At 52.3% G+C, this 136,460-nt stretch overlaps 7 protein-coding genes and 2 long non-coding RNA genes across 18 annotated transcripts; 6 read left to right on the forward strand and 3 right to left on the reverse strand.

Annotated features, from left to right (window-relative positions):
- The first annotated feature begins 9,381 nt into the window (after positions 1–9,381).
- Positions 9,382–22,778, forward strand: SEMA4G (semaphorin 4G). Of its 4 annotated transcripts, none has more exons than XM_015244621.3 (16): positions 9,382–9,502; positions 12,475–12,953; positions 13,048–13,196; positions 13,475–13,537; positions 16,103–16,201; positions 16,301–16,394; positions 16,546–16,659; positions 16,833–17,002; positions 17,086–17,255; positions 17,517–17,661; positions 17,791–18,013; positions 18,420–18,535; positions 18,674–18,834; positions 19,042–19,106; positions 20,497–21,552; positions 21,679–22,778. In XM_015244621.3, the coding sequence occupies exons 2-15, from the start codon at positions 12,830–12,832 to the stop codon at positions 21,324–21,326; spliced, it is 2,523 nt and encodes an 840-aa protein (XP_015100107.2). In that variant the 5' UTR covers positions 9,382–9,502; positions 12,475–12,829; the 3' UTR covers positions 21,327–21,552; positions 21,679–22,778. The 4 variants fall into 4 exon arrangements, with proteins under 4 accessions (XP_015100107.2, XP_072827870.1, XP_072827871.1 ...); XM_072971769.1 differs by having other exon boundaries at positions 21,683–22,778; XM_072971770.1 differs by having other exon boundaries at positions 9,394–9,502; positions 12,689–12,953.
- Positions 22,779–23,266: 488 nt separating this feature from the next.
- On the reverse strand, positions 23,267–24,535 carry MRPL43 (mitochondrial ribosomal protein L43). Its single transcript, XM_006210505.4, has 3 exons — positions 24,324–24,535; positions 24,127–24,233; positions 23,267–24,011 (listed from the first exon to the last, which is right to left on the reverse strand). The coding sequence occupies exons 1-3, from the start codon at positions 24,452–24,454 to the stop codon at positions 23,770–23,772; spliced, it is 480 nt and encodes a 159-aa protein (XP_006210567.1). The 5' UTR covers positions 24,455–24,535; the 3' UTR covers positions 23,267–23,769.
- A 55-nt stretch (positions 24,536–24,590) lies between these two features.
- Positions 24,591–29,655, forward strand: TWNK (twinkle mtDNA helicase). Of its 2 annotated transcripts, XR_012077548.1 has the most exons (6): positions 24,591–26,402; positions 26,587–26,827; positions 26,960–27,067; positions 27,361–27,502; positions 28,430–29,272; positions 29,315–29,655. XR_012077548.1 is itself a non-coding variant. In XM_006210506.4 (5 exons), the coding sequence occupies exons 1-5, from the start codon at positions 25,160–25,162 to the stop codon at positions 28,754–28,756; spliced, it is 2,061 nt and encodes a 686-aa protein (XP_006210568.1). In that variant the 5' UTR covers positions 24,591–25,159; the 3' UTR covers positions 28,757–29,655. The 2 variants fall into 2 exon arrangements, 1 of the variants encoding a protein (XP_006210568.1); XM_006210506.4 differs by having other exon boundaries at positions 28,430–29,655.
- Positions 29,656–34,071: 4,416 nt separating this feature from the next.
- On the forward strand, positions 34,072–42,229 carry LZTS2 (leucine zipper tumor suppressor 2). Its single transcript, XM_072971776.1, has 5 exons — positions 34,072–34,142; positions 37,439–37,888; positions 38,517–39,164; positions 39,722–39,979; positions 40,896–42,229. The coding sequence occupies exons 2-5, from the start codon at positions 37,481–37,483 to the stop codon at positions 41,577–41,579; spliced, it is 1,998 nt and encodes a 665-aa protein (XP_072827877.1). The 5' UTR covers positions 34,072–34,142; positions 37,439–37,480; the 3' UTR covers positions 41,580–42,229.
- On the reverse strand, positions 42,071–60,050 carry PDZD7 (PDZ domain containing 7). Of its 4 annotated transcripts, none has more exons than XM_072971774.1 (17): positions 59,569–60,050; positions 58,500–58,887; positions 55,336–55,476; positions 54,872–55,046; positions 54,159–54,335; positions 53,865–53,904; positions 52,516–52,576; positions 51,711–52,118; positions 51,016–51,213; positions 49,398–49,448; positions 48,639–48,814; positions 45,524–45,615; positions 45,308–45,399; positions 45,100–45,171; positions 44,038–44,643; positions 43,640–43,740; positions 42,071–43,222 (listed from the first exon to the last, which is right to left on the reverse strand). In XM_072971774.1, the coding sequence occupies exons 2-17, from the start codon at positions 58,720–58,722 to the stop codon at positions 43,010–43,012; spliced, it is 2,826 nt and encodes a 941-aa protein (XP_072827875.1). In that variant the 5' UTR covers positions 58,723–58,887; positions 59,569–60,050; the 3' UTR covers positions 42,071–43,009. The 4 variants fall into 4 exon arrangements, with proteins under 4 accessions (XP_072827875.1, XP_072827874.1, XP_072827873.1 ...); XM_072971773.1 differs by having other exon boundaries at positions 51,016–51,117; positions 53,757–53,904; positions 59,569–60,049; XM_072971772.1 differs by having other exon boundaries at positions 53,757–53,904; positions 59,569–60,049.
- Positions 60,051–60,768: 718 nt separating this feature from the next.
- Positions 60,769–68,011, forward strand: SFXN3 (sideroflexin 3). 2 transcript variants are annotated; one of them, XM_072971778.1, is made up of 11 exons: positions 60,769–60,916; positions 62,277–62,440; positions 63,097–63,271; positions 63,568–63,662; positions 64,027–64,102; positions 64,265–64,350; positions 64,560–64,687; positions 64,885–64,934; positions 65,784–65,833; positions 66,302–66,349; positions 66,618–68,011. In XM_072971778.1, exons 2-11 carry the CDS (start codon positions 62,280–62,282, stop codon positions 66,712–66,714), a joined length of 966 nt encoding a protein of 321 aa, XP_072827879.1. In that variant the 5' UTR covers positions 60,769–60,916; positions 62,277–62,279; the 3' UTR covers positions 66,715–68,011. The 2 variants fall into 2 exon arrangements, with proteins under 2 accessions (XP_072827879.1, XP_072827878.1); XM_072971777.1 differs by lacking the exon at positions 60,769–60,916 and adding an exon at positions 60,922–61,029.
- Positions 68,012–81,934: 13,923 nt separating this feature from the next.
- KAZALD1 (Kazal type serine peptidase inhibitor domain 1) lies at positions 81,935–86,135 on the forward strand. Of its 2 annotated transcripts, none has more exons than XM_015244697.3 (5): positions 81,935–82,613; positions 83,016–83,572; positions 84,699–84,880; positions 84,964–85,111; positions 85,298–86,135. In XM_015244697.3, exons 2-5 carry the CDS (start codon positions 83,068–83,070, stop codon positions 85,390–85,392), a joined length of 930 nt encoding a protein of 309 aa, XP_015100183.1. In that variant the 5' UTR covers positions 81,935–82,613; positions 83,016–83,067; the 3' UTR covers positions 85,393–86,135. The 2 variants fall into 2 exon arrangements, with proteins under 2 accessions (XP_015100183.1, XP_015100184.1); XM_015244698.3 differs by having other exon boundaries at positions 81,937–82,613; positions 84,720–84,880.
- Positions 86,136–90,340: 4,205 nt separating this feature from the next.
- On the reverse strand, positions 90,341–92,891 carry LOC140699395 (uncharacterized). Its single transcript, XR_012077549.1, has 3 exons — positions 92,687–92,891; positions 91,375–91,486; positions 90,341–91,031 (listed from the first exon to the last, which is right to left on the reverse strand). It is a non-coding gene; the product is annotated as an uncharacterized lncRNA (long non-coding RNA).
- LOC140699396 (uncharacterized) lies at positions 92,723–101,102 on the forward strand. Its single transcript, XR_012077550.1, has 3 exons — positions 92,723–92,945; positions 98,790–98,965; positions 100,017–101,102. It is a non-coding gene; the product is annotated as an uncharacterized lncRNA (long non-coding RNA).
- Positions 101,103–136,460: the final 35,358 nt, after the last annotated feature.

The following is a 136,460-nucleotide window of genomic DNA, read 5'->3' on the forward strand; positions in this document are numbered from 1 at the left end:
TTAGGAAGAGGCATAGTCCCCCCTCTTTGGCCGTGAGTAAGTCTAGACCCCTCCTGTTTTGTAAGATCACCTCGACGAGAGAGTCAATCTGATTCTGCAGAGTTCCCAGGGTTTCTGCTATTTGTTGGAGATAGTGGCTGAACTTACATTTAACAGCTGCGTTGAGCTTTCCTCAGGCTTCGGCCGTGCGTTGACTAGCCAGCTTCCGGGTGTGGCTACAGCAGGGCTCGTCGATCCTTTTCTGGTCCCTCTTGATCTTGAGCGGGTCTCCCGGGACACTCTCAATTTTCCAGGGACCCTCTGTCTGAGGTGCAGTCACTCTCTTGACTCTGGAGTGGTGGATCCAAGGGACGATTCCTGCAACTTTAACAGCTGTAGGAGTAGTTAATACCACTAAATATGGTCCCTTCCATGTTGGTTTGAGAGGTTCCTTTTTCCAATCCTTCACCCATACCTGGTCACCTGGTTTATGGGGATGCACTTGAACCCCTAATGAAATGGGGGGTTTCTCTATCACCCAACCCCAAACTTCTCGTAGTGCTTTTCCTAGTCCCAACAGTTGTTGGTGGAGCCCTAGATTTCCTATTTCTGGGGTGGGGTTTCTCATCCTGACTAAAGGTGGCGGTCGCCCATAGAGGATTTCAAAGGGAGAGTACCCAATATTAAGTCTTGGGGTGCATCTAATTCGCAACAGAGCCAGGGGTAGAATGTCCACCCAGGGGAGCTGGGTTTCTTGACTGATTTTAGCTATCATTTGTTTTAGAGTTCTGTTCATTCGTTCTACCTTCCCTGAGCTTTGAGGCCAGGATGCTGTGTGCAGGTTCCAGCGGATGCTCAGTGCCTTTGCCACTTGCTGTACAATTTCTGACACAAAGGCGGGTCCATTGTCAGACCCGATGGAGGTAGGCATTCCAAATCGAGGGATAACATCCCTGAGAAGAGCCTTTGTCACTTCCCTTGCTTTCTCTGTCCTGGTGGGGTAGGCCTCTACCCACCCTGTGAAGGTGCAGACGAAAACCAGCAGGTACTTATATCCCTTACTGGGCCCAAGTTCAGTAAAGTCCACTTCTAAATCTTCAAAGGGAGCCAATCCACATCGTTGTATTCCCATTGGCCCAGTGAGCCCTTGTTTTGGATTGTTTTGTGCACAGAGCAAGCAGCGTTGGGAAACTGATGCACATAGAGTAGGGAGACGAGAAATTAGGAAATATCGCTTTAAGAGGGCCTCTAAAGCCGTTTTTCCCATATGTGTGGCTTCGTGCTGTTGTTGGACGAAACGATAAGCTAGTCGTTCTGGGATGAAAACCCTTCCATCCGTCATGATCCACCATCCGTCCTTTCCTTTCTTTCCTCGTTCAGCCTGTGCCCACTTGTTTTCATCATGACTATATTCTGGGGCAGTGGGTAGCTCTGGCGCTGCCATAACTTTAATTACTGAGTGTTCCCAGGCGGCTGCTTCTCTTGCCTTTTGATCAGCTAGCCTGTTCCCCTGGCTCACAGGGTCATTTCCTCTTTGATGTCCCTTACAGTGAATAACGGCCACTTCCTTTGGATCCCATACTGCCTCCAGTAACTGTAAAATTTCTTCTTTGTTTTTGATTTCTTTTCCCCCAGCAGTCAAAAGTCCTCTCTCCTTATAGATGGCTCCATGTACATGCAAGGTTGCAAATGCATATTTGGAATCAGTGTATATATTGACTCGTTTTCCTTTCCCTTTCCTTAGTGCCTGGACCAGTGCCCAGATCTCTGCTCGCTGAGCAGACCATCCTGGGGGAAGGGACTCTGCCTTTATTACCTCTCGGGTTGTTGTTACAGCGTAACCTGCTCGCCGTTGTCCATCTTGCATGTAACTGCTGCCGTCTGTGAAAAGTTCCAGGTCTGGGTTTTGCAGGGGCTTGTCGGTTAGATCAGGCCTGCTTGCATACACCTCTTCAATGATTTCTTCGCAGTTGTGGTCAGGCTGCCCTTCCCCTTCAGGCAAATATGTGGCTGGGTTTAAGGTTTGCACAGTCTCTAGACGGACTCTTGGATTTTCACATAGAAGCCCCTGGTAGTGGGTCATCCTTGTGTTAGTTATCCATTTGTAACCTGGGCCATTCATCAGGGCCACCACAGAATGGGGCACTTTTACATTTAAAGTCTGTCCCAGTGTGAGTTTGTCTGCCTCATTGACCAGGAGGGCTGTGGCAGCGAGGGCCCGTAAACAGGGTGGCCATCCTGATGCTACAGGGTCCAGTCTTTTAGATAAATAAGCCACAGGGCGCTGCCATGGCCCCACATTCTGAGTTAGGACTCCAAGAGCAGTTTGGTCTCTTTCATGTACAAACAGATTAAACTCTCGTGTTACATCTGGTAAGCCTAGTGCTGGGGCTTGGGTTAGTAGTTCCTTTAATTGCCTACAGGCATTTTCTTGTTTAGTTTCCCATTTGAGGGTTTCTTTTCCTGATCCAGCAGTTGCTTCGTAGAGGGGCTTGGCTATTCTTGAAAATCCGGGGATCCAGATCCGGCAAAACCCAGCTGCGCCCAGGAACTCTCTCAGTTTCCTTTTTGTTTCCGGTCTGGGTATGGCACAAATAACTTGTTTTCGTTCTGGTCCTAGGGCTCGGTGTCCCTCTGAGATAATAAAGCCCAAGTATTTGACTGTCTTTTTGCAGATCTGGGCCTTTTTCCATGAGACCTTGTACCCAGTTGTTTGGAGTAACCCTAGGAGGGCTCGAGTTCCTTTCCAGCAGTCCTCTTCACTGGGGCTGGCTAACAGCAAGTCATCCACATACTGGAGCAGAGTACAGTTCAATGTTTCCCCAGGGAATTTTACAAGGTCTGCGGCTAGTGCCTCTCCGAACAAGGTGGGCGAGTTTTTAAAGCCTTGGGGAAGACGTGTCCATGTCAGTTGAGTTTTTCCTCCTGTATGGGGATCCTCCCATTCAAATGCGAATATGGGCTGGCTCACAGGTGAGAGTCGAAGACAGAAGAAAGCATCTTTAAGGTCTAGGCATGTAAACCATTTGGCATCTGCCGGAATGAGGCCCAGAAGAGTGTATGGATTTGGCACTGCTGAATGTATTGTAGTGACTACTTCATTTACTTTTCGTAAGTCCTGCACTGGCCTATAATCTGTTCCTTCTGCTTTCTTCACTGGGAGCAACGGTGTGTTCCAGGGTGATCTGCACTCAGTTAGGATTCCCTCTTGTCTGAGGCGCTGTATATGCTTCTGGATTCCTAGGTGGGCCTCTAGAGGCATGGGATATTGCTTCTGTCTGACTGGGCTGGCTCCAGGTTTGAGGTCAATCACCAGCGGTGCCTGATTATGTGCCAAGCCTGGTGGTCCATTTTCAGCCCAGACTAATGGAAACTCTTCCAGGAGTTTGCAAGGATTTTCCTGGAGTTCTTTGCTCTCATACAGACGCCACTCTTCTTCTCGGGGAACTGAGATGGCTAGAATCATAGACTCTCCCTGTAGGGTCAGATGTGCCTGTTTCCCGGGGACAAAGGTAATTTGTGCCCCCAATTTAGACAGGAGGTCTCTTCCAAGCAATGGTATTGGGCATTCAGGCAAATATAAAAAATCATGTGTCACTAGATGGCCCCCTACTTGACAGGATCGTGGTTGGCAGAAATGGCGGGCAGTTGAGTCCCCAGTAGCCCCAATAATAGTGGCCTTTTTTTTGGTCAGGGGGGCTACAGGTTGGGTCACCACAGAATACTCTGCTCCTGTGTCTACCATAAAAGTCATTGGTTGGCCCCCTATAAACATCTTGACCTTGGGCTCCCGGGGGCCCAGGGGCAGGGAGCCCGGTCTCTCCTATTCTGAGTTAACCACAGCCAGTCCGATGTGATTACTGGCTGGTGGCTCCAGCTGATAAGTAGGCCTTTTAGGGAGTGCTCTCTTTCCATCCTTTCTGTTTGGGCACTCGTTCTTCCAGTGCCCAGTCTCCCGGCAGTATGCACACTGGTCTCGGCCCAGGGGCATCCATGGTTGGGGTCCCCTCTTCCGGGGTGGTGCAGGATTCTGGCTGAAGCCTGTTTTCCCCAGGGCTGCTGCAAGGAGCGCGGCTTTCTGCTTCATTCGCTGGTCTGCTTCTCGTTGGGCTTCCCGTTCTCGGTTCACAAAAACTTTGTTTGCTACTTCCAGCAGCTGTGTAGCGTTCATCCCTGCGAATCCATCCAGTTTTTGGAGTTTCCGGCGTATATCTGGGTATGATTGGGCTACGAGGGCAGCGTTGACCATCCGTTGGTTTTCTTGGGCCTCAGGATCAAAAGGAGTGTAGACTCGGAATGTTTCACACAGTCTCTCATAGAAGTCAGTGGGGGTTTCGTCTGGCCTCTGAGTCACCGTGGTCGTTTTAGACATGTTCGTTGGCTTCTTGGCTCCTGCTTTTAGCCCTTGTAGGATGGCCTCCCGGTACTCACGTAGTGCTTCTCTTCCTTCTTGGGTGTTAAAGTCCCAATCTGGTCTGGCGTCAGGGGCACGCGTCATGGCCCACGCCTCAACATCCATTGTGTCCCCAGGGGCTCGGCCCTGCAGCCATTTTCGTGCTTCAGTGAGAATGCGTCTCCTCTCTTCTGTATTGAAAAGAGTCAGAAGCAGCTGGCGGACATCTTCCCAGGTGGGCCGGTGAGAATGGAAGATAGACTCTATGAGGTCAATCATAGCCTGCGGCTTTTCAGAGTAGGAAGGAGTGTGATGGCGCCAATTGAGAAGGTCTGTGGTGCTAAAGGGTTGGTAGTAGAGTACGGGGTGCCTAGGCTGAACAGTCCCGTCTTCCCCAACTTGCTGTGGCCCTTGTGTCTCCCGCAGCGGCATTTGGAGGGCCGGTGGTGCTGGCTTCACGGCTTGTGCTGAGCGGAGTCTCCTTCCTACCGGCTCAGGCTGGGGGCTGAGTTCTGCCTCTGGGTCCTCAGGTTGGGGAGGTGGTGACACAGAGGGTGGTGGTGTCTCCAATGGGACTGGAGGTGTTTGTGCCTTGGGGGCATATGGAGGGGGCAGGCATATCTCGTCTTCTGCGTCTCCCTGGAAAATCGGCTTTTTTCTGTCTGTCTTTTTGGCTTGGACTGGCTGAGCTGCTAATATCTTGCATTGCCCAGGTCCATTTGAGCAAAACCGAATCCATGGGGGTAGAGTCTGGGCGATATTCAGCCAGGAGTCAATGTAAGGGAATTGATCTGGGTGGCCTGGGGTTCCAGTGATTATTTGATAGACTGCTCGCACTGTTGCTAGGTCCAGAGTTCCTCCTGAGGGCCACCCGACTCCAAAGGCAGTCCATTCAAGCTCACACAAAGTGCGCAGCCTGCCAGGGGTCATTCGAATTCCATAGTCTCCTGAGAACCCCTTTTTGAAATTCTTAATCATGCAGTCTAGAGTGGTGGGTTTTGACTTAGAGCCTCCCATTCTTTTAGATATTTAAGGATAATAGTTCTGTTGCTTTAGATGTTTGGGAAGGTAGCCTTTATATCTTTTTCTTCTTCACTCTTCAAAACACCGGAGTTCCCACAGAGACTGCTCTCTTGCTGGGTCTATGAGTTGTTTTAAGGCTAACTTGGTCAGGGACTCTGGGTTCCAGTCACAGCTGATGTCTCTGGATCTCAAGGCCTCAAGCAGTTTCAGGGACTTTCTTCATTAAATCCTCTCTATATTCTGAACTAACGTATCAGGGGCGTGGGACTGACGGCAGATGGCAAAACAAATGGACTAGAAAAGGGACCTCCAGGGCTGGGCAAGCCCGGTCCTGAAGGAATTCGTCTTCTAAACTTACGTCCTGGGTGTCTGGGGCTAGGCAAAAGGGGCACTACTTGGGTCAGTTCAGTAGGGGAACAATAAGTCTCGGGTGTTCTGTGACAGAGTCAGGTAGGAGACTTTCTCAAAGAAATAGCATCCTAGCCTCCAAGGGCACAGGGGCGTTGACTCATTGGCTATGTCCTTTTCCCTCCCAGTGTAGCCACCCTGTGCCGGTGTCGCAGACAAGACAAGGGAGGGTTTTCGTTGCGTCCGCCTGGCCGCTCCCCTCGCGGGGACGAAGGTGCCTCTTAGCTTTGGCGGGTCAGTATAAGCCGCTGACTCCGATCGGGACCCTGAGGGGCCGATACCGCCCTGAGCCGTATGAGGTCACCACGGAACCGCAGGTTGGGACTCACTCGAACTCCGTAGCAGAATGCCGTGGAGCTACAAACTCGAGCCTGATCGCATGCTTCACAGGCCGCTCATTCACTCACACACACACACACACACACACAGAGGTTAACAACATTCCTCCCACCAATACCAATATCCTATTTCCTGTAGGAGGGGATCAGCCTCCTCTTCTGTCCACTGGGACAGGACCTGATTCCTGACCTGATTCCTGATTTCCCCGTCTGAGTTACCATCAGACGGAGAGCCTGTAGGAGGGGATCAGCCTCCTCTTCTGTCCAATGGGACAGGACCTGATTCCTCCCGGGGGATCCTACCTTGTCCGGACGGCCACCTGGTGAGTCTGTCCGTCCCTCCATGGAGTCTGGCTCTGGTTGTAGCCCAGCCACCCGGGGGGCCGAGTTGCCGTCACGAAAGAGAACCCGGAATACCGTCAGGTGGCGCCTCCTCGTTCGCTGCCGGAGTCCCGTACCCCGGTGGGCCGGAGCCACCAGTCCAGCGGCTCAAGGGGCCGGCGTGGTTGTATCTCGCTGGGGCCTCCAAAAATGTTATGGAAGTGACAGGCCAGCCAAGAAACAAGCACCACTCGGAGGGTTGGAACACTCAGATTTATTACGCCGGCGGGCTCAGAGGGGCTTCTGCTCCGAAGCTCTGAGCACCTCCAAGACGTGCACATGAGGTTTTATAGGGTTAATTACAAGTATGGGGCTATTAGCCAATAAGGTTCAAACAACAAAAAGCAAGGAATCAGTACACTGGAGCTTATCAATTTGGAAAAGATCACGTTACTGACACTTGTTGAGCTTGGATTTACGAGTTAACTTGTTAGCCCAGTAAACTGACACTAAACTTTAGATTTACAAGTTAGCCCGGTAGAACTTATATCAGTAAACCGACACTTATCACACTTAGATTTGTGACTGAGCTCGTTAGCCCAATAGACTGACACTAAACTTCAGATTTATGAGTTAGCCCAGCAGAACTCAGATCAGTAATCCGACACTTGTTGCACTTAGATTTGTGACTTAGCTTGTTAGCCCAGCTGGGCTTTTCCTTCACACAACTACAGTTTAGCAAGTACCATGCTGGAGCTCAGCATTGTATTTACACATACTGTTCATTTGAAAATGTGTGAGCTTCTGAGTCTGCCATCAGATCACCTTAGAGGAAAAAGGCTTGCCTCCTAGAGTGTAGGTGAGTGGGGTGCTGAACCAACCACCAAGTCACTTTGGCCTGCTTGCCACCTCCCAAGGTATCTAAAGTTTACACTGAGTTCTGTGAGAACATGAGGAGCTGTGTCCCTTAGCCCAATAGGCGCCTCCCTGCAGTTCAATTTCTCTCCTTTCTAAAACTGTGCGGCTAGCAGTCTTCCTGCTGTCCCTCCGTGGTCACCCCCAACCCACTTTCCCACAAGGAATGCAGATTTATTTTTCATAGCCATGTCTCCATCTTTCCGGCTTAGACTTTCTTACTCAGTCTATCACCTCTTTCATTTTCCTCTGTGGTCTTTTCCAAACTACTTGCTGACTTTTCCCTTTTATTTCTTACTAAGAACCTCCTCATCTCATCAAATCAAACTCACTTTCCTCTTTCATGCCCGGAATTTCCCTTCTACCTACTCCCTCAACACCCTCTGTGCACAAACTTGCACATATCTGCCTTTGCTCTGACAATTCCCCTTCAGGCTTACCTTGCTTCCCTCTTCTCGGGCTTTTCCAGTCCTGATTTTCTTTTGTGTAAACACAAGAATAAATTTCAAGAGAGTCACTTAACCTTTTAGAGCCTATTTTCCCACCTATAAAATAGGGCTATTACTCCCTCAGGATGGAATGAGGGTCCAATGAAAAATATGAAGCTGGGCACTCTTGGTAAAAGCGTGTCTACACTTTAACAGCATTTCTCCCCAGCTACCTCCCCCTCTATACACACACATCCTGTCTACAAAGTGCTGGGGGCGGTGGAAGTGTGACGTGGGCCCTGCTGTCTAGCGATCTGCAGTCACACACAGCAGCCCAGACTACGGGATTGTATATGATGAAATGCCAAATTGAGCTTTGGGGAATTCTGAAAAGTGGGTGACATGTGGTTCACCAGGTCCCTTCAGTTAAATAATAATAGCTACTTTAATCATGTTCACCCTCTCTCGAGCACGTGTTCATCTGCCTGTTCCCCCACCCCCTGCTCCTCCAGAGCTCAGACTACTCGGCACATGTGAGACTCAATTACCTATGACCCTCTGGCCCTCATCATTTTCTTGGGCCCATATCAATACTGTCATGGATGAGACAGGGAGGATGAGGCCAGGTCACTGCTGGAGATTGGGTTTGATTCAAACCCTAGAGGAGGATTTAACCGGCAGTGGAAAGTATGGCCTGAGTTGAGGGGAAATTGCAGGGCCAAATCACATGGGAGGACTACCCTAGTTGAGTTAAAGGAGTTGAGGAGTTCATTCTGAGGAGGCTTCCTAGATTGCTGCTGGGTAAGGTGATTAAGTCTAGGAAGGACAGGATATTTGCCTAGGAGGAGCCACTGGAAGATCAGAGTAAGAATCATGTTCAAGGTGAGCTGGAAAGGAGGGCAGATGTCTGAGTGACCCAGTCCCTGAAGAGGTGAACCCCAGTTATGTCTGAGATTTGTTGAGTGGACAGTTATAAATAGTTGTGGCTTATTTATCCAGAAAAACAGCATCTTCTGCGTGCACTTTTCGTCAAGTTGTTACTCCATCCTTCCAAGCCTGACCCTCTTCAACCCTTCAGACCTCAAGCTGAATGACCAGGTGGCTGGGAACCCTTGAGCTAGGAATCAAGACGCAGTTCTGTGTTGAGTGCTGCCTCAATGCTTGGTGTCCATCTACTCTGGCCCTCTACCCTAGGCAGAGGGCAGAAAGAGGTGGCAGGAGTGCAAGAAGTGAGGTCCAGGTTAGAGGACGGGCCAAAGGGCCCTTGGAGAGTTAAGCCCTCAGAGGACAGGTGTGCACATCCCCAAGAGTAGGTAGATCCAAAGGGGTCCTAGGGTTGAGAGAAGGGAAAGTGAGATAAGCCCTTCAAGGGCCCACAGGGTGGTGAGGCCACCACTAGGGGGCGATACCCTGGCCATGGCCCTTGGGGGCGGGGCACGCCAAACGCTTCAGGGCTGTGTGAGCCTTAACCTATTGTGTAGGGTGGGGGCGCGAAAGCAGAGAGCATCCTTCCCCCGCCCCACACCCTGTCCCCTCTCTCCGGCTCCGCCCCCAGGCCCCCGCCCCACCCCCAGCTCCGCCTCCACCCCCGCCCCGCCTCCGGCCGCGGCCCCTTCTTCCCGCAGCTGGTGCTGTGGTGCTGTGGGGCCGCGGAGCCGCGCATCGCTGTCTCTATGGCCGGGGATCTGAGCGCAAAGGTGAGAGAGGCGTGGAGTGCGGGCAGCGGCAGGGCCTGGGCCGGGGGGCGGGGGCCACGCCAGGCCTTCTCCACGTCTATTATACCCTCCAAGCTGGGTCAGGCCTTTCTCACCACCAAGTCCCCTGGCCCCGCATAAAGGCTCTAGAGGGGCGCGGGCCAGGCCTCGGGCCGCGCTGGGCGCAGAACTGCCACCGCAGAGTCAGGAACTGGCATGGGGCGGGGGCCCGCGTGGCGAACAGTGTTCCCTAGGATCTGGGTCACGTCTCCCAGCGTCCGGCAGGATCGAAGGAGAGCTTGTCCTCGGACTGCAGCAGTAGAGGCTGAGGTTAGACCTGAGGCGAGGAAGAGAACCGCCGACTGTCCAGGATGGTGGAGGGAGAGGATAGTGGGGGAGGGGTTCTCAGGCCAGGGGGGATCGCCACCCTAATGGGTGGAGGGAGAAACCGCCCACACTAGGCAGGTGGACATCTGGGATGAAGGTCGAGAGTCTGCTGATCCTACACGGATCCTGTTTGGGGGCTGTCTCCCCTCCTCAGTTCTCTCTGCCCTAAGATCTAATAATGGGCAGATGGTTAGAGTTCAGGGGGCTGGCCCTGGGGAGGAACCCAAGCTGTGGAAATGAGGGTGGAGTGTGAGATGTGGACTAGAGACCTTGAAACCTCTTTGCCAATGGGGGAGAGGGGTGGCATCACTACCCCCCCATTTAGCCCCGCCCTCCCTCCCAACAGGTTAAATGGGGGCTGAGAGCTATATCCCAACTCCCATGTCTAGAATTGCAGTATTCATGGAAGTAGAGGAGGGCTAAGTTACACGTTCCATTCCATCTTCCCTTTGCTAAAACTAGGGGCCTCCTCCTACCTGGGTTAAGTAGCCCCTCCTTCCCTAGCAGAGCGGCCTTGACCCATACATCCATTCAATCTGAGCATCCGAGGTCAGAAGCCTCCCCTATCACTACACACACACATACACAAACACACACTCACAAACACATACTTGGATTCTGGCCTTAGAATTGGGACTTTGGAAAAGGAGGCAGGGTTCTGCTCTGCATCTTACCCTCAGTGGACACTGGCAGCCTTCAAGCCTGCAGTGAAAACTAGACCCCTTATGTATATATGGTTGTCTCTGTGTAGATGTTATTGTGTATTTGAGAACTGTGTGCATGCACATGTACTTGATCTTTCTGTGAACATGACAGTGCCTGACCCAGTGTATCAGTGGGTTTGTGTGCATGTCCCTACATGTATGTGTGTATGTGCAAGACCCTCCTGTGAATAGGTGTACAATCCTTCATATACACATGTGTCAGTTTATAACCCTCCATGTTAACCCTTGAGGCTGGGTGACCTACTAAATGAATGGGCATGTGAATGCAACCTTACATGTGAATATGTATGAACACATGTGGCAGGCCCTTTAGGTGAATATATGTGTGCACAAACCTCCCTGTGAATGAGTGTGTGCATGACTCTCCTGTAAATACATGTGTTCACAGCCCTCCTATGAATATGTATGTATGTATGTACCATCAGCATGCACATCACTTTGGACATATATGACTCTTGTGCAAACCTATGTAAGTGTGCCGTGCACCACACTCTGAGTGGTTCCTCTGACCTGGGGTGTGTTCATCTTGCCCAATCCTAGGGACTGATCCCTCCCAGCCATAGGGCTCCCCTCTCCACTTGTGCATTGGGTAAATAGGAGGCCCCAAAGGTAAACAGGTGTGCCTCTACAGTAAGAGGTGGGGCACAGGAAGTTTACTTGAGGCATCCTGCTGTCTTCACCCCCAAATCAGGAGCTGATGCTTCTTTTGTGGTTCAGAGACCCTCTTCTGTCTACTCATACCCTCATTCTCCCACTCTGGGCTCTGCCCACTTCAGGGGTGACCTTTACCTCTTGCAAAAATGCTCCAAATTCCTGTTCTCCCTCTGGCCAACTCCTGGTCCCTCCCCTCTCTTCAAGGCCACATAGTTAATATTTGACCTGGAAGGGAGAGAAGAGGCCAATGGCCCCTCTGGCCTTGTCTGTGGGCCTCTGATGAGATTGGGTGAGTCAGGCTTCCTCCACACCTAGCCCGGCCAAGCTTCAGAAGCTTCAGAGATCAAACCTGTTACAGGGGTCAGAGGAGGCCTGCCTGCCACATACCCCAACCCCATCCCCAGCTTGCTGGCTTGAGGGAGGGTCTAGGTGTGGCAGTAGTCTCCAAGATATGCCAGGGAGGTGGCCAAGAACTCTGGGTTCCCATTTTTCACCTTTTCCATGTGGCTTATGTCTCAATTAAGTGGCCTTGAACACTAGAGCCTCCTGCACAGACATTATACCTGTGCAGCCAGGGGGTGCCCAGATACCCCCACCTGTGCCTGTGAGTGCCTGTTGGCAGGTAGGGGCATGTGTAGATACCTAGCCAGAGAGTGCGGTACAGACTTGCAGGGGCAGGACAGAGATGTGCACCCCCTTGGAGAAGAATGCTGAGGAGGAGTATCTAATTAAAGAGAAATTCCAGAGGGAGCTCTCAGGCCAGGAAAAAGAAAAAACAAAGGGAAAACTGGACAAAATAAACAAAGGCCCATTAAGTGTCTCTGCCCAGGCTTTCCTGCACAAGGCACCCCCGCAGGCAGCAGGGGCAGCTGCTGCCCGAGTTGGGTCTCATTGCTGGGAGAAAGCATTCTCCCTGAGAACCAGAGCTCCACTGAGGTGGAGGCCTAGCTAAGCTTCTGACTCGGTCAGAGGAGGGCTGTTACCTCGGTTTTGGGTTGAAGGGAGTCTAAGGTATTGTAAAGTGGGCAAATTCCACTCAACTTCCTGCATCAGAGCAGCGAGTCAACGAAATGACTGAGGCAATTCTCTTGTGGGAGTTTTGTAGATGCTGGACCTCCTCCCTTTGGTACCACCTGAAGTCTTGGGTAATGCTGTCTACCTTCCACTCACACACAGATCAAAGGGTTTTTCTCCTGTTTCTTTCTTCAGAAAACGGACCTCAGAGAGCCAGGACTAACTCTGCTGTCGGGGGAGGGTGACCCCATCAGTGACCTACAACCCCTCTGTGATCCCACAACTCCCTCTCCCAGTGGAGTTTGTATTAGATGCCGATAGGCAGTGTGTAATCCATTCCCCCTCCTGACCACTTACCTGGGATTCCATGGCCACACAACCCTGTGATTCCATGTCTCCCCTATTCCAGGACCCTCCCTGGCCCCATGACTCCTGACCTTCCATGTGACTTCCCTGGACTTTGACCCCTGTGACTATTCTTCCCATCATCCCCTTTACTCTGGCCCTGGCTCCCTTTGGGGGTCTTGTTGGTCTGGGCCTCCCAAGGAAGATGTGGGGGAGGCTCTGGCCCCTCCTCCTGAGCTTCCTGACCGCAACTGCAGTCCCTGGACCTTCGCTGCGGAGACCATCTAGAGAACTAGATGCCATCCCGCGGATGACCATCCCCTACGAAGGTTAGACACCCCCAACCTCGAGAAGCATCAGCAGCCAGGGCTGCAGGTGGGGAGACAACCTCAGAGCTGGGCTCAAAGCTCCTACTCTCCCCAGAGCTCTCTGGGACCCGGCACTTCAAGGGCCAAGCCCAGAACTACTCAACGCTGCTGCTGGAGGAGGCCTCAGCAAGGCTGCTGGTGGGAGCCCGAGGTGCCCTGTTCTCTCTCAATGCCCACAACATAGGAGATGGGACCCACAAAGAGGTCAGCCTCTGGAACCTGGACTACCCAGAGGGTCTCCAGCTTCATCCAGCTCCCTGGGACCTCAACTTCCTGGAAACCCTGTCAGCCTTCCATAGCCCCCTGGTCAGAAAGCACTGCCCTTCCTGACCCAGGTCTCCCATACATCCAATGCTCCTCCTGAAATCTACCCCTACCCAATTTCCCCCGTTCCCTGGGGTCCGATCACCTAGTCCCACAGATAATGGAGAAAGGCAAAGGTATTCTCAATGCATCAGCCCATTCCCTTCCCCCTCCTCCAGATCCGCTGGGAGGCCTCTCCAGAGATGCAAAGCAAATGTCATCAAAAAGGGAAAAACAACCAGGTATGTGGTCTACCCTGTCCCCCGCTCCTTTCCTCTCCCTCCTCAGTTGGGGATATCAGGGTTAGTGGAGACACAGTTGGAGAGGTACAGATCTGCCAGTCATTTGCAGCAACCACAGTAACCACTGTAAGTGTAAGTGCCACTGGAGTGGCAGGCCCTGGGAGCAGGACTTCTAATCCAAACATCTGGTGATCTATTAGCTTGGTCTGCAATAGCATTTTCATCTCCTCTGAGCTCCCAAATAATCATGATAACAATAAGTAATCTCTAGAAAGTGCTGACTTAGCTATTATCTCACCTAATTCTAAAATAACCCTATGAAATAGTATAATCCTCCATTTTACTGTTGAGAAAAATGAAGCTCTGGTCAAGGAAATAGCTCATGGACCCAGTATTCAGTGGAGGGATGTTACCGAAGTGTCAGCCCTTTCTGACTAAAGAACAGGGTGTCTACAGGGGTCCTATGTCTGTCTATGTAACAGATCCATCCGGAGAGCTTTTGAAAAACACATTCCCAAGGTCTACCAGCCTGGGAATTCCGATTCAGTGGGTCTGTGGTGGTGCTGGGGCAGCTGCATTTAAAGAAGCATCTCCAGGAGATTCTATCAAAGGCTGCCTCTTGGTACAACATGGGTAGAAGATGGGGCTGGTGAGGCAGATGGAGCCCAGCTTGTGGAGGGCTGTAAACAGCTGGGTGGTTGGATTTTACTCTGTGACAGTGGGCACCCTCACCATTTGATACTTTAGAGACCCTCAAACCTTAATGTGCATGTGAATCACCTGGGTATATTCTAAGTGTAGATGCTAATGCAGTAGGTCTGGGGAAGGGCCTGAGATTCTGCAGTTCTAACAAGCTCCCAGATGAGTGACACTGCTGGTCCTGGACCACACTTGGGTAGCAAGGCTTTAGGAGAACATTTCCCAAAGCATGTTCTGAAGAGCATTAATTTTCAAAAGAGGTACTTAATGGTTAGATAACTTTGGGAAATTCTACATGCTCAGTGCTCCAGTGCACAGCAACACCCTTCAAGCTTTGAGGAGTAAAGGTAGGTTTCACCCATGGTTTCCTACTTATTTGACCACAGAATTCACCCCCACCCCAGCTCCCCCTTTTTTAAATGTAAACATCTTGGGGAAACATTACTACAAGAATATTTTCATGGTCTCAGGCACTGGATGGGTTAAAATAGAATGAGTATGGAGGCGAGGAAGGCAGTGGGGAGGTTGGGGGCATCATGTAAGTCAGAGGAGGGAGACCTGAGCAGGCTGGTGGAGAAGAGAGATGGATGCCAAAGTTCTACACCTGGTGAGGGAATGGGATGAGAAAAACAGGCCGGCATGGACTCAAAGCCTGGGTAACAGGCAGGAGGAGGACTCATTAACAAGGCAAAGAAGTCAAGAGTGCGGCAGCTTAGGGCAATTGATGGCCAGAGACCAGTGTGGCTGGAATAGGATGAATGAGGCCAGAGGAAGGGGCAGGGCCCTATCATGCAGGCCTGGAGCGTATGGAACCCTATGTTCAGGACTCTGGTGAGCCACTGAAGGGTTTTTAAATACAGCGATGACATGGTCTGGTTTATATTTTTAAAATATGCCTTGGAAAGTAGGTTGCAAGAGGGTGCTGACTGGTAGAATCTCTCTGAAAGGAAACTCCAGACAATGGTAACAGCAGTCTCCTTTGAAGGCAATAAGGATAAAAGGGAGACTATTTACAACATATCCCTTTGTTCCTTTTGAATTTTGCACTGTGTGCCTGTATTCCTCACTCACGGAATAAATAAGTAGTTTTTGTAAAGACTGGCGGAGGGCTGGAAGAGCTGTCAAGTGGTTGCTGTAGTTGTCCAGGGAAGAGGTGATGGTGGTAATTTGGGCTAGGGTGGCAGTAATGGAGGGGGAGTGGACCAAGTCATAAGACATGTAGGACAAAGGTTTAATCATGACAGAGACTGAATGTAGGGGTGAGGGAATGGGAAGCAGCAAAGATGACGCCTGGTTTCTGGACTGAGTAACAGGATGGACAGATGAAGTGAGGTGGGAAAGACTGGACGAACAGGTTTAAGAGGGAAGACGCAGGTTAGGAAGGAGGGGATGAGCTTGGTTTCTGACAACGTGAGTTTGACATGTCTGTGGGATATCAGATAGAAAGATAGCTGGAAGCTGGGGGTGGGTTTGGTAATGCCAGCCCAAAGCAGGTATGGGAGCTCCATGACTAGGGGACATTGCTGAGAAGAGATGTGAGAGAGAAGCATCTTAGAGCAGTGAGAGCCCTTAGAGCCGCCGGAACTGCTGGTGCAGGGGACAACAGAAGATGCAGGAGAATCCAGCCAAGTGTGTCAGATAATCCAGGAGATAGTGGAGAGAAGAGGGGTCATGCCATTGGGAGGCCAAAGGACAGTGAGTTCCAGGGGACAGTCTGTGTTCTAGGCAGTGAAAATGCCCACAAGGATCTTGGGAAGAACTATTTGTCCTGTGGGTAGGGGCAAGAGCCAGACTACAAAGCTGATCTAATGGAAGAGGTCTCTAAGGAGACCCAGGGCTCACAGCCCTCCCCTACCTATGCCACAGACGGAGTGCTTCAACCACGTGCGATTCCTGCAGTGGCTCAATGCCACCCACCTCTACACGTGCGGGACTCATGCCTTCCAGCCTCTCTGTGCAGTCATTGTGAGTCTGCCTGCCCCCACCCTGCTTGCTGGTCTGACCTTGGGCAACAACCCCTGCCTGTCCTCAGGATCACTGACTTCTGGCCCTTCATTCTCCCAGGATGCTGAGACCTTCACCTTGCCAACCAGCTTCGAGGAAGGGAAGGAGAAGTGTCCTTATGACCCAGCTCGTGGCTTCACAGGTCTCATCATTGGTGAGCGTGCCCTCCTCCCCACCCAGGCCCCTCATCCATAAGCATGCTGTTTGTGGGACATGGATCTCATTGCTAGGACTTGCCACCCACGTGTGTTATGTGTCTGGTTGTACGTGACATGTCTCTCATGCCTGGCATGTCCCTGCCTCAGATGGAGGCCTCTACACAGCCACGCGGTACGAATTCCGGAGCATTCCTGACATCCGACGGAGCCACCACCCACACTCGCTGAGGACCGAGGAGGCACCAATGCACTGGCTCAATGGTTAGCAGGACGATGCAAAGGATGATCAGGGGGACAGGGGACTACTTCTTCATCTCTACTGCCATCCCCAAACCCCCAGGAGAGCCTGTTTATTCCTGTGCGTTGTTGAGTGAGAGCGGTGGGTGGAGACCCCCAGCCTATCTCAGAAACCACCTGTACTGCCTGACCCACAGATGCTGAGTTTGTGTTCTCTGTCCTGGTGCGGGAGAGCAAGGCCAGCACAGTGGGTGATGATGACAAGGTTTACTACTTCTTCACGGAGCGTGCTGCTGAGGAGGGTTCCGGCAGCTTTGCTCAGAGCCGCGGCAGCCACCGCGTTGCCCGCGTGGCCCGTGTGTGCAAGGTGAGCAAGACTGAGGTCAGGGCAAGGGTGTAGAGGCTGAACCTCTGACCCTGGCCCTTAATGCCATGCCCCTACCTTCCCAGGGAGACCTGGGAGGGAAGAAGATCCTACAGAAGAAGTGGACCTCCTTCTTAAAGGCGCGTCTCATCTGCCACATTCCACAGTATGAGACACTACGTGGTGTCTGCAGCCTGGAAGCGGACACCTCAGCCCGCACGCACTTCTATGCGGCCTTCACGTTGACCACACAGTGGTCAGTGCAGGGACAGTGGGGAGGCAAGGAACGGGGACAACATAAGGGCTGGAGCAGAGGTCAATGAGGATAAGATAGGACCCATCATGGGGAGCCTGGCTGCAGACAGAATTTCAGGCACATCCAGTGGCCTGCTGACCCTCAGGAGAGGCCCTATGGGCCTGGAGCTGGGGTTGGTCAGGGTAACAGTGGGCTCCAGGCCAGGCAGGGGGCAGGCTCCACTCAGTGTGGCTCAGCCCCTCCTCTACATCCCATCCCTAGGAAGACCCTGGAGGCCTCAGCCATCTGCCGCTACGACCTGGTCGAGATGCAGGCTGTTTTCGCAGGCCCCTACATGGAGTACCAGGATGGTGTCCGGCGCTGGGGCCGCTACGAGGGAGGTGTGCCGGAGCCCCGGCCTGGCTCGGTGAGTGCCCAGGCCTGGAGTCACTGCTGAGTAGCAGGACCCCTGAGAGAGGCAGAAGGGTCTAACCTTGTGGGGAGGATGGGCAGGTGGTAGAGTCCTGAGATTCACCGACCCCATCTCCCACCACAGTGCATTACAGATTCATTGCGCAGTCGAGGCTACAACTCATCCCAAGACTTGCCATCCCTGGTCCTGGACTTTGTGAAGTTGCACCCACTGATGGCTCGGCCCGTGGTGCCCACACGTGGACGGCCCTTGCTGCTCAAGCGCAGCGTGCGCTACACACACCTCACAGGGACACCTGTCACCACGCCTGCTGGACCCACCTATGACCTGCTCTTTCTGGGCACAGGTGCTTCTGATCCCTGGCCTGAGCCCTCTGGTGACTGCTGACCTGAGTCCTTGATCCCTGTTGACCTCTAGCCCCCTGGATGACCCTTGATCACAAAACCCTGGTAATCACTGATGTCAGTTCTTCAATGAATACACACTACTGGCCCCCAGTGACCACTAGCTCTTGGTGACTACTGATTCCTGTCACCAACCACAATGACATCTGACCCTGGTCACTAATGCTTCTGAATCCAATCATTCCTGCCATGACCAGGTTGGAGTTCCCAGTGTCCTGAGGGCCCGCAGCTATTGGCTGAATCCTTGTCTCTGACCACATGACTCCAAGCTGCTCCCTTCAGGCTATTGCAGGGAGCTGAGAGTAGATTCCACTGTCAGAGTCTGACCTTCTGTCCTTCCCCTACCAGCTGATGGCTGGATCCACAAAGCTGTGGTCCTGGGCTCTGGGGTGCACATTACTGAAGAGACACAAGTGTTCAAGGAGCCCCAGTCTGTGGAGAATCTGGTCATCTCTCGGATGCAGGTAGCCCCTGACTCCTAACCCTCAATATTCTGGACTTCCCAGAATAGGTGGAAGGAGTGGGGAGGCTGGCATTGGATGTATGTGTGTCTGTAAGTGGGAGGAGGGTGTTGCCAACCAGCTGTCCTCTCTGGTTCCTAGCATAGCCTCTACGTGGGGGCCCCTAGTGGAGTCATCCAGCTACCACTGTCCAGCTGCTTCCGCTACCGTTCCTGCTACGACTGCATTCTGGCCCGGGATCCCTACTGTGGCTGGGACCCCAGCACCCACACCTGCACAGCGATCACCACTATAGCAAACAGGTCCCAGGGTAGCAGGTGGGAGGTTATAGGGGGCTGTGAGGGTCCTATGCACCCAGGGGATCAAGGCCTGAGGGGAGGAGGAAGACCTGCCAGCCCAGCTATGGAGAATGGGGGCCAATTGTTGGTAAAAGGCCACTTATTGACCCTTCCACTGGGGGAACTGAAGCCCAGTTCCCTTGTTCATGAATCCTGATCTTCTGTCTCCAGGACAACATTGATACAAGACATAGAGAGAGGAAACCGAGGATGTGAGGGCAGGGACAGGGACACAGGTAAGTGACATCATGGATGTGTGTGGGTCTGGCTGCACATAGCCTTTTCTCTTTACCATTTGTCATTTGTATGTGCATGTATGTATCTGAATGGCTGTGTCTGTGCTTTCAGTGAGGATGACCTAGCACAGAGTCAATGCTTAACAAACATTTGTTGCCCCAAAAAATTATAAAGGAGGAAATAGGCTCAAGATATGAAGTTTCATGTCATTCCTGGAGCTTACAGCCAAATGTGTGAGCAGGCAATCAAATGATCACACAAAAAAAATTAATTATTATTTTCACTGGTTTTGGTTACAAAAGAAGTAATTACAACTATGACAAGGGTTTGAAGGATAATAGGTACTTCCCAAGGAAGATCAGATGGCTAAGCTGATATCTGAAGCAAAAGCAAAAGTTAATAATTATAGTTAATATGTACTGAGTACTTACCATGTGCCAAGCACTGATCAAAAACTTACATGCACAATCTCACTTGTTCTCACAGCATTCCTATTGGAAAGGTACCATTATTACCATCTCCATGAGGGGCAACCTTGCTGAGGCACAGGGAGAATAAGTAAACTGCCCAAAGTTAATCAGTTATTAAGCAGCAGGGTCAGAATTTGAACCTGACCCCAAGCAGGCTGACTGGAGTTTGTGCTTTGGATCATGGCTGTGCTCTCTCCTGCAATTTAACTGGGCAAGCAGAGAGCATGGGGAGGAGATGATACCAAAGCAGAGGGAATAGCAGGCACAGCAAGCTTGGTGTTTGAGCAACAAGAGAAGAGACTGGAGAAATGGGCAGGGACAGTGCTGAGGCAGGGGAGTGGCATGATTTCCTTAATGTTTTTAAAAGGTCACCCCACTGCTGCCTGGAGAATAGATTAGATGGGGGCCAGAGTGGGCCAGCAGTTGGGAAGGAGAGATATGAACAGGTCTGAAATAGATTCTAGAAGCAGAATCTTTGTGAGGGTTAGAGACAAAGGTGAGGGAGAGAGAGGCAAAGGGAACTCTAAGGTCTCTGGGAAATGGCTGGTGGTGCCATTCATGGTGATGACAATTCAGGAAAAAGACCTGGTGTAGTTTGGGAGGGAGGCTTTGGCCTTACTTCTTGTGACATGTCCAAGAGACCACACATGGAGATGCCTAGCATGTGGAAGATACTCAAGTCTGACGCTCAGAAGAGAGCTCCATGCAGGAGGTAGAGATGAGGAATCACTGGCAGACAGCAGGGACTGAAACCGCTGGGAAGGGCCAATGTGAACCTTATGTGGGAGCGTGAGCACCGTGATTCCAGATTCTGTGCTTGGTGCTGGGGATGTACAGTGAACCATCTGGCTTGCCATCTCCAGTACCCTCTCAGGATAGGCAGTCACTGACCAATCTCACTGTCTCCCACTCCCTCTAGGGCCACCACCACCACTGAAGACCCGTTCTGTGCTCCGGGGTGATGATGTCCTATTGCCTTGTGACCAGCCGTCCAACCTGGCCCGGGCCTTGTGGCTGCTCAATGGGAGCATGGGCCTGAGCGATGGGCAGGATGGCTACCGCGTGGGCGTGGATGGGCTACTGGTAACAGACACACAGCCTGGGCACAGTGGCAACTATGGCTGCTATGCTGAAGAGAACGGCCTCCGCACCCTGCTGGCCTCCTACAGCCTCACGGTGCGGCCAGCCACTCCTGCCCCAGCTCCACAAGCCCCTGCAATGCCTGGGGCACAACTGGCACCTGATGTGAGGCTGCTCTATGTGTTAGCCATTGCTGCACTTGGTGGCCTCTGCCTCATCCTCGCTTCCTCCCTCTTCTATGTGGCCTGTCTTCGGGGAGGTGGAAGAGGACACCGACGGAAATACTCACTGGGTCGAGCCTGCCGGGCAGGGGGCTCTGCTGTGCAGCTGCAGACAGTCTCAGGCCAGTGTCCTGGAGAGGAATATGAGGGCGATGATGGGGAGGCACCTGGGGGCCTGCAGGGTGGCTGCCTCCAGATCATCCCCGGGGAGGGAGCCCCAGCCCCACCGCCCCCGCCACCCCCACCCCCACCAGCTGAGCTGACCAATGGGCTGGCAGCACTGCCCAGCCGGCTGCGTAGGATGAATGGCAACAGCTACGTGCTCCTGAGGCAGAGCAACAATGGCGTGCCGGCAGGGCCTTGCTCCTTCGCAGAGGAGCTCAGCCGCATCCTGGAGAAGAGGAAGCACACGCAGCTCGTAGAGCACCTGGATGAGAGCTCTGTCTGAGCCCAGCCCCTAGGATAAATGCTCTTCTAAACCAGCCTGGCTGCCCCAGGCTGGGCTGCTGCCTCCCCAGTGCAGCCACCCTACCTTCACCCCCTAACTCCAGGCCCTTCTCCCAACGTTTTGATGTCCCCGTAGGGCTGGCCAGAGTCAGGCCCAGCCAAAGTCCCCTTCTCAGTCTCCACAGACCCATCTGTGAGCAGCCCAGGCCAACCGGTGCTCCTCAGAGGTAGGTGCTCCCTCAGGCTCTGCACACTCAGACCCAGCTCCTAATCCCTTTTAACCTAAGCATTTGGGAAGAAAGGATGCCATCTTCCTGCCCCGTCCATCAGCTCAAACCCTTCCTTTCTCCCAGGCAGGGCTCTGCAGATCCAGATGGCCTCAATGTCACCACCCTCTGCATGGCCCCATGTGCTGAATGGTCCTGAAAACAGACAAGACCTTTGCCAGCCACCAGAGCCACACGTACATTCACATGCACACGTGGAAGAATGTCTATTAGCTGGGCTGCAGGTCTCCCACCCCCACCTCCTGGTGCATTTTGGTGTTTCATCCCTTCTTCTGGACTTTGGGTGTCCTCCCAATTGCCACATCCCATCCTATCTAGTCCTCTCTCGTAGTCCCCGCCCCATGTGATGACCTCTTTAGCAAGAACTTGGGAACAGGCCAGCCTGGGGAGGTAAGACTGCATCATTCCCTCCTCTCCCTTAATGTGCAGCCCTTGTGAGTCAGCCTTCCCACCCCCTTGGTCACTCTCAAGAGTGACAGAGTTCCAGGCATGTCCCTTCCTCATGGACATGTGCTTACATTTCCACTCACATGCACCTTCTGAGCCTCCCCTTGCTGCCTCGGACCTGTGTCTGTTGGGTTTGGTCCATGAACATTTCAGAGGGAGAGTCTCTCCTGTTTAGCTGTCCTCACAGACACTTCCTCTGGACGGGTGACCAACACTGCACTCAATGAGCCAGCCTCCCTTTGGGGACCAAGCATTTGCTATCCCTAGACCAGAGTAAGGGGAGGAGAGATCTGATGTCTCACCTGGCACATGAAGCCCGTTCTTGGAACTATGCAAAGGGCAGAGGCTGGGAGTTTGGATGCTTGGCTCCCACCCCTGTCCTACCTCACCGGGGCACTTTCAGGGTCCAGGGGCCTCTGAAGTCTCCAGGCCCATAAGGGACAATCAAAACCTGACTGAGCTCCAACATTCCCCTTGGGTGAGGATGACTGTTATTTTTGTAGTTGAGAACGTGGACTTCCACGGATTTTTACTGCCCTTCACCCAACCTCTCCCACCTCCACCCCACAATGAATGTATTTATTGTGAGATGGCTACACTTCTTTAGGAATGCCCCCCGCTCACCACCCAGGAAGGCGGGACTGGCATGTGACAGAATGGGGAGCCTGGACTCAGCTCCTCCCCCCACTGTTGGTTAATAAATACCCTCTTTCCCCACACCTATGAGTGGTCTGCTTGGTCTAGTCTGGCCTTCTCCCAGGGGACCAGCTTCTGAGCCTCGGGTAAAGGTGCAGCAGGGTTGGCTTTGCTTCCCACAAAACCATTTGCAGAGGAAATTAGGATCCTCTGCTTCCATCCTGACTGGGCAAGTACTTAAAGGCTCTCGCTGTTTACTGATGGTGATAAGGGCATGACAAGCAAAATTACAACAGTCCAAGATTCATACAGAGGATTTTAGGTTTTTACCTTCTCAATCTTTTCCCCACGCTGGCCCTACCCCCCTCCTTTTTTAGTTAAGCCTAGAAAATGCTGCCTATTTATCAGCTGGCCTGAGAACATTCTCTCCAAGGGTCAGGCCTAGATTAATCACATAGCCATTGATAATACACCATCCTGAAGAGTTATTACTCATTCTGCTTCTGGTTTTAGTATAATAAAAAGAAAAAGGGGGTTATAGTTAAAATATGCACGTATTTGGAAATAAGAGTTCAAGTGTGACCTTGGCAAGTTTATTAACTTCAGTTTTCTAATCTGCACACACACGTTCACAAAGATACACATGGCCTAGCCCAGTTCCAGGCTCACAGCAGAGTATAAGGTGCTAGCTCTCTCTAGGTCAATGGTTGCAGAAACAGGACATAGGAGATTCTTCAGAAGTCAAACCTGAAAACCCTCACTGTGATCTGGGAACTCTATTATCGATTTTGATTCCAGAGAGGAAGACACAGCAAGATCCTTGAAGACTCTCAGGTTTCAGGGATGTCAACTGGGTAACAATTAGGAGACTCACAAAGTCACTGCCCCTCTCAGTGGGCACCAAAAAGAAACAGGCAGCTCTTCTTTATTCCAAGCAATAGCTTTGGCATCAACTTTGCCTTTGGTGGGCTCCATCTGTCTACCTGGGCTTGGAATCCCGTGAACCAGTTGGGGAAGAATCACCTCTACTGGGCTGAGTCCAAAGCCTGGGATTGGAGTTGGTGGGGCAACTCTTCACTGTACTTGCACCTGGCCTGGGGCAGGATCCTGGACCTCTCTGGGGCGCAGCCCGCCCAACGTTGTCGGTTTGTTGGTGAAGGGATGCCACTGGCCCTGGATGCTAGGGCTGTCCGTGTGGAAGGGCTTGCGGATGCGGATCACATCCAAGCCCGACTGGTCCGCCAGCTTCTGCACCAACGTAGCGATCTCCTCGACCGACTTGCAGTGTATGCTCTCCTCGCGCACAGCCCCGTTAACTGGCCGAAAGGAGATAAGGGTAAGAGGAAGCTGGTCAGATGTCAGATGAGCGGCGGGCGAGCAGGCCAAGCACCCCCCGATGCCGCCCTCCAGCCCTCGTCCCGCCCCACTCACGGTATTCGGCCACAACCCTCGGCACACAGCACGGCCGCGGGTTCACGTATATTACGACCCCGGGATTCCGTCGGGCGAAGTCAGTCACCTCATGTTCCACGAACTCCCTGAGGGACCCGAGAAGGGTGAGCAAGGTGACCCTTGACCCGGGGTGACCTCGGCCCGGAATCGCACCCCCGCGCCCTTCCCCGGCTCACCTGGCGCCGCGGGAAGAGGGCGCGTCCCGGCTGAGGCTAAAGCTGAGGCGCTGCAGCTGCTGTACGTAGCGACCCAGCCCATTGTGCAGGACACTGGTCAGGAAGCGGCTAGCGGTCCCGCGCGCCGTCATGGCCACAGACCCAGGACAGCCCAGCCGAGCCGAGACGAGACGAGCCGAGCCTGGAGAAACGGGGCAGGGACTAACCCGGGGCTTCCGGTTCCGGGAACACTCGAGCCGCGGCAGTTTTGCTTCCGAGGTCACGGCGATTGGCGCGCACAAGTGACCCACGTTGCCAGTGACGGGGGTGGGCTGAGAGTGATGACGCGGGGCTGAAGAAGCCACGCGGCTGAGGCGCGACAGGCATCTCTCTGGGCACGGAGCTCGGCGGGAGCGGCGGAGTGGCGCTCCGGTCGCTTGGAGTTCCCTTGAGGGAAGGAGCAGCGGATCAGGCCTCTAGCAGGGGGCTCAGCAGAGACACTACGAGAAGGACGCTAGCGGCCGCAAAGATGACAACGTGGAGGCGCAGTAGTGGCGAGGAGATGATCTAGAGAAACTCTATCGGCGAGGCACGAGGGGCGCCGCAGAGGGTGGCGGAGGGGCGCGGCGGGGGAAAAGCTGTGGAGGACCGCAGAGGTAGGGAACCGGCCACAGGGACGCGGATGTGCAAGGGTCGTGTCCTGGGCCATAGATGTGAAGCGGCAATGTAGAGGGGCTGAAGCGGATTCAGAGGAAGAGGAGTGCTTTTTGGAGGATCCCCAGGGTCTGACCTAGTGAAGGCACCCGAACCGAGCACATAAGACATTTCAGGCAGTGACTTCCTCCATTTGACTAGAAATGTGGGTCCTTCTCCGAAGTGGGTGCCCCCTCCGCATCCTGCTGCCCCTGCGTGGGTCGTGGATGAGTCGGAGGGGCCTGCCACGAAACTTGGCCCCCGGCCCTCCTCGCAGGCGGTATAGGAAAGAGGCTCTCCCCGCCTTGGAGGTACCAGTGTTGCCTGTAACTGCAACTGAAATACGCCAATATTTGCGAGCACATGGGATCCCCTTCCAGGATGGGCACAGCTGCCTTCGGGCACCAAGCCCCTTTGTAGGGGCTTCGAAACTCAAGGACCAGACTGGTGCTACCACTTCCTTCAGTCTCTTTATTGACAAGACCACAGGCCGCTTCCTCTGCATGACAAGCCTAGCAGAGGGGAGCTGGGAAGACTTCCAGGCCAGCGTGGAGGGGCGAGGTGATGGGGCCAGGGAGGGGGTCCTGCTTAGTGAGGCCCCAGAAGCTGAGAACAGAGAGGAGGTCCGGAGGATCTGGGACCGAGCAATACCTCTCTGGGAGCTGCCTGAACCAGAGGAGGCCCAACTGGCTCGTGTGATGTTTGGCCTTACCAAAGTGACAGACGACACACTCAAGCGTTTCAGCGTGCGCTATCTGCGGCCTGCTCGCAGCCTTGTCTTCCCTTGGTTCTCCCCTGGAGGTTTGGGATTACGAGGCCTGAAGCTACTAGGGGCTGAAGACCAGGGGGGTAGAGTGCACTATGTGGAGACCACCATTCCCCGGCCTGGTTCCTACCACAACCTGTTTGGACTACCACTGATCAATCGTCGAGATGTTGAGGTGGTGCTAACAAGTCGTGAGCTGGACAGCCTGGCCTTGAACCAGTCCACAGGGCTGCCCACCCTTGCCCTACCCCGAGGAACAGCCTGCTTACCCCCTGCCTTGCTTCCTTACCTTGAACAGTTCCGGCGCATCGTGCTCTGGCTGGGGGATGACCTTCGGTCCTGGGAAGCTGCCAAGTTGTTTGCCCGAAAACTGAACCCCAAGAGATGCTCCTTGGTGCGGCCTGGAGACCAGCAGCCCTCTCCCCTGGAGGCTGTGAACCAAGGTTTAAACCTTTCCCGTATTCTACGTACTGCCCTGCCCGCCTGGCACAAGTCTATTGTGTCTTTCCGGCAGCTTCGGGAGGAGGTGCTTGGAGAACTGTCAAATGTGGAGCAGGCAGCCGGCGTTCGCTGGAGCCGCTTCCCAGACCTCAATCGTCTCTTGAAGGGACATCGGAAGGGCGAACTGACAGTCTTTACAGGTGACCCTTTGGGAAATCACTGCTTAGAGGTGGGGCAGAGGACCAGATGACTAAAGCATGTGGGTTTGGGCCACAGTAAAAGCGGAAGAGCCTTCCCCTCCTAACTTTGAAACTCTGCACATGTCTTGGTTTCAAGGGTGGGGCTTTCCTCCCTCACCCAGGTCTGTGTCCAACCCCCATGCAGGGCCAACAGGCAGTGGAAAGACAACATTCATCAGCGAGTATGCCCTGGATTTGTGTACCCAAGGGGTGAACACGCTGTGGGGTAGCTTTGAGATCAGCAATGTGAGACTAGCCCGGGTCATGCTGACACAATTTGCTGTGGGGCGGCTGGAAGAGCAACTGGACAAATATGATGAGTGGGCTGACCGCTTTGAGGACCTGCCCCTCTATTTCATGACTTTCCATGGGCAACAGAGCATCAGGTGAGCTTCCCAGTCCTGGGGTTTTTAAAGAATGGGATGGCAGGAGAACAGACCTCCAACAGTTTTCTGACTGGGATGGTCTGGAGACTACATGTAATTGACTTTGAATTCATTGCCCCTTTCTCTTCCCAGGACTGTAATAGACACGATGCAACATGCAGTCTATGTTTATGACATTTGTCATGTGGTCATCGACAATCTGCAATTCATGATGGGTCATGAGCAGCTATCCACAGACAGGTAACATCCTCCTCTTGTCTAGCTGTAACCCACTTGAACATACATGTCTTCTCAGGCAGCTGGCTTCTAGACATGCACACTGTACTCTTGTTTCCTGATAGGCACATACCATTCTTTGTGTATTTTTATCTCTGTGGAGGTTTGGGATGTGGCAGTAAGAAGTATGGACGGGGACCTAAGTGTGAGTCCTTGGGTAGAGGGAAGTAGAGCGAGGTTGTGTTTGTTGGGAGATATGAAGATGTTCTTGTCCTTCAGTGTCTAGTAACCTGTTTGCTTTGTTGGGGTTGGGGCAGGATTGCAGCCCAAGACTATATCGTTGGGGCCTTTCGGAAGTTTGCAACAGACAGTAGCTGCCATGTGACACTGGTCATTCACCCCCGGAAAGAGGATGATGATAAGGAACTACAGACAGCATCCATTTTTGGTTCAGCCAAAGTAAGTGGTCTTTAGAAGAGTTCAAACTATGGAGAGTAGAAGAGGCAGTTGTGAGCATGGACAGCCCTCACTGAGCCTTAAATCTTCTTGACTGTCCATCTGGAAGAGATGGGAAGCTGCTGCCTCTGGAGCCATGACATGAGGAATACAAAGGCTGATAATTATTGGTCCTTTGCCCTCCTTGCCCTCCAGGAACTTACATCCTCTATTGGTGAAAAGAATAATATTGATTACAACTGAGCATGATAAGAGCTATGATAGGTGACGTAAGTGTTTGGGGGAACAAAGACAAAAGACTTTTGAGTCAGCCAGGGACATCTGGGGAGACTTCCTAGAGGAGGTGTCAATAAAGGTTGGGTTGGGTTTTGGCAGACAATAGGTGTCAAAATAAGCAAATAAATGGGAGTGCCTTCTGAGCAGCTGGACCAGCCTGATCCTGGAGCTTCCAGTGATACACTGAGTGCCTGTTACATGCCAGGTCTGGCATAGAGAATACAGAGCAAGGATCACAGACTATGTGCCATGATGGAACAGACATGGAACTGGGGAGGTTCTACAGAGGTGGGAAGATGGTGCCTTCTTTACTTACGGGAATCAAGAATGGTCTCTCTGATGAAGTGTGACACTTAGACTGGGACCCGTTTGATAAGGAACTGGGACTGAGTGAGGTGATAAGCTGTGGAGCAGAAGTGTTAGCAGCAGGGGGAACAGCATGTACAAAATCTGGGACAGCAACAAGGTTTTCAAGCAGCTGGAAGACTCAAGTGGCCTCAGCTTTGTGGTCAGTAGTTCAAAGAGCTTTGGTGATAGAGGAAGTACTTTTTCCTTCCTCCATTCTTGCTACTCTTCCCTGCACCCTCAGCCTTCCTTTGTGTTGCTCTCATGTCTTCTCATTGCTCCTTCCTCCTTTGGCCCTTTATCCACCAGGCAAGCCAGGAAGCTGACAATGTTCTGATCCTGCAAGATAGGAAGCTGGTAACCGGGCCAGGCAAACGGTATCTGCAGGTGTCCAAGAACCGTTTTGATGGAGACGTAGGTGTCTTCCCACTTGAATTCAACAAGAACTCTCTCACCTTCTGCATACCACCAAAGAGCAAGGCGCGGCTCAAGAAGATCAAGGATGATAATGGGCTGGTGGCCAAAAAGCCCTCTTCTGGTAAAAAGGGGGCTATGTCCCAGACCCAGATCTCTGAGACCTGCTCAGGCCAGGCCCCCAACCCCTGCCAACCAGACCTCTCCAAGCCTTCAAGGTGAAGGCATTGCAGAGCTGGACACTAAAATGAGCCTAGCAGGACAGGCTGGGGTAGAGACTCTTTCTTAGTCCTCTGCTAGGGCTGCCACTGTCTTGTGGTCCTTAGCTATGGGCCCTTCTCAGTCTGAGGGACCACGCCTAGAGCAGGGTTCCATTGCAAGAGAATTCAGTTTAGCAGATATTTGAGAACCACTGGGTGCCAGACTTTGTTCTAGATCATAGAAAAGACAGATGAGGTCCCTGCTTCCACAGAACCTGTAATCTGGTAGAGGAGACAAAACAAGCAGTGAACATATATACATGAAACATAATTTTAGATAGTGAAAAATGCTCTAAAGAAAAAGACAGTAATGTGATAGTGCTTACAGACTAGTTTAAATTAAGGTCTGAAATGGTGTCTCTTTGATATTTGAGCTGGGGCCACAAGAACTAGGATTGAGCCATTTGAACATCTGGAGAAAGAGGGATCCAGGCAGAGGGAAGAGTAAATACAGAGGCCCTGAGGTAGGAACAAGCAGGTTGAGTTCAAAGCAGTGGGGTCAGTTCCCCTGAATGAGCAGGTTGAGTTCAAAGCAGTGGGGTCAGGCCCCCTGACTTCTTGCCAAAACTTTAGCCCAGGCTTTCAAAGCCAAGGGTGACATGGTAGGTACCAAGCTCCTCTACTCCCCACTCTTGAGCCTGCGATGGTGCTTACTACCATTAGGTCTGGGTGCCTGGCCTTTGTGATACCAGGACCTCAAAGGTGGAAGCTTGGCGAGAGTCATGGAAGGAAGCTGGGAGCCCAGAGTGCCTGCCACCTGGACACTGGTCGCATGGTGTGCTGCCTTAGACTGCTGGAGTGGATGCAATCATGACTTTTTTGTAGAGCCTTTTCTAGTTTTACTGAAAAAAAAAAAATTTTTTTTTTCCATTGCCTTTGTTTCTGTGCTTTTTCTTGTTTGTCCACCAGGTGTCTCCCCAGTCTTTACTGGACTTTCTTACTTTGAATTGGGGTTGGATGCCCCCCCTTCCCTGTAGTCGGAGCTGTGTGCTCCCCAGAAAGCAGGAGCATTAAAGGGTCTTCATGTACACACCCCCTTACACTTCTTCATGGCCTAGGGAAGACAGGATGGTGCCTCTTTATCCCTATCTTCCCTGAGGATATCCATGTGATCCCTGGCAGAGGTGTGGGTCACTGGGCCACATGCCAAGGCCTTGCCTGACCAGCTGTCCCTCTGTGACACAAGCCACTCACTGGCTTCTCATTGTGGACTCAAGCTCAGCATATTCTTATCTGGCCTCCCTGTCCGTTTCCCTCCTCTTGTACCCTCTCAGCATTTCTCTTATGTTAGTGTGTGTCAGAACTGGGGCTCTTGTTTAGAAGTGTACAACCTAGGCCCTGCTCTCCCCTCAGTCCTGGTGCGCTATTTCTGGAGGTTCATTTTTAAGAAGCCCTGAAGTAGACTGTAAAATAACTTACCCAGAGACCCTGTCAGGAATATTTCTAAATAATGACACTTTCCCATCTCACTTCCTCTGATATCCTAAAATCCTAGTTTCCCTTTAGATTTGCCTGCAAGAGTGATGAGAATGCAAGATGTTCTAAGGGGGCTGGGAGAAGCCTTTTGTAAGGGGGTGAGGGTGGTTCCTGCTTCCTGGAAGCAGGTATACCTTACCAAGATCTCCCTGTCAATCTAAGAGAGAGCTTCCAGAACTCTGTGGAAGGGTCTGGGGTCTCTGGTCTGTTGTGTGTGAGAACTGTGGCTACAATTGTCTCCTGAAACAGACTCTGGGGCAAAGCTGTTCTCTGGGGGAAGGGAGGGGAGAGCTCCTCCAGGGCCTCCCTTCTTGGGGGTCTCTCCCAGACTGGCTGGAGCCAGGCCTCCTAATCCTGCAGTAATCATTCCCAGCCGCTGGCTGGTCTAGGCCTCTTCCATGGTCTGTAACACTGAATGTCAGCCATGCCTTCCAGACATACACCACCAGGTCTATCCTACCTATAAAGGATGTAGGTTCCACATTCTGGTCTCCCTAGAATGCCTGGTGTGTTCTCAAGAAATCCTTTAGGGATTTCCATTAGGGGGGTTTTGTGAGGGCTCTGTGATTTGGGGATAGAAGGGTAGATATACACTTGCCTATCTTGCCCTACCCTCCTGGCAGACATCCCCACAGAGCACAAACCAGGTGATGGGGGGAAGGGAAACTAAAACTCCCCCAGCCCCACTCCCTACCCAAACACATTCCATTCCACACCTGTCTTAAAGTCACATCAAAATTAGCCCAAAGATGCTCAGAAGTTCCTGGAGCCTAAAAAGCAATCAGTAATCCCTGGGTCCTGTGGAAGGTCCTTGGGAGCCACTGTCTCTGTACCCAGCCAAAGTGGATTGAGGCAAATTACGTGGGCTGGGATCAGTACTCTGCCTGTGCCCAGCTGGATGATAAGAATCTCCCCGAGAGCTCAGGAAGAGCCTGGAAGAGCAGGGTCCTGCTGGATTTGCAGCCCTTTCCTCAGATTCAGTGTCACACTTGGCTGTGAGGGGGCAGCTTTGGTCCTTCATCCCTTTACTGGGGATGGATTTGAAAAAGGACTAAATTCACTAGACTCCTGCTGCCCAAGTACTCAGGCTGCAAATATGGCCCAGATACCTGCAGACATCACAGTCGGCCCTCCCACAGGCTGCCTTGGGTGCCATGGAGGGAGGGAGCCCTTGGTGCCTCCCTGCAATACAGGCCAACTTCCTGTTTGTGCCTGTGGGTGGAACTTTATGAGTGTAAGAGAAGCCTGGCCGTACTCTGTGGGGGGCCAAAACTGGCAGACCTGCTCACCTGGGCAGACACCTACTCCTGGGTGGGGGTGGTGCCAGTTCTGCTTGGGCAGCCCAACCTCGAGGTGTGTATGTGAGGAAGGGCGGAGTCTGTTTTGGTGAAACCCGAGCCTTCTTTGTCTGCTTCCCAGGGGTTTTCCCTGTGTCTGGGGAGTGGGCTGAGAGTGGACCAGGTTGGGGTCCCTACAGAGCAGAGGAGGGTGGCAGTAAAACCCTCTAGCCTACTTGGTTAGGGCAGCCAGATAGCTCAGCTGTCGGTCAAGTGCCGCTGGCTCCGTCCCCAGGTCGAAAGCCAAATCCAGTAAGCTGTGAAGTCAGAGGCCAGAGGTGCAGTCTTGGGCCACCGTCGAGCCACATCTGGGCTGGGTACTGGGTCGGCTGGTGAAGGGGTGCTGAGCAGACCACTCCCCTGCCTGGGTCGGGGGCGCGGCCTCAGCCGCCCCGCCCCGCCCCGCTCCGCCAAGGCCGGCCAGGCGGGCGCTGGGAGACCGCAGCCCCGAGCGGGCTTGGGAGCCGGCGGATCTGCAGCGAGGAGGTGCCCGCGCTGGAGCAGGAGCCAGACGGGAGCTGGAGCAGCGGCGCAGGTGGCTCTGGGTGAGTGAGTGGTGGGGCCGCAGAGTAGGAACTCTCGCCTCCCTCAGAATCTTCTCCCGAGCGAACTTTAGCAGTTGGAGAAGCTGGGGATTGGGGTGAGGAGGAGGGGTCCCCAGTCTGGGGGGCGCAGGCGAGGAGTCTGACCCGGGAACCTACACGGAAACACACTGACGGGCCCACCTACGCGTGCACGCAGACCCACGCGCGCACTTGAGACACATGAACACACGTGCACTCAGGAGAGGAGTGAGTTACGCCTGCAGTCCGTGGAGCAGCGCCACTGGCCCGCGCGACCCCCAGCGGGCAGGGCTCGCTGCTGTCGCGTACTTGATGGGGGTGGCCGAATAGGGCCGCCCAGTGACCGCTGACGGGGGCGGGCCGGGTGGGACACCTCCGGAGGTTCCTGCTTCCTGGCCTCCGGCAGGTGAAGACTAAGACGTAAACAGGCGCCGAGCACGTGATCGCTACGCAGGCTAGCAGGGTGTGCTGCCCCCACCCCGGCCTCAGGATGGGAACTTCCCTCCCCGGTACCGGGCGAATTTGCAAGGTATCTTGCCGGGCTGTATTCCATTCTCCGCCTCGAGGTGATCAGCCCTCTCCCAGGAATGAGAACACAACGCCCCCTGGAGTCGGGGTAGCGCAGGAGGACGAGAGACGTGGGCTGGGGTGGGGTTACCTGGGCTTCTCGCCTTCCTTCTTCCGAATATGGTGCCCCCATCCCTGAAGCTATCCGAGTGGGGGCGCTATTCTGGATGGTAGTGTACAGCAGCCCCTGACCAGTACCTCCAGCCTGGGGAGAAGCTGCGGGAGAGCGGGTTAGTCCCCTTCCTACTACCATCCCTCCTTGCTCCTCCCCCCTGTGTAGCAGAAACCCCACTCATGCCCCCTTCCCCAGAGAATGAATGAGTGTACATATCCCCTCAATCCCAGAGTGGGCCTATCTCCCTCTGGTAGAAGGGAGGACGGCCCCCCTCCCCCCAGGGAACGAAGGAGTGGGCAGTGGCCCTCGGCCTCCCTCCCTGCCCCACCCCCTACCCCTACACACACGCTGAGTCCAGCTGCTGCCTGAGCTTCTGGGCAGGCTGCCAGAAAGGGGAGGAGTCTCCTGGTGCCCCAGGAGGCTGGGATCCTGGCAAGGACAGAAGAGGGGGTCTCTACAAGGGGAGGGGCTCAGTCTGTTCTTGTGAGGCAGAGGATCTAGGGTGACCCTGAGGGTGGCTGGGCTATGTTTCCCTTTCCAGGGAAAAAGAAAGAAAAACAACCCTTTCCATAGAGCTAAAAATAGAGCTGAGAGCCGGCCAGGGCTGTGGCCTGGAAGGGGGGGATGCTCCTTCCTGGGGCAGAGGAGTTCTGGCAGGCCTTAGCCCTGGGGGGCGGGGTTAGGGGGCAGGAGGCTGTCCTTGCCCAGGGGTGCAGGCATCAGCTGACCTGACTGGGTCACAGAGACCCTTACAGGGAAGTCTGTGTGATAGATGTTTGTGAAATACGAGGTGTATGTGTAAGTTGTCTCTGTGACTAAGATTGTCAGTGTGTTAAAGATGCTTAGGAGACTATTGTGACTGCGTGCGAAGAACTGTGAGCTGTGGAAGCCTGTGCACAACCAGGCGTGTGACACCGAGCATGTCTCTGTGCGTGAGTTGGCCTGAGAGATTTTGGAAAGAACGGACGTGAAACCTTATGATGGACGAGACTGTGTGATTGTGGCTGTGTGAGACTGAATGTGGGAAAAGTCATGTGGGTGTTAAGACTGTGTTGTTTGCAAGAAGGTGAGAATATCTGTGACCTTGAGAAGACGGTGGAATGTTGCCGGCTGTAAGCCTAACTGTAGGTTAGGCCTGTAGGTTTGGAACAGCTCACCCCAGTGACTTTTGGAGGGGGGGCCCAGGGAGTACTTCTCTCCAAGCAATGACCTCTCTTAGCAGATGACTCGAAGGGAAGACTGGGGAGCATAAAGCCGCGCTCGGGGAAGGCCTGGGCTCTCTGGGGAAAGGTATAGTGCTGGGGAATCGGGTAGGGGCCTCCAAGGTTGAGGGTGACTGGGTGTGTTCTCCGAATGGGCCGCCAGGTGGCGCCACTTCCGCAAATCCAACCGTGCCTCCAACCCTTTGCGGGTGGGGCAGGCATCCACCAAACCTCGGCCCCCGACTTGTGCTGGGGCGCGAGGCCCAGAGTGAGGAGGAGGCAGCCGACCCTCGGCCTCCACCTCTGGACTCCGAAGCTGGGGAGTCGGGGAGTTTGTCTGGGAGGAGGGGGGCACGCATCGACTAGAGGAGCGGAGGGGGAAGGGCGGCCGCCGCGGCGCCGGGCTCTTTGTGCTCGAACAATGACCAGCTGCCGCTGGCCCCGGGGCCCGGGTAAGGGTAGAGGGTGACCTGCCGCCGCCGCCTAGTCCTGAGCCGACCGAGCCCCCAGACACACAGCCACTACTCCTCGGAAGGAAGGATCCCGAGTCGCGCAGCGCAGCCCTTGCGTGTACCCCGCCGGACACGCGTGACGCGCGGTGCCTGCGCGTGTCGGCGCCCCGGGGGCGGGGTCGCCCTTCGGACCTTCCCTCGCGCTGCACCGCCCACTCTGGCCGGGCGGGGGCCGGGCCTGGCCGGGCTGGGGGCGCCGCGGAGGCGGGGCCGGGCCGGGCCGGGCCGCTCCGAGTGGCCGCGCGCGGGCTGGAGCCGGGCGGCGCGCCTGTGGAGCGCCGGGGGCGGCCCGGGGCTGAGCATGGAGCAGCGCGGCGGAGGTGAGGGGGGGTGGGCCGGCTCTGGGAGGCAACCTGGGGGCGCCCCCAACTTCTGCGCGGCGGAGGTCCCGTGGGAAGGCGGCATTCCAAAGCTGCCCCCACTTTATGGGAGCGGCGGGGTCGGGGGGGAGGGGGGCTCCGAAGGGCGGGTTGGGGGGCTCCCGGCTTCCTGTCTCGGAATGGGAACTCGTGATCCCAGACTTGATCCCGTGGGATGGTCGTTGGAGTTTAGTGAGGGGGAGACTTTCCCCAACTCTTCTGCTCCCAAACAGGTCTGTGGGAGCTCAGACCTTGGCCAGACTTTCCTTGGGCCCTGGCTGGACCCAGCCCGCAGCTGCCCTCAGCCCACTGAGCTGGGTACTGTGTGCTGTGCCCGACCGGCTTCTAAAGGATGTTGGGGAGAACGAGGGGTTCCCTTCTCATAGCCACAAACGCATTTCTCAAAATGGAGCCTCCACTTGCCCCTCCTTCTCTCTCGGGCTCCAAGAGCGGGAGCCGGGCTGGCTGGGCCTGGCTTTCCAGACGCCTGGCGCTGGCTCCCTCGGTGTCTGGCTCTTAAGGACCAGCTTGATGTGTTTTCTGGGTTGAGGGGCCCCTGGTTCCATGGAGTGCAGGGACCCGGGCTCACTGGGTCCCCTGACCCTGGGGCCTCTCCAAGTCTTTGTCTCTTGTCTTTTGGGGCCTCTGTCTCTCTGTCTCCTCCCCTCAGTGTCCACTTTCTCTGTGCTCCCTGAACTGGGGAAATGCAGAGAGAGATGCCAGCCTCGGCGGCCCCCTAAGAAGCCCCTTCCCACTGTTTTCTCCATGGCCTGGAGTGGTCTGGGAGAAGATGGGGGTGTCCATTTGCCTTGTTGAGGGGGACTCAGGCCCTGCCCTTGCTCGGTGGACACCAGTCACCCCCCATCGCCATCTCCCAGCTCCTCCTCCCTTAGTCTGGACACCTCCCTTGTTCTTCAGGTCTTTTGACTCGTGTAGTGAGGTAGGGGGTGGACTTAATGGAACACAGGCAAGAAAGGGGGGGAGCAGATCAAGCAAAGGAGTCAGATAATGTGTGTCTCTCCTCTCCCCACACTCCAGTGAGTGATAGAAACCAGACTCCCACTCACCTAGTTGGCCCTGCATGCCGCCTAGTCTCTCACCCTCTCACACATGCTCCTGTGTACATACACTCCTCTGTACACACTTGTGCACACTCATTTCCTGCTCACACACTTGTATAAGATACATAAACTCATGTGTCTATGAATGGACATCTATCCAAACATATTCTCTCATATAGTCACACTCACACCACAAATTCACTTACTTTGTATGCATTTGTAACTTCACATACTAAAAGACACACCCTGTTTACACACACAGTATTGTAAGATACGCACGTATGAGGTCACATATATATACATGTGAATATGAATATACTCATACATCTGTCCAAACATACACACACACTCATTCATGATGTTTTCACACACATTTTCACATACACAGTTCTTCTTCATGCTCTTGTGCACACAGTCGCACACACACAAATAAGTACATGCACACACTCCTACTCCTACGCACGCAATTCTCTGTCCACTTCTTGGCCCCTGCTCTGCATGATGACTTCAGCAGATGCCTGAGCCCTGGTCTTCAGCCTCAGGACTAGGGAGGGAGTTCCGGGTGGAGACTTGCTGTCCTCTTCCAGGAAGGAGCAGGGCCTGGGGAGGTGGAGCCCTCCTCCCTGGGCTGCAGGGAAGTGAGGTCTTGGAGCAGCTGCCAGAGGTGATGGTAGGGCTTCTACCGGCATCCCCTTGGGGTTACTCTGGGGAATATCTAAAGCTGGAAGTTTTCCTAGAGGTTGGCAGAGCCTGTGCAGGCTTCTTTAGATCTGATTGATTGGGTGTGGTGAGGCTAGGAGTAGTCATGGAAACAAGCATGAGCCTGCATCCACCTCTGGGAGGCAGGAGACCCCAGAGGGCACCTGTGAGCTCCCTAAGAGCTCTGGGTTTCTTGTTTGGCCAGCTCCAGCCTTGCCACCTCTCTGTCTGGGAGAAACTGAGGCCTGGCTGGGGGAAACTGGGCACTGCTCAGCCTTGGCTCTTTGTTCCCTAATTACCATCTGAGTTGCTGACTGCACCCCCGAGGTTGCCCAAACTGCCTCTAATGAGGCCACCTGTCTCAGGGGACGAGGGAACCATGCTGGGAGCTGGTAGAGAGGGCTCCCTTCTTGAGTCCCAGCCTCTGTGGGGGATGCAGGTTTGGACTGGGGCCTGGGCCCCTGCTGCCAAGGGCCCTGCGTAACCACTAGGCCTCCCATCCCCTCATAATCCCTGCTCAGTCGACTCTGTCCTCAGTTCTGTTCAGACCAGACTTAGACAGCGGTCTGGGGCCCAGGGAGAATTGAAGTTCTTGCCGGTGCTCGGAGGGAGAGCCTTGGGACGGTCCAGGGCATGTAACTGATGTCAGGGGGCTGTCTGACCTGGGACGAAGAGCCAGGAAAGGGACTCACGGCCTTATTTAGGGAGGGAGGTCAAAGTGAAGAGACTCTGACACCACTGCCCTGCTCACAGGTTTCCCTGGAGGCCCTCGGCGAGGCCTGCGCCTCTGCTGCCATGGCCATTGTGCAGACACTGCCGGTGCCACTCGAGCCCGCTCCTGAGGCCACCACTGCCCCACAAGCTCCAGTCATGGGCAGCGTGAGCAGCCTCATCTCGGGCCGGCCCTGCCCCGGGGGGCCGGCTCCTCCCCGCCACCACGGCCCCCCTGGGCCTACCTTCTTCCGCCAGCAGGATGGGCTGCTGCGAAGTGGCTATGAGGCACAGGAGCCGCTCTGCCCAGCTGTGCCTCCCAGGAAGGCTGTCCCTGGCACCAGCTTTACCTACGTCAACGAGGACTTCCGGACAGAGTCACCCCCCAGCCCAAGCAGTGACATTGAAGATGCCCGAGAGCAGCGGGCACGCAATGCCCATCTCCGAGGCCCCCCACCCAAGCTCATCCCTGTCTCTGGAAAGCTGGAGAAGGTGAGGACCAGCCACTCCTTTGGAGCCTGGGTGGAATCAGGGATCCCCTGGAGAAGCTGAAATTTGGAGGCCTATTTAGAGGAAAAAGTGTGGGCTCCAGATTCACAAGACCTGGGTTTTCATTCCGCCCCTACCTCATTCTGGTTGTATGATCCCAGGGAAGTAATTTAACCTTTCTCAGCCTCAGTTTCTATATCTATAAAATGGAGGTAATAGTTCAACTCTCATAGGATTGTTGTGAGAATTAAATTGAATAATGTGTGTAAAGTGTTTAGCCTAGTACCTGACATGTAATCTGTATTCAATAAATGTTAGCTGCCTGGAAATACTGTTATTATACAACAACTATGTATTTAACTTTGAGCAAGGCCCGTAACTCTGCTGAGCCTTCATTTCCTCATCTGTAACATGGGGATAGTGATATTTTGCTTGTTGGACTGTTGTAATGATTAGAGAGGAACTTCTTAAACTGCTTGACAAAGCTGACCCTCAGAAGGCCCTCAGCCAGTGGTAGCGATTGTTATTAATCTATGGGTTTGGGGGCCCCAGATGGGAGGGCAGGGAGTGTGATAAAGGCTTTGAAAGATTGGGCAGCTCATCCCCCATGTCACATGGCACCTCATTTCAGAACATGGAGAAAATCCTGATCCGCCCAACAGCCTTCAAGCCAGTGCTGCCCAAACCTCGAGGGGCACCATCCCTACCTAGCTTCCTGGGTCCTCGGGCTGCTGGACTGTCGGGGAGCCAAGGCAGCCTAACACAGCTGTTTGGGGGCCCTGCCTCCTCCTCCTCTTCCTCCTCCTCCTCGGCAGCCGACAAACCTCTGACGCTGAGTGGCTGGGCCAGCGGCTGCCCGTCGGGGACGCTATCCGACTCCGGCCGAAACTCACTGTCCAGCTTGCCTACTTACAGCACCGGGGGTGCAGAGCCGGCCACTAGCTCCCCAGGCGGGCACCTGCCCTCCCATGGCCCTGGGAGGGGGGCACTGCCTGGGCCAGCCCGAGGGGCCCCTGCTGGGCCCTCCCACTCTGACAGCGGTCGATCGTCCTCCAGCAAGAGCACAGGCTCCCTGGGGGGCCGCGTGGCTGGGGGGCTCTTGGGCAGCGGTCCCCGGGCCTCCCCTGACAGCAGTTCCTGTGGGGAACGCTCCCCACCCCCTCCCCCACCCCCTCCCCCCCCTTCGGATGAGGCCCTGCTGCACTGTGTCCTCGAAGGAAAGCTCCGAGACCGGGAGGCAGAGCTGCAGCAGCTGCGGGACGGTCTGGACGAGAATGAGGTGACCATGTGCTAGGTGTGGTCAGCGACAGTGACGGGGGTGGCATGGCAGGACATCCACAGGTGCTGGGAATACAGGGAGCATAGTGTCTGTGCTGAGAGGCAGGTGTTGGGCAGTTGCACTGTGACCCCATCCCCACCCTACCTGTCTGGCTTAACCTGTAGATTTGTTAACCCAGCACCGCCACTTACTGTCTTTCAGACTTGAGCAAGTTACTTAATTGTACTGAGCCTCAGTTTTCCTCATCTGTATTTCTGGCCTCAGGGTTATCATGCGGATTAAGTAAGGCAAAGGGTGTAAAGTGCTTAGACTGACATAATGCCAGGCACCTAGGAAGTGCCACGTAAGTGCTTGCTCTTCTTACTGCTGTTGTTTCTCTTTTCATAAAAGCAGCTGTTACTATTGCTGTCATAATCATTATCACTGTTGAATGGAATCCACTCTCCCTGAGCCCAGGACAGGGCCGCCAGGGCAGTCGGTGACTGGGGAGCTGGGGGCGGCCAGGGCTCAAGGTTTGGGGGAGCCGCGGGGACCCAGGCCTGCCCTCTCCCCTGCAGGTGTATGAGGAACGGCAGCGGCACTGGCAGCGCGAGCGCGAGGCCCTGCGAGAGGACGGTGTGGCCCAGGCGCAGCGGGCACAGCGGGCCCAACAGCTGCTGCAGCTTCAGGTGTTCCAGCTTCAGCAGGAGAAGCGGCAGCTGCAGGACGACTTTGCGCAGCTGCTGCAGGAACGTGAGCAGCTGGAGCGGCGCTGCGCCACCTTTGAGCGGGAGCAGCGGGAGCTCGGGCCTCGACTCGAGGAGACCAAGTGGGAGGTGGGCCAGACCAGGATGGGCGGGAGCAGGGGCTGTTGGGGGGCAAGCCCTGGAAAGAGGGGCCCAGCCACACCCCCTCGGCCTGTCACCCCTAGAGGGCCCCCCTTCCTCACCTTTGTGTCACCCCCTCTGACCTCCCTCTCTGGGTGTAGGGGTCTCCTCATTGGTCCTCTAAATGTTCACGTAGCCAGTGGCGTCCCCATCTACTGCCTTCCCGTCGATAAGACTGAGAATGTAGTGCTTGCTACTCTATTCTAAGCATGTTACACAGAGTGTATCATCTGGTCCTCATAATAACCCTGGGGAGTGGGTACTGTTAACATCCTCATTTTAGAGATGAGGAAGGTGAGACCCAAAAAAGTTGGAGCCAAAAATCACACCTAGTCAGTGACTGACCCACGGCTGACCCATTCCTGCTGGCAGAGAGTGATGAGGCCAAGGCACAGCGGGCAGCAGTCGGGGTCATGGGCAGCCTGAGGGCCTAGGTGGAGCGGCTCTAGGTGGGGCTATAGCAGAAGCAATGGAGGGGCGAGGAGCAGCAGGACACACCAAGCTGAGATCTGAACCGAGGCAGTCTGGCTCCAATGTCTCTACTTTTCACCAAGATACTGTAGTGCCTCTTAACTGGAAATTGAGGCACAGCCTGCAAAACTGGCCACCAACCAGTCCATAGGGCTCTGGTGCTTCATGGTGATTTAAAGACACCAGCTTTGAAGGAAAAAGATCTGGGTTTATATTCCACTTTAGCCACTTAATAGCTGTATGACCTTGGATGTGTCACTAGGCTTGTCTCAGTATCTCCTTCTGTAAAATGGATGTAATGATCAAACCTCTCCCCAAATGCCCAGCATGATGTCAGGGCCTGACCCTGGGAGAACCCTTCTCACCATCCTTCCCAATTCTCTCCCATCCCCAGGTGTGCCAGAAGTCAGGTGAGATTTCCCTACTGAAGCAGCAACTGAAGGAGTCTCAAGCAGAGCTGGTGCAGAAGGGCAGTGAGCTGGTGGCGCTGCGAGTGGCGCTTCGGGAGGCTCGGGCAGCGCTGCGGGTCAGTGAGGGCCGGGCACGGGGCCTCCAGGAGGCTGCCCGAACTCGGGAGCTGGAGCTGGAGGCCTGTTCTCAGGAGCTGCAGCGGCACCGCCAGGAGGCCGAGCGGCTGCGGGAGAAAGCTGGGCAGTTGGACACTGAGGCAGCCGGTCTCCGGGAACCTCCTGTGCCACCTGCCACTGCTGACCCATTCCTCCTGGCAGAGAGTGATGAGGCCAAGGCACAGCGGGCGGCAGCTGGGGTGGGGGGCAGCCTGCGGGCCCAGGTGGAGCGGCTCCGGGCGGAGCTACAGCGGGAGCGACGGAGGGGCGAGGAGCAGCGGGACAGCTTCGAAGGGGAGCGGCTGGCCTGGCAGGCGGAGAAGGAGCAGGTGATCCGCTACCAGAAGCAGCTGCAGCACAACTACATCCAGATGTACCGTCGCAACCGGCAGCTGGAGCAGGAGCTTCAACAGCTCAGCCTGGAGCTGGAGGCCCGGGAACTCGCTGACCTGGGTCTGGCAGAGCCGGCTCCCTGCATCTGCCTGGAGGAGATCACTGCCACCGAAATCTAGGGCCTTGGCATCCAGCTCTGTGCTCTACTGAATGGGGGCAGTGGCCTCAGGTCCACTGAGGGCTCCAGAGCTGCTCGTCCCTTGGGATCCAGGCCTCTGGGCCTCTGCCAAGGACTCAGGGCTGCCCTATGACTTAGATGAGCAAGATCAGACTCCCTGAAGGTCCCCATGTTCACTGTCACGGAGAGGCTCCTACTCACTCGACCTATTTCACTCCCAGCTGCTGCCATTGCCACTCTGCCAACCCCATTCACCCCAGGCGCTGGCCAGCCTACCCAGCTAGGGGGCTGGGGAAAAAAAGGGGCTCCCTCATCTCCACACTTCTCCCTACCCCAAAGCCAGAGAGAGCCAGACAGCGCCAGCTGTTCCAGATGTGCCTGCCCCCACCCTGTCCATGTTGGGGAAGGGGCTGGGACTGGGGTATGACCCCCAGGTTCCAGCTCTGCAGCCTCTCTCCTGGGGTGAGGAGGCTGTAGTCAGACCAAAGGAAGAACTCAGAAATGTCTCGTTTATTTGTGTTTGTGACCAAGTGGCCCCTTCCCACACCCGGGTTTATGGCCTCGTTTTCACTTGTATAGTTTTCACATTGTAAATTTCTTGTACAAACCCAAAGACAAAATTAAAAAATCTTGTTTTTAAAAAAAGATGAATGTGCTGGATCAAGATTATGGGAACTTGTGTGACCCTTCACACCCTCTTTATTTGCTGGCTATACCCCTACCCCTCGTAGAGATCTTAAGGGGAGAAAAGGTGTTGGGGGAAGGATAAATCCAGTAGAAAGTCTGAGGTCCTAGTGGACCACAACATAATGGTCTCTTGGAGTTTGAGAAACTAGAAAAGCCTCCCATACTGTCCCTTGTACTGCTTGGAGCTTGGGGCTTGGGGTTGGGTGCAGTGACCCCTTGAGGGCCCCATCTGAGAGTCCCTGTCCCTCACTGCTTGGGGGAATCAGGAGAAAGTGCACACCAATCTCAAGCTCCAGACCTTGGGTTTCTCCACCCTGTTCCTGTCTTGGGAGGTTGGGGGCAGTGGGTGGGTGTCACAGGCTGACCAGTAGCACCTTGTCCTTGACACCAAGTTTATCTGGAATGGGCAGAGCCTTAGTGACAACTGGGGAGGGAGAAAGGTGGGGGCAGGGGATCTGAGCCACCAGTGTGGAGCTTGAGGAGTAGGCAAGGCAAGCAGGAGTGGGAGGTTCCTGAGTCCTGAGGAGGTTAGTAAAGGATGGCAGGAGGATTCTCTGGGGTGAGTGGGAAGAGTTAAGGAATAGCTAGGAAGAGCCTGGGATTAGAATCAGGAGGACTGGAGAGGACTGGGCTAGGGGTCAGCTGGAGAAGTCTGGCAGTGGGAGGGCTCTGGGTATGGGTGGGAAGGGCATTAGTGGGAGGTTCTGGGAGCCAGTGGGAGGTTACTGGAGTACCACCAAGGGGTCAGCGTGCTGGGGAATGGTCAGCAGGAAGCTGCTGATCAGTGAGGTTTGAGGCAGGGTGTAAGGGTAGTGGCTCGGGCCTGGGGACCCTGACCACAAGCTCCATGGGCTCCTGAGCCTTGTTGCGGTAAGCCCGGCGGATAGTGTCTACTGCCCGCTGGTGGGTCACCTGCTCCAGGCTCTCTCCATCCACGGCCACAAGCTCGAAGCCAGCCTGGGATGGTGGGGGTAGGAGAATCACAGTCCTCCCTCCTCAGGTCACCCCCACCCCATCAGCCAACCTCTCACCTCCACCAGCTAGGACACTCCTCCCTATCTGGGTGGAAGGGATGGACAATGGGACTTTTGTGCCTGGAGCTGTTGGGGGCAGGGTGGGGCCCAGACAATGGCCCTTTGTCCCTTGGGGCTAGGGGTGGAACAGGACGGACTGCCCTCAGGCCCAGGCTGGCATGAGGGGACAGATTTTTCCCCTAGGCTTGCTCCTCCTGCAGGCCTGACCCCCCTGCTCCCAAGCCTCCTCCCACCACCTGGTCTAAACATGTCTGGCTGGAAGATGAGCATGTTCCAGCCCTGCCCCCAGCCAGAATTCAGCTCTGGGCCTAGGGAGTGGGCCCGGGTGCCCTTTACCCACCTGAAGGGCCCCACTGAGGAAGGCGGCACCCCCAGGAAAGATCTTTTCTATCTTCACCATGGGCTGCACCTTGGACTCAATGCCCCCAGAAATGCTGATGCCTAATAAGAGGGAGAAACACTGGGATAGAGTGCGGTGTTCACACCTCTAAAACCCAAAGCTCTCAAGAGTCCCAAATAGAGGGCCCCTGACTTCTCCCAAAGCCCCAGATTCTATTACTACTCCAACCTCAACTTACTCAAGATCCCAAACTTCCCAAATCTAGACCCTTCCCACTATACCTCAACACCCAGATTCTTTTCCTAGTCCCAGGTCCCCTAGTTATACCCCAAAATCAGGCCCACCAACCTCACCACACCCAAGAGCCCCCTGCCAGGCCCAGTTCCACCCAGACTCACCCAAGGACTGTTTCATCTTGGACAGCGTGACGGTCCTCAGCTCCCCACTAGGGGCCTTCGTGGCTGCCTTCTCGGCTGTCCCCGCAGTTCCATTCTCAGAGGGCCCTTGCCTGCCCCCTGCCTTGGCCACATGCCCATCCACAGGTCGTGGCAGAGGGGGCCTGGCTTTCCGAGGCTTGTGGCAGCGCCCGTTGGCCATGCTGGGAGTGGAGGCAGGTGCCGGGGATGGGGAACGCCTGCGTCCAAGGGACTTGCCTCTGCCCCGGCTGCGGCTGCGGCTGCGGCTGCGGCTGCGGCTCTGGCTTGGGCCCTGGCTCCAGCTCTGCTGAGGGTCCTCGAGGGTCAAGGGTTCTGTCAGCAGCCAGTTGGGCCTCGGGGGCCGGGGAGCAGTGGGGGGTGGCTGGGGAGGGGGTGTGCAGGCGCTTCGGTGTGGGGCAAAAGCATCTACTGGCACATCTTGGAGAGGGGGGGCGCCTTTATGAGGGTGGCGGGGGGCAGAGGCACCCAGGGAGACCTGGAGGCCTCCCAGCCGCTCCCTCAGCTCCCCATCGTCTTCCTCCTCCGAGAAGCCGTTTGCAGGAAGCAGGTAGAAGCCTCCACGACTGTCTGGGGAAGAGGGCCAAGGTCAGGCCGCCCTCAGGCCCAGGCTGGCAGGAGCTGGCGTGGGGCGGCCGGGCCTGGGCCTGCTCAGGGCGTGAGGGATGCTGCCCAGCTCTATCGCTGTGGTGTTTTAATACTCTCTATTGTAAAAGTTAAAGTTTTATTTTAGCATGGCTAAGAAAAAAATATAACTCCCACACCAAACTGGTAATTTCTCAGAGATTACTGAGACTAGATTTAAAAAGCAAGTGGGTTTAAAACCAATTATTAAGTAAATAATAGTACAGATGGTGAGTGGACATGATAAAAATGGTGCTGGTAGACGAGGGCTTTCCTTCAGGGAACCACACGTACCTCTGAAGCCATGACACCCAACGTGGGGACAGGGATGGAAGGCCCATCCTCCCTTCCCCAATCCCCCTGCGGCATGCCCCCTCCCAGGGCTCTGGGACTCTGACTGACCAGGCACAGGGGTGATGAGGTGACGCTTAGGCGGTGTGTCCTGGCGGGCTGGTCGCAAGGCAGGAGGCCGTCCTGCTTGGAGAAGAGAATGGGTCAGGGACAAGGCTCCCTGATGGGCACAGCTGAAGGGGCTCAGGCAATCTCTGCCCCTCCCCACTGGCAGGCCCCACCTGGGGCTCAGGATCCACAGCCCCGCCTGGCAGCTGACCTGTGCGGCTCTTGAGGGCCTCAAAAGCCTCCAGCTCCACAGGCATCACCATGCTGTCGAAGCGGCCCAGGTCCGTGGGAGCCACCACACTCCTGGGGGAGGGCAAGAGATAGAGGGTGGCAGGGCTCGGTTCTGGAGGTGCCTGGAGGGGCTTCAGCCCTGGGGAGGTTGGGAGAGGTATCAGGGGTCTCCTTCCTACCCCTAAGACCTCCTCACCTGATGTCCCTCAGCAGCAGCAGCTTTGCAGGCTTGTCCAGAATGGCCAGCAGGGGCCTCACCAGGTCCTCCACACCGCCCTCATGCACGTACTGCGGAGAGAGGCACCACCGGTCAGATAGGAGCGGGGACTGCCAGAGCTGGGTGAGGGGGAGTGCCTGGGTGCAGAGGGGCCCCCATGCTTAGGAAAGGTTCTCCCCAACCCAGGCTGTCTTCAGGATGGTCTTATCTTGGTGACTGGGTAGAAGCTTTCAATAATAATAACAGAGCTGTAACAGCAACAACAGCAACAGCTGTGGGCCTTTTTCTAGGCCTTTTACCTGTGGTCTCTCATTTAACACCCTGAAAGATGACAGCAACTACCCCCATTTTACAGATGAGGGAACTGAGGCTCAGAGAGAAGGACTTTGCCCAAGGCCACACAGATAAGGAAGTGTGAAGAGGGATTGGAACCTGAGAAATCTGGCCCTTGCCTGCTCTGGTACCGGAAAAGGATATGCAGGGAGTGGACTCTCCTCCCCGCCCCCACCTCCCAGGCAGAAGGAAGGAATTTGAGCCAAATGCTAGGCTGTGCGCCTGGCTGTCCCAGCTTGTGTCTGCACACAGACCCACAAATTAGGCATTGTTCAAGTCTGCAATGGGGACCTTGGGGAAGGGGTGGCCCTATAGAAAGCCTCTCCGGTCCGTCCCCAGAGTGGTGGAGGCCTTTCTGCCTGGCACTGCCCGGATGCCACCAGCCACACCCCACCGACAAACTGGCAAACTGAACACTGGGAACCACCCTACTTGGACAGCACACTGCCCCCTGGTGCCGTGAAGGAGACAGTACTGATTCTGGGACACACACCAAGCATCCCGGGTGGGTGGGCATGGACACAGAGAAACAGCACACCCTGGTGGCCAGACTGAGACATTCATAAATATCTATAAATAAATATAATATAAACTGTGTGTGGTCCAAAACCACACACAAAGTTACAGGAACTCACACAAACACATATGGACAACACACCCCCTTTTGCCTAGAGAGAGATACACATAATTGTACAGAACCAGTCACATATGTGTACACACTTCATGTCCATAAACCTGTGGTCAGCATTTATTAAGTGCCAGGTCTTGTTCTGGGCAGAGGGGGCAAAACAAAAAGCCACATGGCCCAATAAACTACAAACTACTGGCGATAGGGCAAAGGGAGTCTCAGAGAAGGGTGAGAAGATCAGAGTAGGCTTCATGGAGGTGGTGGCATTTACACTAACTCTTGAGGATACATGCAGGGAACAGCATGAAAGCTGAAAGGAAAGTGCTCCAAGGGTGATGTGGAATATCAGGTCATTAGAAGTTTAACTTGACTATGGGGTACATGAAAGGCCTCCATGTAGGCTGTGCGGGCTGTGACTACAACGTGCATACTGCCCCTACAGTTGTGTGATTCGTAATCTCTATAAACCTAGGCTATATGTTACACCAGGGGAAGATGATGATGCGATGTGGTGACCATGGAAAAGCAGAGGTTAGTTGGTTGGGGAGTCAAAGCAGGGAGGGCCTTGAACACGAGGATAAGCATAAGAGGCAGCAAAGGGGGCTTGGAGAGTGACCAGAGGAGTGGTTTATAATGCCTGGTCTGGCAGCTGTGGGGAGATGGCTCAGAAAGAGAGGGGAGGCCTGGGGTTCAGGGCCACACATCCAAGTCACTAGGGGAGCTTTACTAATCTTTCCAGCCAGGGTCCACCCTTAGGATCTGATCTCTTGGTGTGGGTGGGGCTTGGGTCAGGTTTGGGTGGTATGCTGTGGGGCATGGCTTGGGCAGGGTGAGAGGAGCAGAAGGATGAGAGAAAAGAGCTGGCCAGAGGAACAGATGCAGAGCCCCACCTAGTGGCTAGATCCCAGAGCCGCAGGCTCACGGAGGCTGGTACACACTGCCCCACTTAGCACTCAGAGCTGGGCGTGACACTTAACTGAGTTTAGCCCAAAGGCCCTTAGCGGCCCCTCAGCATGCACCCCCATATGCAGCTTTGCTGTGAACCAGGTCTTAGTAAAAGGATGCAAGAATTACTACGCCTCAGTCTCCAGGTTACACACACACAGATACAACCATACAGTTAAAGCAACACAAACCCAAGTACCCCATGGATATACAAATGAACATGTCACACAAACACAACTGCACCCTGTCCAAGGTGAGGGAGTGGGGGAACCACAAACGATTTCCTGAAACTTTTCCTCTTGTCCTCATACACAGGCTCACTTGTGCACTGACGCACATGCATCACAGGGAATTCATCTTAGGATACCCTCCGGGGGATTCTTGAGACAGAGGGATAGGAGAGGGCCTTCCAGTACTCCTGGAGGGGGTGACCTATGCCTCCTGAAGCCTCCTGAAAATTCAGGCTGCAAAAAATGCCTTCAGATCTATCCTTTCCCCAACACTGAGGCCCTCTGCTTCTGTCTGAAGTGGAAGGGAACAGCAAATAACAGTGAAGGTGTTAGGGGAGGCCTGGAGTGTGTGGGGCGACAAAAGATTACTTACTTGGGGAACGGAAGAGGGGGCCTGGCATGAGGCCGGGCCTGTTGGCTGACCCAGGATTGGTATGTGCTCTTTGGGTTTTAGAGGGCACATACCAATCCTGGCATGGACTTAGGGAAGGCTGGGGTTTAGAAGAGACCAGGGCAGGTGACTACAGGGACTCACATCCCAGACTCATTACTTGTCTGGCTCTTTCTCTCCTCAGTTTAAATATCACCTCCTCAGGGAGGTCCTCCCAGACCACACCAACTAATTTGTGTCTCTTGGGTTATCTTCTCATGTTCCTTTTCTCCACAGCACTTCACATGACTTGTCACTATGGGTGTTTAGGTTCTAGTTACTGTCTATTTCTCCTTCCTGGCTGTGAGCTCAGTGTGTGTGTGTGTGTGTGTGTGTGCGCGCGCGCGTACATGCACGCGTGCACGCATGAGCAAGTGTGGATGTGACCAAGGTGACTTCTGCTTTTACTGACAACTGGCCTCACAGCATTGAGCCCAGATACTGGTCAACAGATAGTGGCCTGAATGAATGAGGGACTGGGTGACTGAGTGACCATGTGCCCGCGCTGGTGGTAGGCTGGAGGCTCACCCGGGAACAGTGGCGGGTGACCGCCAGCACCTCGTCGTCAGTCAGCAGCCTTCGGGCCAGGTCCTGAATCAGAGGCTGGCGGCTTTCCCAGGCTTGTACCCGCTCATCCACACTGGGAAGCTGGCTAGAGGGGCTCCCAGACCTGGCAGAAAGCAGGGCCTGGCCCCTCTCCCAGTCTGCAGGGCAGGAGCAAAGAGGTATGATGAAGGAGCCAGGAGCTATCAAGAGAGGAGGCTGTGGCTCCTCTCAGTGGAGCCAGACCCCCAGGTGCCCCTGCTGGAATCCCAGCCTAGTCCAGATGCTCCCCACCATGGCCTCCCACAGCAATCTTCCCATGATTGGAGTGCCAATCCAGGCCCCTCAGCCCGCAAACACAGACCCCTATCCCAGTCTGTTCCTTAACAGAGTCCTAGCCCATTGCCCCCTTGGCCGGCTCTGAACATGTACCTGTCATACTAGTCTCTTCCCCACTGGAGTTCTAGTAAGGCTCTGTCCCTCATCACCCCAAAATCTGTCTTTAGGAGTCCCAGCTCAAGCTCCCAGTCCTCAAAAATGAACCCCAATATCTGTCTGCTTACCCTATCTTTCCTAGTAAGCTTAGTCCAATCTTTCAGGTGCCCCCATTATGTACCTCCCCATCTGTCTGATTCCTCATGCTTGGCCCCAGCTGAATTTAGCTCAAAGCCCCTTAGCTACTACCCCTGATGTGTAGCCCATCTGCAGCTCTACTGTAAACCAGGCCTTGGTAGAGGGACTTACCGCGTCTCAGTCTCCAGGTGACAAACTTCTGCACAGGTCCCACTCCCCCTGCTATGAAGAAGAAAGAGGTTCAGCTTCAGGCCCTGGTCCCCAGTCTGAAAATAGCGGTTAGGGGGCTCAGGACTGGCTGGATCACTGGCTGGAATGAAGGTGATGAGACTGGGAAGCACAAAGCGAGGATATTGAGGAGGGTCTTGAAGGCCAAGCTCAGGCCAGAGACTTGGCTCATAGGCAATGGGGGGTCAGTGAAGGTTTTGAATAAAGAGAGGGTGCAGTCTTGCTCTGCTTATGGAGGTTCATTTGGGAGCAAATAAAAGAGGGAAGAACCCCAAGGGCAAATCTTGGGGGAGCACATACCTTCCGGGGACAAAGGGAAAAAGAGGAATCTTTGAAGGAGAGAGAGGAGTGGCCAGAGAAGTGGGAGGAGAACCAGAAGAGAGCAGGGCCCTGGGGTCTGTGGAAAGAGAGATGAGTTTAGGGAGGGGGCTGGCCGGTCCTGATTTGAAGGGATTGTCTCTGATGGGACTGTCACCTTGAGACCTCTGGAAGGGGCAAGGCCCAGCGCATCCTCTGGTTGTTTTTGTCTACCCAGCATCCACTCACCCTTCTGGAAACAGCACCCTGATTTCACCTGGGGACACCCCCGCCCCAATTCTCAGTCCCTGTACTCTAGGGTGGATATGTGATCTAAGCTGGCTGATAAAAGAACTCTCTTTCCCACATCACAAGTGATGTGTTGGGAACATGATCCCAGCTGGGCCAATGAGAGCTTGAGACTTTAGCTGAAACTATTAAAAGAGACACACCTTCCCCTGGGTTGCTAAGCAACAGTGGTCTTTTTATCTCTAAGTGGCAAAGCCAGTAATAATGAAGCCAATCCAGGGGAAAGAGGAACCAAAAGATGAAGGGGGCAGATGTCTGATGAGATTATTTAAATCTTTAGACCCAGCTTAAATCAGTACCTGAGCCAAGAAGTGCCTTTTAAAGCTAGTTTGAGTTGAGTTCCTGTCCCAGGTAACCCCAGGAGTCTCATCTCATCCCACTTTTGGTCCAGTCTCTGAACCTCACCAGACTGATGAGAGGCTCTCTGTAAGGGTCCTTAGGAAGGCCTCAACATGAGTGAAGCCTGCCTAGGCCCTTCTGCCTGAGTCCTAATCTAGAAATGGCTTTGCTCAAGATGGTTCTAGAACTGGGTGGGGCCTGTGGGGAGCTCTGGCCAGGGAGGGTGAAGCCAAATGCTCTAGGAAAGGAGTGTCCTGCCTCCCCTCAGCACCAAGAGCACAGGGATCTGACCCAAGGTATTTTCATCTGTGCTGTGACACATCAGTTTTCCCCTCTGTAAAATGGGAAGATAAGGTAGTATAACAAGGACCACTACATTTTCTGTGCACCTTCTTTGTGTCAAATAATGTACCAAGTGATTAACATACATTAGCTCACTTATTCTTTATTATTCCTAAAGAAGTAGGTATTACTACTCCCATTTTATTCATGAGGCTTGCAGGGTGAAGTGATGGCTCACAGCTGGTAAGAGGCAGTGTGGGATTTAAGCTCAGAGCTGCTGGATGCAAAGTGGATTTTCCCTCTGTCCTCCGGGTCTGACTGGTCCAGGGCTTACCTTTCTCCAGGTCCAGGCGGGGGCGGGGCTTGGTGGGGCTCCCGCTGTCCAGCGTCCAGGCCTCTCTGCGCCCATCCCCTGCCAGGCGCCCCTGCCGCCCTCCTTTGAAGAAGAGGTTCATCAGGGTCTTGGAGCGCTGCAGGGCCCCCTTATCCCCAGGGGACCCCGACTTCTCCTTCCTCCGTTGCTTCTTCTCCTCTGCAGACACGAGGGAGCACCCGGGGGGCTGGAGGGGTGGGCAAAAGGGAAGGACGAGGGGCAGGGGTGTGGGGACAGGCAGAGAGAAAGCAGAGAGAAGGAAGCATAGGGGGCACACAGGATCTGCAGCCGAGTGGGGAGTTAGGGATGAGGATGGGGGGCCGCGTTCCTCTTCCAACTTTCCACCCCTTCCTGCCCCAGCTACAAGCTCTGCGAGGAGTATGTGTGTAGACAGGCCTGGGAACTCCAGGATGGAGGGTCTGGGTTAGGGGCTGATTTGGGGCCCAGAGCTGACTGGAGCTGGGACTGGGATGGAGGGTAGGTTTGAGGCTCAGGACTAGTTTAAAATGGAACCCAGTGCAGGGTCTGACTGTATTCTGGGGTTGGGGCTGGAGCAAAGCCTGGAGCAAAGGAAGGTTTGGGCCCAGGACAGGGTGCAAGACAGGTTTTGGACCTGGAGCTTTGGAGACAGCAGCAGCCACCCGTCCCCCACGTACCCCATAAGGTCAGGTGGCTCTGTGAGCGTGTGATGAGGGGCCGGGGTCGGCTGAGGGCCAGTAGCAGAGCAGTTTTGGGGGACTCAGAGTGTGCAGAGTTCAGGCGGCGGGTAGGCAGGGGGCCGTCAGAGCGGATGGCTGTGTCCCTGAGGATGACTGTGGGCCGCACGCTGCACCAGGTCTCCACACGGCCTCCCACGTCGGGCTCGGTCTGCATGGCTGTGTCTGCCCGCCCCCAGCCTGGGCCCTGGCTGCCTGGCCTCTCAGGCCCTGGGCAGACATCCATGCGGTCCAAGGGCAGGGAGCCTGAGCCCTCGGCAGAGCTGTAGGGGGCACTGGAGGCGAATGAGGAGACGCTGGAGCTGCTCTCAGAGGCGGGGGACAGCTGCTGCAGCACCCCGTTGTTCACTGCAGGCAGTGGGGAAGGCAGGGGCATCTCAGGGGTATGGCTGGGTTGCTTTGGAGCCCTGCCAGGGTTGCAGACTACCCATGGGCTTGGGAGGAGCGGAGCGCTGGGCAGCAGCAATGTTGGAATCACAAGGTCTAGGGAACCAGCTGCTCAGCAGTCCTGCCACTGACTTGTTGAGAGACTTTAAGCAAGTCACTTCTCGTCCATTCAGCCCTGGGACTCCAGACCCCAGGAGAGCCTGGAATGGAACCTGCAACTTCTCAAGAGGGGAGCTCAGAAGTGGCTCTGGGCATGTGAAAGTCCCAAAGAGATCTTGGTGGCCCTGCCCACTTACTCTCCCAGCCCCACCCTGAGGCTTCAGCTCTTTCCCTCCAAACTTAGGGCCCAGCTACTTACGTCGGTCCAGCCAACAGTACTCAGAAACCATCTCCTTGTAGGCAGGATACCGGCCAGTCTCCTGAGGAGGGTGGGCACGGGAGGGCACAGGGGAGTGGGTGAGAAAGGAGGGTAAGAACGGTGGCATGATGGGACAGGAGTCAACTTTTCAACCCCATGACTCTCCTCTAAGTTCATCAGGGTCTAGCCACATGGGCTGCTTCCTTTCTGAATGTGCCAAGTTCCTCTACACTTCAAGGCCTTTGCACTTGTTCCTTCTGCTTGGATTCTCTTCCTTCATCTCATGACCAGCCCCTTCTCCCTCTTAAGGTAGAACTTCCTCAGAGCTAAAAGGTCCTGAAACCTGAGCTAAAAGGGCCTTCCCAAATTACCCCACCTCCCCCTCTATTAATTTCCTTATAGCAGTTGTCACAATCTGCACGCATCTAGTTGGTCTGTCTCCCTCCAGTAGCAGAGACCTTGTCTGTCTTGTTCACCGTCATAGCTCCAGTATCAGGTATAGTGGCCGTTATGTAGTAGGTACTCAAAAATATTGAATGAATGAATGAATGGGAGCAGAGTGGGAGAGAGAAGGAGTGTTTGGGATAATTTGAGAGAAAGGAAAGGGAGAAATGGGATGTGGGAGAGGCTGGGGGTATGGCGAGGAGGCATGGAAGGGTGAGATGGATGAAGACTTAGAAGGGAGAAGAGTGGGCCAGAGGCCAGATTTGGGCCCTAGGGAAGAGTGAGACATCACCAACTCTGGGAGCCAGGGTGAGAAGGACCCGATCCTTAGGCCAGTGTGAAACCCACATGAATAATGAATCCAGGCGCCTCCACTGAAATCCAATCTCTGGCTCCAGCCCAGCTCTCCCTGCCCTGTGCCCTGAGGATGCCCACCACCCAGGTCCTGCCCAAAGCCACAGTTTTCAACCCACCCTTCTGAGCTGGACATTCTTTCAATCCTAGACCTCCACCACTCATATGAAGAGGCAATGGCCCGAGCATCTGGGGGGCAGGGATGGAACCAGGTCTTACTACTGACCAGCTGAGTAATTGCTTGTGATTTCTGAGTTACGTTGCATCTCTGAGCCTCAGTTTCTTCTTCTGTGAAATAGGGATGAGAACAATGCCTGCCCTACCTCTCACATGGCTGTGGAAAGTCATAAGTTGCAGAGCCATGGGCAACATTAAGTGCTAGGGTGGTCTGGGAAGTCCTTCCTATAGTCTGGCTTCCCCCTGTCTCCCACAGTCCTGCCCACCTTGATGGTCAACATGATGTGTGTTTGGCCCTTCAGCACCTCTACGGCCTGGCTGTGGCTGATGTCGTCAAACCTGACACCATTGGCCGCCAGGACCTGGTCCCCCACCTTGATGCCGTTCTCCTCGGCCAGTCCACCGTGATCCACCCTGGGGTCAGACAAGAGGCAGTCTGATAGGTCACCTTGCCTGCCCTCCCTCACCCCATTCCAGACTCTTCACTTGGATATGGGGATGCCCAGTCAAACTCCTTGACTCTCCTCCTGGTGACCCCAGCCTCTCTGTCCACATCCCACTGCTGACCTAGGTCATGCGGACATGTCTTTGGCCAGAACTCACTTGCTGACCCATCCCCAGGTCCCAGCCCAGCCCGACCCATTTTCATACTCTGCCCCAGTACTCACTTGGACACATAGATGCCCAGGCCAAACTCCTTGCCCCCGCGGATGTTGAAGCCCAGGCAGAAGTCGTCAGAGGTCGTGTAGAGGTGGACGATGCGCCGCACGCCATCCTCTGAGCTGCTGTCGGACAGTGTTGAGCTGCACTTTTCCACGACCAGCCGTCGATTGACCACATCCACCCTGGACGACAGCACAGGGCTCTCAGCCTGGGCCACCATCCACTGCCATCCACCCGTCTCCTCCCAGGAGCCAAGACAACAGGTGGGGCTGCCTTTGGGGACACTTAGGCCTGAGATCTTCAGTGGGACATAGATTTCATCAAATCAGGGAAACCATGCAAATCTCTTTTTATTGAGCAGCTCCAACTGCCAGGCCCCATTTGGAATCCTCCCCGAGCCCCTGGGGAGAGGCAGGCGCTGTATGATTCCCCAGGTTCATCGCTGCAGCAGCAGCACAGGGGAAGGGCCACTGGGGTCTAGGACGGCAGGGTGTTGGGAGGAGGGCTGGGGGAAAGACACAGCCCTTTCTCATTTCAGGGTCAGACCTTGGGACTCCTGTGTTTCCAGTGCCAGGGGCTGGGGAAACGGAAGCTATAATAGCCAGGCCCTGGGCTGAGACCTGTGCCCTTGGCCTCTCCCTCACGGCTCGGGGTGGTGGTGCTGGGGTGGGGAACAGGGGGTGGGGAGTAGGGTGAGAGGGAGGCTAGGCCTGCTCACCACGTGGTCTTCTCCTTGGAGAATTTGATGCCCGGCACACGGCCCATGCGCCTCACCATCATATGCAGGCGGCTGCTGCCTGTCAGCACCTTCACGGCACTGCCCATCGTGGTGCTCTCCAGGCTCAGTCCGTTCACCTCCGTGATCTTGTCCCCCACACACAGGCCAGCCCGCTCTGCACCAGAGGAGGGAGGTGGCTGACGTGGGAGAAGTCCCCCAGTTCGAGGCTGAGCCTCCCCCATCAGACCGGGCTCCCTGAGGTGAAACTTCTTCCATGAGATTGGGATTCTCAGGTAGGGTCTGAATATTCTCCATCAGACTAGGGACCTTCTATTGCCCCATTAGATCAGGCCATCCAAAGCTGAGGGTCCTTTCCTCCCACCCCTGACAACAGCATCTCTGCACTCCACCGAGGTAGGGGTCACATCCTAAGCCAGAACCTCACCCTTGGGGGCCCCGCTCACCTGCACTGCTCCCCTCCTCCACTTTGCTGACGAAGATGCCCAGGCCGTGCTCAGAGCCTCCCCGCACACTGAACCCCAGCCTCCCGGCTGGACTCTTCTCCACTCGGACTGCATGGATGATGTCGCTTTCGTCACTGTTGGCTGTCGGGGTGGGGACATAGGCATGACTCCCCTGCCCATTCTGGGCACAGAGGACCCCTGGGCTCCTCAATTTGGGGCCTGCAAAGGCTGGGTTGCTGAGCACAGGCACCCAAGACCCTAAATGAGTGGGGAGGCAGGTAGCTTCTGAGTCCTTTCTGAGTGATTTTGAGCCCATAGCCAGCTGATTCTATCTGCACAGGTATCAGGACCTTCTCAGCCCAGCCAAGGAATCTTTTGCTCTCCCGCCCTCCAGCCCTCTTTCTCCTCCATCCCTCCCTGGGGCCTCCCTAGGGCCCTGGGCCAGAGAGATGTCAAATCTGGGGTTTTGAGCCTAGGAACTTGGGGCCTCTGAGGATGGAACCGTCTCTACCTCCACTGCTCTAGCCCGGCCACCAGACATCCCTTTAGGCACTCAGCAGCCTCTTCACTATCTTTCTGCTTCCACTCCTGCCTCCTTTAATCCACTCTCTACACAGAGTCAGCTTTCATACTAGATCATGTCTTTCCTACGGTTAAAAACTTCAGTGCCTGTCCCTGCTTCCAGAACGAACTCCACATTCCTACCATGCCCAGTAAGGGCCCTCCCTGGGCTTCCCTCTGCCCACCTCTCTACCCTCAGCTCTGGTCGGCCTCCCTGGCCTCATGACCTCCCTCCTGTTCCTCTCACAGGTCAGCCCTTACAGTGTTCCCTCTGCTTGCGATGCTTTTGCCCAGACCATGCCTGCTCCCAGTTCCTCCTGGCTCAGACACCGCTTCTCAGAGAAGCCTTCCTAGACAACCCTACGTAAGAGTCTCTTCCCCCTCCTTCCAGATCGTCTCTGTTAGAACCGTTCTCAAAGCGAGCTCTCTAGACCAGTAGCATCAGGAGCACCTAGAAACTTATTAAAAATGTGAATTTGGGGGTTTTACTACAGACCCATTAAATCAGACACTCTGGGTGTAGGGCCCAGCAATCTGTCTTTTGACAGGCAAATCTGATGTATTCTGAAGTCTGAGGACCACTACTCTATCATATCATCCAAAATAGTACCATCAAGATTCTTGCCATCCTTTCTCATTAGTTGTTTATTTGTGTATTATTTATTCTCTCTCTCCTTTCACCAGACTGTAAGCTCAATCACGGCAGGGAGTTAGTCATTCTTTTTCACAGATGCATCCCCAGTGTGTTGCACAGGGCTTGATATTTGCTAAGTCTTTTTACAATAAATGAAGTAATAAGCAGAATAATGAATAAATGAGTGAGCTGGGAGAGTGAGGAGAGATGGCTGGTTGGGATTAAAGATAATGCCGCTTCTCTGGGATCCACTGAGTCTGAGGAGCTGGTGGGAATTCTTGTGGGTGATGAGCAGTGTCCCGCTTCCCACTGTGTCTCCGTTATCAGTTACTTTAGGCCTCTGGAATGGTCTAAACAACAACATGGGGAAGGGACTCCAGGCTGTGGTGAGTTGGGAGATGTTTGTGCTCAGGCAGAGGGGACAGTTCTAAGCTCAGAGACTCCCAGCCTAGACAGGCTAGGGGCCAGCTGGTCAGAGCAACGCCCCAGTCCTTCCATTGCTAGGGAATGCTACTCCCTGGCTGCTCTGGGGCACTGCGAGAGGCAGAGGGAAAGAGAACTCAGGAACTTCTGGAAGAGGATCTTTAGAGGAACAGTACAGAGCCCCTGCATCATAACTGTAGCTGGGCGTGGTGTAAGTGGGTGTATGAGGGGGAGGTATGGCCTAGTTCTTTTAATACAATGGGATTTACAAGGGCAGTGCTGCAGTGCCCCAGCCCTCCCTGTCTCCTAGCTTTTAGTCTGGGAACTTCTGCTCCATGACCAGAATGGCAATGGTGACTGTCAGAAGCACCCTGTTGCTCACCTGAGGGTGAGGCCAAATGTGGTGGAAGATGGGGGTGAGCGTGCTGGGCCACTGGGGCAGGAAAGCCTGCTCCCTGACCAACAGGCTCCACCCCTGCCCTGGGGCCTGGGTAGGGGAACAGAGGTACCCAGCTGGGTCAGAGAGGAGGAGCAGGGTGTGAAAAGTTCAATCTGGGATCCAGCCAGGGGAGCTCTGCTGGCTGAGACAGAGGAGGGGAGCTGGAGATATTTATCTGGCCTGCCTGCAGAAAGCCCAGGCTGAGGCGGCCCCCACTCCCTGCTGGCATTCAAGGTCCTGCCTTGATCACCAGCTTTTTGTCGCCTCACATCTGTCACTGCAGCCAGGTTGTCACCATGCTCCACGCTTTCCACTTTAAACCTTTGTCTGTGATCTATCCACCCCACCACCAGCTGCTTTTATTGCTCTGTCTCTAAGCCCTGCTACACTGTAAATTTCTGGAAGGTGAAAATTGAGCCTTATTTCTCTGTAGGTCCCCCACAGGACCTAACGAGGGCTGGTATAGAATAGGTGTGAAATGAAAGGTCATTAAGCAACTATGTAAGATTAGGTGTCTCCCTACTCCAGAGCCCAGACCTGAGGCTTCCTCCCGACCCTCGACCCTCTTCTCTTTCTCTTTGGAACATCTTCCACTCTACTTCTCTTTCCATCCTCTGCTCCTGAAGTCTAATTCTCTCTACCCAGCTGGGCACTGACTCCTCACAGCCCTGCAGAGCTGGGTGCACAATGGGCTGGTTGATGAAGAATGTCCTTCTCCATCCTGCCCCAACCCCCAAACCCCCCAAAGTCACACACAAATGGGTTTGGAGAAAGGAAGAGTCCGTCGGAGGGAGGGCCCATTTCAATGCCTCCTCTTGCTCATTTGAAGGCTAGCATACTACACACCCCTTCCCTGCCTCCAGGCCAGGATATCCCACCTCTGACCTCTCCACAATCCTGGACCCTAAAGGACTGGCCTGAAGATGAGAGAAGACTAGATGAGAAAGAGTCTAGGGATTACCAGAGGCCATCTCCTCCCACATCCCTAAGACTCGCGCGTCTCTTGAGCTCCCTCACCCATATTGGCTCTGCCTCCTCCTCCTTAGTGCTGGCTGTCCCCTACCTCCACCCGCAGTCCCCAGCCCAGTGGCGGGGCCCCGCCCTCACCTTCGATGGGGGAGTTGATGAGGATGACGCGGCCCATGGGCGATGAGGCTCGAATTCCGCGGCGGGGCCCATTCAGCAGCCGCTGTTGCTTCCTCAGCAGGTATCGCGTTGCCGAGCCCGACTCGCTGCCCAGGTGGCCTCGGGAGGAGAGGGAGCTCAGAGAGCCGGAGTTCAGGTCTCCGAGGCCCAGTGGGTCGAAGCCTACTGCGAAACCATGCGCCATGGTGGCTAGACTGGGGCGGCGCCCTATAGGTCCAGAAGGAACCTGCTAGCCCTTGAGAGGAGGGTCCCGCATGCCCCCAGCTCCATCAGCATTCTGTGCAGACAGGGTTCTCAGGGACCGGGATCCCCCCACCTCCGCTGCTTCTCAGGAGTGTGTGCTCCAGACCTGCGCAGGGAGAGCAGGCATTGGGGGACGGGTGTGAATGCTGCTCCTGCTGCCCCCCAGAACTTCCACCCTTCCCTCTGGTTTGAGCAGTCTGCCTCCCATGCCTTGGCCCCTCTCCTCTCCTACCCCAGGCCAGAGAACTGCCCAGTTCAGGCACCATCATGGACTTTTGGAGCCGTTTATACAAGCAGGCAGGTGGGAACCTCTCTTTCATCCCTAGTTAGTTTCTGCTGTCAGCTGAGTCATCTATTCCGGTAGGTCCCCAGTCTTCAGTAGAGGTTGACAGAGTGGAGATGGGATTATTTCAGGTCCTAGGGCTTCAAGCAGTGTGACACAAATTTGGGCCAGGACAGTTCACTGTACCACCTCTCCTCTGTCTGTGGGTAGGCCAGCCCCAGGGGTTCAGGCCTCGAGAGGACTCAGAACCTGAGACAGCTGCGGCCAAGGGCCTCAAAGATTCCCTGGCCCCCAGAGATCCCCAGGTCCCAGGCTGCCCTCCTCTCTGTTCCCTCTCCCCTTCCGTCTAAAGAGGTGTGTGAACCTCTTCCAGCCTTGGGGGAAGGACCTGCTGACAAGAGCTCCACAACATCCGACGAAAACCTGGACCAAGACCCCAAGAGCAGCTCCGGGATCCAGAACGCAGCACCCTAACCCCGGCCCTGTCCTCCTGGGTCCCCTCACCTGCTCGCCTGTCCGCCGCCGCCGGTCTCGCCAGCCCGCGGGCGCGAGCAACAGTCGCAGCAAGGGGATCCCCGCCCACGCCCCCGCGGAGGCTGCAGGAATGGGGCTGGCCTGCGCAGCCCGGGCTCCCATTGGCTGGGAGGGCTGCCAGTTACTCCCCTACCACCTCCTTTGGGTGCCCGGGACAGGCGTTCGTAACCTGGGCTGGGGCCGCTGGGCTCTACCAGATCCAATTCGAGTTCCGATGTCCCAACTCGCCCCGCGAACTTAGGGCTTGGGTCTCAGCTCGCCCCTCTCCCGTTACCGGTTCAGTACAGGGGAGCCCGAAAAAGCGTCTTCTCCAGGCCTCCAGGGCTCATGGAATCGCCAACCCTCTGCGGTCATCCCTGAGGCCTCAGTGAGGGAATGCCACTGGGCAGAGCAGGAAGAGCGCCCGCGGTGTGCAGGAGAGTGGGCTGGCGCCTGGGTGTGCGGCACGCATGCTCTGTATGGTGACTAAGTGAGTTGGGGCGGGGCGGGGAGGAGGCTAAGCGGGGCTTTCTTCACATGCATCCTCTCAAGTCAGAAAGTGTCTCTCTGGCCAATCAGTTATGGGACGGACACAAGGTGGGCAACTGGTCTCAGGACACTAGGAGGAGGAAGAGTCTTTTTGATCCACTTATTTGATGCAGACAGAGATACCTTGAGCCTTCTGCCCCTTCACATCCAGGGCAGGGACTGGGGCTAGAGTCTGTGATGCAGGAGTAGGGATTGGGGGCGTAAGGGAACTGGGGACTCAGTGGAGCTAGAGGTTACAGAGAGGGGTAAGGAAGGGACTGGAGGTGGGGAGGAATGGGCTGGGGACACAGAAGGGCAAAATCAGATTGTGAAGGGGTGCAAATGCCGAGGTGCCGCGAGAGAAGCTTGGGGGAACCGGGGTAAGGAACCCAGGGGACCAAGTAGGCAGAGGCCACTGCCAAGGCAGCCATCAAGTAAACAAGTAATCCGAGTCCCTCAGTGCGCACCATCAAAGGATGGCCCCTCCACGCCGCCTGTCTTAGTCCAGCTCGCTGCAAGCCTTCGCCTTGGGTACCTAGATTCCTTGAGGCAGACGCCCTGTGCCTCCCGAGGCCAGCCAAGGGACTGCAAGCAAATGGGGCAGCACCCGCGGCCCCTCCCCTCCTCACTCCCGCTGCAGACGCGGCTTGAACTGATCCTGAGCCTGGATTGGCTCTGAGGCAGAGTAGGGCCAGGTCTCCGTGGCCCGGGCTAGGGGCGTCGCCCCTAATAACACCCATCGCCCCTCGGTTCTGCCAATCCCTGGCCACGTCAGGCGGATGCACGAAGGGAGCCCCCGCCCCTAAAGCTGGTGAGCGTCAAGCGTGACGTTACGCGTGATGGGTGTGAGGGCGGAGGAGACTCGCGGAGAGGAAGGCGGGTCTGAGAGCTGCAGAGGCTGGGAGCCCGGTAGCCCAGGAAAGCGTGAGTGCTCGCTGTGCCAGGCGAGGTTGGGAGTCTGGGGAGTAGGGGGTTGAGGGCTGGGAGTCGGAGAAGGATGCTGCCTTTGAAGTGTGCTCCCTGTCCTGTGGGATTCAGTATCCGCTGCTTTAGGGAGGTCCATGGGGCACGAGGGAAGGTTGGTTGGGGAGGGAAGGCCAGGGTGGGGCTCTGTGTGGTCACAACTTCAAGTGTCTACAGCTAATGTGTGTGTGTGTGTGTGTGTGTTGTGTGTGTGTGTGCAAGTAACAGTCTTTGTGTGCCAGTGTATGCAGGGTGTGTCCACCTCGTTTGTATGTATGTGTAGGGAATGTATAATGATGTCTTTGTGTGTGGGTATGTGAATGTGAGTGTGTGGAGAGAGAGGAGGGTGTGTCTGCCTGTGAGGGAGGAAGTGTGGTTGGAGAGGATTAGTCATTCTGTAGGATTTTGCCCAACATGGCCAGATGGCTGCTTCAGGCTTTCTCTCTGTGCTGAGTGGAGGGGTCATTTACTGAAGCTTGCTCTTTGAGAGGCAGGTGGCTCAGGAATAGGTGGATGGGTGTCTTTGCCAGCCCTTCCCAGCTGGAGAACAAGGAGAGCCTTGGACCATTCAGTGTGGGTGGAGGAATATGGGTCTGGAGAGGGGACTTGTGCCCATAAGCACACCTGGCTGGCTGGCATCAGCATCCCCTGTTTGAATAAATCTGGAATAAATAAGCCCTGGAGTGGTCAATGAGCCCTTGGTCTCCTCCAATCAGGGCCTGGAGTGTAGGATGGCCTATGCCATCTTCCCAAACAGCCTTGAGGGTTTGTATGTAGGTCTTAGGGCAGCTGGGGCCTAAAGCTGGCATGAACATAGATGTGTAATGAATATAATCAGTGTTTTTATGCATCAGAGCACACGAGTAGCTGCATGGGATTAGTTGCTTCTCATGCATCAACCACACACATGTAAATGCTCATTCGTGAAAAGCTGCATCAGGCCAGAGAGCAAGGATGTCTATTTCCCTGGCTCTGTTTTTCCCTGTCCCTTCCTCCAGTGGCTGCAGGTCCCTGGGCGGGGACATTGCCTAGAAAACAGCTCCTCCTCTCCCCCCACCCCTTGCTTACCTATCTGGAGTCACCTTGAGCTCTAGAAGGGATTGGCAATAATAGGTCCAGGGACCAGGGTAGGGCCACTAAAGTCTCCCCCATGTGGAGCCTTTGGATCCCCTACTTGGAGTCCTCTTACTCTGGTCCCTGCCCTGCAGGAAATGGGTGAGTTGCCCTTAGATATCAATATCCAGGAACCTCGCTGGGACCAAAGCACTTTCCTGGGCAGAGCCCGGCACTTCTTCACTGTGACCGATCCCCGAAATCTTCTGCTGTCTGGGGCACAGCTGGAAGCTTCCCGGAACATCGTGCAGAACTACAGGTGACTGCGGACCCCATCTGCCCCAGGGTCTCATTCCTTACCATTAATACAGTACTTTTGCACCTGTTTCCCCTCACTTGAGTGTGACCCTGTTCCACTCCTCCACCCCCTAACTGTCTGGCCCTGTCTGTTGGAACCACAGACAACTGGAGTACAGAACTGTATCCCAGGGGATTTCAGGCTGTTTGGGTTGAGGAGGTGGTGTTGATATTTATGGGTAGGGGGCTGTTCTGTGCTTCACAAACGCTCTATAGGAATCTGTCCCACTGCTGGGCCACCCTCTGCAAGGACAGAGAGGCTCAAAGTTGGGTCCCAAGGAGGTGGGACGGCAGCCCCCTTGTCTCCAGGAGGAAAAACCCTTGCAACACCTCTAGCCATTTTTGATCGATTGGAAACAACCACTACCCATGACTTAGTGTTTTGGCAGAAATAGAAGGGCATCTGTCTCCCTGTGGCTTGAAGGGAAACAAACTTGCCTCCCAACTTTCTGGGAAGATTTGCTTCCTCCCCAGAGACAAGGAACTCTTTTATCCTGAGATTGGAGGCCAGCGTGCTTGGTCCTCTGCCCAGACTTACCCTGAGCTGGGTGGGCAGGGCGTGGGAGGGGCGGATATGCTAACTAGAATTGCCTGTCTGCTCCTTGCCAACCTCTGCAGGTCCGGCGTGGTGACGCCAGGGCTCACCGAGGACCAGCTGTGGAGGGCCAAGTATGTGTACGACTCTGCCTTCCATCCGGACACAGGGGAGAAGGTGGTCCTGATTGGCCGCATGTCAGCCCAGGTGCCCATGAACATGACCATCACTGGCTGCATGCTCACCTTCTACAGGCAGGTCCTATCCTGTGTATCTCCTCCCTGGGCGCTCTGTCCAAGCTAGAGCATAACTTGATGACTGGGCACTTCCTCTCTGGGCCAGTGGGTGGTGAGAGCTTGTGTTAGAATCCCTTCCATTCCTCAGGACTCAGCTCCAGAGACAATGGATGTGTTTGTGTAGGGAAGGTCATGCAGGGGTCACCAGAGCAAGTTCTAAGATCATCAACAGGGCCCGTCCTGAGGGTTTGGGGATAATCTTTGGGGCTTTATTACTGGGGAGGGACATGATAGAAGTGTCTTTGTTCCCTCAGGAAGACCCCAACCGTGGTGTTCTGGCAGTGGGTGAATCAGTCCTTCAATGCCATCGTTAACTACTCCAATCGCAGTGGTGATGCTCCCATCACTGTTGGGTGAGAGCTCATTCCCAGGAACTTCTCTCCCTTCCCTCCTTTGCTCTCCCCTATTAGCTCCTGTTCCCTGAGGGCCGGGCAGCCTGTGGCTCCAGCGCTCTCCTCTCAGCCCGCCCCCCTCACTTTCCTGGCCTGGCTGAGGGCATGGGGTCTTTGTATGTATGCTTTGGGGGGACCCACTTCTCTTCCAGGGGAGGGACTGGGGCTTCCAGACAAGACTGCACTGGAGCAGAGGAGACATTCCCCTGCCATGAGGCCATCCTCCCACGCCTCATACATTGAAGAGTTGGCATGTCCCTGAAGGAAAGAACCACATGCTGGACTATTCACCTTTCCCCTTGTGTCCTGGCTCTTCCTCCCACAGGCAGCTGGGAACAGCTTATGTGAGTGCCACCACCGGGGCTGTGGCCACGGCCCTGGGACTCAAATCCCTCACCAAGGTAAATGCCTTCCCATTCCACTGCCCCCAACTCACCCTTTGTCTGCTTCCTTCTTCCCTGTTGCTCCTCCATCCCAACCTACAGGCTCCCCATATATCTCCTCAGAGTTCCTCACCACCCCATGGCCCTTAGGGCCACTAAATGACATCTCTCCTCCCCCAGCATCTGCCCCCACTGGTTGGCAGATTTGTACCCTTTGCAGCTGTGGCAGCTGCCAACTGCATTAACATCCCCCTGATGAGGCAGAGGTGAGTTGCCCCGGCTCCTGGCATGTGCACACTCAGTGGGCATGTAGGCCTCCCAGCCAACCACAAGAGCTGCTAGGCCATGTCTCAGACTGATGCTGGGATCCTGGGGTGGGAGAACCAGCCTTTGAATCTAGGCTGTCTGAGGGGACCCCAGGGACTAGCTGCCTGTGAAGGCATTGCAGGTGTGATCTGACAACCACCCTTCTCAGGGAGCTGCAGGTGGGCATCCCAGTGACCAATGAAGAGGGTCAGAGGCTTGGCCACTCGGTGTCTGCAGCCAAGCAAGGAATCTTCCAGGTGGTGATATCAAGGATCTGCATGGCGATTCCTGCCATGGGTGAGGCAGGGGTGGCTTGGTGGGGCACAGGAGGCTCTAAGAGAAGGGAGTGTCATTGTCTGGGGGTTTTGAGAACTCTGGGAGCTAGAAGACTCTGGGGGAGAGTGGGAGGAGCTGGGAAAAGGGATCCCCTCTTCCTTAGGGTCCTGACTTTCTCTCCAGTGACTCCCTCCCTCCCTGCTCTGCTCTCCCCTTAGCCATTCCCCCCGTGATCATGGACACCCTGGAGAAGAAAGACTTCCTGAAGGTAGGTCTCTCACCTCTCATGTCCTGGAAGTAGTGGTGACTGAGGGCAGAAGTGACCAGTCCCTGACTCCCTCTCCAGCCTGACCTAAGTCTAAGGCTTCCTACCTTTTTGCCCCACCCCCTCCACCTTCATTCATTCAGCAAGAATGAATTGGGCTGAAACGAAGGAACACTGAGGGTGCAGAAGATGAGGGAAGGAAAGAAACGGTTTCTGTCCTGAAGGAAGTTGGTGTCACTCCAGAAGCCTCTGACCTGGCTGATAGGGATGGACTGTCACAGTCATGCTTGGTATCATGCTCATGCCTTGCCTGCGAACAACATTCACACACACACACAGGCTCACACATGCATGACAGGACAGATAGTAAGGCACAGGAATCCAGGCTCTGGCTCATTCATTGAATCATATATTTGCAAATGTTTGTTGAGTACCAACCGTGAACCTTAGAGGAACAGAATGGTGGTCTCTGTGGCTAAAGTTAATTGAGAAGGGGGTGCAGAGCAGGAGATGTGTTTGGAAAGGGCCAGATTCATGCACTGTGATGGGAGGGAGGAAGTAGAGGGCTAGAGGGGGCTTCTGGAAGAAAGCAGCTTCTGGAGGAAGTGTGGGAAGCAATTCTGAGATGAGAATGGGTGGTGGAACACGCAGGAGGGTGTCTGTAAACAGGCCTGACTGGAGTGGAGGGTGGTGATTTTGAGGTCCCAACCCTGTTGTGGGATTGGGAGAAAGAATAGGGCCATGAATGAGGCTCAAAGGCAAGGCTGTTGGGATAGAGCCCTGGTAGGTGAATGTGTAGAGGTGAGGGGGGCACGGGACACACACTATTCCAATGTCTCTGTCTCCCCACAGCGCCGCCCCTGGTTGGGGGCTCCCCTGCAAGTGGGACTGGTGGGCTTCTGGTAAGTGCGCAGGGAGTTAGTTAGCTAGGGTGTGTGGGAGTGTCCTTTCCACGGTGGTTGTGGGTGGGTAATATTGCTTTTAAGTTGTTTATATACACCATTCATTCATACTTGCAGCTGGTAGGGGTTATGGACACCTGTTGGGCATACTGTATATGTTGGGGTGATCTTGGTCCTTGAAGATGAAGAATCTAGTCGAAGGGATTCTAGTCTTCCTTCTCCATGGAAATATACCTTTTTGGACTATGCTGGAGTTGCCTGTACATTGAATTCCTGATTATGTCACTGGCTGTGGAGCTCTGGGTCACTGTTCTGGAGGCTCTTTCCTCAGCCAGAACCTAATGTCAGCGTTGGCTTTAATCAGTCTCCACCCCTAGGGGCTGTCTCCAGAGGTGGGGTGGGGTGCAGGGAGGGAACACCCTTAGATTAGAGCTTCACAAACCTTTCCAACACTCTTCTCTCCCCCAGCCTGGTATTTGCCACCCCCCTGTGCTGTGCCCTCTTCCCCCAGAAAAGGTAAGTGCTGCCCCCTGGCTTGGCTGGGGGCTCCAGACAGGTTTCCCCATCTCAGGAAGCAGCTAATCTTAGGTTCCTCCAGTGAGTTCCCAGAGGAGGCCTGGCAGACGCTTAACTTAATCTGGTGGGGGGGGAATGACAGTGATCCAGGACTTCTCGCAGTCAAAGAAGAAGACTCTGTGGCCTGGGAGGAGTGGTGGTGATCCCTTAGCCTGAGGTGGAGGTGGCTCAGGGGGACACTCAGCCTGCCTGCGCTGTTCTGTTGCAGCTCCATACATGTGAGCAGGCTGGAGCCAGAGCTGAGAGCTCAGATCTGTGAGCAGAACCCCAGCATTGAAGTGGTTTACTACAACAAGGGGCTTTGAGGGAGGGCTAGCCCCTGGCCCCCTCCCTCACCTCCTTGGGCTGCTGCTTCAGTGGAGCCTTGCTGTCCCTGCCACTTGCCCATCTGAGTGATACTGGGCAGGGGCCTTGGTGGGGGAGTCGTTGAGACCAGCAACCCGTTAGGCTAGGAGAGGTGACCCCATAAGCCTTTTCTCTCCTCTGATTTCAAAGAGCAGGGTCACATAATCCACATAATCCCTTTTCTCCCACACTAGTGTGTCTATGGGTGTACATATGTAGTATGTGTGTGTACATGATGTCCTGGGATGTCCTCATGTCTGGCTTCCCTTCTTGGCCTCTTGCCACCTGCCAGCCAGCTAGGCTACAGGACTTTCTTGCCCAAACAGTTCCACCAGCCAAGTCATTTCTGATGAGTTCCTGCCCCTTCTGAATACAGGAGGAGCCTCAGGATTTCAGGACAGAGACAGGGATACTAGTAGGCCAAACTGGGCTGAATCCTTCAGCTGTCTGCTTCCTGGCTTCTGAAGCTGACGCAGGAACTGGGCTGGCAGAGGAGGACATGTCAGGATAAGGAAGGCAGGGGGCTTATCTCTTCCTGGAATAGGCCATTTCCTCCCCTCTTCTCTACCAGAACAAAGGAGTGTCAGTATCCTGTACTCCTCTTGACATCTTCCTGACTCCCCGACACTGCAGTGTGGGCATCTTTAAGCACAATCCTGGGAGTTCTTGGTCCACTCTGATGTCATAATCTCAGATCGAAGCCTACAATCCCAACCCCCTCCTCCAATCAAATGGCCATGAAGGCAGAGTAAGCATTCCCCTTTAAAAGCCCCACTGCACCCTCTTACAGAGGGACACAGCTGTGGGAATGGTGCTTAAACTCCACAGGTATCTGAGTGGGTGTAACTAGGACACCCTCAAGGGCAACTAAGCTCTGAGTGTAGTCTTAAGCTTGGGATTTTTTGTTCCATTGACCTTGTTAGACATTCAGCAGAATCCTGACCTTGGCTACTTCTGTTTCTTGAGACTTGACCCTGTTCCTCCCCCTACCCCCATCTCCAAGAGGAGGAAGGGCCCAGGCATCAGCGGCTAGTCCAAAGGGGAGGTGGGGTTGATGATGAATATGTGCTTGTCAACTTACAGAGTGTGGAGTTGGACCTTGACTCTAACTCCTGTGACTTCTGGCTGAAGTAGTGGGGTGAAGGCCCTAGTGGGATCTCCTAAGAGCACTTTCTTGCCCCTCAACCAACCGTCACCAGTAATAAATGCTATGGTGCCATTGTTACTCAATAAAATAAAAACCTGTCTACTTCTTGATCTTCGCTTGATTCCACTTCACTTGGGTGCCCAGAAGAGCCTCCTGCCTGCGGCCTTCCCTTCTCTCCCCAGTGAAATCCAGGTCTTAGTCTCTTCCCTCCCCTTCTGTAGGGAGCCTCATTACCCAGCAGAGGGCGCGCTGAGATTAGAAAATCAGCACCCCAGTATTAAAGTAGAGGGGAAGCCTCCATCTTATATTCTCTCAGCAGCTGGAGCCCTGACTTCGTTTACATCTTCGTTAGCGGGGCTGATCACATGCCTACAAACCAACTCAGGCTTTGAGCTTCTTGGTCCCCTCAGGCATCTGGCATGGGGTGGTAGCCTCTGGGAAAGGAAGGCGAGAGGGCTAAGCACTGCCCAGGTCTTATCAGAGAAGTTGTTAGGGTGCCAGCACACCTCTGCACCCCTCCACACCCTCACTGATGATGCAATACTGGAACAAGCCTGGTGGGGGCCATTGCTAGTTAACACCTCTTCCCCCATCCCAGGGCCCTCCACCCCCTCCCTGCTTAGGAACCCCCTTTTTTCTGGGAAAAAGAGGTCCAAAGTTCACACCTGTGTATTCCTGGTGAGAGCTACTATTAAACAGTGTATTAAACAGTGTAAGGTTGCCTCTCTCACCCTAAGTCTTGGCTTTGGAAGGTTCAAAAAAATAAACATGGATGAATCTATAATAAAATCCATTCCCTACTCCCTGTAGGAAATACCCCTCATCTCCCTTTTTTCAGCTCAAAGGTCTCACACTAGGAGAGAAATCTTTAGGGCTGAATGGTCCTACAGCAGCCTGAGTGAACATGCTATCTTGGCCTGGGCTCACTTGCTCCTCTTGGGAAGTAGAAGTTCACCTGTATGGGCCACTGCTAGTGGGGGTGACACAGCTACTGCTCACTGAGCCCTTCTGTGTGGAGCCAGGCTAAGTGAAGCCAAGTGCTTTACGTCCATTATTTCTTTTGATCTCCACAACCACCCTTGTGAAGCCAAACATGTTTTGTCCATTCTTAGTAAGCACACAGGCTTAAAGATGTTAAGAAAGTTGCCAACAGCTGCACAACTAAAGGTGGTGGAGCCAGGATTGAAGCCAAATTGTGTGTCTCTGAAGCCACTGTGTTAGGCTTCTTCCTCACCTGCCAGCTGCCTGCCAGACCTGAGGTCATTTTCCTAGTCCCTTTAACACTCCAAGATATCTCCTCCCTGGGCCCAGTTTGGTTACAGGCCAGCAAAGCTGACAACATACAAGTATACACAGAACTTTTACTGAAGCCACTGAGGAGTTTCCAAGTTTGAGGGTTTTATAGCTGAAGGCACATAAGCAAATATTCCTATTCTCAATTAAATATGAGATGACATTTAGATAACCAGTTTCAATTCCATCCTGTTCTGTCAGTAGGACCAGTGCCTTAGGAGGAGCACCAAGCCCACTGGAGCCCCAGGTCAATTCTTGAAGCCTCTTTTCTGCAGTTACAGCTTTGGCCTTTGGCAATCTCCTTAGAAAGAGGCCTTGCACTTTTACTGGAAAATCTAGGTAAAATAAACCCACTTGGGGAATGAGGTACAGGAATCTGTAAAACAAAATCATTAGGAACATTTTATAACAAAATCTCTGCAGATAACACTAAACCATATCAGAAATAAGATTGGCCAGGGCACCAGTGGGTCAGAAGGAATGCTGTTTCTAGCCATCTTTCCATCCTAATTCCACACCAGCTTCTCAAAGCAAAAAAAAAAAAAAAAAAAAAAAGTTAGCTTTAGGCTAACTTCACAGATTATCTAGGGATAAATCCTAGCCAGATACATTTTCCAAACTGCTTCCACATGCGTGGCGTTTTCCTTGAAAGTCAGCATTTGGGCAGAGGTAGCACTTTTCTCACAAGAAAGTAATTTGCCCCACTCTTGGGCCTCTTCTCTTCCTCCCAGTGCTCAGACTCCAGAAACCTTCTCTGGGAACCTGCATCTGCATACTTGGCCTTCCTCGCTTTCCCTGGCCTCATCTGCTCCAGGGCCCACCCTGTTCATTATAAGAAAGACTACAATCCTTCTCTCCTGGCCCACGTTCTAAGGAAGAAAATGTCTTGGGTCTGGAGCCCTGACTTAGCCTGGCCGTAGGGAGGGGACCTTCCCTCTCACTAGGGCTAATGAGGCTGGCATATTACAGACAGTAGTTTGGGCCAGCTTTAGCTCCGGTCCTGTGGACTCATACCCATCAGACTAGCCTAGTCCAGCCTAGGCCGGTGTCCTAGGAGTTGGAGCCAAGCCCCATTTTCTCCCAGTCAAGTTCGTCCCTTTCAAGTCAGCCCCCATCCAGGGCCTGTCAGTCATGGGTAAGCCACGCCCCTCGCGGGAGAGAGAGCCAATGAGAAGCAGAGTCCCGCCCCTGACGTGACCTCTGTCAGTCAGTTCGGCTGGCTCCGCCTCCTTCCCGTTTCCCAGGTAACGGCTTTAGAGAATGCAGTTCATATCCCCTACCTGAGCCTGGAACATACGTCACAGATCCGCTTCCGTAGTGACCGCAGTCCTTGACCGTTAAATCCGCCAAATCCCCTCCTTACTTTTCAGTTTCGAAACCCAGGGGCGCCCCAGTGCCCGCCCTTTGATTTCCTACCCAGAAATATGCGAGGTTTTCCAGGAACCACGCGAGGCCCTTCCTGGGTCCCAAGCCCGGATTTTTCTCAGCGGTTTCCGAGACTGGTGGTCCTACCTCATGCGCCTTCCGCCGTCTCCCCGTCATTCCGCCCTTGCCTCCCACAATTCAGTGAACTCTGTTTAAGTGTGGCTCTGTGCCCGGCGCTGGGTAGAAATGGGCTGTTGGGCGAACAGAGTGCCTTCCCATCTGCAGGCACACAGCCTGTGCTCGGCAGGGATCAAGGCACCTCTCTCGGTCCCCTCCGCCAGTCTCCCCGCACGTCGCAGTGATCTCAGGTCCTGATACCAAGCAACCTTTTGCTAGGAATTGTGGAGGAATCTTGACCCAGTTGGACCATTCCCCCAGAGAGCTTCTGGAGCTGCTCTCTTCTCTTATACACACATCTTTTTCTTCACTGGCAGCCTCACCTTCAGGCCACAGCCTTCTCCAGCATCCTCCTTCCAGTCTTCTCAGACCAGCAACATTTTGCAACTGAATAAAGACCAGGAGAATTGGGGAGGAACTCTGTATAATTGGGCTATTCGCACGCGTGCACACACAAACACATACGCGGCCTCCATACATCCAGTAGGAAAACAACATCAGTGCCTGTGACAAGCAACACACAACTCCTTCAGGGTAAAGTGTTTGCTTATGGAACAAGAGTTTGCTATGTTAATCTATAAATTATCCAGGTAACCACCTACATTATTTTCTGACTGAAGACCTTCCCCACCAGCAAATCCTCAAGTGACAACTTTTATTTCCCAGAAGGAGCACTACTGGCTTGGGTTATAATTGAAGTTATTTATGGAAAGCAACAGAGAATGACTGTGGCTAGCTTCAGTAAATAGAGGGATGTATTGGAAGGATTCTGCAGTAGCTCTCAGAGCCAGAGATGGAGCTAACCAATCAGGCCTCAGAAAAGGTAGGAAGCTAGGCAGCTCTGAGGCCTCAGCAACTGGAGTATATGGACACCACCATTAAGGTAACAGCTAAAACCAACTTCAGTTAGCTTGCTAAACAATTTTCAATCTGTTTTACTCTTCAACCAACCTGAAAGATATGATATATCCACAAAAGAAACAATGGCTCACAGCTTTAGTGATTTTCAGCCTGGAGGATGGGAAGCATTTCTCCCAGGGAGGCATTTCAGAATCATAGGGGTAGTGTGGCTTGAAAAGTCCCCTAGGCAAAGTGAAGCTTGTCCCTGGATGCATCCCTACATGTGATAGCTGGCAAGAGAAGGAGCTCAGCTTTCCCTCTTCCCTGTCTCTCCAGGAGTCCTCTCCAGCATCCCTAATGCTGCCTGCCCTGGGGTGGGAGGTTCATTTAAACGGGAGAGAATAATATGTATAGGACCAATAATAACACATGTTTTAGTAAATACCTAAGACTGCGTTAGTAAGCTAACATGGTAGGACCAACATACGGGTGGGGTTCAGGGATTCCACATTCATTTATTCAGGACAACCCAGGGAAAGACTGTCTAACACGTCACTGGAGCCACTGTTTCCAATTCTGTGGTGTTCACCTACCCTCCACCTCTGCCGCTCTTGGAGGCTGGCACAGAGCTGCCATCATTTAAGGCACACTGGAAAGGAGTCACTGTCATGTAAGTCTTGTCCCATTACTATTGAGTGGCCCCACAGCAGAGTTTCTTAAGCCTCTGGTGATACAGTTTCATTGTCAAGACCTCCTTTCCAGGGTACCAAGGCACAGTGGGGTGGTGGTGTTGGGTAGTGGTGGTATTAAGCATTCCCCCTCCACAACATACCTAGAAGGATTGCTCAAGACACTCAAGTTTGGTTCATTCTGCTAGACTTGCTCGTCACTGCTGGTGACTTTCTTCCAGGGCCCCATTTCTGCAAGCTGGCTTCCAACACCTGAACCTCCAGGCTGTCAGTCTTTCCTGCTTATATCTGACCCCTGAGATGTGGATAAGTTTTGAGTTCTTTTCCTTTGGCCAAATCAGGTGACCTCTGTTTAGTTGTCCCAAACTTTCCAAGACCACTAAGAAGGCTTGTTGCTTAAAGAAACCAGGTAGGTCCCCTAAATCTGCAGTTTCCAAACTGTATCCTGAGGCACCCCAGAATGCCACAGTGAACTCCTAGGACTATCGCAGGACATATTAAGGGAAACCCAGGAGTACTCAAGATTTGTTGGACACTACACAAACTACTAGCTTGAGGTAGTTCAGTTTCAAAGAGAGTGTTACATCACTTTCAATGATGAATTTGCAGAACTGGGTTTTTAATGCTTGCTGTGACAAAAAGGAAGAACTACACAAAAGTCAGTGTGAAATTGGAACTGGTGGCAGTATCCAAGCTGGTTCCAAGTTTTGAGAAGTTATGTAGAGCCCAACAGGCACACACATTCCATTAGTAAGTAACAGAGGTTAAGAATGATATAAAAATATTATCTTTTTTCTTCCAATTTATGTGTGTTAGTTTTCCAAATAGCTACAAAGGAGTTAGGATGTAAATACATACTAAGTTGTTTGGACCTAAGTAAAGGGAATTGTTAGATATTTATTTTGGCCTAGGGTGCTGTGAAAAAAATTACTGAAAAACTAAGGAGTCCATGAATGTAGAAAGTTTGGGAACCTCTTGCCATAAATGAATGATGGAAGAAATGAAGGAAGAAACCTATCACTAGGTTGCATTTGGGTCTAAGACCTCCCTCCCCCTCTGTAAACTCACTAGGTACTGTGCCTTTGTAGGAAATTGTCTCTTATTGAATTCCTAATAATTCCTTCTGGGGAGTTCTAACCTTGTTTGGGGATCCAGGTTGTTCACAAAGTGATCAGAGGGTGGTAGAGTGTCCCTAGCGACTGTGGATGGTGGCGGTAACTTGGAAGCCAGAGCTGTATTGGCCAGGCCGGCTCAGAAGATCAGAAGCAAAGGAGAGAATGGAGGCTGAGGACAGTAGGGCCCCTCCTTAACTGGCTCTGCTCTGCATCTCCACCTGGGTTGCACTAGGTAACCCAGTCTCCTTGGTAAAAGCCTAACTCTCAATTCCCAGAGACCTGCTCTACACCGCGCCCCCTGGAAACTACACTGGGTCTGTTGGAAGGAACAGACATGCAATCTCTGGGCTCCTTTGATTCTCACCCCCTTATCCTGGTCGAGGGAGAGGGTGGATGCTGCTGGGGCCCCATGCAGGTCTACGCTTCACTCTCCTTCCCTACCCGCATCCTCAGGTGACAGGCGGGCGCCTTCCCGGCGCGAAGACTGCAGAACTGGCGGGTCCCTAGCTCCCTGGCTCATACATTAAAGATGCGGAGGCGCCGGGACTGCGGTGCCACAAACATGATGACAAATTTTTAATCCCGAGCAAGAAGATGCTCGGAGATGGGGGTCGCGGGAGAAAAATGAATTACGTTTTTATTATGTGTTTTATTATGCTGTAATTGAACAGGATTAGGTGAGAATACAATATATTTCTGATGCGCGGGGAGGGGGCGGGAAAAAGGCTGACAGCGAGCGCGAGACCGCGAATCCCGCAGAGAAGCCGGGGCTCCAGGATGCAGCAGGTCCCAGGGGAGAGCAGAGGAGCTCTCCAACTGGGCTGGGTGGGCCGAGCCTCTCTCTCCCCTCTTCCCCCAGCAGTTTGGGCCAGGATGGGGCGGGGAGGGGGGTGTTTTGTGGGAAACTGCTTCGGAAGGACTAGGTTAGAGGCAGGTCCCCCAAGCAAATGCTGGAGGAGGGGACAAGCTTGAGAGTTGGAGGGCTGGGAGCTCACAAACCCGCCCTGGACGGGAAACTGAGTAACAGAAGGAGAATAGCAGAGGCTATGAAAAGATAAGGCGCTCTGGAGTCATGGGGTCCCTGAGGCTCGCAAATTCACTCTTGCTCCTAACATCTCCCCCGCTGCACATGTCGGGCAGAGGCGAACATCGGAGCGCCCACTTTGTGCCAGGCTCTTGTCTACTGCAGGACAACCCAGGTTTTCAAGCACTCCGCCTCCCCCAGTATCCCACTCAGCTCCTGTCATCTCTGAAAAGATCCACATCTACACAGACTTAACCTGGCACTGTACTCCAGGAGGCCTCTTCTGATAAAGGGCGCCCAGGTGAGCCCTGGAGCTGAGCTGTCCGGGCAGGTTGGGCGAACAGTCTTCTCACCGCGGAACCACCTCCCTCCCCGAGCTGGCCTCTCCGAAGACTCTGTCCGCCGAAGCCCGGGCAGCTTCATTAAGGGCCGCCGCCAGCTCCTCGTCTCACCTGCTGCAGCGCCCCTCGCGCTCCGCCAGGGACCCGCTCCTGGCGGTGATGAAGAGGCCCATTAGCCGCTTCTACCTTTAGGGCGGACTGGGCAGCTCTCCCCACCTTCCAATTAGGACATTAGAAACCGTCAACCAAGATTAATAGTTGCCCGGCTCCGGGGCAGGGAGATGAGCCCAGATATCGCTGCAGCGCCGCTCGCTTCGCCCCGGCTAACCTGGTGCGGGCTGGCTCATCATCCGCCTTCGCCATCCCTCCCTCCATCTCCCTTTCTGTCCCTTAGGCGCCCCTGAGGCTATCAGGTGAGCCCCACGATGGGGTTGGAAATCCTATTTCCTGCTAGATCTCACCTGGGCGTGCTCCGAGGCAAGGCAAGTAGGGCAGGAAGGTGCACCCTCTCCACAGGTCTCCCACACCCTTCCCAAGGGCTTGACTGAAGGACTTCTATTCTTAAATGATGGCCCCAACTTCGCTTTCTCGGAGAGGCTTCCTTGGCCCCCTCTCCTCCAAGTCAATTATTATTCTTGCTCATTGCCCCAACATATTTTTTGGTATATGTACCACATGCATGCTTTTACCTTTATTTGTGTGGTTATATCACTGTCTCGTTCACTGAACTGTGGGTTCCACGGGGAAGGGACCATCGCTGTACTCACCGTAGGCTCTGGAGCTCCTTCAGTAATTGTGTGTTGAATGAATGAGGGAGCAACAGGCTCGTTCCCTGTATTTTTATTGAAACATCTACTTCCTGTGTAAACTCTTCCCACCCCCTTCTTAAAAACCCTCCTAGCACCTGCAGTCTTTTTTCTAATTCATATTATAATGGTAGCTTATTATTTCAGTGATTATCAGTACAATGTCTTCTCCCCCTTGAGGCCATAAGCTCCTGGAGGGCAGGCAGGGCCTGGGCCCACAGCTGCCTCCCAAATGCCTGCCAGCTGAAAGCGCAGCAATTACATTATGGTGTCTGAGGACTCAAAAGACTTGGAGCTCTTCCAACCCCATTCTTTTGGGGATTCCGTGGCCTGGAGAGGCAAAGTGACTTGCCTGAGGTCATACAATGAGCTAGAAGCAAAATCTGGGTGGAAACAACTACTCTTTCCATCACATTGTGATTACTCTCCAAAGCTCACAGCATCTGGGACCCTGGGGAAGCAAGCCTCTTCTGAACGCTGAGGTTTCTAAGCCTTGGAGAATGGTGGTCCCAGGAATCTCTTCCTTTGGCGATGGTAGTCACACAGAACTAAGCCTCTCCCTCTCCCTCCAGGGATTTGGAGCTCAGAGGTGCCCTATACTCTGTGTCAACAGGGGCAAACCCTGTCCATTAAGTCTCAATTCTAATTTCTCTTCTTTGTATGTAAAACTAGGGGAGCCCCGTCTCTCCAGGCCTGGAGGGACGTGAACTTTCTCTGACCTCCCTCTCCCATCCCCACCCCCTGCTCCACAAGACCAGGTGAAAAAATGATTTGGGCGCAGAAAATGAAGGGAACTACAGAGGAAGTGCTTAGACTGAGACTGGGACCTGAGTTCTTCCACCTCATCGCACACCTGATATCACCTCTCTGGAACCCACCTACTCTAGGGGGGAGGTGCGGGACTGGGTTTGAGGATGGGGGCAAAATCTATACTTGACTAGGTTTTGATGACCGCAAGCTTTCACCTTGCAGATAATGGGGTGAACGGCGGTAAATTCTCACCGACAGAGAGGGCTCCCCCGGCCTTAATGAGATAATCAATACTTGTTCTCGGCTTAATTTCCATCTAATTGCTCTTTAACGACGCCGGATAATGGGCCGCCTCCTGTGAGGAGAGAGCTGGCTGGGAATCCGACCCGTCTCGGGCTCCCGCCCCTCCTCCCCCGGGCGGGGTGCCCTCGCGCAGGTGGGATGGGGTCGCATCATGCTCCCCCGCGGAGCTGGAGCTCCCTCCGTTGGTCTCCTCGCTGGGTGCTGCCACCTGCCTGTGGCGTTCTCGGCCCCCGCAGGGGGCGCTCCAAGCCTTGGATGCCGGACCCCAGCCAAGCCGCTGGGTTCAGGGCTCCAGTTCACCCACCTGATTAGTCCGCGGAACCCGCGTGGTGCCCTCGCTCCCTAACGGCGCCCCCTTCTCCCTGCTACCTGCCGGGCCAGGCACGTCGTGTCCGAGCTCCCCAGGCCGAGCTGCAGCGCTTCTGGACAAGCCCTTTCCTCTTTCCCTCTCACTTCCATGCACTGCAGGGACAGTGGTCATGAGGCCTTAGGTAAAGTGCTGTTCCTGTACTTAAGGAGGGCTCCGATCATACCTTTCCCTGTGAGGTAGCTGGGCTGCTTCCTGCAAGGGAACCTCGCTAGTCACCACAGACCACTCAAACAAGGAGGGGCAAGATGTGGAAGGCTGGGGATACCCACAGTTCAGTGGCTCACACTGACCCCAACTCAGAGAAGCACTTTGGCCTCAGGTGTCCAGATGCTGTGACCAACGAGGTTCCCCATCACCTCCCTACTTCCTGATCTTCTGCTGTCTGGGCACACACTCACCTGCATTTCTACAACTTGGCTTTTGAATATGGGGTATTTAAATTTATAAGACACCAGCTGCAGTTCTAACTCCAGCTGCACTGGAGTTAGGCGGATAAAGATACAGTGATATTGTTAGGATAATGTGATGGTTAGAATCAGGCCTTGAACATAAGCAGCTCCAGGTTCAAGTCTTGGCTCTGTTGCTTACTGGTCAGTATGACAGTGGGCAAATTTACCTCCAGGTCTGAACCTCAGTCATGTAAAGAGTAAGGTTAATAATCCTACCTTTGTGAATCTGAAACAAGCTAATGTAAGTAAATTGCTTGCCACAGTGCCTGGCACCCTGGAACCATTATTTTCTGTAGTGTTTTTTCTTGGGGGGGGTAGGTAATTAGGTCAGAGTCAGAGATAGAAGTTTGGGAATCATTTGGACATTATGTAAAATAATGGTGGGTGGAATAAGGAATCACTGTAGGGATATCAATGGGAAGTTATCTCATTGGCTTCACAGAAAATTGTCTTCAAGTAAAAAGTCAGATGGGACTGACAAGCCTGCTGCTTTGGAGAACATCACCTATAATAATCAAATCTTCCCTTCTAAATGTGCCATAATAAAAAGTAGGCTTCAAGTGGTGAATCTGGGACTCTCCCCATGCCCTTATCAGGTAGATGCAGAGTATGAAAATGTGTGAAAGTATTTATCTTTCCTAACAACTAGCCTCCCTTCCCTTTAATGACTCTGGATAATGATTGAAAAAGCAACTTATATACTAAATAACTAGTATTATCTAGTATTATAGATTCTACTAGCTTTTCCTTTGTCATAAGTTTTAGCCTCTCATGTTCCAGAAGACCCACTTACTCACCTCATGGTTATAGAACTCTATACATGGGATAAATTTTCAGTGATACACACACACACACACACACACACACAGACACACACATAAAAACTGGTGAAATCTGAATTAAGCTCCATAGTTTAGTTAATAGTATTGTGGCAATGTCAATGTCTTGGTTCCGATAATTATACTATGAGTATATAAAATAGTATCATTGGGGTAGGGTGAGTGAAGAGTACTTGGGGAACTTTCTGTACTATCTTGCAACTTCTATTCATGTCTAAAATTATTTCAAAATAAAGTTTTTTAAAAATCTAAGGGAAGAAATCCTGGTCATCATAGAATCTAAGGCTCTAAAATATTTATGTAATGGCTAAAACTAAAAAGACCAACATTACCAAGTGTTGGCAAGGATGTGGCACAATGGGAACTCTCATAAATTGCTGGTGACTATGTAAATTGATACAGTCACATTGGAAAAATGGTTTGGCAGTAACTATTGTTGAATATATGCATATCACATGAAGCAGCAATTCCTTTCCTGGGTGTATCCTAATTTATATAAATTTCAAAACCAAGTAAAATTGGCATACAGGATTAGAAGTGGTTATCTAGGGGGAAAGGGAGGGATTAATGATTGGGAGGGGGCATGATAGGGGCTTCTGGAGGTGTTAACAATGCTGTATTTCTTGGCCTGGATGATGACCACATGAGTGTTCATTTTGTAATAATTAATCAAACTCCACATCTATTTCGTGCATTTTTCTCCTTGTCTTCCTTATACTTCAAAATGGAAAAAGGAAGTTAAAAACAAAGAGAACAGAAATGTAGAAAGAGTCTTAATGATTTAAACATCTTTTCTAAGCTTATCAATATAAAATGTGGTCGTCAGGTCAGATGGAGTTATGGTTTCCATCTCAAAGGTAGATGAGAAACTGGGAGTTTAGGGGGGAATTGCCTCCTGTGATATAAGAAAAGTAAACAAGAAAATTTTCACCTGATTTTTTTCTACATATATTAAAGCTCATTCAGCTTGCCTTAATGCCTTGGTATTACAGAGAACTAGTCTTCCGGATATTCCAGATTTCATTTGGTAACATTTTTTGTAGCTAAATTATAATGCTTATCCCCCCTCCTGGCTGTCCCAACTTTCTACATTTATCTCAACATCTTAATTTACTTATAAAAATAGCTTCTACTTTTTTATTATGAAAAACAATTTTACAAAAAAAGGAATAGTGAACATTACGCTCAACCATTTGCCTCATTCCAGATTCTCTTACGGTGTTTACTGATGATATATATGATAAATATTTACACAGCTGTGATCAGTATCCATATACTTCTCCTTTTCACTTAACCTTATTTTCCTACACATATTTTTCATTTTGACTGAGTTCACCTATTTGTCATAGTAGGTAGCTGCAAGGTATTCCTCTTAATTACCTATGATGAGCCCTTTTTTGACTTAACTGATTCTAATGCTCACAGGAAGCACAATTCCTCTATACCCATCTCTAATGGGTCATTCCAGATCATTTGTTTCACTTCTGCTTCCTCCTTAAAGTTGCAGCCATATTACTTTCACCAGATGTGTCAAACCAGGGTTCAAGAAGTGACAGGTTAGAATGGATGGGTCCTTCCAAGATGTTTCTTACCAAGTTAATGGTCCTTTATGATTTGTTTCATCTTATGTTGTTCATTTGTCTAGGACCCATTTCATTCTATCATTATATTTAACAATTATTTCATGGGTTAGTGGCTGAAAGAAAGTGAAGTTACGGTAACCTGTGAACTCCAAGCTATGTATGATTCACAGTGGAAAGCAAACTACATTCTATACCTCATTCCTTCTTCAGTACAGGCATCTACAGGAAAGAGTGAGAAGGGGAAAGAGGCAGGTTTAACTGATCTTCAACAAATTTTAACTTCACCCTCCTCCTCTGAATTTAGTCTCCCTCATGTTGATGCAAAGGATGCTGCCACCTGGCTTGTCTCCTTGCAGTACTCACATCATCTGAATTAAGAGGTTCCTTTTCCCATGGTCCACCAGTTTTGCACGATCTGGTCAAATCGAGTCAACATTTTCAAACTATAAATATGCAAAAATTTTGGCTACTTCTTTACTATTTATGTGACTAGATTATTACTGAATGTGTTTTGGAGCCTTAATGGATAAGTGTCAGATGATGAGTATCTTGGGAAGTATTGAGACTTTAAAATTATATTATGCCAAAAATCCCTTCTAACAGCATTTTTACAATATGTAGAGTTTTCTTGGAACAAATCTCTACTTAAATATCTCTTGTATAGTCAACATCTTTGGTGCCCACTGTATACAAGGTCATGTTTGAGTCTCCAACCGCCTGACCACCAGAGGGCGCCGGTTCCCTGTCTATCCAGCCTTTGTCAGCGACTCCGAAAATCCAGGTAAACTTGACTTTCACACTTAGGAAAAGTCTTTCACATTTAATCCACAAATATTTATCAAGAATTTACTGTGCCTCTAGGAGTGGGGCTAAGTTCACAAGATACAGTGGTGAGTTAGGCACAATTCCTAATACCAGACACTAAGAGCATAGCAAAGACTGAAAGTAAACAATCGGCTACAGTAAAGTGGGGTAAATGAAGAGTTTATAGATCTGTGGAGTTTGTTATTTAAATATTGGCTCTTGGTTTTAGGAGCCGGTAACAATTCATTAAGCGGTCCCGGCTTGCTTCCGCTCTGTATCCCGGACTTCGATCTCCTCCCTCAAGGTATTTTGTAAGAAAGAGCCAGACTTCTTGTGTTGCTCCATTAGGCAGCTCCGCAACTTCAAGTACCACCCCCACCTCCCACCCAAACCTTTTTTTTTTCCCCAGGGCTTTCTGCCGTTATCTTACTGTTCCCTTCTGCCCGGGGTCGACACTTCAGTTGCCCCCGGGACCTAGTTAGGGGTATTACCCACAACTGTCAGCCACACCTGGCTCCGCCCATTCTTTTTCCGGTTTAAAACCCGCGGGCTTTTCCTGTTCTGAATTCCTAGACTTCCTGTTTGATTCTCGCGACAGTTGCGAGACTTCGCGTGAAGTTTGCTTCTCTTCTCTCTTTCGCGTTTTAGAGACCAGGTGACTGTGTGCATGCCAGTGCCCATCTTAGCAGAGCTCGTCTGTTCAGGAGTGACGTGTAGGCGGCTAGGGAACCCCTAAGTAAAAGGGCTTGGCCGAGTTCGGGTCCGGAGGGAGAGTCACTGACCGCTTCCGAGAGCTGGATTCCCGGACCCCCAGTGCGCATGCGGAGCCGATCCCCCAGGGCGGGCCCGAGGCTGAGGCCCGGCCCCAAACTTCGAGGTTGCTTCAGAGAACCATAATCAAGCTGCGCCTCCCGGGGCCAGGTTCTTATAGACCGAGCGTGACCAAATGTTGTCCCCTCCCTGGGTGCAAAGCTCAGTTTTTGCCCCCTACAAATTGGATTGCAGCGTGGCTTCCGTAAGCCGCTTGGAGCAGGCCGGGACGGGGCCTGGCAGACCACCGGTAATGCAGGCGGACCTCCAGGAATGTTCTCCTCCCCGCCCCCAGCCCAAAGTGCCACGGTGGCGCTGGTGGCCGTCGCGAGATCGAATGTCTCCGGCCCTGCCAGCTTCACAACCACAACCTGTAATTCTGACTCGGAGCGAGGCCGGCTGGGGAGGCGCCCCGCCCACCTCTCCCTGTGGCTGCTAGTCGGCTCAGACCTCTAATCACCCCGCTCCTAAACGGGTTGAAGCACCTGCCGGATGTGGGGAGGGAGGAGGAGGAGGCCACATGTGAGGAGGCAGATGTAAGTGCCGAGACAATGGTCGGCGCCTTGGTGGGGAAGCGGAATGGACAAACCTGCAATCGCCCCTGGGAAGCCGGCCCTGGGATGTGGGGAGATGATGATGGTTGGCCTTGCCCTCCAGGAGCACTCAACTTGGCACCCGAGCACCTACCTGCCGCCCGTTATGCAGCTGCTCTAGCGGGTGGGACTGTAGAGTCAGATGGGACTGGGCCTAGCCTTTCAGTCAACTCTTGAAGCTTCCCAGCCACCCCCGAATCCCCATCCCTACTCCTAACCCTCACTCCACCCTGTCTCTAGTCCTTTCCAACTTGGGTGTCCGGTTACTGCTCTTCTGTTCTTACTGTGACTTTGGCCCAGGCTAGGGGGAAATGGCTCAGGAGGGTCCCGTGCGGCTGCATAAAATTGGCAGCTTCAGAAACAGGGAGGAGGTGGGGTGTGAGACGTCGAGGGGCGGGGAGAGGAGGCGGAGGAGCTGCTCTCTGAGTGCAAGTCCGTGGACTCTCAGAGATCCTCAGGTCGGAGCAGAGGTGGCCAGCAGGCCCACCAGATTTCTTTCCACTGCCTGCTTTTTCGGACTGGAGTCACAGCTGTTCTGAAGGGCTTAGTCCCGGACAATAGGTGAGCTCTCTGGGCCCCAAGCCATCACCCCCCCCACACACACACACAAACACCTTATTCCCTTTCTACCCTTATTAACAACTCCTTACTTCTCCTGAGGCCACCATCCCCATCTGCCTGTAGGTCAGGAAGCTTCAGAGTTGGATGGTGGTTGGTTGTGGGGTGTGTGTGTGTGTCTGAACTTTTATCACCCCCTCCTCTCCCCTCTCTCCAAACTCCAAGACCAGCCCAATCAGTTACCACCCAGCATAACTGGATGACCCCTAGAGGTCACTTTGCGTCTCTGTTGAGGGTCTACTTGACTCCCAGGTAGCAGGGGAGGGGGCAGTGCTTGGGTCAAACTTGGTACGAGGAACAGTGATGTTGCTTCTGACCTCCTGATCTGGCTTCCCTCCCCGGCAGGGTGCCACGCACGCGCTGATACCCCGAGTGCTCTCAGGGCTTCCAGCTAATCATGCCACAGCCGCCCGCAGCTGCCTTGGTGCTGCCCCTGCTGCTGCTACTGATGGTAGTGCAGACGCCGCCCCTGGCGGGCGCGCGGGCGTCCCCGGGCCCTGATTACCTGCGACGCGGCTGGCTGCGGCTGCTGGCGGAGGGCGAGGGCTGCGCTCCCTGCCGGCCAGAAGAGTGTGCCGCGCCGCGGGGCTGCCTGGCCGGCCGGGTGCGCGATGCGTGCGGCTGCTGTTGGGAATGCGCCAACCTCGAGGGCCAGCTCTGCGACCTGGACCCCAGCGCCCACTTCTACGGGCGCTGCGGCGAGCAGCTTGAGTGCCGGTTGGACGCAGGCGGCGACCTGAGCCGCGGAGAGGTGCCGGAGCCTCTGTGCGCCTGCCGTTCGCAGCGCCCGCTCTGCGGTTCGGACGGCCGCACCTACGCGCAGATCTGCCGCCTGCAGGAGGCGGCCCGCTCTCGACCGGACGCCAACCTCACCGTGGCGCACCCAGGGCCCTGCGAATCGGGTACGCATGGCCCGGGGCCCTGACTGCCGGCACTTGGGGTTCACCAAGGCATTGCTCCCCGACCCCCAGCTGCACTGGTCTTTGGCCAGCGGAGCGGGAAAAGATCAGGCCAGGATATCTGCTGTCAGGGTTGGTATACAAGGGCCACCACCTGAAGGTGCGAGTCCTAAGCCTTGTCGATAAACTTCGTGCTCTGAGGCGCGTGAAAGCTCTAGACCCGGTTGGCAGAGACCAACTCTCTGAGGGAGCAGGCGCATAGCTGACGCTTGGCTTCAAAACTGATTGAGTGAAGAGATTCTCAGACTTTGCCCAGACCGCTGGAATCCAGGCAGGGAGACGGGTTCCTGTGAGATGCAATCAGGTTTCGTTTGGGCAGCGGCTTCATAGGGCAAGTAGAGCAAGAGCCTAGTTAATCCAGTCTCCCCACCTCTCTCCGTGCCCCCCACCTTCTTCTGCGTTTAGGGATTAATGAAGGAAGGGGCTCTTCTAGCTCCCCTCCCTCCCTCATCCCAGGGGGTTGAGGGCCACTGAGGTTTCAACTTTTCTTTGGCAGCTTTAGTAGCTTTCACTTCCTGAGCCCCTTTGGGGGGTCTGGCTTGCTGGAGTTGAGAGGAAAACAAACACCCTGCAGGGGTCCCGAAACTTTCCCCCACAGCTAGGCTTTCTGCCCACCGCCCAGATTGGTTTCAGGGTCTCTGCCTTGGCCACGTGATCCCCACTGAGGATGGGGTGGGGAAAGTGCTGCTCTTCAGGCCTTTGGCAACTGGACTTGGTTGGAGAAAGGGGAGGATGGAGTGGGAGAGGGAGGTGTTGATTACAAGTACAGCAGGATAGAGGCCTAGAGGGTGGAATGAGGACAGGGGAGCAATCAGGGGCAGAGTGTGGCTGTCAAGCTGAAGTGTGGGTCTCAATGCTTGTTTGTGCATCTTATCTACCTGTACATTTCCATCTCTGCATTCCTACCCTTGTGTGTACCTGCATCTCTTTATATATATCTGTGTATATGTGCCTTGTCCTGTTTATAGATGTTTATTCACCTCCATATATATTATGTTCCTTCACAAACATGTTCACAATGGTTTGTCTATGGGGCCTTGCTGGGCTGGATATGTCATCCTGTTCTCAGGCCTCCCACCTCCATCCCCAGAGCCCCAGATAGTGTTGCACCCATATGACATTTGGAATGTGACGGGGCAGGATGTGATCTTTGGCTGTGAGGTGTTTGCCTATCCCATGGCCTCCATCGAGTGGAGAAAGGATGGCTTGGACATTCAGCTGCCAGGGGATGACCCCCACATCTCTGTGCAGGTAGGGGCAGAGAGCAGAGGCCTCCCCGGGGCAGCCCAAGACCCCCCCTAGAAGCATGCTGCTCACTCCTCCTCTGGCTCCAGTTTAGGGGTGGACCCCAGAGGTTTGAGGTGACGGGCTGGCTGCAGATTCAGGCTGTGCGTCCCAGTGATCAGGGCACCTACCGCTGCCTGGCCCACAATGCCCTAGGCCAGGTGGAGGCCTCAGCTAGCCTGACAGTGCTCACACCAGGTAAGTGGGAGCCCTGAGCTCTGGGGGCTGGGGGAATGCTAATGGATTTGGGGCCTTGAATGTGCATCCATGTGTGTGTGTACATGTGGGTGCACACACAAGCATGGCTTTCCCATAGACTGGGATACATAGGCACTCACAGCCCTGATTTCCTGTTCTCTCTCCTTTGTCCACGTGTGTTTGCAGAACAGCTGAACTCCACAGGCATCCCCCAGCTGTCATCCCTGCACCTGGTTCCTGAGGAGGAGGCTGAGAGTGAAGAGGGCGAAGATTACTACTAGGTCCGGAACCCTGGCCCTTGGGGGTGGGTGAGTGGGGATAGTTTTCATCCCTGCTCTTGAAAAAAAAACTAGAATAGGGGAGCAGAGCCCCTTCACTGATTACTTTAATGCCCTGAAGCAGGGAAGATGTGGCAGTGGGTGGGAGGGACCAAAGTTGGAGGAGGGTAATGAGAGAAGCTAAGACTAGGGGAGGTGGGATGCAGAGGGGCCCATGCAGGAGATGCTCTGGCCAGGACAGTCTCCTGAGTAGATCAGCCAGGAGGAAGGCAACAGCTGCCTGCTGGTCTTTAGCCGGGTGGGGGTTGGGGGGAGCAGAGCAGACACAAAGGGATGCAGACACCAGGATCCTCCACTTCTTTCTGGCAGCATTTGCTCCAGCCCTGCTCAGCCAGTCTTTTGCTCTTCTTCACAGATCCTGCTGTTATTTTCCTAGTCGCCAATCTTTGTCTAACCTCAGCTAACCCTTCCTCAAAACTCACCTTGAGATTTTCTCTTTCCTAAGTCCAAATTGTACTTACTAACTATGGTCCTCTTTACTGTTTGCCATCTGCTGTCCAGAAGAGCACGATGGAGCATGATTTAGTTCAGTGCAGTAAGATGGACATTTGGTCATGCCTAATTTCTCGTGTCCTTTTAGAAACTCCATGAGGGCAGCACCATATCTTATACTACTCTGTATTGTACGATGCCTAGCACAGGACTAGGCACAGTAGGCACACAATAAAGATTTATGAACAAGCTGAGATGCAGATGGTTCATGCAGATTTGCACATGAAGACTGCATTTTTCTGGGAGGCCTCCCAGGGTAGTAGGACTCTGGCTTCCAGAAGCGTGTCTCTAAGCACATGCCTGCCAGATGTAGAGGAAGCTTACACTGGGGCCTGGCCCACCCTCTAGTGTGGAAGGCTGGAGCCATCTGGTTGGAGGGAGGGTAACCTCCTGGTCTACACTCCACTGGGGCGGGTCTAAAGATAGATTGCCTGCCCCCCTGTCCCCTCCCCAGGCAGAGTGAGGAACCAGGTCTATGTGGGTAGGACCCAGATTGAAAGCATAAACTGGAAGGAGGGAGAAGTTCAGTCACATGTATGGGCTGCACCCTAGATTCCCCTACCAACACACCCATTTTCCCGCTGAACCCAGACAAAGTCATAGTAAGCTTGTTTCCTTATCTGTCCCAACTGTGCCATGCCCTACCTGGCTGGAGGTCCCTCATGGAGACGTGCTCTTTCGCTCCGGAAATCTCTCTCCACACTCTCCTTACCTAGCCCAGGAACACTGATGAGACACAGGTTTATTGACTGATTGAAAGAGAAAATGAAAGCTTAAGTTTGTGAAGCCAAGACCCTGTATGTGAATGTCATTGGCCTCCTACGCGCCTGGGCTCCGCCCAGAGCCTGGCGCCACAACAGGAGAAGTCACATTTGGCTCAGTGTCTGAGCTTGTCTTCTGGGGCCCAAAGCAGGGAGCTCGGCCTCTTGGGAGGGGCGTGGTCCGGAGCCCCAACACAAGGGCTTGGACGTCTCTCCTGCGGAACCCTGGGGCTCCCCCTGGGATAAGGTAGAGGACAGCTTTCAGTGCCAAGTCCTAGCTGGAGTCTGGCGTCTCCAGGAGCTGGGTTCAACAGCTTGAGCGGGTTGGATACTTGGGATGAATCCTAAGTCGACCGAGAAAGTAGAAATAGGGATGTGAGCGGTGTGGCATGGGTAGGGAGGTTGTGCTGTTCAGCGTCTGGACCAGAAAGAGGTCTGCTCCGCGCCGAAAGAGGGGATGAGGCTGTGGGTACCGTGGGCAGCAAGGGTGTCGTCCCTGGTTTATTCTTCGCCGGCGACTACCGCCCAGCTGGGCTCCAAAGGCGCCCCCTGGCGGGCTTATCGATCCTACCGCCCCCACCTGCAGAGCAGAGGCTCCACTCGATCCTAGAGGGTCACACGCGTCTCTCAGAACCCGTACTCTTCAATCGCTTTTCCAGCTTTGTAGGGTGTTCAGGTGCAGCCTCCTCATAGCCCCAGTTTCCCCCTCTGCAGCCCTGCTGGTTCAGGCCCCACAGCCTGGAATAGGAGGAACCCCTGCTGTGCCATCCCCCGCCCCGCCCCACATCCCTCCTCTGCTCTAGCAGACGGACTTTAATAACATCTCTGGAAAGTGACACGCGATTTATTATTAAAGTAATGCGGGGACGAGAAAGGTTTAATAAACGCGCTGCGATGCCGAGGATTATTCACCGCAAATAAATGAGAACGCGGGCGGCGTTTTAATAAATAATTTCCTACCGCTCCCGGGGGAGGAGAGGGGAGAGGGAGGGGGAAGCCAAGCCTCTGCCAGAACTCCCGACTTTGCCTCTCCATAGGTTTCCAAGTCTTCCTCGGGTTTTTCGTCCTGGGTTGTTCACACCCGACCAGGTCTGGAGGCGGAAGAGGCTCTGTCTCATCCTACTTCCATCTCGGGGTTTTAAGATGAGCCAATGTGCTTCCTTTCGGCTCTAAACCAGAGGTCCGGAGCAAGACCGAATGGGGCAAGAAGAACTAACTGCGACCAGCCCTTCCCAGGCCGAGGGTACTAAACCCTAGCCAGGGCCTGGTCATTCTCCTCTTCACTTTTGGCTCACCTAGGCTGGGCCCAGGGCAGGATGTGGGGAGTACACCGAAGGGGGCTGTGTGTACAGGTGCGTAGATGCCACATGTGTTCAAATGATTCTGACTCCAACTCCCTCCTCGGGCTGTCTGGGGGAATAGGGCCACCGAATCTGGTTGCTCGTTACTATGAAGGCTCCAAAGGTCCTTGAGCCATGCTGGTCTGAACTGAGGGAGTCCAGGTGAAGCCCATCCCCTGGCTGGATGGTGAACCAGAGTGGATTGAAGGGCTGAGCAGAACTGGAATCCCAAGGAGATTCTGCTTCCCTAACAGAAGTCTGGAGGCCCAAGAGGATGAACCTGATTTCAGACAGGGCCGAGATTGCAGACTTTGGGGACCAAGGACTAGTCCACTGTGCTCATGGATAGCAGCAGGAGGGTAAGAGCCTGGGGGTACATCGGCTCCCCGAGTTTTATACCTTGGCAGAGGGAGACAACATCTCTGGCAACTCTTGGGAGCAGAGGAAGTAGTGAAAGAGTGCCATCTGGTGGATATTTCTGGTTGTGGCAGCCAGACGTGGGTCAGGGACCTTGAGACAGATAAAGTGACTGGAAAACTGAGTAAAAATGTGCTTGGATTTGTATTCATTTATGTATGTGAAGGTGCACATGTATATGTTGTACATATGTGATATCTGTGATATCTATATGCTCATAGTAATGTGTGTGTCTACATGCACTGTGAATGACATGATGTATACCTGTATGTGTGTACATCACAATATATATAATGTGTGTGGATTATCTCAATGTATATATACATATGTAGAGAACCATGTAGGTGCATATTTTTGTGTACATAAGCACTGTATATATGGATGTGTTGTTATATGTGTATATAGCTGTGTGTGTACATTTATTTGCAAGTAGCTATTTCATTATGTGCCGTTCTTTCAACAAATATTTCTTATGTGCCAACACTGTTGTAGGGGCTGGAAATACATCACAGAAAAACACATTATCCTTGCCCTCATGGTGCCTACACTCTATTCTAAGATGTGCATGTGAATTAATTATATTCATGTATATTTACAGGATTATGTGTGTATAGATGTGTAACTCTGTTTATGTATGTATGTGTGAGGCTTAATATTCTGGCAGGCTTGGGGATTCCCTGTTTTTTTTGCTTAAAAGCTCAGGTCCTGTCACCTAGGACTGTAAGTGTGTAGGCAGCTGCAGACAGAGGGAAAGAGGCTGGAGACATAGGCCAATTACCTCCTAGGATATGTTTTGGTTATTTCCCCAGCCCTCTGAATGACTAGGTCTTTCTAAATAGGGAACAGCTATGTAAATCCACTTAGAATGATGGAATGTTAAAGAAGATCAAGTCTCATCTCTCTGCTCAAAGCAAAGCACCTTAGGAGGGAGGATGATGTGCTGGGGATGGGCTGAAATAGAGTCTAGGGGGCTGGGAGTAGGAACAGGTTCTTGGAGGGCAGCGATGGGGACATTTAGACACTGTAAGGGATCCAGTCAGGGAGGCCGTGATGGATGCTGTGGGACTCAGTTGCAGATAATGGGGGTGGTTTGAGAACTCATGGGGTAGGGATGAGCTGGTGAATAGAGAAGGGGCCTGAGGGAAGTAATGAGGTCAGGATCAAGGATGGAGTCGGGGGTGCAGATGTAGAGGCTCTGGTGGCAGGGTGACAGATCTTGGCACAGAATTTGGAGGCCAGCTCAGATGGAGTCATCCCTCCCTTTCTCCCACCCCTCCCTTCCCGGTTCTGGGCCCCTAGTGTTCTTCTGTAGTCCTCTCTCCTCAAGCTGGGTCCCAAGTATGCTGGGGGCAGAGGAGAAGAGGTTAGGCTCCAGAGCTTGGCCTGGCTTAGGTGATGCACTGGTGGGGGAGGTGAGGCAGAGCTCATAGCACCACTGTCCCATGAAGCCTCGTCCCAGCTACTGGGTCACTGCCTGCCCAGCTGCCATCACCAGCTTCCAGTTCAGGCTCAGCCCAGAAGATTCAAACAACGGTGACCTGGAAAAGGTCACAGAACATCCTCTCCCCTCACCACACACACATTCCTGGGACTGACTTGGGAAAGGTGCTTCTGAATTATCCCTTCCTTCCCTCCTTTTGCTAGATGTTTTCCCTACACAGTCAAGGCCAGAAGGCTTCAGGTGCCATCCTCACTCTTGGTCTGTCCCCTTCCTTCTCAACCTCCTGTGCTGGACTGCTTGATCCTAAAATCAGGGTTTCAGTCCCTTCATTGCCTCTCCTCCCCTCCTTCAGTCCCTCTTTTCTTCCCAGGATTGAGATCTTAGGTCCCTGGGCTGTGACCTCACTGGTTGGGGGTATGGGGAATGGTTGCAGACACAGGTAAATTCCTGGCCTGGCTTTATTTTCAATATTTTCTCTGCCATGTTGGCAACTGAAAGCTTTCTGAACACAGTGAACAGTTACAAAAATCAGTTTTGGTGACAAATGTTACCCCCAAATCAAGTTTCACCCTTACTCCTTGGTAGGCAGTGCACGATGGGAGGCAGGATGGACTTGAGGGTACTGAAATGGGGTCTAGTGTCCCCTGGGAGAAAAGACAGAGTCTCTATGAGAAGTGATGAGGCCTCCCAGGGTGAGAGTTGAGAGCTCCAGGGACAATTGCCTCCTGCCTCCCGCCAGCCTCCCACCCTTACCCCAGATCACTGGAGCAGGGCCAGAGAAGGTCCTACAGGCCTTCTGGACTTATTTGGCCCTCACAGGGACCCAGGTTCTAACTCTGGTTTCCCATGCCCGCTGTGTGAACTGGTCAGAAAGGGTTAAATTCTGGAGGCAGTAGTGGGTATCTCTAGAGGAAGTGGTCTTCTGAAGATGAAGGTCTTTGGGAGCAGAACTGGGGCTCTGAGGTCAAAACTAGGCTGGCGAGGGGACATGAAGTTTTGTGGCACTGCTTTCTAAGTAGATACCTTGGGAGAATTTCTAAGCTTCACTTCTGCTGTGTCCTCCTCTCCAAAATAGTGATGAAACTTCCTCTTTAAGGGTTGTTATGAGATTAGAGATCTTATGAGATGTGTCTGAAATACAGTAAGTATTCAACAAATGGTCAGTTTTACTCTCACTATTTCTGGGTGGGTGAGCTGCATGGAAATGGGGCAGGGTACCTCGCAGAGGGCTTCTTGCTGAAATGTGTGTGTTGGAGGATGGGGTATTACAGTCTTGGTGCCTGCCTGAAGGAGGCCTGAAGAACTAGGTCTTAAGAGGAGCGGGAGGGCTAAGGCACAGTGGGGATGGGTAGGGACTGAGCTTCCAGAGAGCTTGGCAGTCTTCACCCTCACCCCAGTCCTCCTCAGGGAGCCCCTGTCAGAACCCAGGGCTCTAGCTCTGGGCTTGGAAGGAGGGGGCGTCCTCCAAACTCACCTCCATCCATCTCTTTTATCTGGGCTGCTGAAGGGCTGGAGCTCCAATGGGGCCTCTGATGGGGAACAGATACAGACAAGGCGGAAGCAGCCGGAACTGTGCTGAGCTGGAGCTGAGGACCAGGCCAGGGGGTCAGTGAAGACAGATAAAGCTCAGAGCAGCTGGAGACTCAGGAGACTGTGGGGAGGGGCAGCAGGGGCTGAATGAAGGCAGGCTGTGTCCTGGGAGGAGGCGAGGGCCGGAAGCTTCTGATGGGGACCAGTGTCCATCAAGGACTTCAAATGGTTAGAGGAGGCCTTTAATGACTCTTTGGGAGGAGGGAAGGGGCAGAGCTTCCTCCCCCATATGTGGCCACAGGAAGAGCAGGGTGCCTGCCAATGATGAGGGTTGGTCTCAGGGACAAGTTGAGCCTAAGAACAGGCGGACCTCAAGGTCCAGGCCAGAGGCAGGGCTTCTGGGGGCTGCCTTACTTTTAAGGGGAAGATGGGGAAAAGGTTAGTAAGCAATTCTGTGATTTTAGTTACTGTTTTAATTAACTTTGAAGGGCTTGGGGCCTCCCTGAACACCAGGGAGAGAAGCAGAGCAGACATTTATTTTCCTCTTTTCCCTTTTAAAGACAATTTTATTAAATCACTTTGTTTTCATTCTGGGTTGAACATGGGGTATTTAAATGAAAAAGTAATTATTTCACCTCGTTTGTTTATAGTGAGTGGAGAATCAGGAAAGGGAGGGATGCCAGTGAGAGGATGAGGCTGGCAGCTTCGAGCCTGCATATGCGTGTGTGCACACACACATGCCCATACAGACAGGCACATGCAGTTACATTCACACTCACACCAGCATCATTTGCCACACATTGTCCCTTTCTGCTATGTATACCCACAGAAAGACCCACCTTGTCCACACCCTCCCAAACTCAGAGCATCCATACCCTCCTGAAGATACACTCCTTTACCACAGCCGTACCTACAAACCAAAGCTCCCTCTCCTCCACGAACACAACACATTGTGCTTATGGTACAGGCATCCCCACAGTACCCCACCCCCAACACACACACACAAGCACACACCTGACATATTTAGGCCCTTTCAAGTCTATTGACTTATCACCAGTACACATAGGTTCAGCACACATTTCTCATTCTTAAACACACGAGCGCACCCTGACAAGAAAGCCTGGGGACAAATCTGGGGGTGAGGTGGGATGTGGTCACGGAGAAGGAGGAGGAGTATAACTCTCCCTCTCACTGGGTTCCCTGGGCCCCCAAATCTACTATTCCCTAGGCTACTCCATAAGCTGCTTTCGCCGTACCTGTAACGTTCTTGGAACCACCGCTTGTGACTTTGATTCAGCAGCTCTGGGACAGGATCCTCCCTGACTCCCAGCTGTTCACCACCTGAGGCAGGGCGGGAGAAGGCCAACAGATCTCCTGGGCTAAGCTGCCCTGGTCCGGACCTGGATTCTAACTCGGGCTTCCCCCCTCCCCACGGCCCTCCCCTCGCTGTGCGGACCAGCGTCAGAGGGGTTAAACCTTCCGTTGTGCGCCCCCCTCCACTCCCACCCCTGGCTGGTACGTCGAGGGCCGGGTTCGCGGGAGCCGTACCTGTACTTTGTCTTCATCTGTCACCGCTTCTGACAGTCAGATACATCTTGGGGTGGGGCGTAGGGGGTGGGGGAGCAATAATTAACCTCTCCCGCCTCATACCCCAAATGCGGCTGCCTCGGCGGCCAGCCGGCCGCGGTTGCAGCAGGGTCTGTGGGAGAGAAAAAAGAGGGAAGGAGGGGGAGGAGATGCGAAGGGAGAAAGCGGGAGAAACTAGAGAACAGAGCAGCGAGGAAGGGAGAAAAGGCCCTGACGTTTTTATTGCCCTGCCAACCTCTTTTCTGTACCCTTCCTTCCACTCTCTTCCTGGAGAAACAAGGGGAGTTGGGAGAGGTGATTAGAGGGATGGCAGAAAGCCAGGCACACTCTTAGACTCACCACCTCCCCCTCCTATCTCAGGAATTCAGGCCCCTCTTTGAAGACCTGGAGGCGAATCTGGGTGGTGTAGGGGAGCTTCCTTCATATACTAGCTTTGCACAGGGACATAGCCTAAGAATGTGTTGTATGGTGTAGAGGCAGTGGGGGACACCATGCTGTGTTTCACATTTATGGCAGATGACTAAAGCTTGTGTTAAGGATTAATTGTTCTTCTAGTCAGTGAAGGGGGAAGGGTCTCATCTTATTCCCAGAGAAGGCAAGGGACTCCAGTGCCAAGGGACTGGGGATTAAAAGGACTCCAGATTTGGGGTGGGAGACAGAGGGTGCTTCTAAAAAGTAAAGTTAGGCCCTGGAGATGGCTGGACTCAGAGCTTTGATAAGAAGCTGAATTTGTCTTGGGCTAGGTCCTTGGATGAGGCAGGTGGGACTCAGGGTCAGGCAAGAATCACCTGCAGCCAAGGAGAGGAACTTGAATATAGAGTATCCCCAGCCAGGCATCTGTGTGCCCAGGAAGGAGGAGGGAAGCAGCCAGGACGGTAAAAAGAGGTGTTGCTGTCACTGCTGGGGCTGCGGTGGGGGGGTGGCGCAGAGGGAAAGGGCCCTGCCTGTCCCCTGGGCAGCCCGGAGGCCAAGAGATTCTAGCTTTTTCCATCTCTTTGAGAAGTTATTAGTCAAATCTGTCATCTACAGTGTCTGAGAAATAGGACCTTTTCTCTAAGGTTCCTGATTGAGTTGTGGACTCAACATTGTCCAGGAGTCAGGATCCCTGGTTCTCACTCTGGTTCTGCCACTTGCTAGCTGTGGGACGGAAGAAAAGTCATTTAACCTCTCTAGACCTCAGCTTTCTCTTTTATAAAGTGGTAGGGGAGGGGTGGGAGGACTGATGAGGCAAACTCTGTAGACACTGTCAATACCCATGCCCGGTAATCAGCTGTGCCCCTCACCTCCCATAACATGCTCTGAACCCCTCCCACCCCTGAGCAGCTCGTACACAGCCTGAAAGGTCTCTCTCTCTCTGAGAAATACACACACACACACACACACACACACACACACACACACAGAGCCTCCTTGCCCCATGTACTGTGCATCCCTGGACTCCCAATCATCTATGAAATTTGCTGTGGTTGGGAAGGAGCCTGGAGCCAGGGCACCCCAACAGAACTGCTGACTTTATGTATTTCTGTCAAAAGAAAAAGAAAAATGCCCAGCACAGCTGGAGAGTGGAGCACCAAGGCAGAAATTTTGCACTGGAAAGGGCTTGCAGAAGGAGAGAGGAGGCAGGAAGAGAGGGAAGAGAGCCCTGGAGAAGTGAAGAGAGAGAGAGAAGGAGAAGTCTCAGCTCAGTTGCAGGGAACTGACGCTGAGAGTGAGGAGTGAAACGCTGACAGCCTTGTCAGGAAATCACCTCCAAGCACCCCACACCCTGGTCTGTCATATTGCATCTCCCCAGGGGAGGAGCCCCTGTGAGTCATGCTGCTGTCTGTCCCCTTGATTCCACTCTCCTCCCCACTAAACACACAGCCCTGCTCCAGGAGAGAGGATTCATTTCTGGCTATTACTTTCTTCACCTGCAGAAGCGCTGTGCATTTTGGCACATCAGGGGAGAGGAGAGAAGCAGGAAGTCAAGACTGCCTGGGCTGGGGACATCTAGGATGGCACTTTGTCCCCCAGAGCAGTGTGGTCCCTAGGACTGAGCTGGTCTTCTCCGCAAGTGTGGCACTTAAGAAAGAAGTGGGGTTTTCTCTAGCAGCATGGAGTCTGGAGCAGCAGGAGCCCCGGAACAAAACTGGGATCTTGTATAGACTCAGCCCTGCTGAAGAGGAGGCTTGGAGTTCTGAGAGAATGGATCAGGCAGTCTTATTTGTGGAGTGGAGAGTCTATCTCTTAGCTCTGGAGGTCAGAAATGAGTTTCAGTCTCTTTGGGCATATTCTGGGGTTTCTTCCCTGGCCCTGCTCCCCTTCTGTGGGAATAGGTGTCACGTTCCAGCCCCAGTCCCCACTTTCACTCACTGCCAGAGCTCCACACATCACCTTCATTAGATAACTTCTTAGTCTGTCTTTTAAAAATCCTTTTATTGTTCTTTACTTTAAAAATATAATACATGAATAAATGCTTATAAAAATTTCACAGTTTCAAATAATCCAGAAATGTGTGGAACAAGAAGTAAAAGCCCTTCTCTCCTCCTTCCCTTTAATCCTACTCTCTTTGCTATAAATTATTGTAGTTAACAATGTGGTATATATTCTTCTAGGTCTTCTACTTTTTCACCACACGCACACACAAATTAGGTTTTAAAACAATTATTGTATAGATTTATTACGTCGTACTACTATTTGACTATCTACTCTTTTCACTTTAAAAATATCAGGGATATTTGCCAGGCCAGCACATAAGGCTGTACCTCAGTACGTATAGATATATTTCACATGGTACTCCCTGATAGACTTAACCAGTTCCTTAGTGGTGGGCCTTTATGTTGCCACAGTGAACCTCCTTAAGTATATGTCATTTTGCACAAGAATGAGTATTTCTGAGATTCAGATTTCTAAAAGTGGCATTACTGGGTCAAAAGATATGTAGTATATATCTAACTCTGACTTCTCTTTCAAGCTTGAACCCACATTTTCAAGCAAGAGCCCGTAGATGCTTGGAACAGGATGGCCTACTGGTTATTTCCAGGTCAATGTCTCCAAACACTCCAAATGCAAAAAATACAATATCAAGCTCCTTATCTCTTCCTCCTCATCCTGCTACTCTGCCTCCCAGCCTCCTTGCTTTGGTCAGCATCACCCTATACATGCTGTTGCCCAAGGCCCCACACCTTGAGTCATTGTTACCAAGGTATCTGTGTGTCCAGATTTGCCCAGGATTTTTCAGTGTGTGTCCACTGTCCTGGTGAAATGATTACTAGTACTTCTTTTGTACTCAAAACTGTTCTGAGTTGGATAACAAATTATATGGCTGTACTATTCCTCTTCATCTCTGATTCCTGTTCAATCCATCACCAAGTCCCACCAACACTCCCTTCATTCTTCCCTCTGCTCCTTTCCCACCCTGTGGCTCTGGATCCCATTATCAGGCTTGGATGAAAACAGCTTCTAACTCGCATCTCCGCCCTCCATCTCTCCTCCCTTCAACCCATCCTTCCACTCCACCGTCCATCTTGTATTTTTAGGCCACTTCTTTGATCATAGAACTCTCTTGCTTCCCATTGCCTACAAGATTGATTTCCCTCAAGAGCCATCATAATGCCATAGTTCCCCAGAGCACATATCTCCCATCCCCATAGGTCAGGAATCTATATCACCTTAACTGGAGAAGGGGCAGGAATCAGGCACTGGAAAACTGTTCCATGCCCTGCAAAACTGATGAAGAGAAAAGACTCCCTGTTACCTGAATGAAGCCTAGAAGGTGGCTTGGTGTCTCTCTGAATTCAGATCTGGTGGTGTCCAAAGAGAGAGGCCCCCTTTGGCAACACTCCCTCTTGCTCACGCTTTCTTTCCCTACCCTCTCTTTATCCCCTGGTGCCATAAAAAATTCCAACGAGTTTTTGCTCCATTTCCTGTTCCAGGGCTGGAGTCTTCAGGGATATCTTTTCATGTTTGGCAGTTTCTGATGGACTCTTATCCAGCTGCTGCCTGCCCACTGTACTCCATGTCAGCTCTGAGCAGTGTCATATATGATCAAAGATCACAGGAACTTTCAGTCGTTGAGTGTGAGAGAGGATGGCAACATGGAGCTCTTGATGTGTATATGCGGTATTGTTAGAGTCAACCCTCAAGCCACTTTAAGCCCCACCCTGGGGGGACGACTCTAGGGAACCTTTGAGGTGGGCCTGGTTAGGACTTCCTCCTATGTCTCCCCCACCATGTTAACCCCACCTACCTGAGTCTTTGGGATAAACCTCTGGAGAGCTTCACCAAGCTTAAGGGCACCTGCAGCCTCCCCAGTCTCTTCCCTGGCATCCCCTTCCTTCACTCACATGTTGCCAAATGGATGGTGAGCTTGAATGGGTCCTGGTGGCCAAACTCCAAGTAGAGGGGGAGGCATCCTGGCTCCCTGCCAGCATTCTGTTCATGATAATTTGGCAGGAAAGCACAAGCTGCATATATCTGCACATCTGTTTATGCCTCTGGCTTGTTATTTATTCTCTGCCTTTGGAAAGCAGAGCCAGAGCACACCTCAACTCTTCCCAAGTTAGATTAACTGGGAAAGAAGGCTGGGACACTCAGTCATGACAATTACTGATGTTCATTGAAGGGTATGCCTTCTCCTGCAGCTGCTACTACTTTTCATAGAGATACAGAGGAGAGGAGTGAAGGGGAAGGAAAAGATAGAAGAAGAAGACAGAGGAGGGGAGGGTGTGGAGTTAGAACCATGGTCATGCTAGGACCACTTAAATCAGGTGAGCTGATCCCTGGCCCCACTGGAGAGGGGGAGAGTTGGCCAGTCTTTTCAAACACAATCACTCTGATCTTCCTTCCTGCCAGACACCAGATTTCAGTGTTTGTGTGTTGTTCTTTGTTGGTGTGGGTGAGAATCAATCATGGGGATAAGGTCTTTAACAGAGTTTAGATAGGATAGGCTTCTTAAGGGTTTTCTGGGCTGAAATACCTGGTGGTAGAGAACCAGAAGCCAGACTCTGTCCCTGGGATTAATAAGGAAAAAGAGTAAGAAGAGGAGAAGGAATAAGAGAGGGAAGGATAAGAGGAAGAGGAAGAGAAGGAAAGAGGAAAGAGAATGTTAAAGAATGGAGAAACGTGTTTGGCAGGGAAAAAAGAGGGGTGAGTGAAGGGGCCTGAAAGTTTGGAGATCCTGGAAATGGCGGAGGTGCTATCCTTGGTCCTGACCAATACAGGGTCCGGGAATTGCCCAGAGTCCCTGTCCTGGATGGGGCTCCAAACTCCCTGCACTTTCTTTCGAAGGTGACTGGATAATTTTGGAATAATAACAATGAGCTTGAGCCTCATCTGGTGAGAACTGAACCCGCAGGTCTGACTTCTCCCCTTCTCCCTCTCCTGCCTTTCTCCGAAGCAACTCCCTGTGCAGTCAATGCTTCTTGCAGGGGACAGATAGATGTGGGCTCAGAGAATCCTGGGCAGGGCTCCTGGGTACTGGTACAGGCACCTGAGCCCTGGGGGACCCTTGGCCTAAGTGAGGAAATGTGTGATGGTCTGGAGAGAGGAAATGCTGGCCTGGTCAGATCAAAAGCATTTAGACCCTGCCAAAAGTCTGGACAGACATTTTGCTCCCACTTTCTTTCCTACTCCTTTGCAGAACTCAAATACCAACATTATTTTTCCCCCTCCTTCCAAAAGTTATATGTAATGAGCTGTTCACAGGCAGGCCTTGCACAGATGGGGGTTTAATCAGCTAGAGTCTAAGCACACAGGCATTCCAGCCTAATCCAATTCCCATCCGTTCATTAGGGGAAATATTCATCACCCAGAGATTACAGCAGGGCCAAAACTCTGAATGGATTCTAAAGAGCTGTCAGTGGAGCAGTAACTGCACCATCCAAGACAGGAGGCCAGACTGTGCGGAGGGTGCCTGGCAGCCCCTGGCCATGTTCCGAGACCCATGGTCCTACCAGGCTACTTCAAAGGTACTTTATTATTTTTTTAAATAATCACTGTTTATTGACTCTGGGGCCAGGCACTGAGGGGGAAGATAGGAGAGGAATGTCAACTACCCTTGAGAGTCCCTGTTTAGAGGGAAGATATATGGCACCCTGATTTTAGAGAAGCTCCAGTCTGATGGAAGAGACATGGCTTCCACCCTCTGGACTGCTCTCTGAGCTCTCTGAAGAGTGCTGACTTGTAAGTGATCACATATCTTTGTCCTAGAATCTCTAGCAAGAGTCAAGAAGTGGCCTCTTCATGAAGGCACAGTTAGGAGCACGATTCCTACTAGTTCCTACAGCAAATCAGAAATAGAAGTTGGGAATAGAAGGCAGGATACAGACTCCAGACCAAGGGACACCATTATTTTCCTTCTGCCATGGCGGGCTGGGCCAAGTAAAGTCAGGGAGAGGGTATAAGTAACCTCCCCAAGGTTGGCTTCTCCCAAATAAATGAGACCCTCACTGATATCAAGGGACCTTCACCTCGTGGTATTGAGAATCTTGAACATTTCCCTGTAGTTCCTCCCCACATTCCTATGTGAAGTTTGGGAAATATATTTGTTTATCACCTCTGGCTTTCCTGATGTCACCCACTGCCTGCCATTTGCCTTTTGTCTTCCTGGTAGTGGTGGCGGGAGTCTTGCCTTAGGTGGCATGTACTCATCCTAGGGTGTGTCTGACCCAAAGGCAAAGCATTCACAGGGCTAGAGTTTGGTTTCAAAGCTTGTTGTGCTTCTTACCACCTTCAGCCCTAGGCATGATCCTGTGGGCTTAGGTGATCTGGTCCCCTGTAAAGCCTGTCTCCTCTGCCTGGGTCCTTTGCCCTTCTACTCACCTGGCCCAGAACAGAAGTATGGAAGAGAGAGAACATGGGACATGAGGCCTACCCTCCTCTAGGGATAAGGAAGAGTTTCCCGAAGGAAGCACACTAAAGCCAAGACCTAAAAGGAAGAGGGAGGCACCCAGGTGTGGGGAGGGCAAGGATTGTCACCCTTGTTGCCCACTTCTGCTCCTTACACCTCTTCTTTTCCAGGCTCTTGGGACCCATTCTTGGCTCAGTGCTCTTCAGTCCAGTTTCCCAAAGTCATCCTTCTCTAACCACACTCTACCAAGCATCCAGTTTCCCCAGGGGTCTCCCAACTCTGGGATTACGCCAGGACACTAACCCCCAGGGATTCAGTTGAAAGACTTCAGACTTGGAGGAGGAGGACCTAGAGGGGTGGAACCTGGATATTCCTCAAAAGGAAGACACATAGCACTGCCACTCTCAGGTCCATGTGCTCAGGAAAGAATCAGAGAACATGAAGATCCAGGGACAGAGTGCCTGGAGCTGATGGAGAGGAAAAGGTCCAGATAAGAAATGAAAAATCAGCTGAACCACTTGATACTTGAGAGTTATGACACGTGGGGATCCACAAATACCTTTTCACTTGGGCACAGGCATAACCTCCCTGAGACTTGGGACTTGGATCCAGGTCCAGTTGCATATGGGAAGTGATAACATAATTGGGGGTCTGGCTCCACACCTACCAGCTACTGAATCTTTGGTCAGCTACTGTTTTGTATCTGATTCCAGTTTCCCAGCCTCTAAAAAGAAGTATATCAGTCAAGCCATGGACCCAGGACAGAGATTTATTACAATATATTGGCTGATGTGATTGTAGGGATTGGCATTCTGGGTTATTGATGCTCTAACTCCTTCCTAAAGAGGTGGGCCTGAGAGGGGCAAGCCCATATATCTGTAGGCCAGGTAATCAGGAAAGTGAGATCAGGAACAAGATGGACCCCCTGGGCACTGACAAAGCTGTTGTCACAGGTGGCAAGGGAGGGAGAATCCAGGAATTGTACAGAGAGCAGTTGTAGACCCAGCTGCTATCTGCAGTCTCCTTCATCAAGAAGTCCCTTTAAGGTCTCACCTGATTAGGTCAGGCCCACAAAGGATAACCTCTTTGGTTTACAAAGTCAACTGATTAGGGACTTTAATTACATCTTCAAAATCCCTTTTCAGCAGGACCCAGATTAGTGTTTGATTGAATAACTGGGGGAAGGTGTATATTTGCTGCAAAGTGGCTGCTACCCTGTCTATCATTCTCATAGCTTTGCCTAGTTGACATGTCAAAAAACCATCTCATGGCGAAAATGCTTTTTATGAAGATTAACTATTAGATGCTCTTTGGGAAAGTTCCCAATGGGTAGGAATCTCTCAGTTAGGTTAGCTGAACCCACCTAACAGGAATTTACACACTGGGGATCTGGGGCTCCTCTTCCCTTAGCAAAGGAAGGCTAAAGAGGTTCTATCCTTAGTTGTCCTTGGTCAGAAAGAAGGGCATCTGTATGGGGCTCCTGGGGCTTGTGGATGAGGTGCTGGTGGACCTCAAGATCAATCAGCACTCTGGAGTTGCCCTGCTCTGGCTGTTGGGGCCACCAGAGTCAGAGCCACAGCAGCAGGTGATGGGAACATCCTCAATGACCGGTGGGGCTACATCAGGTAATTACCAGGCAGAAGCAAGGAACTGACAGGGTAATTATTAGCTTCTAATTGCAGGGCAAACCCAGGCCGACATCCTCCTCACCAAAGCAGAGGGCATTACTATTTGCATAGCAATTAATTACTTTGGGAGCTACAGAATTTAATTACCCACTAATCCGCCGGAGCCAATAATTAAATTACTCTCAGAAACAGGGTATTTATTTCCCAGTTAGGCTGAGCAGGTAGATTCTACCTTGGGGAGTATGACTGGGTGGTGACCCTTGAACTAATGGTCGGCCCTCGGCCTGAGTAGACATGAGTGGCAAGCTCAGTGCCTCAGGAGGGAGTGTCCACACTGCAAGGCAGACAGATACCCAACACGCACAGAAGCAGACCCTCACGAAACACTTGGACACATGACCCACACAGACCGTGTCAGGGCTGGTGCTCTGACAGGAGGTAACCCATGGAGTTGGGCATGCTCACCTCACAGAACCACACACATAATGAAGAGAAGGGCAGAGACCAAACAAGGTGTTTTCAGCTTATTTTATAGTTGTTTGGCCTAACTTGTGTTAAAATGTAAAAATAATTTTTAGTAATATGTATTTTGGTCAACAGGCTGTGATTCTGAGCCCATCCTGGAATCTCTTATCTCTGGTTCTTCTCAGGGATGGAGTTGGGGTTAGGAGAGGCTCAGGACAGAGTGGGGGTTAGAGAGGGGCTGGGATTGCCTGTTTCAAACATCACTTGATAATAATTAAAAATAACTGTGAAAGTTTAATATTCCTGCTTTAAAATGGTCATGTCAAAATATCATATACTCCTGAGGAATACTTCAATAGAAAGTAGCCTCTTGGAGCCCAGCTGTGTTAGATCCAACTTTTATTTCTTCCTCTTCAAGGAAAGTAAGGTGGGCTGGGGTCATGGGGCTGAGGAGTTGCTGAGGGGAGGGGGAAGCCACCTAGGGTGTGTTTGGTCACTTGTCCAGTGACTGAGACCCTCTGTCTCTGAGGCCTGAGAAACCTAGAGGTTGGATAGTGGCAGCTTCCCATCCCCCACTGCTCTCAGCTAAGTCCCCCTTGCCCTGTTCTCCACCTCATTGCTTCCCACTCACTGCCTATGAGGTCAGCAGCTGCCAGGTAGTTGAGGCAGTGTGGCTTTCTCCTCCACTCTGTCTGCAGAGTGTAGAGCGATCTGTCTGGCTCTGGTGCTGGGGATTCTAGTGTTAGGGCAGACTGCAGCCTGGTGTGGGTGGCCCAGTCCTCTGGGCTGGTGGACCTGGAGTCTTTGGGTACTGGCCCCCTCTGAGGGTGGATAGAAGGAATAGGGCTCACTTTCCTTGCACTTCACTCTCTTTATGAAAGGACCTCAGGCAGATCTAGTGAGTCCTGGTTATTCTGTCCTATTAGCTTCCTCCCTCCCTTTCCTCCAGATGACATTATGGAGGATGTGTGCAGATTCAGAGCCAGGCCACCTCCCTGCCTTGTTGCCTTTGGGGTTCCCAGCTGATATGAGATCCTAGCTCCAGACCCCTTGGAATTCCCTCCCAATGCCTAGAGCTGAGCCCCTGCCCCCGCCCCTCTCGCCCAGCCTCAGGGCCTCCCCAGGTGGGATCCCATAGGCACTTCTAATGAAGTTCTCTCTGACTCCATTCGGGGTACCCACCATCCAAGGAAGGAGCGGCCGGCCCTCAGCCCAGGCTGCTGACAGCAGCAATCCATCTCCATCACAGTAATGGCGTCCCCATTAATCGGCCATAAACTAATAAAGCAAGCACTTTCCACCCCTCACCTCCCCCCCAACTTCATTAAGTCTTTAGTACATTAATATGTCTTACTTAGTGTCAGCTAAGCCTCTTTCTCCATTTGGGGTGGAGCATTTTGGGGTGGGCGCCTTGCCCAGTGGGTGAGGGAACACGACCCCTCCTCTGGCTTGGGTAGAGGGGCTGCTGACTCAGGGCCACCCACTCCCCTCTCCCTCCCCCACCACTGCCCCCTGGAGGGGCTTGAGAGGCAGAGTGGGAAGCAGAAGCAGGAGAACAGGAAACGGGGGAGCAAGAGGAGTGGGGAGAAAGAGGAGAAAGGGAGGCTGGAAGAAGGAGGAGACGGGATGGGGGAGGAGCTGCACACCTCCAAATTAAATTTGTGATTCAGGCATCAGATGGGCCGACAGCCAGAGATTAATTCAACTGATCGAGTTATAAAGAGCGGGAGGCCTGGGTAATCAATCTTACAGCTGTCAGGCCGACAGGCAGGAGTATTAACCTGGCTAGACGGCACATACCGAGGACTTTTTCATTTCATTCACCCCAACCACCTCCCTGACCACCTTGGCCCGTCTCTCCAAATAATAATAATTGTGGCTGTTAACGATGACAGGGACAGGGTGAGAGGAATGGCCCCTCTGCCAGGGCCTTCTCTCCCTGATCTCCCACCCCTTGCTTGGTTTGACCACTCCCAGAAAACAAAGCAAGGAACAGCTCTTGGCCCTCGTGGAAATGGAGGCAGGGATTCCAACAAGACCTTTAGACAGGCCAGAGGTGGGGTTGGGAAGGTCTGTTGAGATGAAGGACAATGTCCTAGATCCCTCTTGCCTCTGGGGAAAAGAGCTGCCCCCTCAACCAGCTGGCTCAGCCTCTGGTACTTTCAGCTCTGGCCAAGGAAGCTGGGCTGCAGAAAGTCAGACTGACCCATCCTCTGGCCTTTTCCAGCCCTGTCCACAAATCTGCATCCTGGGTGGGTTGCATGGAGGCCCCGCCCCAGCACAGGCCCCTGGGCTGGGCAGCTGCTCCTCCTGGCAAGCCACCTCCTCTGCTGATCACTCTCCTCCTCGCCTGACAGTGTCAGTCTGCACCTGGGGGTGGGGTTGGGGTCTCCCTGCAGAGACTTGTGGAGACACTATCCCTTGGGCAGAGAAGGAGTGGGGGTGGGGGCATTGCCTTGAAGTTGACACCTCTCTCAGCTCCAGCTAATTTTCGTCCTTCAAACCCTCATATCTCTTTCTTCCTCCTTGCTCCAGGGAAAGGAAGGAATATTTTGTGTGTGTGTGTGTGTGTGTGTGTGTGTGTGTGTGTGTAAGAAGATGTGATGGGGGTACCTTTAGGGCTTACTGGAAGTGAGCCAGGACCAAGTCAGCATTATGAAGTTGTCATGTCAATGTGGGTTATAGGTAGTGGAGGCCTTGGAGGGCCAAGGTGAGGAGACAGGAACCCACTCCTTTTTGAGTAATAATCAGGCACAGGGTTAGTTGAGGGGGCCATGGTCCCTAAACACTCTAACAATATCTATTACTATCATTTTTATTACCAATCTAGGTGCCATATCATCCCTACAGAGAATCATACAACATTCATTGTATTCGCAGTATCTAAGCATTTTATATGTTACAACTTTAATGCTCACAAAAAAGCTCTATAAAGTAAGGTCTATCTTCAGCCCCATTTTACAGGTGAAAAATTGAGGTTCAGAGAGACTGGGAGACTTGCTGAAGCTTGCACAGCCAGGAAACTGTAAAGCCAATGACTGCACCCTACCCAAAGCCTCAGCACAGGCTAACTTTTCTCTAAGGCCCCGAAATTTTACTTGGCCTCCAAGGTTCACTAGTGTCCCTGTTGGCTGATTCTGAGTGTCTCCAGCTGAGGCTCCTTGGGCACCAGATCCTGCTGGGTATGAGGAAGGTGGGGAGGGTGGTGCTACTCTTTGTTCAGAGGGTGGGGTGGGGGCTTGGTGTCAGAGAACACTCATCCAGGGCAAAGGGAAGAATAGGGGCACCACCTGGGGAGGCTCCCTAGTGCCCTGCCCTGGAGAAACCCCAGGAAGGAGGATTTTCCCCCTTCCCAGGCCCCATGGCCTCTTGGGAAAGGAGAGGCAGCTGACTTGCCTGCATCACCCGCCCTCCCCAGGGATGGAACAATTGGAGGGATGCCATGTTGGGTAAGTGGTGGTGGAGGGGGTGGGTGTGGATCCTGACTTGGATGGGTCTAGAGAGAAAGCTCCCCCTCTCACCCCCTGACCCCAGCTGGGGCTGGGCCTGAGGTGGGGGCTGGGGAAGGGGGCCTGGCTGAGGCATCAGGAGTTGGAGGCGGGAGTCAGGCCAGCCCCTCTCCCAGGCTCCCTGGGACCCATTTCAAGTGGCTTCTTCCAGGCTAGGCCAGCCCAGGGGAGGAGGAACAGGGACAGGGAGCCTGTTTCCAAGCAAAGGTTCAAGGATCTCCCTTTCTGAGCCCCTGCCCCCTTGCTCAGGGCAGCCATTGATTCCATCCTGTCAGTCTTGGCGGCGTTTACTCCTTACTCCTTTTCTGGGACCAAGGCCCGGTGGAAGGACCTAAGGCCCCAGAGACTTCATGTGCCAGCCCCACCCCATCTTGAGGCAGTTCTTATGTGTGGGGTGGGAGTGGATGGAGACCCCTAGCAGGGACCCTTAGGGACTGGAATCTGTAAGTCTTTAGGTTTTGATCACTGAAGTGGCTAGGGATTTACCCTGAGGTAGTTGCTCTCAAATAGCCCTTAATCTCCCCACCCCCACCAGCCTTCACATTTATGCCAGGTCCTGGATCAGAGGGGTCTGGGATCTAGTAATTCAGAGGCCTCTTATGGCAGTATGGGGATGGTCTCTGGTTTCTGATTCTCTCACCCCCATCAAGGGTGACATGAAATCAGATCCCCAAGGGCTGTCTCGTGATCACCACAGTGGTCCCTCCAACCTTTTCTATGCCTCAGTTCTCCATCTGAAGGTAACAAATTTATCTCCACCATCTCTGCTTCTTCTGCCTTAGGATGCGGAAAGATGGATTGCTGGGGAAGGGGAGAGGAAAGATCTTTTAAGGCAAATCATGTAGAACACTTATTTCAAAAACTGGACCAGATTCTGAGTCTCAGTTTTTTCATCTGTAAAATGGGAGGAATAATGCCTGCTTCGTTGGTTTATGGTGATGCTCAAGTGAGATGGCAGAGAGGGCCTCACACTGTCTGGCACACTGTGAGTACTGTATAGATATTTGAAACCATCAGCCGAAGCAGGGGGAGGGCCCAGGGTGTGGTGAAGGTGCAGCTCCGGGGGGAGACTCTCTGTCCTCGCCCTCAGTCTTCCTTGCTTCCCAACTCTCCCATCCCTCACTCAGTGACAAGCCCAGGCAGAGGCCTTCGACTTGGACATCCCACTCTGAAGAGCTCTTGGACAAGGCTCAGAGAACATCTGTGTGCTGGACAGGGTTGTGCTTGAGGGCTGTATGTGTCTCCACATTCCTGTTTGAGAAAGGAGCTGTTTGGACATCAGCCAGGCTGTATGTATATGTGAGTGTGTGTGTCTGTGCACGTGTGTGTGTGTTTATGTAGACTCAGTGACTGGCATCAAAATACTTGCTGATTAATCTCTGTCTTCCCACACCCAACCCTGGTTTCTGGGAAGCTCCGGGCCTGAGCTGATGTCCAATGGGCCTGAGGGGGCAGAATCAGGCCCAGAAAGATGGATTTCCTTGTCCCCTCGGCCCCCACCCAGCAGAGGAGGGGGAGTGGCTGCTTCATTATGTTTAATGGGATTATTGGGGGGGACAGTAGTCATGGGGCATAAGCTGCTAATTGGGTCCGTAATAAAGTTAATAAAGCTCTTACGGTCTTTGCCATTAAGTGTAATTAAGGGGGTGATCTGTAGGGGGGTGTTGTTGGCGGGGAACGGGTACTGAGCTCTCCTTGGTAGAAGAAGCCACAACAGGAGCAGGTGACTGGGAAGCTGGCAGCCATGCCAAGGCAGGGAGCTGCACCAGTTTCTGGAGCCCATCTGTGGCTGAGCTCACCAGCAGGTCCTCTGGGGGCTGGAGAGGGTGAGGTGGACAGGAAAGAAAGGGTGTTCACTATGTGCAGTATGTAGGAGTCCAGGAGCCATTATTAACTCAGGCTTGATATCCACACCCTTGAAGAGGCTTAGAACATGGGAAAAAAAACACTGAGTAATGGTATGGATGAGCTTTGAACTTCGGGGCCTGACTCGCTTGTGTCTGCTGTGTGACTTTGGGGAAGTTACGTCACTTCTTTAGCCTCAGTTTCCCCTTCTGTAACATGACATAATCATGAGAGTTCCAGAAACTGATGTGGTGGGGGGAAACTAGAAGAGTGACCATGGTGCTGTTTTTCTTTTTACAAGTTTTTCTTTTTTTTAAACATTTTTTTAATTGAATTATAGTCATTTTACAATGTTGTGTCAAATTCCGGTGTAGAGCACAATTTTTCAGTTATATATGAACATACATATATTCATTGTTTTATTTGTTTTATTTTGTAATTAAACAAGAAATGCTTATCTATTCTACAATTTTGAAATCCCAGTCTATCCCTTCCCACCCTCTACCCACCTGGTAACCACAAGTCTGTATTCTCTGTCCATGAGTCTATTTCTGTCCTGTATTTATGCTTTGTTTTTGTTTGTTTGTTTTTGTTTTTGTTTTTTAGATTCCACAAGATTACACTGTATAGCACAGGGAAATATACACAAAATGTTATGATAAATCACAGAGAAAAAAATGTGACAATGAGTGTGTATATGTCCATGAATGACTGAAAAATTGTGCTGAACACTGGAATTTGACACAACATTGTAAAATGATTATAAATCAATAAAAAATGTTAAAAAAAAACAAGAAATGCTTGACGTCTTGCTGTATATACAGAATCACACAGAGTGAACCTCCCCGTTTCATTATCCCCCTGTCATCAATTGGTGTTTATTTTGGGGAATCAAGTTTTGGGGACACATTTATATAATATATATGTACCTAGAGAAACATATAGTTTTCTTTTCTTTTCTTTCTTTTATTATTTTTTATATAAATGGAATGTTGTTTTTGTTTTGTTGTACAATTTGCTTTTTTCTCTTACATTTGTCTTTGTAGTGTTTCCATGCCAGAATATGTAGATCTACTTCATTTTTTTATGGCCATTCAATATTCTATAGTTTTTAGATTTATCATCATTTATTTAAATAATTACCTATTGATGGGCATTTAAGTTGTTTCCAGTATATGACATTCATAGAACAGACCATCCTTGTATAGGCTTTGTGTACTTCTGTATTTGTATAGGCTAGATCTCTGGAAATTGAATAGTTGGACTCTAGGATATATACCTTTTATTTCTATTTGTATGTATACAAATTTTATTTTTGAAAGATAAATATGTACAAAGTTCAAGGAAATCATAAAGTACAAAAAGTATAACAGTAAAAATTTTGTCTCCTTCCCATTCTTGCCCTCAGTTCCTCTTCCCAAGGCCACCACTGTTACTTCTTAAAGATTTTTTTTTAAATATTTTAAAAGATATGTGAATGCTCATTTGTGTATTTCCCTTCTTCCTTGCTCCCCACCCCAAATGGTGTCATATCCCATATTCTGTTCTGTACCTTGCTATCCTTTTACCTTAAAGATCATTCTCGATGGAAACATGCAGATTGTTCCTTTGAATGGCTGCATAGTGTTTCATTGTATGGCTGTGGCTTCGTTATTCAGCTAGTCCTTTAGGTGGACACCTAGAATGTTCCTAGTCTTTAGCTCTGATAATACTATGATAAATTCTCTTGATATATTCCTCTGAGCACAGGTGAGGACATATATAGACAAATTCCTAGAATCAGAATTGCTGGATCAAGTGAGATATCCAGTGAAAGTTTTTTTTACAGATATTGCCAGATTGCACATTGAAATGATTGTACCAGTCTAGCCCCACCCCCAAACTGGTGTGGCGCTACCTCCCAGGCCTTTAGCCACAGCCACTTCAGTTGCTCTCAGGCACACTCACAGGCAGTGGGTTCTTCTGGCAGCTCCTGGGATCAGGGAGTCCCAAGGAGAGTGCAGCTTTCCCCGGGAGAGGTGGGCAGGAAAGGAAAGGAGCAAATCCTCCCCTCTGTACCCAAGAAAGTCACTGGGTAAACACAGTTGTCAGAGGGGAGGAAGAGTTACAGTTGGGGTCAAGGGTTAATGCAGATGGAGCTACCGGACATGCTGCGCAAAGCAAACAAAACAAGTTGGGGCGAGGGAGGGGCTGGCCCTTGGTTTGGTGGGTGGGAGAGGGGAGGAGGAAGGGAGGCACCAGCCAGCCTGGACTCAGCTCTTCCCTGGGCAGCTGCTGTCATGGGCACGGGTTCTAGGCTGGAAGGACCTTGTGGCTAGCTTCTAGGCTCTGAGGTCACAGGACAGCTCTGCCCTTCCATAAGGCCTCCCCAGCCCAGAGCTGGCAGGGTGGGCCCGCTGAGCAGCCCTACCTGACATCAGGGCCCTCCAAGGGGTAATCCCCCTGGAGCCCCGTCTGGGAGGCTTTGTGAGGTATTAGAGGTGAGCCGGGCGGCGGGCCCTGGAGCCAGGCACAGCTTTTACAGCATTCCTGGGCATTAGGCTCCCTGTCCCAGCCCAGCCTTGCCCTCACCCCACTGAGCCCCAGGGCCTTCTCTGCCTCAGCCACTCCCAGACTAATTACAGGTGTCCATGTCGGGGTCAGCAGTGGGGTTAATTTGGGGCTTGTCCTGGGGCATTCAGGGCTCAGTAATGGAGTCCCAAGGAGTCCGGGGGATGATCCAGGCAAACAGGGGATTAGGGGCCTAGGAAGATTGTTGTTGAGGAACAATAGGGTAGACAGCACTGTAGTGGGGCCTGAGGTGGGGGTCAGCTTCAAGTGTGTGTGTGCACACTCACCATGCAGGCGCTGAGAGACAGAATAGGTGCTTGGACATATAGACACATGCAGCCTTGGACCCAGATATCACTAGAGACTTGTGGAAGTAGACACACTGATTTCATACCCACACCCCACAAACAGAGACGCGCCATTGTGGCTCAGAACTGCTTCCCATGAAGCTGCAGGCAAGCAAGGGTGGGGTCTTGGGGGGATAAACCAGAGGTGCGCTTTCCAGCCAGAAGCCCTGGTCTGCCCCTGCCAGCCTCCTCTGATGCCCCATCCCACCCCTACCAGGGTGATGATCTTCCCATCTCCTTTTCTTTCAGCACCTCCTCCCACCCCAGGACTGGAATTCTGACGCATTGGCCTGTGGGTAAAATGACTTAGAGCAGGCTCCCAGTCAGGCTGGGGGAGGGAGGGGAGTTCTTCCTCTACAGCCCCCAGTCCCCTAGAGGGTCCCTGCACCCAGCTGTCAGCTCAGCCCTCAGAAGAATCCCCACACCCACCCTGTGCCTCATGACAACCCTTGGGTTCTGAGGGGAGGCATGTCCACACTGCACAGAGGTCACGGAAGAGGAGGAGGAGGAGGAGGAGGAGGTAGAGGAGGAAGGAGCTGATAGGAGCCAGGGCTGGGAGGGGCAGAGCAGGGGGAAATCACTTAACCCCACAGCCGCCACTGGTCTTTGGAACCCCTGGCCCTGATGGGGGCCAGCTGGAGCTGGCTGAGGTTGAGAGGCCCAAGTGTGGGAATCCAGAAAGGGGGCCTTCCAGGACTTCCTGGGTCATCTGGGAGGAGGGCACTAGAGCCTTCTTCCCCAGCCTGCCCTGCTGCTACCATCCTTGTACAGGATGTGGAGACAGGAAGTGGCTCCCTGGCTCTGTTGCTGACAGGGAACTTTTTACAGCATTAACCACTGTCCTCCATCCCAGGCTGGCTGGCTGATGCTACTCCATCCTACCATGGGGTGGGGATGGAGGGGCAGGTAGGGGGCTCATACACTGAACATTTGACACTGGAAGAGTCAGATTTTCCCAAGGATGTCTCATTTCATCGTGTGCCCTCTTCCCAGGGTACCCCTTTGACTAGTGTTTAGAGGTGACCCCAGAAGCAAAGTGACTCCCATTACAGAAATAATCACTACTCCATCCCACTAACTTAACCTTCTCATCAGTAAAGGTGCCCACAGGGCTAGGCTACCACCTGTTGTCACCTCACCTTGGTCCTGGGCATTAACCATTCCCTCCCCGGGCTCCCTGTCTGCCCCATGCCATCCCCAGGACCACCCTTCCCAACATACTCCAGGCCCATAATTGAATATAAAGGCCCAGAAGCCAGTGCAAACAGCAGCAGCATTAATCACCAGCAACCTGGCAGCCTCCTGCCATAGATCTTTCTCACACGTAAAATAGCTCATGTTAATCATTGCAGCTGATTTATTGTCTTCTCCGCCTTGTACATAAATTATTCACCATTGCCAGCCGCGTGGAGGAATCCTGTAATGAGGGTTTCCATCCTTCCTTCTCTGAGGTGGATCCTCAGACTTCTGGGTCCGCATAGCAGCCCGGCTGGGCTCTGGGTATTCACTGGTCTGGCTGAGGCATGGAGCCCCAGGCAGGCAGGGAGAGGGGCCCCCATTCACGAATATCCATCCCACCCAAGAGCACACACAGGAACTTTTCAGCTCCAGGAAACAGAGCTATGACCTCAGGCACCTCTACAGTTCTTGATAGGAGAAACAGGGTAGAATGGGGCCTGTTGGTGGCCCCTGGGCTCCCACTGGGCTGGGTGGAGCAGAGTGAGACTTTACCTGGAGGCTCCTGCTCAACACCTTAAGTCTCCGCTGCCAATCAAGCCCGGCTCTTGGAAGTTCCTGGTCCCAGGAAGCAGGATGTGGGTGTGTCCACAGGGCTTAGAGACCTGCCTCCCCCAGCGCTGTCCTACCCTGGGGTCTGTGCTGCTCTCTCTGGCCACGCCTCTGAGAAGGTCACAGAAGGTGGTGGCAGTAGTTATGGCAATGTCCACCAGATGGCAGACCTAAAACCCAGGACGGCAGCTCCAGGAGGTGGGAAACAGCACTTGAGTGAGGGAGTGACTTTGGAAAGTGGGTTCTACCGGAGGAGAGTGATGGGGAGTAGGCGGAGATGGGGGAGTCTTGCTGAGGGAAAGAGCCCTTAGCCTCAGTGGGACCAAAAGACAGGACCCATCTCACACATCAAAACCACACATAGTGCTGTCCTCAAATGAGATCATCTCAGGAGAAGAGTTGGAGGCCCAGGAGGCGTGTGTGGGCAGTAGCACCGTCGTGGGGGAGAATGCAGCCAGTCCTGACTTCACTGGCCCTGGGCCAACTCCTCTGAAATGTAGCCAGCCTGTCAAGTCTCTCCTTCCCAGGCTTGAGTCCATCTTTTCCAGCTCCCTCCTTCTTGACTGGGAGACCCTAGGAAGACAGTGGCTACGGGCATAATATGGTCAATGGGGGTCCAGAAAAGCCCAGCGCTCAGCATGTGGAGCACCCACTGATCCTGCAACTGATCGTTCAAACACACAGGCCTGTGAGTTGTTTGTGTCGTTTCCACTCAAGAATCCCATCCTCCCGACAGATCCACTCCTTCCTCCCTCCTCCAAGTAGAGTGAGCTACCCAGAGACACAAATATTCCTAAGATTCAGGAGACTTGTGGCTTCAACATTGGGCTTTCCAGAGACCCCGAGTCTGACCCTTCTCCAAGCCCCTTAGCCCCTACACCTGCCTTGAGGATACAGCACCATCTACTGAGGCTGAGCAGACACTGCACCATTACGGTGTGCACAGCATGCGTGGCATTGCGTGGTCACCTAGCCAGTGAGTTGCCTCCACCGGGAATGCTGGGCTCTGGCCCTTTAAATGTCCTGAGCCGAGGGTGGAGCTGGCAGAACCAGGCTCTGAAGGACAGCCAGGCCTCAACTGGAGTCCTAGGAAAACACCTGAACATCCGTCTCCTTGGCAGTTCTTGTCTAGGTGCCCTCGCTGTAAACCCCTCCCCCCAGCTCTCTGCAGATGTTAGCTGGGATTCTGGAGTGCCCCTCCTGGCTCCCACGGGGCCTTCGTGTCCCGATGCAGACTCCCAGCCCCAGACAGGGCCCATCTCCTGCTCTTAGACTCCTTGAAGACAAAGTCAAGATGTCCCCATCAATGAAGACATGTTTCTGCAAATGTGACTCCTGGGCCTGAAAACCTAGTGAACGAACAGGCTGTGGGGATGGGGTCCAGGGGATGGAACTGCCACCAAGCTTCCTAAATCTGCACAGAAGACTTCCCTGGAGCCAGGGGCAAACTCTATTAGACCTGAAGCTCCCTGAAGGCAGCCACACACCAGGGGAGGTGGGTAGGGAGGTTTTCCCAGTTGTCGTCAGAGTGCTGACTTCCCTGCAACAGCTGCTCTTGAAGCAGGCGCACTGTCAGCCTGCTCACTGTCCCCTCCCTTCCCAGCAGCCCTCCACACCCAGCTTGCCCAGCTTCCCCGGACCCGCTGTCTTCATGTCTGTCTTCACGTTAGTTCCAGGGCTACCCCAGCCCTGCTTGTTTATCCTTCAGGGGGTCCAAGTGGGTGTTTGAAGCCCAATTATGCTCTGACCACAGTTACCACAGATACCAAAACAAACGTCCTGGGCGACAGAGATGGGGGAGGCTCAGACAGGCTGGTGCCAGGGGGGCTGATAAAGGGGGATCCGCTTGGGCTTGGAGGTGATGAGAGCTGCTCCTAGTGATGGGTCCCTGGGGAGCAGGGGCTCGTGGGTAATTGGTCTCTTCAGCTAGGCCCAGGCCACAGAGAGGGCAGTCTTGGTCTCAGTGCCCCTCCCTCCCATCTCTGACATTCCTTAATGCTCATCTAACGGAGGCCTGAGAGCACCTGGGAAAAGTCTTGTCTCTCCCTCGCCACTGGCTAAATCTGGCCTCACCTCCAGAAGATGCATCTCTTGACTCCTCAGCCTAGGCTGGCCCCTCACAGACCTGGTGCTCAGTGTCTGGGGATGGAAGTGGCAGTTGGGGATTCCAGCCCCAGCTCTGCTCTACTCATTCTCTGACTTGGATTGGGGTCCTGTGCCTCATTTTCCCATCTCAGGGTCAGTTAGCAGCAAATGCCTCCCAGTCTCGACTGTGAGAGAGAAAAGCCCTGAACCTCCAAGCCTCCCTGGTGTGCCTGGAGAATGCAGTGAAGCTTCTCGGGGAGCAATGGTAAGAAGGATGTGGTGCCTACTGGGGACAGATAAAGCAGACAGTGGGGGTGGGGCGCTGCTGTTGCGTGGGCCCTGATTTCTATCTTAGAGCTTCAGAGGGATGGGATGCCAGGCAGCTAAGACTAGGGAAGGGCTCCCAGCTCCCTACTGCATCTTTGACAAGGCAAAAACTGCCCTCCAAGCCAGGGGATGCAGCAGAGCCTCCAGCTGTGCCTGCCCCCAGTTGTGCCTGTCTGTCCCCAGTGAGGAGGAACCCCTCATTCACTGCTGCCCTCTCTGGCTTTTCACCCCAATGCCTGCTTTTACCCTCACCTTTGCCCTTCTGCTCTGTCCTGGAGAGGGCACCTCAGCCCATTGGCTGATCTCTGCAATGGGCCACACCTGGGAACATTTTTAATCATAATGATAATAGTAAGGGTAACAAAAACCAGTCCTCGTTTATTGAACACTTTCCATGTGTTGTGCAAGATGCTTTTGCAATCTGATCTTCCCATCAGTCCTGCTAGGCAGGCAGATATAGCAGCCCCGCTCTACAGATGAGGAAGCAGAGACTGAGAGAGGTTAAGTAAATTGTCCAAAGCCACACAACTAGGAAGTGGAAGAACTGCATTCAGACCCAGTTAGGTCTGATTTCTGAGCTCCAAGGTTTTTGCCTCAGGCTCAGGATGGCCTGAGGAAGGTCTGGATATCAGTGGGTTTCTATTTCTGGTCTCTGTTTTGGCCTCTCTTGCTCATTCAACCCTGGCTTCTGCCCAAACACAGGCAGACTCTGCGCCCCGGCTGGAGCCACAATGTGGCAGGTAGAGGGATGAGATGCAGTTGTTGGGGCCAGACGTCTGCTTCCCAGCCACTCCTCAGAGTCCTAGGCTCACGCCAGCCCCCAACACACACTTACAGTGGGGTCAATGTTAAGGTTGTAGACTTGGTCTCTGGGAAGGAGGGAGAACCACCAGGGGCTTATGCGGGTGAGTGTGGGTGCACTTGTGCCTGTGTGAGTGAGCCCATATGCTGAACACCGAGGGTGTAGATGTCTGTGACTGCATGTACGTGTGTGTCTGTGAGGTATTTGTTTACCATGTGAGTGTGAATGTGCGGGTCTTTGAAAGAGTGAATGTGACCAGGCATGTGTGCTAGTGTAATCATGAGGGGTATGGGTACTTCTGAGAGTGAGCAGCAAAGCTGCCCCATCTCTCCACCTTGGCTCCGCATGCTGGACTCAGGCTCCCATCTGTACCCCACTGCTCTGCTTCAGCTCCAGGGGAACCCCTTCCATCTCACCCTAGTCCATCACACTCTGAAAATTTCTGCTGCCTCCGTCTATGGAGATGATGGCCCCCGGGTAGAAGTTCTCTCTCTAGGTCCCCCTTCTGACCATCTGTGGACTGTTCCCCACTAAGATCCCAGAGTTCTAGGCCTGTGGCCGTCCTGGTCCCAGCCTTCCCTGAGCTTCTCGGTGATTCTGGGGCCACTAGTCCACGCACCTGCATTTGGAAACCATTTACTTAGTGCAGTGGTTCTCAGCCCTAACTGCATATCACACAGGAATCACCTGGGGATGATTTGAAAAATCCTGATGCCAGACTGCACCCCAGACCAACATCTCTAATCATTAAAATAGTTTTAAAGCTCTCCCAGGTGATTCTAATGGGCAATCAAAATTTTGAACCACTGATAATGATTCCCACACTTCCCTGGTGAAAAGAATCACTTGAGATGCTTGGTAAATATACAGCTTCCCAGGAAATTCTGATTTGGTGGAGCTAGGATGGGGCCCAAGAATTAGCATGTTTAATAAATATCTCAGGTGATTCTAATTCTCAGGGAATGTTGGCAAATCAACACCTGGGGCTGTGCTTCTCAAACTTTAATGTACATAAGACTCACCTAAGGATCTTGTTAAAATGCAAATTCTGGTTCAGTGGTTCTGAGGTGACAGCCTAAGGCATTCTAAATAGTTCTGTCCAGGCAGAGCATAAATTATGATATGCTGAATGATAAGAGATGAGACCATAGAGGAAAGCAGGGACCTTGCAAACCCTGACAAAGACCTTGAACTTGAATTTGATCTCCAAGGCAATAAGAACTACCAAGGGTTTCTAATAGAGGGTTAGTTTGTTCAGATACATATTTTAGAAAGATTATTTTTGTGGCCACATGGGGGATGGGTCAGAGAATTGGTCTCCAGCCATGGTCCAAGAGAAAGACGTTGGCCTGGATTAAGGAGATGGGGAGCAGGGAGAGAGAAGTTAGTAATTCTGGGGAAGGCTTAGTGATCAGTTGAGTATGGAGTGAAGCGGAGGGTAAAGGAGGCTAAAGAGTGGCCTCTAGGTCGGCTGCTGTCTTGGCAACTGGTGAAGAGGAGCGCCCCACACCTCGGCTGGGTTAGGAAGCTTCCTTCCACACCTACTGCCCCCATGATCTGGTCTGGCCTTAGGCTCCTGTGGGACTAGGAGTCCTATTGCATGTGATGCCAAGTGCCTACTCTTTTTTGTTTTATTGAAGTATAGTTGGCTTGCAATGTTGTGTTAATTTCTGATGTATGGCAGAATGACTCAGTTTTCCTTATATATATTCCTTTTCATAATTTTTTCATTATATGTTATTATAAGGTATTGAATTTAGTTCTGTATATTATATAGTAAGACCTTGTTGTTTATCTATTTTATATATAGTAGTTAGTATCTGCCCATCCTGTAACTCCCAATTTATCCTCCCAGCCCCCAGTTCCCCCAGGTAACCATAAGTTTGTTTTCTATGTCTGTGAGTCTGTCTCTGTTTTATAAATAAGTTCAGTTGTGTCATTTTTTTGGACTCCACATACAAATGATATCACATGGTATTTTTATTTCTCTTTCTGGCTTACTTCACTTAGTATGACAATCTCCAGGCCCATCCATGTTGCTGCAAATGGCATTAGTTTACTCTTTTTTATAGCTGAGTAATATTCCATCTTATATACATACCACAACTTCTTTATCCAGTCATCTGTCAAGGGACATTTAGGTTTCTTCCATGTCTTGGCTATTGTAAATACTGCCTCTATGGACATTGGGGTGCATGTATCTTTTCAAATTAGAGTTTCCTCTGGATACATGCCCAGAAGTGGGATTGCTGGATCATATGTTGACTTTATTTTTAATCTTTTAAGGAATCTTCATACTACTTTCCATAATGGCTGCCCCAAACTATATTCCCACCAACAGTGTAGGAGGGTTCCCTTTTCTCCACACCCTCTCCAGCATTTATTATTTATGGACTTTTTAATGGTGGTCATTCTGACTGGTGTGAAGTGATACCTCACTGTAGTTTTGATTTGCATTTCTCCGATAATTAACAATATTGAGCATTTTTTCATGTGCCTGCTGGCCATTTGTATGTTTTCATTGGAGAAATGTCTGTTTAGGTCTTCTGCCCACTTTTTGATTGGGTAGCTTTTTTGTTATTGAGTTGGATGAGCTGTTTGCATATTCTGGAAATTAAGCCCTTGTCAGTCACATCGTTTACAAAGCCAGGTGCCTACTCTTAACCACTGTAAGATACTGCCTCTTGTGGTCTTCGTCACCATCTTAAGGTCTCAGTTAAGTCTTCAGCCTGGGATCCACCTTAGAACCGGATTCTTCCCAGAGCAAAGATCAGGCCAGGGCTAAGGCTCATGCCCAGAAAAACTGAGGCAGAGAACAGATGGTAACGCCAGAAGAGATTCTGCTGCAGCAGAAGGAGTTGGGGATCAGGATTCAAAAGCACTGAGGTTGTCTTGTTCTGCCTCTTGATATCAGAGTGGACCTGTCAAGTCTTCAACCTCTCAGAGCCGCAGTTTCCTCACCTGTTACACAAAGGTAGCAACAGAGGCTACCTCTCAGATGAACAAATGAGGAAATGTATAAGCAGGATCCTATGAACTGCAGAGAGCTGCCTGGTGGAAGCCTGGGCTGGACTTGTCTCTAAGATGACAAATTACACATCAAATGAGTTTGGTCAGCTTGCCACTCTCCAACTTCCGTTAACCTTTTGTGATCTTTCTGCAGCTATGTCTTGAGCCATGGCCATCTCTCCTTACTTCTGTAAAGTGAGGGACCCTAGCCAGTCAGTCTGGACAGCTCCCCAGTTTTAACTTTCCAGGGGTAGAATGGAAGGCAAATCTTTGTGACATTTGCCAAAGCAGAACAGCTGTCAAAGAGGGGCCCCCCTCTTCATTCAATGGCTAAAACTCTTGGTGCCTCGTGTGTGTACATCAAGTCTCACTGCTGTTTCTGGTTTTTTTTTTAATTTATTTTTTAACTGTGTTGCTGTTCCTGTTATTAATTCATTCAGTGCACCTTATTAAAATTTATTTTAAATTTCAAAAGTAAGCCGTGAATTCTTGCTGTAAGTAATATAGCTGAAGCACTCTCTTCAATTCCAGAACCCTCCCCAGAGGGTCACAGCTGAGGTAGCTTTACTGAGTATCCTTCCAGATCATTTCCTACGCATTTATCTACATGTGTATATTATACATAAAGAAATATACCATTTGGGGGTAGTGTTTTTAATCTTTGTAGACAAGTATTTCTTATTTTCCTGCAATTTGCTTTTCTAGTTAAAAATACGGCTTGGAAAAAAATATGGCTTGGAAATTTTCCTGAATCAATCTATATGTATTGATAATAATAATCTACCTCATTATTTTTAACTGTGACATATTAAATATTCCATGACATGGTGGGTCACTGTTTATTTAGACACCTCCCACCAATGGACTGTTAGAATGCTTCTGATTTTTCACTGCTATAAACAATACTCAGTGAACTCTCTCATATGTGGTTCTGTAGGCAGACGTGACTATTCGTTGGGATAATGAATATCTAGAAATAGAGTTCCTAAGACAAAGACGGGCATTATTAATTTTAGTAGAAACTGCCAATATGTCCTCCAAGAAGCCTGGATCAATTCATGGTGCTGCCAATTACTGATGAAGACAACCCACTTGGGTACACTCCCCAATGTTGGATACTGTCAGTCTTCTGAATTTTTGCTAATCTATTGGAGCAAGCAAAAATGAATTTTATATCTGCTTCAATTCGCATTTCTATAATTAAGATTGCATTCCTCTAATGTTGAGCATGTATTTCTAAGTTTATGGGGCATTTTGTATTTCTGTTTCTGTAAATTGCCTGTTCCTATACTTTGCCCATTTTTCTACTGCGTTTTAAAAAATATCCTTCCTGGTGTGTTAGGGTTATTTATTCTGGATGCTAATATTTGTTATGCTTTGTTGCTTGCCTTTCGATGGCATTTTTTGACCCTTTTATCACACAGCAATTTTGAATTTAGATGTAGTATATTTATCAATGTTTTCTTTATGACTTTTACATTTTGTGTTTTATTTTAAATAGCCTTCTCTTCTAACATTGTCAGAGTCATTAATTTCCTCTGGACTCCACTTTGTCAGTGGTGTGAGATAGAAATACGGAATTCTTTTGTAAAGTTTGGAGACCTCCTCCACCATCACAGGGTTCCTGGACTATGAATCTGATTTGCTAACATTAAGGCTTGCCCAATAGTATTTTCACAGTTTGGAAGTGAGAGACTTTGTAAGCTATAATGGCAGGTATCTGGTGTGGGGAAGGAAGAGTAGAGGTGGGAGAGACTGAGGGTGAAGATAAGTGGAGGATGCTGGCCTTGGCTCTCTCTCTCACCCCCTCAGTATGAAAATGACTCCAGGCAGGCGATCCCCAGATGATCCTGACCTGCACATCTATGTGTACAGGACGTGTCGCACCACATGAATGGTCTGTTTCCTTAGCACCACCCCCACTAAAATGTCAGCCCCTGGAGGCAGGGAATCTCCATTAAAAATAATTTTTTAAATTGAAGTATAGTTGATTTACAATGTTGTGTTTGTTTCAGGTGTACAGCAAAGTGATTCAGTTATATATACATTTTTTTCTTTTTCAGATTCTTTTCCACTAGAGGTTATTACAAGACATTGAATATAGTCTGCTGTGCTATACAGTAGGTTCTTATTTATCTATTTTATATATAGAAGTGTGTATAAGTTAATCTCAAACTCCTAATTGATCCCTTCCTCCCCACCTCTTTCCACTTTGGTAACCATAGTTTGTTTTCTATAAGGGACTTTTTATTTTTATCACAACACAGAGCCGGCATCCTTGCGTGAATGCACAAATTATTTTTCTCATGGGCACCGGTGCCCGCATTTCTGTGTGCTCAGGTTCGTGCCCTGGGGGGCGTGTGTCTGGGTGAGCACGTGGCCCCCCACAAGCATGGACACACGTGGAGAGCACGCTATACCCAGTGTGTGTCCTCGCACCTCAGACCGCATGGCCTGTGAGTGCAGGCTGGTCTACCCGTGTCTGTGACTCAGGAGCATGCAGGTGCCTCCCTTCCCTCCCCCACTGATTTCTCCACCTCAACTTCTCTGGTCACAGACTTTTTTCTCTTCAAGGGTGGGAGGGTTTATTAATGGAAGCAAAGTCAGAGCATGGCAAATCTTATAGCGTTCTTCCCCCTTCCTCCTCCTGTTCTTTTTTGCCTCCTCTTCCTAGTTCACATTCTCCCTCTCCCCCCTCCAGGAGGAAGCTCATCTGAGCTCAGCCTTTGCTGACATGGCCATTTGGGCCCATTAGCTGCCTCCTAATGAGTGACTGCCTTCTCAGCCCCTTCCCCCACCCCAACTGGGAGGGAGGGATCAATTAGCTGCTATACACACACACATGCACACATACACACACACCCCTATACATATATCCATGTCCTCATGTACGTATGTACACATTGCATATACACTCACAAACACACATGCATCCTTTCTTCTTGACTAACAATATCCCTTTCTCTACCTTGCACAGTATTCCCCAGCCCCCTAGAGAGAGATCCTGCTCAATTTAACAAGTAGAACACCCACTGCCCACCCTACTCACCCCAGCCCATTCCCAGATTGCCATGATTCTAAATTCAGTCCAACTCTGATATTTTACCAATCGGCAATCTGAGGCTCAAAGTGGGGAAGTGACTTGTCCAAGATCTTTCAGGTGGTTAGAAGCCAAGCTGGGAAGAGACCCGTGTCCTTGGACTCCCAGTCTACTGCTATTGCTATCAACTGATAGAAGTGGGTCTCCCGCAAATGGCTGCCCTGTACCCGACAGAGCTGTGGGCCTTCAAAAGCAGTAAGTCCACATTTAGGTGTGGAGACTCGATCCTGAGGAGGCTCTGCCATGTGCAGAGGAGGGAGAGGGTAAGCTCTCGGGGCAGTCTGCCTTGTCCCATGGGGTCAGCTTGGCCCAGAAGTTGTTAAGAAATGAGTCCAGCCTCAGTTCCTCCTCACAGGCCTTGCCTTGGCTTTCTCTCCCACCAGTGAGTACTGACCTCAGGGATCCCTGATGGAAGATCACTCTTGGTCAGAGAGGAAGGAGGCACCTTGCTGAGGATTCTGTTCCAAAGAGTGTCTCCTGAGGACCGGGGAAGGGTAGGTCCCAGCCTTGCCCTGGCCATCCTCCAGATGCTATATAAGAATAGGAAATGTGGGGACTGGGTTGCAGGCCTGAGGCACAGTCCAGGCCACCTGGGTCTGAATGCCCAACCATTTGGGAATAAGTTTCTGAAGCTTCAGCAGCTGCGGTGTGGCTGAACCTCAGCAGTTCACATCTCTCAAATTTCCATCACTGCAGGTTCTGCATGAAGGAGAAGTTGAGGAGGTCTGGGTGGGGGTCCTTCTGAAAGCTACCCAGGAGTGGTCATAGAAAGCTTACCCGGAGGGCAGGGGGCTTCCCGAGCCTCCCCTTGCACCCAGGAGCTAGGAATAGTACTCTCCTTGCCCCAGGTCAACCCCTCCCGGAGGGTGGGTGGAGGGCTGGAGTTCTTATGTAAAGGCCCCTCTTCTTCCTGGGAGCCCCAGACCCACCCACTCCCCACTCCTGTGTCCCTGTCTGGGAGGTACTGCGAAGACTGAGGTCCATCTGCCTGCTGCTCTTCCTAACCCTCAAGGCCTCAGTGAAGCCTGGTGTGGACTCGAGAGGGACAACGTGGGACATAACCCTTGGGTGATGTGGACCCTGCTGTAGTCTCAAGTTCCCAGGCCTGCTTCCTGCCCTCCCCTCAGCAGGGCTCAGCCCAGGAATTTCTTCCAGATCGAGTTGCCAGAGGGGATGTCCTTTTGAGCCTAGAGGTGATAGCTTACAGTGGAGGAGGCAATGGCCCGGGGGTGGGGGCAGGCAGAGGGCGTGGAAAACAGAGGCTCCAGATCAGACTTGGATTAACAACTAAACTTCCCCCAATTAATACCTGAGTGAACTTGGAGAGCTGCCCAATTTTAAGATATTTTTTCATCTATAAAAGAGAACCAGAGCTTCTTTGCAAGGATTTTGCAACAAGGAGTAGAAGCCACGTGTAATCTCTAATACTGCCTGCTTCCGTGTGTGTTGACAATTTCTGGAAGGGTGTACGAAGAAACTGTTAACAGCGGTTACCTCTGGAAACAAGGACAGCAGGAGGAAGGAGAGGGACTTTATTTTTCACTTTATTCTCATTTGTGCTGTTTTAATTTTACTACTAAGCATACTTTACTTTTATTTAAAGAAAGGAAGGAAAGAGAAGATGAATCACTTCCAGCAAATAGTTGAGCCTCATTTGAGCCAGTAAATGGCAGCCTTGATTGCTGTCTGTTAACTAACAGGCCCTCCTTCAGTGGGCATTGTGTCTAGACATGAAAGTGATTTGTAAATAAATTGCTGTATGAATGTTAAGTATGATTAATATCTGGGTGATGATGTATTTCTGTACTATGTATGTGAGGTGGCTTGTCCTAAGCAGGAGGAGGTATGTATGCTCAAGGGTAATTATGTAAATGCTGCAGGGCAGTGGTGAAGAGCACAGCCTCAGTGGCCAGGTGGCCTGGCTTTGAAGCCTAAACCCACTATTTACTGGAGAGATGACCTTGTCCAAGTCACTTAACCTCTCTGTACCTCAGTCTTCCTATTTTTAAAATGGGGATAATGAATGTACCTTCGCCAGAGGATTGCTGAGACATTAAAATGAGCTAAGTTATGTAAAGCTCTTAGAACAGCCCCTGGTACCTAGTAAGCATTCAACAAATGTTCTTTGTTTTGTGTAGCCGTGTACACATGTTAGTGTTTCTCATCCCCTTAAAAGGAGGAACACCATGGTGGCCTGCCTTCCATCGAGGAGGGGGAGATGTCTGGGTGAGTCTATCTCCCTTTTTGGTCTGTTTGTAGACACCTACCAAGGGGGTCTAGGGTGCTTGAGGAGACTGGGGTCCCTCTTTTTCTGAGACTCCAGAGCCAGGGCCCCATGCTCAAGGGGAGCCCTGGGGAGCAGAGGAGTGACTCACGTCTAGCTCCCATTCCTTCCACGTTTTCACTCCTGGGGGTGAAAAGCTCCAGTTGCTCCTCTGGGTCACTCAGATAAAATGTCAGCTGAACCCGTAGGGTAGACTGAGCCATTGAGGGTGGGGGTGGGGAGAAGGAGATCACCCCAGAGTTCAGAGATCAGGCTGGCAGGGAAGAGAGGCAGGAGTAATGGGGGAGGGGGCACTGCAAGCTGAAGTCGGAGAGAAGTGTCAAGGCAGCTTCTGGCAGCAGCAGACCCAACCTTCTGAAAGTGTCAGCCCACCGCCCTCCCACCTATACCACTCCCAGCTCTACCTGTCACTCCTGATTCTGGTGCAATGGCTGTTCCCCTGAAGAGGGGCTGAGAAGGCACCTCGAGGAGATGCTGGGTGGCCAGGCGGCCAGGCGAGTTGGGCAGGTTTGGAAGAGGGTAGGAGGGGCCCTGACTTGGGGGAGGGACCTGGGCCTAGGATGGAACGGATAAAGCCGGGTTTTTCAGGGTGCCAGTGCGGCGCCAGCCTGCGGAGGGGAATGAATGAGCCTGCCTAGAGAAAGATGGAAGAGCTGAGCCAGGCTGACCCTCCCCCTGGGAGGCACAGCCCTCTTCCCAGTGTAGACCCTATGTCCTGGAGACCTGCAAAATCTGAGGTTCTAACCCCCAGTCTGGGACGTGTGTGATAGGCAAATGTTTACAGGGATCACAGGGCAAAGTATTTGGAATGAGATATACTTACTCTGCCTCCTCCAGGGAGCATGAGCAATTGTGTCCCTAAAATCACACACCAGGGCTCATGTGCATATCTGATCACACGAGCATAGCATATGCACAGCCACACAAAGAGTCACGTGCACAGTTACCCAGATCATCAGAGGGACAGCGTGGGAATCCAGAATGCTTACTCTCACTTTAAGATGAAGAAACCACATCCTGGGAGCTTCAATAGTGTGGCTAAGGTCCACCTTTGGGGGTTTCCAAAGAGAGACCCTCTTGAGGTTTTTCTCTCCTAAAAAGCCACCCTTAATGCCCTGCAGCACCCACTCCCTCCTATGTCCCTCTGTAGAGTGGCTGGTGTTCTAGTACTGCCCCATCGGGGTGCACACCTGTCTGACCCTCTCCAGAACTTCAGCTCCTGGAGGTGGGGCCAAATCTTTCCTCATCTGAGCTCTGCCCCTAGGGGCACTGCTTTAGATGAGGTCACCTAGTTTCAAGGGGAGGCAAAGAAAGGGGAGATGGAGGTGGGGAGGAGGGCTGTGGGGCTGAGGAGAACCTCGGAGGCCAGCAGGCACCTCACTCTCAGATTCAGTGACCCTGATGCATGTGCCCCCTACACACCCAATCTCACCTTCAGCAGGCTAAGGAGTGGAAGGGAGGGAGAGAATCCAGATGGGCAAGTTGGAGGAGGTGGCAAGTGGGCATGTGTGAGGGTGTGGGGGAGTCTTCATGTTCATTTTTTGGTAGGTATGTATTTTATTGAATTATAACATATCCAGATAATACATAAATTATATACGTACTTTATGGTTTATTATTTTATATGAGTATAGAGCTCAATGAATTTCCAGAAAGTAGACACACTCATGTAAGCAGTATCCTGATCAAGAAGTGGAATATTGTCAGTAGCCCAAAAACTCCCTCCTGCCCCCTTTCCAGGCACAGTACCCTATTCTGACCTCTCATACCATAGATTGGTTTTACCTATCTTTATATACTTCATATAAATGGAATCATAGAGTATGCTAACTTCTGTGTCTGGCTCCTTTCTGTCACTTAACATTACAGTTGTGAGATCTAGCCACGCTGTTGTGCTGACACAGACTTAAATACTATTCATACATGGAGACGCACACACACAAGAGCTCACACACAGGCAGGCTCATGTGTATATGATTCTGCCACAAGTATGTACACTTAAACTCACACACAAGCATAAACACACACCCAAGTTCTCATGCATATCTGCACATTCTCAATTAACTCACATATGTGACTATCAGGCACACGTTTATATGTATGTATCAGTACTCACACCCAGATCCTCATGCTTGTACACACACGGGTTTTCATACACACAAACACGTTCTCAAGACAGATGTGTTGTACATACCTTGGTTTTCACATACAAATGTGCACTCTCACACCACGCACCCTCAGGCTCATGCGCAGCACCTATCCCTCAGACACACGTGATCACTCTCACATGTTGAGGCCAACCCCTGGCCTCTTTGGCTCAGGCTCTAAACAGACAGAGGAATGCGATCAAATCGACAGCTGAAAACTGTCCTGAGAGCAAAGCTGTACTTTGTTGAGAAATCTGAGCCCTTATTGGGGGGATACAAGTGTCTGTGTGTCTGGAGGCTGTGGAGAGAAGGGAGGTGGTGGGGTGGTCTCCCAGGGCGCCTGTGGCCATTGGACTGTTTCCATTATAAAAAATGATGAAAGGACCGGAGCAGTGAGAGCATGGCTGTGAGTAAATAAAGCTGCCACCTTTGACCCTTGGAGGCCAGGGCTCATCCCAGAACAAATGCTTATTAGGGAGGGGGCTGCTCAGGACCAGCCCAAGTTCTCTGGCACCCCAGGCTCAAGGCCAGACTCCCATGGGGGAGGGGGAGGGGATCTGAGAAACTGTAGGATGTTAGGGGACATGAAGAGGGAGAAGGGGGAAGAGAAAAGAGTAGAGGATAAGAGAGAGAGGCTGGGGACATTCATGGGGAGGGGTGGGGACAGGGAGAAGGGCTCTGACTTCTGGCTCTCTCTCTCTCTTTCTCCCTATCTCCCAGCACCTCTCTAGGTCTCTTCTGTTGCTGGGCTCTGAAACAAGCATGTGTTTCCCCTTCTCCTGTTTAAGGCTTGCTTTGCTTGTTTTTCTAATCACCAGGAACTATAGGCAACAGGGGTTAGTAAAAATAACAAACAGAGGTAAACTACAAAGTCACCAGGAATTCCAGAAAGGTTGAGAAGTGGGGGATTCTGGCTTTGATAGAAATGAGAGTGTTGCTGGGCCTGCCCCACCCCGTGGGCCTCCTGAACCCCCTCCCAGGAGGCCTATCCAGCTCTGGATTGGGCAGGCACAGTCCCTGTCTTGGAGAAAAGCTCAACAGAGTTGTCTGTATGGATAAATAAGTGAATAAATGAATGGGTGGATGAATAAAAGAAAGGTTTCTTGGTAGTTAACCTCTCGGGTCTGGGTTCAAAAGTTTTCTAACACATATGTGGGGTTGGCCTCATTGTGGAGTCAGGAAGGACCCTCAACCCTTTCCAAGCCTCCTCCTTCTCCTCTCTCGGCAGCCGGCCCCCTGGGCCCCCCTCTCCCCAGGGCAGACATTCACTTCATTCTGTAGCCACCTTGGTTCCTAGAGGTTCCCCCCATACAGTCCCCAGGATAAGAAACGCTTTGCAATCTGGTTCCTAAAGAGCCCTGCCCTGCATGTTTCTCCATCCTGTTTGGACCCTCATCCTGGGAGCCACTACGTAGGTCCTGGGAAGTCCTACCTTGTGTAATTATAATGCGGGTGATAATAACAATGAAATATAGCAGTGAACACAAAAGTTTTCACCAACAGATAAGGACACTTCCAGGTTTGTATGTGAGGGACATATAGGAGAAAATGACAGGAAACAGACTAGCTCCCACCCCTGCCATCTGTGCCTGACTTAGCAAGAGGAATAGGAGAAGACAGTATAAGAAAAGCATCTCCTTTTTCCTGTAAGCCTGGAGACTTGTGGCCAGAGCTGCAGTCTTGAATTGGAAAGAGGGAGGCAGGCAAGAAACTCTGAGTAGAACAGAGGCTGGGGGCCAGTCCTTGGCTGGGGGAGCTGCCTCTGCCTAGTGAGACATGGCCTGCATCCCAGTACCCAGAAACTTGCTCCTCTTTATCCCCTAGGCACAAAGCCCATTTTCCCCAAATCCCTGATGGAGACTTGGCTTGGTCTTTGTCCCTGGGGGGAGGGGAGGCTGAAACCCCCTGGGGTAGGAGGAATCTGAGGCAGCTGAGCCCTGTGTGTCAGCACTGGATTCTTGCTGCACCAGAGGGCCCCTCTTGGCCAAGTCTCTCTTGCCTCATCAGGCGACATGAGGGAGAGAGCCAGGTGGGCTCTGCTTCAAAACCAGCCAGAGATCTAGAAGCTGTAGGTACCATAGAAATCAAACAGTTTTCTGCCTCTTCGTCCTTTAGAATTCCCTCAACCCCCACCTAAATCATGATCCACTTTTACTGAGAAGTTACTCTGGGTCACACACACACTATGTGGATGTACATGAATTGACTGATTTAATCCTTACAATAATTCTAAGAATAGATGCTATAATTACCCCATTTTATAGATAAGAAAATTGAGATCCAGAGAGGTTAAGTTCACCCAGTTTTTAAGTGAACGACTGAAGTTGGAACCCAGGCAGTCTGGCCTCTGGGGAGTTGGTAAGTATAACCAGTTGGTAGGACTGATCTGGGGATAGGGAAGCCCAGATTCAGGGCCAGGCTCAGTCTCCCTAGTTAGCTGTCCAGGGTCTCTACTCCCAGGGTCCCTCCATCTGACCTAGAGCAGATGTAGTTCTAGGCCTTCTACCAGCTGCGCCAGCTTCTTGTCTGTGTTGATGGAAAGGTGGACGACTTATACCCCTTCCTTTTCCCATTTTATTGAACTCCTACCTTCTCAACAACAAAAAATTCCACCAGTGTGAAACACCAACTACTTACATCAATCATAATATTTCATCCCTTAATCCTTATCAAGGTTAAGATCTTTTGAGCTATAGTAAGAACATACAATCTTTTGTGAATTTTTAAAATTTAACATTGCATTGCACCTCTATTCCCTGCATCCTCTTAGTCATCATTTAAATTACTTAATCCACCATGTGTTTAATTTTATGTGATATAAAATAACTTATTTTTCAAGTGACAGACCTTTTCCCAGCCCCATTTATTGAGTTATGTTCCCTTCTCCTTTGTTTCCTAACATCCCTATTAAATTCTTAGGTGTGATTGGGTCCTTTTCCTGGGCTTTTCTGTCCCACTGATTTAAATGTCTATTCTAATGCCTACACCACATTATTTCCTTTTAGTTGCCCTATGACAAAATGCTTTCATATGTGGTCAAACTTACTCTGCTTTAGAAAATTATTTGATATATTCATCTACTTACTCTTTCATGTGAAACTTGAAATCATTTTTTTCTGAGTTCCAAGAAAATTTCTAGTGTGATTTTGATTAGTAGGGCAGCAAGTCTAAATTTCCTTAGGGATATTGATATCTTTACACTGCTTAGCATCTTAACCTAGGAATGTGACATGTCCCACCACTTGTCTGGGTCACAGTTAGCAGCTTGAATGGCTGTGTACTATTCCTTTGTGCTGATTGATGTTTCCTAGCTGGTTTAACCATTGCCCTAGTGTTGGGTATTTGGGTTGCTTCCAAGGTTGAGCTACTATGAATAGTGCTACTGTAAACATCTTTATACAAATTGCTTTTTTGTTTCCTTGGGATATATCCCAAATGGGGGATTATCTGATCAAAGCATATGAACAGTATCATGGTTTTTGTTATATAACCCAGGGAGGATGGGACCAATTTACAGCACCACCAGCAACGTATAAAGAAATATCCACTTTTCCCTTAACAAAACATTCAGCAGCTTGAATGCTTAAAAGAGTAACTTGTTCCTAAGGTAAACAAACCACAGCTACTGGAAGACAAAAGAGGGAGTTTGAGAGCACAGGGTTCTGGAGACAGCTGATCCTGCGGCCGAAGAGCCAGGCTGCCCCTGACCTGTGGCTGCCCTGCTGCCTCTGAATCCTTCTCAGACCCGGATCCTCCATCAGCATGTGAGCCTGGTTTATTTTTATTTACTTAGCATATGTTTGTACAGCCTTTCCTATGTGTCAGGTATTATTCTAAGCACTTTACAAATATTAACTCATTTACTTCTCAGAATAAGCTTATGAGATAGATCCTATTATTATTATCACGTCCATCTTACAGAGGAGGAAACTGAGTCATAGAGAAATTTGCTGCTGGTCACATAGTAGGATTTGAACTCAGGCAATCTGGCATTCGATTTTTAACCACTGTGCATGGCTCCCTTGACTGGGAACAGACAGTTTAGCTTGTAGCTGCCTTTCTTTTTCTGGGTCCCACAGGAAAGGAAGGCCCTAAATCTTCCTGTCCTGGGTTTCAGGATTTCTTACACTGACCTTCTAATTACCTCCTTCTCAGATACAGCCACCATCTGTTGGATCCTGCCATGTGCCAGCCATTGGGCTAAGCACTTTTATGTCTGTTCATCTCCTTTAATCCTCACTACAATCAAATAAGGAAGGTAGCATATCTTTAACGGAGGAGGAAACTAGGGATCAGAGAGGTTAAGTCTGTTGCCCAAGACACTAGAGTGGCAGAGGGAGAATTTGAATCAATGCCTTTTGTCTTTCTACTATACTTGGCTTCTCTCTGGCCTCTGAAGCCCTACCCTTTACCCTAGTCCATTTCTTTTTGCCTTGATTGGTGTTCTTGAAATACATTGAGGTAGAACCTATCCTTTTGGTGTAGCAGTGCTGCTCTTCCTGGCCGAACTCAGGCCTGGCTTCACCAGGACCCAAATAGCTACCCTCAGGCAAAGTGCCACTTTTACCTTGTGCTTTTTGAAACTGAGAGGCCCAAATAGCTTCTTCTGTTCCTGTTTCAAAGTCCACACCCCTTTGGAGCCTACCCACCAAGCTCCTACTTCCTGCCTCAGGATCTTCCGCTGGTTTACAGACTGCAGATGATGGGCAGGTTCTGATCCCAGTGAGCAGACCACATCCCTCCACTCAGATTTTTGCTCCTCCTACTTCTCCAGGTCCTCTGGAATGACTCAGAGCTCAAGTACCTTCCGGGGAGTGGTTTTTTTCCCCCCATCCTGTCATACAATTGTACAAGCCCCAAATACCCTGAGCACACATTATACCATATATATGGAATTTCCACCAAGGATAAAAGAAGGCACTTCTCTGATCTGTGGCAAACTCTGGAAGATCCTATGGCAGCGTCAACTGCAATAATTGTACTTGGCATGTGGGTTGGTTGCATATTTGTGTTTGGTGTCCTTTGGTGTGAACTGACCAATGTGTGTGGCTGTATACTTCTCTGCGTTCATGCTTTTCAGTGGGACATAGCAGAGATGCATACCTTCATGGGTGAACCCAGAGCTTCAATGACGGCCTGATGTGTTACAATTAGGAGTTTGTACTTGTGTTTTTGACAGTGAAGGGTCTACATGTACCCCTGAGTTTGTGTGTGTTCCTGTGCACACATGTACAAGTTGGGTAAAAGGGCTGGTGAGAGAGGTTTCCCATACCAACAACAGTAAGAAAAGACTCAGCAGGGAGTCTGGACAGAAGAGGTAGAGTGGAGAGAAAGGGAAAAGAGAAAGGAGAGTTGAGTCTAATGCTTCGTCAACAAGTGAAGGGAGGCTGTGGGAAGTCCAGAGTGCCCCAGACACATTCAGACAGGTTTGCAGAATTCAGCAGTCACCTGTGGCTAGCCCAGGGCAGGAGTGGCCGTTCAGAGATGGTGGTAACTGTGCGCTGGCCTGACCAGGACAAGGGACTGGAGAATATGGTAAAGCTTGGCCTCCTCCCTTCAGGCCCTGGGCCAACAGACCCTGTGGCCTCTCTGAGGTAAAGACGATTTGGCCTTGGTAGAGAGGTGGAGGGCAGAGAAGAGAGGCTCCAGGAGGTCTTAAAGAGTCCTTGCCAGTGCCCCTCATCCCTCAGCCAACTCCAAAGGCAAAGGAACCTCCTTTTTCCAGAAGCTGCTCAAAGGTTTCGCTGACTTCAGAGGGATCAAGGAGGAGGGAGAAAAGAGGGGAGGCCTCCGAGGTGGGGAAGCTTTTGCTGAGCCTGCAGGCTATGCAGCCCCTCCCAGGTTCCTCATTACTGAGGTCCTTGGGCATGAAAATGTCTTTTTATTTGAAAGCCAAGGAGAACCCAAGACTGTGTTGATGACCAGCCTGCACCAAGGCAAGGCCTGAGACAGGCAGCTGCCTCTCTTGACTTTGAAATCCTGTTGGCACTTTTCTGCTGTGCCAACATCCTAATTTTCTAGCACTTGTCTCTACTGCCTTAGTCTTGACCTCTCAGTTAGACCCTGGAGAGGCCTCAAGAAGTGGGAAATTAGGGAGGCAAGGGAAAGACATCTAGTATTTCTGAGGAGCTCACTTACTGGGTCTGGGAAACTGAGGAGGCCTGGACAACATTCAGTTTCACTGACTCCCAGACCCGTAGGGATGACAAACATTTTACATAAATGTCAATGCAATAAGAAAGATGATAAAGCAGAGACACACCCGATGAAATAGGAAACTTAGATTGTTTCATCTTTATATTGATTCTGACAATGGCTTGATGAACTAGAAGGCAATGTCCACTGTGCCTGTTTTATAAACAAAAAAAGCATGTGCCATTGAAGTTAATGGATCTGTTCGAATTCACATTTGTTAATGACAGGACAGCAGTGTGGACAGGACTCCAATCCATATCTCTGTGACTCCAAATTGACAACAACAACAAAAAAGGTAATTTTTAAAATGTGTGTGCTATTGGCCCCTGGAGGGCCTCGTGAATTATGCCTGGAGAATGTAAGGGGAGGCAGGACTTTGAGCTGGGTTTTGAAGGAGTAGGAGTTTCCTTTCTATTTATTTATTTATTTATTTATTTATTTATTTATTTATTTGCAGTGGGGAGATAGGTGTTGTCAGAGCACTGTACCCAAGAGTTGAGTGCAAATGGGAAGATGTGAGAGTATTTATCTCTCTTAGTATTTATTAAAGTGGCTAATGGTAGCCAGCAACTGGGGGAGGGTACTACAGATGAAGCAGAAAGTAAGTTAAGGGCCTTGAATGGCAGGATGAGGGGTTTTGATTTTTCCATAGACAATTGTAAGAGGTTTCTAAGCCAGGGAAGAACATGCCCTGGACACTCTTAGGGGATGAGATTTGGGCCCCTCCAATGGTGTTGATTTGAAAGAGAGAAATGGGACACCATTTGAACCAAGCTGTTGCTGAAAAAGAAGCGGAAGAAATGAGGGTATCCAGATGAGGCTCCTGGCTTGGAGGTGGATGCGAGGCTGCCTCCAGAGGAGAGCTCCAAGCCAAGAGGTCTGGAGAGGAGGGTGGCCCTGGTAGCCTGGGGACAGAGCACAGGCTAGAGGAGGCCCAGAACATAGGGTGGCTGTGCTGTGGCCATCCTTACTGAGTGCAGCCCGCAGCCGCTGCATTCCGAGCCTCGAGCCTCATTGAGAGGTTATTAATAGGGAGTTTGTCTGGTGTCAGAGCGCAGACATAAACTGCATTAGCATTACCCCATAATCTTATTTAGTAAATGCTCATGCCGCTCAGTCTCCTGTAATTGCATTGGGAAGATGCAATATTTATGAAAGGGGAGAGGGGGATGTCACTGCTCATCTTGGTGCTGCAGTAAAAGTCCCGGAAAATATGGTGCAGGCCATGGAGGCCTGGCCCCAGGCCTGAGAGTGGGCAGCTTTCATGCCTAGGTTCCTCAAGATGGCCCACCAGTCCTGCCCCCAGAGCTTCCACCCCCACCATCTCTCCATAGCCTCAGGAAGCAGGGCAGGGGGCTGTTGGGGATGTGGGCAGAAACAGCAGCTACTGCTCCACTTGGTGATCCTCCAGAAAGTCCTGGGCCCTGTCAGATGCACTGAGTCCTTCTGCTGGGCACAAGGCTCCCAGATTTGGCTCACTCCGACCCCTAGTTGGATATCTAGGGACCTTATCTTCACTGCATAACCTGGGTGGTTTGTGGAAGCTCAGCAGGCAGTGGAGGGCAGTTGCAGGTGGGAGGCTGGGGGTCAGGGTTCCTGGTTGGGGCAGAGTCTCAGTAGCAGCCTTGGGTTCCGAGGGTGGTGGCTTTCTTTTGCTCTCCTAGGATCCCCATGGCTCAGTCCCTAGGACACTCCCACACATATTTGGGGCCAGTCCCAGCTCTCTTGTCTGGGTGGAGGAGTCAAGGGTGCAAATTTGCCCCAAGGGATTCGGAAGCATGGCCATCTGCCCCACCCCTCAATACCCACCCGGTCTTCACAGCTCTTGGGTGGAGCTCACTAGACAAGGAAGTCTCCTTGGTGTTGGAGCACCTGTGGGTGTGAGTAGGTGCTGAAGGGTGAGCTGGAACTCTGGTCTGCCCTCAGGCATTTGCAGTTTAGGGACAGGACAGACACACAGACATGCTTATGACCTGGGCTGTCCCAGGAGTCCCCTGCCACCTAGGACAGAGGAGTTATTTCCCAGCTACATGTGTGGGAGCTTCCTGCAGTGAGGGCACTGTGAATCGGACCTCAGAAGTCTGCATGTCCGCACAGGATCAGGTGAGATGCAGAGGATGTCAGGGTAGAAGAGCTGAACAAAAAGATGCCTGTGCCAGAAAGACAGGGCATGGGGAGGGGAGAAAGGTGTGGGTTCAGGAACCAAACTATCAATTGCTGGTGGTGGGGATTCAGGTGGCGTCTCATATTCAGTGAGGCCGCAGTACAAATCTAGGATGAGAGGAAGGCAGGTACCCAGGCAGGCACTTCCAGCTGCCTGGCCTTGGGGTTGGTGTGGCCCCCAGAAGCAGGAGCTGGGTGTCCTTACACACCCCATTAACACATCACTCACACACAGCCCCACATTCAGCACTTAAACCACATTCACATAAGCATCGCCGGCATCCCAGTCACTGCAGAGCAGCTTACCGCCCTCCTTGCACACGCGGGCAGTGGGCTGCAGTCCTCCACCCACTCACCTCACGCTCACACAGACTATAAACACGGTGCCTGCGCACACCTCCCTTACTAAGGCATCCAACTGGACTCATTTCCAGCGGCAGGTTCTCTTCCCTCCCCCTCCTGCCCTCACTTTGGGCGGGAAGGGGCACCAGAACGGAAGGCAGCTGAGAACCAGGGAGAAGGCTGGGCGGAGGAGGGCCGCGGCCCCTCCCTTTGTCAGCCCCCTCGCCGCTATCCCATTAATCACAGCGTCGCACTCCATTTGGGGATCCCCGGCGCCCAGTGCCACACGTAGCCCGCGGGACAAAGGGATTATTTCCGGGGGGAGAGGCCGCCTCCGGCAGAGGCTCAGGCGGCGGTGTCTCCTTACCGCAATCCGTCCCTCGGCTCCCAGCGAGCGCCTGCGGCGGCCGGGGCGGGTGCAGAGCGATCACGGGTGGCGCGCGGGTGGCAGGGTCTGGCCCGCCTAATTCAATTAGCTGGGTCGCCCGCCGCCTTCCCTCAACTCTGGGCCCGCTGGGGCTCAGCTTCGGGCAGCTGCTCTTCGTGCGCGGAGCCCATGCATATGGATACAGTCCCTCCCCCTTCGACCCCGCCCCCCACTTCTGGCACCTGCGGCTCTGAACCCGCCCCTCTCTGAGACAAGGCGACCTTGGCCTCCCCGAAAAAGTTGGGGAAACAGTGTTGCTGCTTGCGGGCCCAATGTGGCCCTCAGAGGGTGTGCGTGAAGGGAGGAAGGTGGATTTTATCTGAGCAGGAGGATCTGCGTGGAAGCGAGTGTACTTGTAGGTTTGTGGCCTCTGGGCATACCTGAGTCCGTGTAACCTGTAGGGTTGTGTGTGTGTGAAAGGAGAAGTTTGGTTTTGTTTTAAATCTGTGCAGAGTGTGTGTGGGTGTGGTTGAGTGTGTCTGTGGGCACCTGTGTATGGATGCGGGAAGGAGGTTTTGTGATCATCTGTGGGGACTGCACACAAGAGTGTCTGCGTTTTTGTGTGCAAGGGTGTGAGCCTGGGTGCCAGAGGGTGTTGTATCTGCGCCAAGGCTTTATCCTGAAAGCCTCGGGTGCTCGGTGTCTGTACTGACCATTGGTATACATGCGGGGATCTGTGTGCAGTCAGGACAGTGTGGAACACATTGACCTTCTCCTCCGACCAGGCAGCAGCTGGGTCTCACCGAATTCATGCTCCCCCTCACCCCACCCGTGTTTTTCTGATGGAGGAGGAGCCTGGCAAGTTAATTCCAAAGCCGAACTCCAGCTCATCTTATTTGTTCGAAGGACACTTCCCGAGCCCACCAGGCTGGCGCGGAGGTTGAGGCTGCGGCGGCCAGACCCTCTCATTGGCGGCGGGGTCCCAGCCGGCCAGGTTTTCCTTTGCCAGAACAGCGCAGTCGCGCCTCGGCGGACGCCCGTAGCTTCCGACGTTCCCTAAGCGTCCCCAAAATGACCAGACCCGTCCGTGCCAAGGCAGCCCTAGAGGCGACGGCGAGACCTTCGACTCGGCCGGCTCCCCCGCCGCAGCCCAGGATTAGACCCCTGGCAGTCAGCATTTCAGTGCCTTGAAGGTCTCCATCCGCCCTTCCTCTGAGGCCAAATCTCTGCTCTCGGGAGGGGCGACGAATTGAGGAGAGAAGTCTGGGTAGATCTGGCCACTGCAGGTTCCTGGCCCAGAAGGAAAACTGGCCTCATTCTCGGCTTTCCTGCTGGGGTTGGGGGTGGGGCGTGGAGTGGGAGAGCCCGCACACCTGCGCCGTTCACCAAGGGAGCTTGCCAGCCCCGGACTTCAGGGAGTAGGGTCCTAGAAAGCGGCGGTGGTCCTCGGAGGCCTGGTCTGCAGAGGACTAGTGCTCTCTCTGCTCCCCCTCCCTCCACCGCACCTCAGCTGAGGGCCTGGCTTCAGGGGTGCCCCCCTGCCTCAAGAAATTCCTCAGACCCAGCACGGACCCACCTGGCCCCTGACTAGGGCCAAGGGTAGAGGCTAAGGGTGGAGGAGGCTGGGGTGTGCCTGTGGCCTGGGTTCTAGGCCCAGGTGC

The sequence above is a fragment of the Vicugna pacos genome, chromosome 11, assembly GCF_048564905.1.
Source record: "Vicugna pacos chromosome 11, VicPac4, whole genome shotgun sequence".
In the NCBI taxonomy this organism is placed as follows: domain Eukaryota; kingdom Metazoa; phylum Chordata; class Mammalia; order Artiodactyla; family Camelidae; genus Vicugna; species Vicugna pacos.

What these genes read in the sequence shown, in the direction of transcription:
- KAZALD1 (XM_015244697.3), top strand. Translation starts at nt 83,068, where the DNA reads ATGCCACAGCCGCCCGCAGCTGCCTTGGTGCTGCCCCTGCTGCTGCTA. An exon ending in CCCAGGGCCCTGCGAATCGG is followed by an intron (nt 83,573 to 84,698) that starts GTACGCATGGCC and finishes TCCTGTTCTCAG; the next exon opens with GCCTCCCACCTCCATCCCCA. An exon ending in CCTGACAGTGCTCACACCAG is followed by an intron (nt 85,112 to 85,297) that starts GTAAGTGGGAGC and finishes GTGTGTTTGCAG; the next exon opens with AACAGCTGAACTCCACAGGC.
- PDZD7 (XM_072971772.1), bottom strand. Translation starts at nt 58,722, where the DNA reads ATGGCGCATGGTTTCGCAGTAGGCTTCGACCCACTGGGCCTCGGAGAC. An exon ending in GGAGGAGGGGAGCAGTGCAG is followed by an intron (nt 55,047 to 55,335) that starts GTGAGCGGGGCC and finishes CCTCTGGTGCAG; the next exon opens with AGCGGGCTGGCCTGTGTGTG. An exon ending in CCGCCTGGACCTGGAGAAAG is followed by an intron (nt 49,449 to 51,015) that starts GTAAGCCCTGGA and finishes TCTTCTTCATAG; the next exon opens with CAGGGGGAGTGGGACCTGTG.
- SFXN3 (XM_072971778.1), top strand. Translation starts at nt 62,280, where the DNA reads ATGGGTGAGTTGCCCTTAGATATCAATATCCAGGAACCTCGCTGGGAC. An exon ending in ATCCCCCTGATGAGGCAGAG is followed by an intron (nt 64,351 to 64,559) that starts GTGAGTTGCCCC and finishes CACCCTTCTCAG; the next exon opens with GGAGCTGCAGGTGGGCATCC. An exon ending in GCCCTCTTCCCCCAGAAAAG is followed by an intron (nt 66,350 to 66,617) that starts GTAAGTGCTGCC and finishes GTTCTGTTGCAG; the next exon opens with CTCCATACATGTGAGCAGGC.
- SEMA4G (XM_015244621.3), top strand. Translation starts at nt 12,830, where the DNA reads ATGTGGGGGAGGCTCTGGCCCCTCCTCCTGAGCTTCCTGACCGCAACT. An exon ending in GCGTGGCCCGTGTGTGCAAG is followed by an intron (nt 17,003 to 17,085) that starts GTGAGCAAGACT and finishes CTACCTTCCCAG; the next exon opens with GGAGACCTGGGAGGGAAGAA. An exon ending in ATCACCACTATAGCAAACAG is followed by an intron (nt 18,835 to 19,041) that starts GTCCCAGGGTAG and finishes TTCTGTCTCCAG; the next exon opens with GACAACATTGATACAAGACA.
- MRPL43 (XM_006210505.4), bottom strand. Translation starts at nt 24,454, where the DNA reads ATGACGGCGCGCGGGACCGCTAGCCGCTTCCTGACCAGTGTCCTGCAC. An exon ending in CCCTCTTCCCGCGGCGCCAG is followed by an intron (nt 24,234 to 24,323) that starts GTGAGCCGGGGA and finishes CGGGTCCCTCAG; the next exon opens with GGAGTTCGTGGAACATGAGG. An exon ending in GAGGGTTGTGGCCGAATACC is followed by an intron (nt 24,012 to 24,126) that starts GTGAGTGGGGCG and finishes CCTTTCGGCCAG; the next exon opens with TTAACGGGGCTGTGCGCGAG.
- LZTS2 (XM_072971776.1), top strand. Translation starts at nt 37,481, where the DNA reads ATGGCCATTGTGCAGACACTGCCGGTGCCACTCGAGCCCGCTCCTGAG. An exon ending in TCTCTGGAAAGCTGGAGAAG is followed by an intron (nt 37,889 to 38,516) that starts GTGAGGACCAGC and finishes ACCTCATTTCAG; the next exon opens with AACATGGAGAAAATCCTGAT. An exon ending in TCGAGGAGACCAAGTGGGAG is followed by an intron (nt 39,980 to 40,895) that starts GTGGGCCAGACC and finishes TCCCATCCCCAG; the next exon opens with GTGTGCCAGAAGTCAGGTGA.
- TWNK (XM_006210506.4), top strand. Translation starts at nt 25,160, where the DNA reads ATGTGGGTCCTTCTCCGAAGTGGGTGCCCCCTCCGCATCCTGCTGCCC. An exon ending in CATGGGCAACAGAGCATCAG is followed by an intron (nt 26,828 to 26,959) that starts GTGAGCTTCCCA and finishes TTCTCTTCCCAG; the next exon opens with GACTGTAATAGACACGATGC. An exon ending in CCATTTTTGGTTCAGCCAAA is followed by an intron (nt 27,503 to 28,429) that starts GTAAGTGGTCTT and finishes TTTATCCACCAG; the next exon opens with GCAAGCCAGGAAGCTGACAA.